At 40.5% G+C, this 131,969-nt stretch overlaps 7 protein-coding genes and 1 pseudogene across 18 annotated transcripts; 2 read left to right on the top strand and 6 right to left on the bottom strand.

The window, feature by feature from the left end:
• Positions 1-4,402: 4,402 nt before the first annotated feature.
• On the bottom strand, positions 4,403-6,211 carry LOC102791170 (uncharacterized; annotated as a pseudogene). The gene is made up of 4 exons (XR_015719762.1): positions 6,190-6,211; positions 5,486-5,812; positions 4,603-4,845; positions 4,403-4,521 (listed from the first exon to the last, which is right to left on the bottom strand). The product of XR_015719762.1 is annotated as an uncharacterized LOC102791170 (transcript).
• An 820-nt stretch (positions 6,212-7,031) lies between these two features.
• usp5 (ubiquitin specific peptidase 5 (isopeptidase T)) lies at positions 7,032-22,344 on the bottom strand. 3 transcript variants are annotated; one of them, XM_006802845.3, is made up of 20 exons: positions 22,045-22,344; positions 21,356-21,484; positions 21,189-21,255; positions 20,955-21,082; positions 19,686-19,831; positions 18,496-18,680; positions 18,286-18,380; positions 15,797-15,990; positions 15,512-15,583; positions 12,777-12,864; positions 12,504-12,629; positions 12,092-12,245; positions 11,811-11,973; positions 11,630-11,718; positions 10,265-10,450; positions 9,824-9,967; positions 9,590-9,732; positions 8,766-8,916; positions 8,545-8,629; positions 7,032-7,863 (listed from the first exon to the last, which is right to left on the bottom strand). In XM_006802845.3, exons 1-20 carry the CDS (start codon positions 22,150-22,152, stop codon positions 7,770-7,772), a joined length of 2,547 nt encoding a protein of 848 aa, XP_006802908.1. In that variant the 5' UTR covers positions 22,153-22,344; the 3' UTR covers positions 7,032-7,769. The 3 variants fall into 3 exon arrangements, with proteins under 3 accessions (XP_006802908.1, XP_006802909.1, XP_006802910.1); XM_006802846.3 differs by having other exon boundaries at positions 21,189-21,252; XM_006802847.3 differs by having other exon boundaries at positions 10,322-10,450; positions 22,045-22,342.
• Positions 22,345-22,847: 503 nt separating this feature from the next.
• p3h3 (prolyl 3-hydroxylase 3) lies at positions 22,848-34,191 on the top strand. The gene is made up of 16 exons (XM_006802849.3): positions 22,848-23,182; positions 24,511-24,695; positions 24,912-25,070; positions 26,447-26,639; positions 26,722-26,853; positions 26,958-27,100; positions 27,312-27,401; positions 27,493-27,545; positions 27,637-27,716; positions 29,854-29,981; positions 30,056-30,151; positions 30,236-30,386; positions 30,528-30,645; positions 32,446-32,521; positions 32,610-32,750; positions 33,536-34,191. The coding sequence occupies exons 1-16, from the start codon at positions 22,888-22,890 to the stop codon at positions 33,701-33,703; spliced, it is 2,208 nt and encodes a 735-aa protein (XP_006802912.3). The 5' UTR covers positions 22,848-22,887; the 3' UTR covers positions 33,704-34,191.
• Positions 34,192-38,324: 4,133 nt separating this feature from the next.
• On the top strand, positions 38,325-44,437 carry gnb3a (guanine nucleotide binding protein (G protein), beta polypeptide 3a). 4 transcript variants are annotated; one of them, XM_006802851.3, is made up of 10 exons: positions 38,325-38,496; positions 40,110-40,210; positions 41,007-41,115; positions 41,248-41,393; positions 41,646-41,709; positions 42,010-42,172; positions 42,259-42,325; positions 42,412-42,613; positions 42,721-42,937; positions 43,360-44,437. In XM_006802851.3, the coding sequence occupies exons 3-10, from the start codon at positions 41,059-41,061 to the stop codon at positions 43,464-43,466; spliced, it is 1,023 nt and encodes a 340-aa protein (XP_006802914.1). In that variant the 5' UTR covers positions 38,325-38,496; positions 40,110-40,210; positions 41,007-41,058; the 3' UTR covers positions 43,467-44,437. The 4 variants fall into 4 exon arrangements, with proteins under 4 accessions (XP_006802914.1, XP_035768914.1, XP_035768912.1 ...); XM_035913021.2 differs by lacking the exon at positions 40,110-40,210; XM_035913019.2 differs by lacking the exons at positions 38,325-38,496; positions 40,110-40,210 and adding an exon at positions 40,754-40,883.
• Positions 44,438-46,764: 2,327 nt separating this feature from the next.
• cdca3 (cell division cycle associated 3) lies at positions 46,765-49,741 on the bottom strand. 2 transcript variants are annotated; one of them, XM_006802852.3, is made up of 6 exons: positions 49,579-49,741; positions 48,897-49,048; positions 48,195-48,315; positions 47,223-48,110; positions 47,082-47,149; positions 46,765-47,003 (listed from the first exon to the last, which is right to left on the bottom strand). In XM_006802852.3, exons 2-6 carry the CDS (start codon positions 49,026-49,028, stop codon positions 46,884-46,886), a joined length of 1,329 nt encoding a protein of 442 aa, XP_006802915.2. In that variant the 5' UTR covers positions 49,029-49,048; positions 49,579-49,741; the 3' UTR covers positions 46,765-46,883. The 2 variants fall into 2 exon arrangements, with proteins under 2 accessions (XP_006802915.2, XP_006802916.2); XM_006802853.3 differs by having other exon boundaries at positions 46,765-46,976; positions 49,579-49,740.
• A 1,268-nt stretch (positions 49,742-51,009) lies between these two features.
• Positions 51,010-70,054, bottom strand: pex5 (peroxisomal biogenesis factor 5). 4 transcript variants are annotated; one of them, XM_006802855.2, is made up of 17 exons: positions 69,846-70,054; positions 65,858-66,014; positions 64,416-64,454; positions 64,137-64,254; positions 63,899-64,045; positions 63,408-63,492; positions 61,995-62,085; positions 61,592-61,714; positions 56,903-57,016; positions 56,427-56,510; positions 55,994-56,113; positions 55,672-55,815; positions 55,404-55,474; positions 54,778-54,999; positions 54,526-54,691; positions 54,278-54,435; positions 51,010-52,799 (listed from the first exon to the last, which is right to left on the bottom strand). In XM_006802855.2, exons 2-17 carry the CDS (start codon positions 65,969-65,971, stop codon positions 52,553-52,555), a joined length of 2,043 nt encoding a protein of 680 aa, XP_006802918.1. In that variant the 5' UTR covers positions 65,972-66,014; positions 69,846-70,054; the 3' UTR covers positions 51,010-52,552. The 4 variants fall into 4 exon arrangements, with proteins under 4 accessions (XP_006802918.1, XP_006802917.1, XP_006802919.1 ...); XM_006802854.2 differs by having other exon boundaries at positions 69,851-70,054; XM_006802856.2 differs by lacking the exon at positions 56,903-57,016 and having other exon boundaries at positions 69,851-70,054.
• A 4,652-nt stretch (positions 70,055-74,706) lies between these two features.
• clstn3 (calsyntenin 3) lies at positions 74,707-105,465 on the bottom strand. Of its 2 annotated transcripts, none has more exons than XM_006802858.3 (19): positions 105,071-105,465; positions 104,134-104,200; positions 101,630-101,752; positions 100,057-100,267; positions 99,672-99,880; positions 94,553-94,702; positions 93,541-93,726; positions 93,170-93,457; positions 90,306-90,418; positions 87,657-87,816; positions 86,930-86,989; positions 86,663-86,811; positions 84,370-84,518; positions 80,109-80,335; positions 79,815-79,976; positions 79,186-79,331; positions 78,244-78,379; positions 76,903-77,087; positions 74,707-76,718 (listed from the first exon to the last, which is right to left on the bottom strand). In XM_006802858.3, exons 2-19 carry the CDS (start codon positions 104,198-104,200, stop codon positions 76,569-76,571), a joined length of 2,871 nt encoding a protein of 956 aa, XP_006802921.1. In that variant the 5' UTR covers positions 105,071-105,465; the 3' UTR covers positions 74,707-76,568. The 2 variants fall into 2 exon arrangements, with proteins under 2 accessions (XP_006802921.1, XP_006802922.1); XM_006802859.3 differs by having other exon boundaries at positions 86,942-86,989.
• Positions 105,466-106,224: 759 nt separating this feature from the next.
• On the bottom strand, positions 106,225-123,322 carry lpcat3 (lysophosphatidylcholine acyltransferase 3). Its single transcript, XM_006802860.3, has 13 exons — positions 123,184-123,322; positions 120,029-120,136; positions 117,751-117,857; positions 117,203-117,296; positions 116,998-117,035; positions 114,580-114,758; positions 114,341-114,449; positions 114,135-114,221; positions 113,742-113,905; positions 109,764-109,911; positions 109,326-109,481; positions 107,278-107,421; positions 106,225-107,191 (listed from the first exon to the last, which is right to left on the bottom strand). The coding sequence occupies exons 1-12, from the start codon at positions 123,266-123,268 to the stop codon at positions 107,302-107,304; spliced, it is 1,395 nt and encodes a 464-aa protein (XP_006802923.1). The 5' UTR covers positions 123,269-123,322; the 3' UTR covers positions 106,225-107,191; positions 107,278-107,301.
• Between the last annotated feature and the right edge of the window lie 8,647 nt (positions 123,323-131,969).

The raw sequence follows: 131,969 nt of genomic DNA, 5'->3' as shown, positions 1-131,969 counted from the left end.
GATTCGACAATACTGCAGCAGACGTAGCTGAACATCGGCAGCCAGGTTGGGTGATGTCGCAAATACTAAGGGACAGAGAAAATAGGATACAAACTGTGTGAAAGATGTGGATAAAATATGCAAACATAAACACAAATATTGCTGTAAAGGAGACAACTGACGGGGAGTTTTACTTGATGTATATAAGAAGTGTGTTCTCAGCTAAGGTTTCTTTGGTTGTCAACCACCTGAAACCCAGTTACTAGTAGTTACTCTTCACAGGAAGCATCTTAATGATGATTTATGAAGGAATTTTAAAAAATGAAAGTAAAAAAAATTGCATTTCTTATCTGATGTAGTGATGCATAACAATGTAAAGCTAAAACCGTGAACCGCTGTTCGACTTATTGTGCTGTATTTTTTCTACACACACTGTTGTTCAGATCATAACTTTATGCATAACAGCTTTTACTGTCATAGACTGTGGATTTTGTCAGTTCATTTTTGAGCCGTTAATATTTGGTATTGTTGAGTTTTGATTACTATTTGACTGGGTTTCCTTATTTTATTTTAAGATTATTCTAGCATTCTGAGTTCTGTTTTAGAGTTATAATTTTGAAATATGTAGTCTTATAATTTGGTATTTGAGTCTTTGTTTTACTTTACTTTAGTAAAAAAAATGTTTTACTTGAAATACTTCTGTGTTTCTCTGTTTTGCTGATTCTTTTTTGTTTGTTTAGTTACTTCATGTTTTATTTCGTGAGTTCTTTGTCTCTTGTGCCTTGTCTTTAGTTTGACTTCCCTGTGACTTGTTCTCTAGATTGAGTTCAGCTATCTTGGTACATTTATGTTTCCATTCTCCCTGACTGTCTTTTTCGTGTATTTAAAGCCTCAGTTTGCTTGGGCTGTCTGTCATGGGAGACTGGATTCTGGCCTTTCTCTGGTAACATACTTATAACTTACTTACTAACTTACTTACTTGAGTGGTAAAGTGTTATCATCTTCACATAATCTTTTCTTGTTTAATCTGGTCATCTGGGTGACAAGACCCGCTGGAGATTGTAAAAAGAAAGGAAAAAAACTGCAAAACCCCCCAACAAACGAAGTATCTTATTTTTTCTGAAAAACTCTTAACTCTGTCAAGGGAAAACCTGCTTTGATATAAGATTAGAACATGATTTTGTGTCATTTAAATGCTCCATAAGAATATTGTTCTAGGTTATTCAGTTTAGTGCACGTTAAACTGGTTGGTTTCCAGTGTTGTTGTGCAGTTTACAGAGCCGTCTGTGGTGTTCATGGTAAAACGCAGATCAAGGGCAGATCCAACGATTTTGATGTTTGTGAAGTTTTGCCACAAGAGTCAGGGGTTTTGTATCTGTAGTTTTGAGAAAAGAAAATCTGTCTTCTCTGAAAAACTGTATTTGAGTGTTAGCCACTTGACTTTGAATTACTGTGTGCTGCATTTTTAGATTTTAAATGTCAACTTCTTTCTATATTTACTGTGTCTGAGTCTGTCATATGTGTTACTTTCAGTGAAACCTTTTATCTTCTCCTCCGTTTTTGTCTTCTGATTTCAAATCTACAGAAGAACAATGTTGAAATGGATTTGCCACCAGCTGCTTTACCAACACACAGATTCTTTACTGAAGAAAGTAGTGAACTATTAAATAAATGCATCAGACAGAAAGCTGACTTGATGATTTATTAATTATGAACAAAATTTATATGTGCCTCACTTGTTACAGTTACACAGCTAGCTTAAACATTATATTTTACAGGACTGCATTTTTTTAAAATACCTTTCCATGCAGAATTTGAACTTTCAGTGTGCTTGTGTGTGTTTTCTCAGCTATTTCGGTTTCATCACACAGTCCAAGTTGCTCTAAGCTGACTTAAATCGAATACAAAATAATGTTATGCACGATAATCTTTTAAAGACCTTTCCATGTTAAATGATTTTTATATCATATATTCATCAAGTCTTTTGCACACAAAAATGTAAAATTTATATAAAATAAATCAATCAATCAATTTGTGTCAGCTTGTGTGCACCTGTATGGAAAGTCAAGGGAAAACGGCAATGCTGGTGGTTCATGTGGTGAATGAAGCCAGAATGAAGCCTACACCACCACCACTCACACATCTCCATCCACAAGTTACTCATAGACTCACTTTATTATGACACTTGTTTCAGTGATAAGCCACAAAACTAGGAGTTTTGTATAACTATAAGATTCAAGTTCCAATTCAATTTCTAAAATTCATTTTTCTCAGTAACCATTTCTCCATCACATTTGCTCAAGCTGATTTATCATCAGTGGTTTACTGTGTTTTACTTTCTATAAAACTGCAAACACTAAAAATTCACTAAAGCACATTTTCCACAGTGACGCACTTGTGATGCACAATGCTTACCGCGATAGGCAGGGGTGAATGTAATTGTGGTGGTTAACCATTATCAATTCCAACCACACTGCTCTGATTGACAGTTAACTAGAATATGATGTATAAACGGAAATGGAACAATCCAGTCTCCTTGTAATAGAGTGATGCACTGAAACATCTGTATACAGTAAAGATTCAAGATTATGATGGCTGAAGAGGAGCTGCTGAGATTGGATTGTTCATTTTGTCGTACATCCCGCAGCACATGATTTACTCCCGTCTCACCCTCAGCATCCTCCCCTGTCCCAACAACTGTGTCTTGAAACCACTGGATCTGAGCTGCCCCTCTGATGTATTTATTAATAATCTTGTCCATTCTGGTCACTCTCAATGAAAATCTTAACAACTTAGGCTCTGCCTTTCCTTCCCTTACACTCTTGCTGCTGTCTTTCTGTCACAAATTATCCCTCACTCTTGCCTTCAGCTGCTTCACCCTGCCCTTACTCTCTTCTTCACCTCTTTTGTCCATTGTCCATTACTTTGGATGGTTGAGCCGAAGTTTTTAAATTAATCTAACATATGTGTAAATTTTGTCTAGTCTGGAAATTAATCATCACACTCATTGATTAAACTGCATAACTTCAGTCATAATCAAAATGTTTTCCAAATTCCTTATAAAAACTTTAATAAATAAATCCTTTTAACAGAAGTTTAGTTTACAAATGATATCCTAGGGTTAGCTGTTGCATTGTTTATTGCTTATCATCTGGGAAACCATAGATCAGAGTGTTTGATGTGAATATAATGATGCTACCAAATTTCCCGCATAAACGCTGATGATGTCCTGTGCAGTGACTGTTTGTGGCTTCTAGAGAGTGAGCTTTCAGACTGATCAGTATTATTTCTCCCCAAATTATTTTATTTGATGTAAAGTTTCCATGTAGATTTGTTACATAAGTACACTGTAAAATATTAAGTTTATTGAAATTGAGTGAAATGAAAATTTACTGGATTTTTTAATAAATGTTTTTATACATTCATACAATGACCCTAAACAATGTTTTATAAACTAAAACCCCAGAGCCTGTTTAATCCAAAATACAGATACAATAATAAATGTTAGCTTCCCATGCATGATTTATGTTTTCTGTTATGCATTAAGTAAACCGACTTCCTGCCCCTCACCTCACCACATAAAGCTCCTGAGATGCAGAGGCATGTTCTTCAAAGTGCAAAGTAAATGAATGTATGCAGTTGTGCAGAAACACTTTCTTGCTTCACATTTAGGCTGTTGTCTCAACAGCGTCTATTTATTACTTTATAAATTATCTGCAATCAGGCAGCAGATTGTGCACCAGAAATAAATCAATCAAGTTTAGGGAACATTTTACAGAGAAATGAACTGGAACTATTTTATTTAAAACTAGACCTAAGAAGAACCATACCTGGCCATACACTCCATAGTGTGTGCGTGCCACTGTGTATATAAAGGGACACAATTTCCCTGTTTGGAGTTTATTAGCTGAGCCAGTCTCCCAGGTAAGGTAGATGTTTATACTTATCCAGCTTCACTTGAGGAGTAGACTAGCTTTAAAGAAACTGAAGTCAGAATTGTGGCAAACATAATAATTAAGAAGTTCTTATTTTTTCCTTGTGATGGAAATACTTATATTATTACTTATATCATCCTCAGATTGTCTGATAGATGTTTCTTCTTGTTTAAAAGCTTCTAGCTTAAGACTCCTTACATGCATCTATTCATGAAAGATGTTAAATATTCAGTCTGTTTTGAAACTGGTGGCTCAGCCAGTAATTTGGACTGTTTTATAACAAAAAGATAGTGGATAGTCACGTTAAAATAACTGTCACTTTACAAAATATTACCTCTATTAAAAATGTAGTGATTAAAAATTGTGTGCCCGTAATTTTGAGCAGATTTTGTCTCTTTTAATATAGTTACGTAGAATAAGAAATAAATTAGGAAATTCATAATGAACACATAAGAACACAGTTTGACATAGAAACAATTATTTATTAATCACAGCAGGAAGTAAGAAAGCAAAGCTGAGCACACAATAGCAAAGGTGGTCTTTGGGTTATCCTTCGAGCTGCACAGTGAAGCTGTTGTTGTTGATGTTGATGTTGTAGGAGGCGGCTCTGGAAAGGAAAACACATGTTTGTTTTTCTTTTGATCACAGTGGAATACAGGAGTCTGCATTTCCAGTATCTGTGTATTACCTTGGACTGTGATGGTCAGATGCTCACTAAGCTGATCGCTGCCACAGGTGATGATACACTCCCAGGTCCCATTATGTGAGCTTGTTACAGGGTTGAGTTGAGCTGTTGGTGACCACTCAGGTGAATCTACAATTGGGCTCCTCCACTTCACTTCACAACCTTCAATGAGACCTTTCACGTCACACTGGAGCGTTGCCTCACTGCCCAGCAAGAGATCAGCGGTGGGACTGACAGAGACCGACACTGTCAGCAGGAGGTGAGGACACAGTGAGAAGCATAAAGCGAGAGAGGAGGCCATGATGAACAAGGGACTTGATCCAAATTCATTAGACACATGAAAAACCCTCATAACATCAGAAAAAGACGATAGTTTACTACAACCAAGTGGAAAAATGGTAACCTTTATTTCTGCACTGCAAAACACTTTAGGCCAGATTGTACAATAAACGTTTTAAGCCAAGTTAACTTAAACACTTGCCATACCCATCCCTGCCCACCTCCTGAGTCCCTGAACAGAGGTGATGATGTTTGTATGGAGTACAAACGTTTAACAGAAATTTAAATGTTTGTGATGGATGTTGGATTATAGGAAATGTAGGACTCTATGGTTTTAAGACTTGAACTTTCAGTACTGTAATCTGGATTTTGCTCTCTGCTATTTTGAATTTTCCCCTAAAATTCATGGTAAAATTGCTGGAATGTGTGTGTGTGTGTGTGTGTGTGTGTGTGTGTGTGTGTGTGTGTGTGTGTGTGTGTGTGTGTGTGTGTGTGTGTGTGTGTGTGTGTGTGTGTGTGCACACACTTGTAAAAAGTAGATTTTAAATTGATGTATATTATTTTCCATTATAACTGACCTACAAGAGTAAATCGCACAACTGTTTACCTGAAAACGGAGAAAGTGAATGTTCATGACGTGTCCCATCTGCCGAACACGTGAACCGTCCAGCATCTGTTTCTCTCACACTGGAGATTTCCAGATTCGTCTGTCTCACGACTGACCTCTGCACAAGTTCAGCAGCGCCTAACACAGAAAATAAAAATATGTTCTAATATAATGTAATCATCCCTCTCTGAACAACAGTAAAAAGGTGGTCATTTCCATGATGCCACTGCAGAGAGCGTCTGTAGCTGCTGACCCCACACTTCAATGTGACTTTCCGCCCGACTTTTGCAACAAAAACTTCACCTGCAGCAGAGAGTGCACCCAGCACTGAAAAGAAGACAAATGGAGTCAACAAACACTCTGCTTAGTTACATCAAAAGGGAACACTTGATAATCCCAGTATAACGAAGTCAGTTAAACTGTAATCTGTCCCGTTTGAAAGCAAAAACCATTTTGAAGCCATTTCACCAGCTTTGGTCCAAATCAAAACGACATGAGAAACACCAGAAAGGCAACAACCAGGCAACTTCCAAAACAGGAACGATTTAAAAGGTGATGGCCACCGAAGTGACCACTGCCCTCTTCTTTCCCATTGTGACTCATTCTGTAGTTTCACTTTTCCTTCATGCCCTTCTCACTGCTGAGACGTCACTTTCAGTCTGTTCAGGACTCACAGTATTTTTTCCAGAAGTATCTTTACTCACCAAACACAAACCACACCAGCATCTTCACTCTGAGGGTTTAAAAAAAGTTTTACTGTTGAGATAAAACTATGAAACAAATTGAATGTGAACATTTTCACTTCAGATACAGCCGCAGAGTTTCTACCAAGAAACCACCACACCCTCGATCTACTTCCATCCTGTGTGTCACTTATTAAAAATATTAATCTTGTGGCTTTTAGTTTGTCTGAAACAATATTTAAACTGTTTCCTATAAAACTGCTTCAACTTCGTATGTTCAGCAGAAAGGAGAGGCTTTTAAAAAGAATTGGTTAAAATTGAGTAAAGTGAGAGATCAAATGCTCATAAAATAAAATCGTATTTACATCAAAGAATGCCAAAACTCATCTACAACTATACATGAAACTAGTTTGGATCATTTGAAGATATTTTGTGTTTACGCCCCATAACTGATAAAAGAAAAAAAAATTACAACTTAAGTCTTTTACCCTCAAATATTAAACCATCTATATGCACCAGGATCGAAAATGAGATTTAATTGGGATTAATTAAATAAAAGGTTGAGCACTTACCTTAATTCTGAACACGTTCTGTGTCTTTTAGCAGTTAATGAATCCTCTCTGTGCTTCACTTCACCAACAACATGAGCACAAAGACACAAATACTAAAGAGGTTTGAAAGCATCTGAAGAGAAACCCATTCTTTGGTAGTGGTGTGTGCAGTTTAGGTCACTCTAACCCAAGTTATAAATGCTTAAACTGCACATTTGTCAACACAAAATGGCAGTTCATCATACTTTTGTCTGTAATCAGGATGTGAAAATAAAAAAGAGAAGCTGCATAATGCAAAAGGACAGACCACACTTTATTTGACAGAAAGACAATTATTTATTTGCCACAGCAGAAGTAACAAAGCATTTCTGTTCAAAAATAAAAACAAAATAAAACAAGAATCACCCAGATATCACCCTCACCAAACTGAAGGAAAACAAGCTGATTTGGTGCTTTTCCTTTTTGTAACACACATTTGTTTTTATTCTTTTTTTTTTTTTTATTCACTGACATTTTCTCTTATTGTGGGTGTTTAACTCTTTTGTCCTCACTAACAGGTAGAGGAGTGATGACACCAAGCTGCAATCATCCAATGAAAGAAGAGGGGACCGGAGGCGGCAGTGACTACTGATGGCAGTGGAAATCAATAGTCGGGGTTAACAAAACAAGTGAAGGGACTCAACAAAGTCGCTAATGTTTGGGACTTGTTCCCTGAAGCAGGTTTTCTGAAATCATGAGTTAAACTTGAACAGATGGCTGACCGATCATCAAGGCCCAGGAAACAAACCAAACCTGCTCTCTGAACAGACATGTGGTTTGTAATCAGAGGATTTCAAGAAAAATATCAGCCCAACATCTCATCTGTACATCTGCACCAATTTATTGAGTGTGTAATACGCAATCTGGGAGACTTATTTACACTTTTGTCAGTTGTGAAGCGTGCCAGGACTTTTGCAAGAGCTTGGTGGAGTGCAACTATGAATTTTGTCATGGGTGTTTGTTAGCGTTCACGTATCTTCTCGTTCACCTAAAGCGTAACGCTGCTCTGCTTCATTCAGCCACCCTGCGGTAGAAGTAGAGATATCCCAGGTCTTTGGGAGGCTTCTCTGAAGCGCACACCTTCTGATCATTGAAGATCACCCATCTGTGAGACACACACAGAAAATGCAGTTTACAAAGGCCTGTTTAACAGCACCTGCTGCCTCCAAATGAACAACTCAGGTACAGATGTCATAATAACACATTAAAGCAGGACTCAGTAGAAATTGATCCATTTTCATAATTCAGACATGAAACAAACATTTTTCCTTTCGTTATGTTGGTGACAGATTGATATAAATCCTTCAAACCTTCACTTCTTTGACAGATTAACACATCAGACTGCGCACATCAGCAGCCATGAAATTAGTTTTGTCAGAGCAGATGTGGAGTATGGTGCCCCCTGCTGAAGCTACTTTATTATCATTTCAATGCAATTCTTTACAGATGTTTAGCCTGCACTAGAAAATAAATTAAATTCAGGGACCAGGAAGCACATTTAATAAAAAGTTTTTCAGGAATTTCTTTGTGCAAGTGGGGACATGAATGCAGTAAATCACAGTTATTTTGTTGCGGTATTTTTATTGTTATGACAGGTGATCTTAAATTTCCAACCAAATCTGTGAAATATTCCTTAAACATCATGAAGTCTTGTAAAAGCCAATATGAACATGAAAGACTGGCTAAGCTGAAAGTAGTAGGAACTGGTCGTGTTTGAGCAAAAGCTGCTCAGGTGAGAAATGTTAGGAACCACTGTCTCGAACCTCAATGTGTCTAAAGTACTTACTGCTGGTCCTTCTTGATGTGGGCGACATAATGGCCACACATGGTGCTTGTCCCCATGTGACTGATAAATGCAAACAACTCGTATTCTGGACAAACAAGAGAAAAAGAGATTGACTGTAACACATTAAAGCACTTTATTAACATAGTCTAAACTACCGTGAGCAGACACAATCTGATTATAAAGATTATTTCTCCTCTTTCCATCTCCTCCTATGGACTTACTTCCTGGTCCGTCTCTGACGCGGGGTCCAGGTGGAGGATCCCTGCCGCCCTCGCTCTCTGCAGCTGAGCGACCTCCTTCAGACACATCCATGGACTCCAGGTCATCCAGGTGAGAGAAGATCCAGTCTACTGCCCGGTCCAGGACGTTACTCTGTGTGACAAACACCAGTCAAGAGTCAAATAATTTCTAAGCTTAAAGCTGAGTCTCTGTTGATCACAAATACTTCCAAGAGTCTAACTGTTAGAGAGCAAAGACAGCTGATGAAAGACCATCAGAGGACAGGAGCAGCACAGAAAGATTACTTAACACGCTGTTAGTATTTGTTCTGGGGAGAAGTAGCTGCTGTGCTTGCCTGCATGCCGAGTCATCAACCATCTCCCAAAGCTCAAATGTGTGCCTAACACCTTTAGGTAGGCTAAGCTATATGAGGTAATGTCAGAACTACGTCACCATTTACAAGAATCTTTCAGGAGTCCCTGAAGAGGGAGGAAGATCGATCCAACCAAGTGCTCACAATCAAGGTGTGTCAGTGAACTTCAAACAATACCCTATGTCCCACCCCAAGACAGATGGATCATGTAATGTCAAGCTACAGCTTTCATGCTGTATGCAGGCAGCTTTGGTCTAGTGTTTTTATATACCACAGATGTTACTTACTACTGCACTTGTTGCAGCCCTGAGTTCATCCTCCCTCCCTCTGTAATCTAACTTTCTTCTCATTGATTAAAAAGGAGACAGCAGAAACTGTGTGCCTGAGATGCTATTAAGAAAATCCCCTCTTTTAAGGCTTAATCCCTTTAAGAGAGAAAAAAAAAAATCTGACCGTTGCTCGAAGTGCTTTGGTTGCCTGGTCTCGGCTGAAGCCCATAGAGACGATGGTCGCCAGGTGCTCCTCAGACAGGCTCTCTGTGGGTGTGGTTCCAGGTCCAGAGCTGCAGCCAGGCAACACCAAGGGGGCAGAAAAGTCTGCAGCCAATCAGAAGTAAAAGAAGATGTGAAAAGCAACAGTCATGGTGAGATGGTTTGATTTTTGGTAAATCACTGTTGGTCTACACACCTGGATCATCCATGTGGCTCATGATCCAGTTCATGGCAGCATCAATTCCAGTGTTCCCCGTGTAATACACCGCTTTCCTGCAGGCCTCTAGTGGGAATCCCATTTCACATAACTGGGACACAGTGGAGTCATCGAGGACTGGAGCTAAGAGAGAGTTGAAAACAGCTGAATTACTTGGATGTCATTTTTGGTACAGCAGCACAAGATTTACAAAAGGAAAAAAACAAATATGAAAATGAAATGTTGTAACTTATATTAATGTAAACTTAAACTGATGCTCAGAAAGAAACAGAACCAAAACCTTGTTTTGAACCAAAAAATGTTTTTTAAAAAGGCAACTGAAGGACGCATGAGAACAGAAAAGGCAGAAAAAAAAGAACAGAAGGAAACAAAGGTGGGCGAATGAGAGTGAGAGGGAAAGAGCAGAAATGACAGACTGACACAGCAGTGGGGAGTAGAGCGAGTCGTCCTCCTCGTTGCCATGGGAACCCAGGATACCTTTAACCTCCACATCTGGTGTCATGAGTGGGGGCGGGGCCACCTCTGGCAGAAGCTCCTCCCCTGGCTGCTGGCCAGTTGCACGTAGCCCGCTCAGGTCCAGAGTATCAGGAACATCGATGCTCACGTCTGCATTAGAGAAAAGTCGCACTATTACCACCTGACCACCTGAAGTCACTCATCATCAAGTACAATTCGAAATGTTAACTTCCTGTCAATGGCTAATAATGTGTGGGGTTTTTTTTAAACAATATATTTTGATTTTATTGCAGTTTGTAATGTTGTGGTGGTTGTTCCCTAGTGAGAAATCTCATTTTCAGTAATCTACAGTTTCAGTAATCAAAATATTTTAAGCATTTTTTTGAAAAATTTTAAATGTTACACATCTACAATTTTTAAATATTTTGTTTTACACAGAAGCAGCAAGTATTCGAAAACAATAACAAACAGACAACCACTCCCCCACAAAAAAACAACAAAAAACTGCACTCCCTCATCCTCAGAGTGGCGACAGAGTTCCCATTCACAAGTGATGAGGGGTCAGTAGTAATGTAGGCACTGTCTCGTACTACTGTTATGAGTTATGGGTTCTGTGTAAAGATCAAATGATGAGCTCAGACATCCAGAAGGATTTCCTTCGTGTTTAAAGGAACCAAACTGAGTTAGTTTCACGTCGAGCTGGGAGGAGACCCCGTAGTAGACCCCGTAGTAGACCTAGAACTAACTGGAAGCATTATATATCATATGGCCTACGAACACTTCCAGATCACCAAAGAAGAACTGGAAAGTGTTGCTGGGAAGAAGGACATCTGGAATACCCTGGTTAGCCTGCCACTACCATGACATGACTTCACATAGGAGGGATGAATAGATGTATGGACAGCCTTTGAAATCTCAACAATGTAGCATTGCTCTCTTATTTTATTTTGCAGCACCAACTTATTATTATTTAATGTTTTTTGTTTCTGTTTTTTTAAATAAACAGCCTATTTTTGTAGGATCTCCATCACCTCTTTTTCTAATAATGTCTGACTGAAGCAGGTGACACTCAGTTAGGCCAAAAAAAAGAAAAAAGAAAATAAGGTAAAACACTTTTCAAACACCTACTTTCACAAAGAGTTCATACCCCTAATCCCTTACTTGAGTTTTATGCTTTGTTAAGCCAGTTGACTCAAAGACAGCCTGGATACGACAAACTTGATTCATAGTAAACCCCTCTGGCGTGCATTTTTGTACACAGAAATTTATAAAGAAGAAAAAAAAAAAAACATGTTTTCAAAACAAAAATGTAACCATATCTTTGCTCACCCAGTTTTTTGGGCACCCAGTCAAGACCAAAGGTGAATTTCTTAATCTGGATAACCAGGTGGTCAGGGAAAGAGGCAAAGCGGGTCGTTCTGATAAATGAGAGAAAGGCTGTCATTACTAAAGATCTTTTAAAATCTGTTCCAGTTCACTACTTCCATTATGAGGGCGTCTCTCTTCATACTTGGTAGCAGTAGTTTTTGCTTGAACAGCCGAGCTCCAGAAGTCCGTGAGGATCTCTGGTTCGCTGAGAGCCGCCATGCACGCTGTGAAGGGGATTTGTGCACGCACTGTCGGAGCTGATGAGTCCCCCTCCTCACGGCGGCGCTCAGCCTCCTGGAGCTCTTCTGTTATTTAAAAAAATAATATTAATAATAACGGGTTTCTATTTAATGAAATGCTCAAGTCTTCAAGTCTAAATACTTGGAAAGAACAAAATGTTAATGTTGCAGAGATTGTCCTCACCTGTGTTGGTAGCCTGGTCCATGGGCACGGGCAGCTGGACGATGTAATCCACCCGCTGTGTGTATTTGGCCTTCTGTGACTGCTGACACACAATCCGCTCCTCCACCAGAAACCTGAAGGCTTCAGATGGGTTGGACCCAGAGCGGCAGTTTCTCTGTAGGAAGAAGAAAATGGACATTTAAAACAAAATAAGAAGGAAAAAATGTAAAAGTAAAAGACCACATGCCATACGGCGGAGAGCGGCCGGCCCGTGTTCGAGTTCGACCCGCGGCCCTTTGCCACATGTCTTCCCCCCTTCTCTTTGCCCCCACTTTCCTGTCCTCTCTTCATTGTGTCTATCCAATAATGTTGAAAAAGGCCAAAAAACAAACAAACAAACAAATAAAAAAATACAGTGAGAGTGATACTTTACCTCCACCATGTTTATGAAGTGCAATAAAAACTCCTGAGCATCCTGTTGTCGATTGGTGGAGAACTCCGGGTGGCCCCGCCCGACAAGTGCTTTGAACATTTGCGGTGCTATTCCGATTTGGTCTCCCTGAAAGCAAAGCCGGAGAAGAAGGATTTCTCAGTTGTGGGAGTCATCATTGGTTGTACTATAGGCTCACTCACTTCTGAGCGATAATTCCAGCATAAGGGACGGATATTTTTTTTGGATCCAGTATGACTGATTCTGTCTGCTTACCCTGGGTTCAGCTGCACCATTTTCCTCTCCTGGGTCTGGTACTGGTTTGGAATAGTCTCCTGACAGCAGACCATAACCAAGCTTGGCTCTGTAATAAACAAACAAAGCTGACAAGATGCACATCCAACGGGATCCCAGAGCCTCATGCACAAGGTGGATTTAAATATAGACGAAGATGTATTTTTTACATTTTTATTTCAAATAACAATCTGGAAAATCGAATCATGGAGCTGATATTATTATCTGTGTTGAAAGGTCGCTGCGCAGCTACAGAAAAGCAGAGATTGTTTAGAATAAAGTAGATATGAATTTAATGAAAACAAGAAAATTAGATAGCAAGTAGACTTAATCTTATTATATCAAACTGTTGATAAAGAGTCAAGTTACATGAGCTGCGTCGACCTTCTGTTTTCACAATAATGGATTTTCCTTTTTTTGTAAAGCGAGGCTCTTTAGTTGATTTTCTGCTGTGCTATCGAAATAACAGCAAACAGGTGTCGATGTAAGTCTGTCTAAAAATAGCGCCTTTCAAAAGAGAAAGGCAGTATTTACACATTAAAAGACAATTATCACACTTGAAAATGCAGCTGCCAGAAAAGCACACAATAATTGGGTTCGTGGCTGACAGCTGGCACACTGTAAATGTGCCTGTGTATATTTATGCAGATGGCTTATTTGATTTTACTGTGTGTGACACCAATATCAGAAAGCCATATGTTTGTATGTAAATACTAGGGGTGCAACGATACTCGTATCGATATTGAACCGTTCGATACAGTGCTTTCGGTTCGGTACGCATATGTATCGAACAATACAACATTTTTAATTTATTTTATCAACTTTCCTTCTGACGGTGCTGTCTGTGTTGAGCGCTCAGTGGATCTGCGCTCGACAGTGCAGCCTAGGCGGAGTAGTCGAACACAGATTCACTGAGCGCAGGGCAAGCTAGCTAGACAGAAGTTAAGCTCGTTGCAACATGGCAAATTGAACCTCCCCCACCCTCATTCAGATCTGGCGTCTGGAACTATTTTGGTCTTCATGTGACATATGACCCTGAAGGTAAGCACGTCATGGACTAAAGTAAAACAGTATGTCAGATGTGCCAGCAATGCTCAATTACATGAGTGGGAACTAGTGTGTTAGCGCAGTTAGCTCGTTAACGTGTTGGCCGTCCAGCCCCACACACGGGGCAATCCGCGGTAGCTCATTAACGGAGATTTGCCGTGTTGTGGCGTTAACCTCATTTCAGATTAAGGCTGACAGCACTAGTGGGAACACAACGAATATGACTGCACATTTACCCGATAGCATCCTAGTGCAAAGACAAGTGGAAGCAGACAAAAACAACAAGCACGCATACAAACTTTACCGAGTCATTTAGACAGCCGTTAGCACATGATTCTCCTTATGGGGACCTGATATGTTTAATATGCTGCTGAGAATATAGCCCAGAAGAAGCGTATAGTATAGCTTTTATTTTGGAAAGAGACATTTCTCTGTAATAAACTCTCTTTTCCAAAGATGAGTGATTCCTCAATCAGATACAGGGCTCGCAAAATCGCTAGCGATTTTTCCAGTCGGGCTGCCCTGCTCTGCTCGTCGGCCTATCGTAGGAAGGAAAAATATATGTCAATGCTTTTGCATTCTTTCGGAAATGTAGCTGGGTAATTATGTCATTGGCATCGGTGAGCCACTGTCAATATGTGACATATTGAAATCGCGTTTGAATTTGCGCTTGTTTTTTGCTTTCACTTTGCAATCGCGCGAACTGTGTATAGAGAGCGACAGCACTGATTGGTGAGTGATGATAATTTGCGCACCAATTCCTCTGACATCGTCTTATCAATCGTTAGCTTACTATGCAAACATGACAAGTGAAATCTCCCGCAGCAAGCTTAAACATGTGAGAGGTTGATCGCGCAGAGAATCGCTGAGCGTTATGTGAGTGTGTGTGTAAAAGCAGCAGGATATATATTTTAGTTCTGCTGAGCCAAATAAGACAGGTCAGGGTGAAGAAGTGACAGCCAAAGAATAGCTTACCACAAAACGGAAAAGTTATGACAAATCAGACTATAAGGCAAAAAGAAAGTGCAGCTTTATGGTTTCATGGACAAAAGAATTTCTGTGGCTGCAATATGACGAGCTAAATAACCAGGTCTACACATAAGTGGTCCGCAGGTGCGCATTCGCTGTCAAAATAAAAAACGCGCACAAGATAAGAAGTTGCAACGCGTGTTTGCATACATAAGATTTTCAGGAGGAGGACAGACATTTGTTTAGAACTCATAAAGATGTCGAAGAAGCTCCTTTAAGCAATTACTTTGGCGTTCCTCCACCTCCAAAGAAATGTCAGAAGGAGTCCGAACCACAAAAGAAGCGCGTATTCTCGGAAAAGTGGTTGCAGGAGGTGAGCTGGCTTCAAACAAATGATGAACGCACAGAGATGTGGTGCAGAATGTGCTGTGAAAATTTAATAAATGACAAATTAATAAAAAGGCATGAACATTTTTTTTTGTATCGAAAAAATATCGAACCGTGACACCAAAGTATCGAACCGAACCGAACCGTGAATTTTGTGTATCGTTGCACCCCTAGTAAATACATGTGCATGAAAACTAAGGTAGCACGAAAACATGTCTAACATTTTAAAAAGAGCCGCTTTCCCTCTCCTGCAGTACAAATGAGGACATTTAATAATTACACAAAAGCTTGTAGTTTAAAATGAGGAAACTCACACTTGGGTTTTGAAGTCCTGGGTTGGGTCACTCGGTGCTTCATCAATTATCTTGTCAATATTAGACACGTACCTGCGAGGCACGGACAGAAAAGCTTGAAGGAAATTCTTTGGATTCATCTTAAATGTTAATGCAAAGTATCAGATAAATTTTCACCTTTTAGGTGAAAATTGACTAAAAAGCAATATTTTTATTTCAGTTTGCCATAAGAAATAACATGCTGGACACAGCTGGATGGTGACTGTTTCAAAAAAAGAAAAAAAGAAAAAAAAGGAGGTTACTGACTTGCTCTGGAAGTCTGGGATGGTGAAGAGCACTTGCATGACAGAATTGAGGTAGCAGCTGTTTCCCAGGTTCTTCATGCCAGTCAGGCCGGGGCCAAACAGGGGGCGCAGGGTGGTCCCCGACTCCTGGATCACCTCCCACTCTCCCACACGCTGATTCACAGCAATCTCCAGCTCTGTCATTGTCCTCTCAGTCTGAAAGCAGAAAAGTCAATGCAGTAAGTATGGTGGCTGCAATCACACTACCTGGACTGGGTGACTGTATCTGGCTTCAGGACTTTTCAGGCAGAGCTCAGTTAATCTGAGTGGTTTAGACAAGTGTAGGGACTGCACTGTTTGTGAATGAAACATCGGTTTACACCATGTGGAGAAACGCTTCTGTGGCCTAAATACTGAACTGTTAGCTGAGGAATACATTCATATTACTTGCCAAGGCCAGCAGCACCTGCTGTTGCTGTATGAATTCAGTTTGAATCACTACACCGACTGCTCCATCAGTTAACACAGAGGCCATCCAAATGACTATGAATTTCATTTCATTATTTATTTAAAAGGGACAATGCAATTTAAGTTAGTTCTAATGGGAAGCAAAAACTGATGTGCTACACAGAGTTTAGAGCTGTTGCTAATTTTCAGTATTTTACAAGACTATGCAGTCTAATTAAAAACTAAGCATACCCTTACTGCTTCCATAGTAATTAAGAGGGTTTAATCAATTAACTGATTATCAGTAACAGATCGGTAACGGTAACAGATTCTCATTGAATCTCTATAAAATCAGAGGATTTGACAATTTGTAGGCAGTCACCTCAAGGTCAGGCCACATAATGCTCAGAGACCCCAAAAAACCCAAATGCTACATCTCAGATTGTACAGGCCTCAGTGTGTTAAACATTAAATTTCATTAAATTTCATTGATTTCATGATTAGAAAATCTATGGCTTGTTTTTAAAAGGTTTCCAGGAGAAAAACAGCTTGCTTAAAAAAACACAGCACCGTGGCTTAGGTTTGCAAAGTTGCATCTGAACTAGTCACAAGACTTCTGAAACAATTTCCTTTGGATAGATCAGACCAAAGAGGACATGCTTGACTGTAATACACAGCACCACATACTGAGAAAACCAAACAGGACAAACATCTCGTTCCAATTGTCAAGCTCAGAAAAGGGTTGATGATTTGTATTTGTTTAGCAACCATACAACCCGGGCCCCTCACAATCATCAAGTCAACCATGACCTTCTCTGTTACCGAAGTATTCTAGCCAGATATGAGGCAATCTGACCAACAAGTCAAGCCTGGCTGAAATTGGGTATTGCAACAGAACAATGACACAGTTCAATATTGTTTGGTTAATGATGCAGAACTTTAACCTAAGATGATTTCCTCATAAGAAAGACAATTGTGTAATCCAAACTTATATTTAGATATTTATTCATTGATGCTTCCCAAAATTTAATTTTGATTGTTTACATGTTTATTTTTTGCCTCATTGAGTTTATCTTATTCCACTTTAAGCATGTTATAGCATATCTTTAATATTTGTGTTGCCATAACTTCTCAGCTTAAGATAAACAAAGTATCTTATCTTACAAGTAAAGGGAAGATATGCGGCGTAAGAAAGCAAAATTCTTTGCAAGAACCTTAATATAAAAGCTTAAAGAAAAGTTTTTATATTAAGAAAACTGATAAACGAGATTAGGCAGTATGACTCATTAATGACACCAGGCAGGCAAACAAGACACTATAATATACAACTAACTGCTGTATTCTGTCTTCTGCTTTACTATCCCACAATTCTTTCACCTCCTCGGCTGTGCAGCATCATTAGGTGTGTACAGAAAAACATCAGCGAGAAAAGAAATAACATTAGAGTACACAGTGAGAGGTACAGACATCTTAGACAAGACAGCTGTGTAGACTGCACTCTGCATAAGAGGGGAAGCAGGTGGCCAAGAAATAAAAGACAGCAGGGATTCAAAGAGGAAACAGGTGTTGCAGAAAAAAAGGGAAGTAGATCGATATGATAAGCAGTAATAATAAGATTAAAGCACTATTATATTAAGAACAACATAATATGTAGTTGACGAAAAACAAATGCAGTAATAAATGAAAACCAGATCAGAAGAGATGAGATATTCAATAAGAGAAGTATCTTTTTTAAGTATTTTCAGCTCAGTAGCAGTGCAACTTTTTTAGACCTTAATTTTTGCAACACCATAGAATCAATGGCTATCTAACAGACAAAAGTAGACACCACCATTATTTGGATGTCTGCAACCAGAAAGGGGGGGGGGGGGAGAGAGTCCCATATCCCTGTCTAAATTTACAACACTCCAATCATAAAGCAGCAGATTGATCAATACTTCTATCTACAAGACCTTGATCTAATGCATAACATTAAAAACCAGGAAGAAATATGACAGCTCTCAACTTGCATTGGTCGATGAGTGAACAAATCCAAAATAAAATCAGCAGAAAAACAAAACTTACTTTCTCCATGGTCATCATGTCAATGCCAAAGTGAGCCAGGTGCTCTGGTAACTTGGAATCGAGCACCATGTCGTCCTCATCATAGGAATACACATCTGGAAAAACAAAACAGCGCAGGGACAGAGCTTCAGACATATGCAAAAGCTCTGTAATTTTTTTTTTTTTTTAATTAACACAAATGAATTACTATCAAATCGTTTTGTTGCTTACCAGCGCCATCAGGAGTGATGGTACCAAGTTTGACAGCAAGTGGGTAACCGGTCTCCTGGTAGTGGAGAAGAGCATGGTTGTTGCCTCCTGAGCCATCAAAGTACCTGCGGCCACACAGAACTTTGCCATCCGTCAGGTTCATCCAAATGTTCTCCTGGAGGTCACACACCTCACACCGCCAGCCACTACGACAGACAGAAGAGAAAGCCTCCAATAAACACACTTTCTGATATAAAGATAACAGGCCTTTATAGAGCTTAAATGACAACATTCTCTCTTTTACAATGTATTACTGAAAAGGGAACAGGATCAATATTGAATCAGTGGATGTAGAAAGGCAGTATCTCGACTAAAATGGATACACCTGTGGCAACTCCATAAGATTTGTACATATAGACTCTACTGCGATAGCGCATGTTGATAATGTCATCAAGCTGCGCCTGTTTTGGTCAAAAGCATTGCAGCGGCTGCAAGCATGGAGTTTAAAGGTGGGGAGGAGGAGGTGATCATAAAGGGGACTGGTGTGACATTAGTCATATGGACCGTGTTTGGGTTTAAGCAGTCGGATGTTAAGCAGAAAAATATCATCTGCAAAATATGCCGGGTACCGTAATAGCGAAGAACATTTTGGAATATGAGGAAAGCCAAAAACTGCGCCCTCCACAAATGCCCAGTCAGTCAAGTGGAAAGACAAAAGACGGCCCTACACACCAACAGACTGATCTTTTCCAAAGGCACATTTGCACTTTATCTTAAACAACTATAATTTTAGAATTTAGTGTTTTACTGATATTTTACATGTATTTTTTTATTCAAAGATTTTTTCACATTTACCTTCATTTTTATTTGTTATTTAAGATTTTTGTGTTACATTGTTTGGAAAAGGATCGGTTACATCTTAAAAATTATTTGAAAAGTTTTGTAATTAATAAGAAAACAAAAAAACTTTTGCACAATAAATGTTCTTAAAATGACATTCTATACTGTTCAGTCATTTGGACATATCAATATATACAGATGAAAAGAATATCGCAATATATAGTTACCGCACATGATTCAAATTATACCACAATATGGATTTTAGGCCATATCGCCCAGCCCTAACAGCCAGCACATCTTTTATCAAATTTGAAGAGAATATGTGAGCTGCTGCACGGCAAGTTTATTAAATAATAGAACTTTGACCTCACCTGGGAGGGATTTTGACTCCATTGTCTAGCTGTTTAAGGTCAGCGGCATGCTTCGACTCCTGTCTCACCTCTCCATCCCACTGCTGAACTTGTAAGGTATGAGACACCGAGTCAGCTGCCATGATACCCGCCATAGACAGGGACACCTAGGTGGACAGCAGGGGGACAAATTTCAAGAAAATCTAATTTGAAGTCCACTTGCTCTTAAGCACAGAAATTTTTCTTTAAAGAAAAAGAAAATCACAAACAGACTGGAAGGAGGCAAAAGGTTAGATGATGATAAAGAGATGATGTAGTAGCACTATGCATCCTCTGCACACAAACAAACAGGCAAGTATCATGAAACGACACCAGAAATTATTCCACCATGGTAACAAATACAGCTCAAAACAATAAACCAAACATTACTCAAAGAATACACATCTTACCACCTACAATCTAAGTGATTTGATAAAACTTCAAATACTTGATAACTGACAATAGAAAAAGCATAAACTCTGGAAAATGTTGGCAGTCAGGTCTGGACATTGTCTGAAGTGAGGCAGGCAACTTGAGATAAACCACTCTGGTCGTGTTCTCACTACTGGAAATACTCTTGTGAGGTTTAGCCGAGACAGCTGCCTAGGCAGAGCATGTGGAGGGCAGGACACATCATGCCCACTGTCACTGTGAATTCTCTGGACAATTATTTGCACCATTTACACATAGGAGCATCCAAAAGATCTCACACTAGGGGGCTGACGTGTTCAAAAACTGTTTATCATTAAATCTGACTGTGTCACAGTTGAGTGCTCACATCCAACTCAATTGAGAAACAAGAGAAAATGCCTTGTTTATCAACCATAAATCATAATCTACACCTATATGCATGTCACTTGTTTGCTAAGATAATGTAAGGCTGTGTGATTATGGTAAAAATCATAATGATTATTTTGGTCAAAATCTTGGTGCAGTATTATTTAACAAAATTATAGCAAGACTTTTAAAAGATTATGGATTTATTAAACTTTCAAAAACAAATCAGTGGATTTCCTTTCATTTTAACTATAATTTGATGAGAAAAAAATACATGTGAACGTAAATAACAAAGAAAAGGGATGGGTTTCCTATTTCATGCCACACTGTGAAACAGAATGTGGCATTATAATTATTTTGCATCAGGTATCTTGTTTGATAACTGAGCATATAGTAAGGAGATTACATTTGAAATTAATTACTGACAACCTGGGGAAAACCTGAACAGACTAGAAAACAAACAAGACCTCTCACCCGCTCTCTTACGACATCAGGCATGGTGGCCAGGTCCTCGGATGTCACCTCCTGCCTGTCTGGCAAAATCACCACTTTTACGTCCTCCTCATATTGCTCCTGCTCTACATCAAACCCTCCTTCAATACCTGAAAAGAACAAAAACAACAAGGGTGGAAGCATATGTGTCTCTAGGAAAAAGTGATACCCATACAGTTCTTTAAAAAAAAAATACATGCATGCTTATGCACTCACCTATAGCCAGTCTGGTGGGCTTTTTCTTAGGTGGGTGTCCAGAGCCAGAGTTACCATCATCTTCCTTCTGTTGGCATTGAGAGTAGGTGAGTGGACATGTAAAAGGATGGTGCTGATAGAGACAAATATAATTTAGATCACCGTATTTTAACCATAAAGTGTCCCACCTTGGCCTTACGAGTCCGGGTGATGTGCAAATAAGCCTTCTGCCCAGTACGAGCATGGTGCCTGTCAACATACTGACTCCCCAAACCCAGGAAACTATTCATGCACACATACAGGCCTCCTTCACTCTCCTGTAAAGGAAGCACAGACAGTGTTTAATGCTGACTGTCCTCTCTGTTTATCTCGCACCACTTGCAGTAGACTTGCAAATTAAAGTTGGATGCGATTTATAAGTCTTAAGCATGTCACAGCATCAGTTGCTACAGTGAAAGTAACTAGCACTCCTGTCAATTTGCTAGCCTTTGCTATTAAGCAATGCTCGTTTATTTTAAAGTTCACAGAAAAATAGTGTCTGTTAAGTGTGACACACTCTGAGCAAAGTTACATTTGCATAATCAATGGTCCTGCAACAGTTGTGACTGACTTAGTTTGACAGCTTACTCAGTTAAACCCACACAGCTAGCTAAAAAGCTATAGCCGCTAAGTTTCCATTACATTGCATTATTAGCTTAGCTTGAGGCTAACCTGCTAGTTAGTTGAAATGGGGAAAACGTAGAAAAACAGAGCATTAAAGTGAGACAGCACTGGCAAAACGTTACGTTAGTGTGAATCACGAAAGAGGAAGGGAATACAACACAGCAACACTGTCTATCGGCTGAAGTTTTGATTTACAAAAGGAAAAATGGCTCACCGGTGAGGAAAATGACAAGGCGCATTCGTCTTTGTGGACGCGGTCCCCGGGTTTCGGGACCCGAATTGTGGACAAAACCGACATCAAAAGCTCACCAACGTCCGCCATGACGAAGCTCGCTAGTTCCACCTTGCAGTGGGACACCTGCTCTGAGTTTGGACACCCAGCCTCTTGATACCCTGGCTCGGAAGAGCGTCTGTTGTCTGGCCCGTGTTGTGCTGCCTGTGTTTGCCTGAATGAATCATGAGACGCTGCCTTGTGTTGAGGGAAGGCCGTAAAGAAGTCCCGCACACAGAGTGGCTGCTGCTCATTACCGTAATCCACAGGATATAGGTACGCGTTCTCATTTTTGTAATGCAAAAACGACTATTTTATACTTGGTATTTCCACTGCCGAGTCGCCTTATGAAAATGTGAATGTGCGTTAGTGCTCTATTAATTATAAGAAATGATTACTTTCTTCAAAATATAACCAACAACTATTAGTTTCACTTCAAACTACCAAAGTTGTTTTACATTTGTATTTACGGTAACGTCGGTTGCGTACTTCGGGTTCCTCTCGGGTGAGGTACAAATACTGTAGCTTCAGACATAACAAGTTCAATCAACTCAAAACTCATCAATACCGCAAATCCAATTTGACAAACTCAAGCAGACCCAACGGGAGTCGTTAATAAACGCGCAGTGTTGTATTACATGTATTAAATTCATTAAAAAGTACATAAAAATTCAAATAAAAGCCCCCACTTTCTTAACAGGGAGGAAACTTTGTGGGTAGCTCTCCCCTTGGAGTCCCTCCTCTGCTCCCACCTTCGCCTCCTCTGCTGGGATTGCCTGTCGGACCATGGCGCTTCAATCGGGACGTTTGGCTGTATACGTGGCGTTTAATTGTGTTATTCTCGCACTGTTTAGTTTTACCTCAACGGCTTGGGCAAGAGGCAGCCCCAATGTTATGTCACTTCTGCAGCCGTATGATTTTCTGTATTACAGCGGGGTCCGCGCATATTTTAGTGGGGAGTGGGGCAAAGCTGCAGAGCTGCTGGAGAAATCCGTCGTGACCAGGGAATCCCTGTTCAGGGTCCGCAGGCAGTGTCATGATGACTGTATGGCAGCAGGGACAGAGGCTCTGAAGAAACTGGGTAAGCTGGGCGGTAATATAAATTATAACAGATATTCAATTACTGGTAATATGATGATCTGTCTGAACAATGCGCCTGAATGGTGCTGTAGAAGCTCCTTAACAGTCAGTAACATGGTAATTACATTAAACTGCACTAATAAATTAGCTATATAACACTGGTATAGACCAGTTTTGTCCCTGCTGACTAATATTGGCATATCAGCAAAAATTGGCCAATAAAGATCGTCTGTGACACAGTTTTGGGCGACTTGGATGTTTCAAAACTGTGTAATGAAGAATTAAAGCTAATTTGCTTCAATGGAACAAGAAAAGACAGACTAAGTGTCAGTGTCTGAATCAGCTGTCAGCCAGTCTTTTTATTTTATACCCTGGTATTAATGTCATCAGTGCATCATGCAACATATTAGAACAGATTTTGTGAAATTCAATTATTCTTTTAGCTTCTCACAACTGACATAATTACACTTGCTAGATCACAAACACACCCTCAGGGATGACCCTGAAGGGCTATGTCAGGAGGGGCATCTGCTGCGAGAAATAAGGGAGCAGTCACTAGTACCTTCTTCCATACAACCTGCTGAATGTTTTCAAACCTGCCACCTTTAAGGCAAGGCCAGAAACGACTGACCTACTCAGTGAATACGTAGAGCATTCATGGATTCATGCAGACGAAATAGTGATGTGTACTTATGCTCTGAAGAGAAGAGGAGTAGAAGTAGTAAAGGTAGATGAATTTAAATACCTGGGGTATCCAAAGCGACAAAGAGTACACAAGGGAGAGGTGAAGAACGTAATGCAGGCAGGGTGGAGTGGGTGGAGACGAGTTAGAGAGGCATGGTTGAGATGGTTTGGACATACGCACAGGCGAGATAGTGGCTATATGTATTGGTGGCAGCTGCAAGGTAAGAAAAAAAGAGGAAGACCACAGCAGAGGTTCATGGATGTGGTGAAGGAGGCCATGCAGATGGTGGATAATAGGAAAAGAGTGAGATGGAGGCAGGTGATTCATTGTGATCAGCCCTAAAGGGAACGGCCAAAAGAAGAAAAAGATTGGACCTATCATGTAGCCAGACAGATAGCTTTGAGTCTATGTTAATTACTAGTTGGAAACTAGATTTTATGAAGTTACTGGCAGCTTCACTCTCACTTCTCAGTGTCTAAATGCGTAGCTAAAAAACAATGTGACCTCAAGAGCTCAAAGAATGTGTAAGATAGGCTTTTTTGTGTTTTGTTGTGGATTGTTTGCAGTTCTAGAACTCAAAATTTATAAAATATAGGCCACAGGCTGGGACCTTATAATTTTTTCAATGGTGTGTGTGTTCTTAGACTCTGAACACGGGACTATGTGGGACCTCTGGGCCCTGGACTGGGTGCAGCAAAAAGCTGAGTGTTTGAGGTTCTGCATTGGACGCTCTGTCACACATGTTGGACAGCTTCCTGTTTCTGCTGATATAGAATACGAGTTTGGCACTCGCAACCCTTATAACTTTCTGCAAGTCACCTACTACAAGGTAAGCCATTCTTTACACAGCTGTAAGGAGCTACTGCATAATGAAGCTCCTAAATTGTCATTACTGTGTTCCAAATTGTCATTTAGAGGAAAGCACCTGTCAGTATGGTCTGCAGCCATAATCATAGTTCAGCTCACAGCTGCATAAATAATCACAGCAACACCCTTATTGGTCTGTAACAAACTTCATTCAGTCTCTCATTTTCCTCCACATCAGCTGGAAAAGTTGCAGAGGGCGGCATCGGCAGCTCATACCTACTTCGTGGCCAACCCCTCTCACCTGGAGATGAGAAACAACATCGAGAAGTACAGACGGATGGAAGGCGTGACCGAGGAAGATTTTCAGGACAGAGAGAGTCACAATGAGAAACACTGGGTGAGGAGGGAAGAGTAATGGGGCATACAGTGTAAGTGGGAAGAAACTGGGTTGCACTGTTTAGAAAATCTATCAAATCTAAATAAATTTACTGTCTGACCCATTCAGAATCAGCTGATCCTTCAGCATTTTGGAGCCCTCATACCTTCATAAGCACAGAGGAGAGACACATGAAATTTCTATGTCTTAAAAAGACATTTGAAAAAACTGAAGGCTGTCTTACATCCACTCCAAATGTTGCAATTTAAAGCAAATATGTTGTGATTACCTTAAAAATTATCTTAATTCAACAGAAATTCTAAAAAGCTGCTTCATTGTCATAAAATCTGTAGTCGAAGATAAAGAACACTTATCTAAAGAGGCTTAATGGTTAGGTTAACAGTGTTTGTCAGCACTAGTCAAACATATTGCCTTACCTTCGACCTTCTTTCACAGCCGCTAGTGTTGCTATTGTCCAGCTATAAGCAGATAGCACGAAAGACCAAACTACTTATCTTTTTGAAGCACTTTAAGTCCTCTGAACCAATAGTTCTCAGATTTAGTTCCTAAAAAGCATAAAAGCTTTGATTCACTAGTTAAGCAGTGGAAGTGTGAGTTTTTGCACTTGCTAACTAGTTAATGATAGCAGACAGATGCAGACAGGTTTAAAGGCTTTGAACAAACATATCAGACTTTTCTTTAACTGATTGATCCTAACTAAGCCATAGCTAGTCCTCTAATAGTCCTCACTCTGATGTAAGTTCACAACTCAACAGCTAATGAAGGGCGTTCAAACAGAATGATTTTAGAGACGTCACTGTGGAGAGTCAGACGTGGCCTGAGGGACTCAATTTCTCTGTCTCACTCTCACCTTCACTTGTTTGTTTTCTAGCCGTGCAATCTAGATGTGGGGTGTCTGCCTCTGCCTATCATTTTCACTATTCAGCCACATGTGTTATATCACGATTAGGCATAAATGCTGCCTGTAATAACATGCACATGTCTCAAAAGTAAAAATGTAAAAATGTACATCATCAAACGCTTTTTTTTTGGGGGGGGGGGGGGATGGCGTATAACACTTAACAATAAGAATTGTAATAATCAGTGTGTAAACCACCTATAATTCAATAGCATCTCATCGTTATTGGTTAGTGTGTGTTTTATAAACGGTTAATCGTTTTCTCCTCCAGTTAATGCTGCTGTAAGGTTTACTTAGAGGAGCATTGAGAATACTTTTGCACAGCAAAATAGTTATATTTAAAAGTGTTATATTTCTTAAACACTATGATACAAAACAATATACAAGTCATTAGTTTGTTTGTTTTTTAAATTAGCAAGCAAATGGCGACTGTGTTATTTCACTGTGTTAATCTCTGTCTCTGTGTCACTGACTTCAGGTCCTGTATGATGCTGCACTGCAGCTCGAGGCTAACTCTGAATGGAAGCAAGCAGCAGAGAAATGGAAAGCTTGTGTGAATGAAACCCTGCGGCAGACGGAGGAGTGCAGGGTGCAGTGTGAAGTCGCTTCCCAACGGCTGCCTGAGGACAGGGGAGTTGACAGCGTTGACGGCGTGTTTGAAAAGGCAGCAGGTGAGAAGCAGGCAGAAGTTTTGAGCCAGACAGAAAGAGACCAGAAAGAGCCAAATGTCACCAGTTTTTGTTTTCTGTCCAGCCCTCTCCCTCTCCCTGCTCTCATGCCGACAGTCATGCGTGACTCAAGTGGCCACACGACCTGGAAGGATTTCTGCTCAGGAGGACTTCCTGCCAACACAGCTTGAGCATCTGCACATCGCACAGTTTAAAGGTCTGATTTTTTAGGTCAATGTGAAGGTCACACACGTGATTGTATTATTCATCTTAAGACTGATGCACTACTTTGCATTACTTTGCATCCTCAATTCCCGGCAGCTGGTGACATAAGCGGGGCGTTGCAGATGCTTCGCTCTTTCCTGCTGTTTTACCCCTCTGACAAGGACTCCTTAGACAACCTGCAGCTCTACCATGAGACACTAGGGGGAGACACAGAGTCACAGAGCACACAGCCTGCTCAGGTACCATTCAAACCATTCAAGGTTCATTATATTAAAATGACCACAGTGGTGTAAAAACATAAAAAGTCATAAATCCAATAAAGTAATCCAAGTAATTTAAATAAGAAATACATTTTTTCTCTTCTCTTGTTGAGTTATTTCAAGCATTAAGTTTCAAATTCATCTTTAAAGTCATGTTTAAGCACAGGTTTGTGTGTTTTTTGTCACACAGGAGATTGTCAGATACATCAACCACTCCTTGCAGGAGAAGAAGCTGTTGTATTTTGGTATGGAGAACCTCGACTTCACTTTCACAGATCCAGTAAGTACTGATGCCAAATGTGCAGTGCAGTGACAAGAGAGACAGCTATAAAGCATTTCTTTGCTGAGATTCTTCATCACCCTCTGTGCAGGATCTTTGGACTCCAGAAGATGTTGTACCTGAATCATTGAGGGAGATCTGGAGGTAAAAAAAAAGAAATCAAAGGTGAATCTGTCACTAGAGGAAACTAATGAAACAGAAAACTCCATCTGTATCTTTTGTGTTTTACTGTTAGAGCTGAAAAAGAGAAAATGAATGAGAAAATGAAAGTGGGCGAGCAGCAAGAGGAAGTGGATGACAGTGGGTTTTTTGCAGGTGAGAGACTGTATTTTACCTATGCTATGTGTCTTCAGCCTTTTCTACCTAGGGCATCATGGGAGGAGCTCCTCGTCACCTTAATTGCACTTCAGCTAGCTTAAAGCAAGGAAACACGAGTGTATCCATGACAGATATGCCTGTTTATCTGGCATGTAACCATTAACATCCATCTATCCATTAACAAGTGAAATAATGAATAACATCCACACGTACCTACAGGCTTTGTAGGGTTGTGAGTAAGGATCAACAGATTATAACAGCTCACACATCTTATGTATGTGAAAATCTAACACATTAGAGAATAGAAGATCGTTTATTTGTAGTGTGTCACAGTTTCTTGGCATCTCTGTTAAAGATGACACACTAGAAGACATTCTGTTCTTTATATATTACACTGCTTTTTTTTTTTTTTTTTTTTTTTGGCTCTCGGAGGAGGCGGACGCACTTTTTCTCCTCTCCCTTATCTTCCCTGCTTATGTCCTTGTCTTGTCTCGTGGTTTTTTTTGTATTTTCCCTGGAACACTCTCTCACAGTCTGTTCTCTAAAACCTAAAAGAGGAATTATGGATTGGATCAACTGGTCCCTAAATGCAATTGACACCCCTTTCTCAACGAGAAGTCTGAGCCTGAGTGCTGAAGATATCTACCTATTCGGAACCATAGTTACAGGGTTCTGGCGGATCGGAGCTGGCTTGGTTCTGACTTATCGAAGAATTAAGAAAGCAGAACCGGCTGTTCAAACCCCCACAAGGCTGCCCGCTGGGATTGGAACGATGGGAGAGGCGTGAGTTTCTCAAATGGGCTCATTGAGTGCAGCACAGTGCAGCACCCCTTCAGTCAGAGAATAAGATCTCTGACTGCAGACTGGATACATCTCGGAAGGCTAGTCCTGAATAACATCTCTGGGCGCAAAATTGGATGACATCTCGGGGAGGCACACTGCCGTGAAATTGGCTCAGAAATTGGCTCCTTGAGCACAAGAAATGACAACATCACAGAAATTCATATGAGCTGTTCGCACTAAAGTAAAAAAATAACATCACTTATGCGGATACCCCTTTGGCGCCAGCTACAAGGCCGGAGCTGAACAAAACACCCCGATAACGACTGTGTTTAGTCTGTTCCTTCCCATTCCATGCAAGGCCACCTGGGTTGGCTGGAAGACTGTTTACTTAGCCTGGCAGGGCGAAGGACACTGTCTCAGCTGAACTATGGACACGTACACACATACATATACTGATACTGATAAGTACTCACCGACGCATCACCCTCCCTACCCCGGATCCAACACCACCTCCAACGCTTACCTCCCCTCTGATGTGGACATCGGGTCAGTTGGAGGCGCAGTCGAAAGATTGCAGCGGTCCCAGATCAGATGTACACACTGGAACTCTTTCCCATGTTGCTTGTCTGTGTTTATTGTGCTATGGTGTGTTGATATCTGTGCATTCCTGTATTATCCTTTTGTGTTACACATTTGAATGTTTTTTTTCCTCGGTACCTAGCCTGACCTGTCTCCCCAATGTGATGTTTGTGTATTGTATGTACGGTCAGCAAGGTCTGTCATCTCGGTTGTGGGCAAAAGACCTGCAACTGACAAATAAAGGCTATCTCATCTCTCATCTCATCTCTTAGACTTTTCTAAAATATAAAACAGGGAAGGAGTCACTTATAGTCAAGTGGAGATTAACCTGTCTGCTGCTATGGCCATCAGGGAAAGTCACCAAAAAGTCACAAGCTTTGTGGGTTTTGTTGAATATCATGAAAACTATTACAAAGAAATTGAAGTGGCAGTTTATACTGAGAAATAGAGTTTTGTCTTATTTGCTTGAATAATTTATCAATTTCACACAGAGGAAAACGAGGCGTGAAGTGACACAGTTTCTATGGATCTACTGAAACCTGAAGACCAAACAGACCAGCGCCTGAAATAAAAGTAAAATCAAAAAGAATACATTCAGTTTGTTGGGATCTGGTCGCCCCATTACACACTGTTGTTATAGAAGCAAAGATTTCCCATTTGGCAGCTTCGGCGACTTCATATCACCAAAAACACAGTCGTATCACCATCTTCTGCTTAAAATAAGAAGTGACCCATTTACTGTCTTATACTTTCTTATTTGTCCTCTCTGCAGGAGGTCCGGTGCCTCGGGTGGGCGTGACTATCACAATGGACGACGAGATGCTGAATGGCACCAATCGAGTCGTCCTGGATGGAGTCATGACCGAGAAGGAGTGTGACAGAATACTGCAGTTAGCATCAGTAAGTTCAATCAGTTTTTTTTAATGCATGCATGTGAAAACCCCTAACTTACACATTTACGTCATCTCTCATAGGTGGCAGGATCTCTTGGAGATGGTTATCGAGGACGGCGGTCTCCACACACTCCTCATGAGACGTTTGAAGGTCTGACTGTCCTCAGGGCGGTGAAGGTGGGTGGAAATGACGTAACTGAAGCAGGTCTACGAGACGCTCTCAGCAGCATCTCGTGACCCTCACTGCTGCTTCTTCCTCAGTTGGCTCAGGAAAGCTTGGTGAACCAATCAGATGCCAAGCTGTTACATGAGCTGGGTGAGAGAGTGAGAACCGTGCTGCACTCCTACTTCAGGAGCCCCTCAGGACTTTTCATCACTTTCACACACCTGGTCTGTCGCACTGCTGTCACAGGTAAAACCAACAGTACTCAATACTAGGATAATTGGAACAGGTTCTCTAATGTGTAACCAAATCATCCACTCTATTCTTACTTTATTACTTAAAGTTAAATGTGTTATTTTGTTCTTGTTCTGTTTTTTCTTTTTAAATCAGATGATCAGAAGGGCAGGCTCGACCTCTCTCACCCCGTCCACGTTGACAACTGTCTCCTCGAGCCGGAAACCAAGCAGTGTTGGAAGGAACCACCAGCTTTCACACACAGAGACCTCAGGTACTGAAAAAACATCTCTTCGTGGATTAATAATACGTTTGGGCTCACACTTTCTCCATAAATTATTTTAGAAGATGTTCTCAAGCCATTTTATTCCAGCAAATATCCACGAACAGAATGTTTTAATATGCCTTTACTGGTAAAATGTCACTTAGATATCATCAGCTTATAACAGTGAGAGAATGGTACATGTCATCGTTGCCAGAACAAAGCTGTCACAAACTGAACAAAGATCTCTGTGATCCAGAGACTTTTGTCTGCTCAGAATAGTTTTCTGAGAAACACCTTTAGTTGCTTGAGGAATGTGACATTTTCAAACCATTATATAGAAGATGTGAACATCGACGTTGTTTCTCCATTTTACAGCCATAAGCTACATTTGGGAGTGTTACAATATGACTGTATTAGAAAATGAAGTCAATTTTTTGAAGCTTTCCTTAGCAAATAATCAAAGGAAAGCTAAAACATAGCATGCTTGTATCTGCAACTCATTTTGCTGTTTAAACAATGATGTATCCCAAGATACTGGTGCTCGAAAACTGATTACAGAAAAATATCTTGCTGTTTCTGAAGAGGACAGCTGGGAACATTTCTTAGATGTTGCTGATTTTATAGGGAATTACCTAAAAAGCATTAGTTTGCACTGCAAGTCTTAAACAGTGTTTCAGGGGAACAATTGTGGCAAATATCAAAACAACCAGAGCACCCGTCGTCACTGATAAATAGTTTTGTTCTGTTGTTATGGGGAAATAATGACACCTTGGAGCTACATGAACTGATGGAGGTGGAGGGAGAGCAGAGAAAACACTGCTCTACAACACAATTGCTCCATAAATAAATGCAACTGAAAACTGAACGTGACACTTAAAGTTGGTGTTTTTCGTTTTTATTTTATGCTAACAGGTCAGTCTAAGGAAAAAAAACGTTAATAATTGGAAGCTGAAATGGCTTAGTTACATTTTGAGCTGAATTTTTGGCAAAAAAAAGGCCCAAATGGTTGTAGGTGCTAGTGTTTCAATGTTTCTGCTTTGACCAAAGGAAGGAAATATGTAATTGTTGCAAGTTCTGTTTGTCTGTCTGTTTGTTTGTTAGCACTTTAGTGTCCACAGTTTTCAAGATATCATTTTCAGATTTTATGAGATGGTTATGAGGTGGATGGAGGTGGGCTGTCTGAGTGCTCCTGTTATGAAATGTAACTGTCAGTTTTAACATTTCGTGACATTATTGAATTGAATTTTAATCAGTGGCAAATCACAACAACCGTCACATCAAGATGCTTTATATTGAAAGTTAAAGATCCTACAACAAAACAGAGAAACCCTAACAAGATGACCCCTAGGAGCAAGCACTTGGTGACAGTAGGAAGGAAAAACTTCCTTTTAACAGGAAGAAACCTTCAGAAGAACCAGCCTGTTACAGATTAAGGGTTTCTATTTCACATTTTAAAACTTTAACCCTGGATTTGACCTTCCTTGTGGCAGGAATGCAATGCTGCAAAGTAAAGTTACATTTCTTTTTATTTCAGGGGTAATGAATTTATTTTATTTTTTTGGACAATTTTCTTATCTAAATGTTATATTATTTTTGCATGATTGATTAAACTGACAATTCTCCATGGCACAGAATCTCAACTAGACGCAACATCTTCACCTGCCTGTTTCTTCATCGTATAGTAAACGATGAAGAAATATAAAGTGGCCATAGATGGATGAAGACCTGAGAAGTTTTAGTGAGAAATTAAAACGCTGTACATAGGTGTGAAATTTAAAAATAAATAAATGGGATTAAAATGTCTCACAGCGCCATCCTTTACCTGAATGACGACTTTGATGGCGGAGAGTTGTTCTTCACTAACAGAGATGCCAAGACAGTAACGGTAAGTCATTCTAATCTTTTTATTACTATTTTAACTCTTTAATTAATATATTTGTTGGAGCTGGTAAACTTGTCTTCTGTGCCTTCAGGCTCGAGTGAAACCCAGCTGTGGTCGACTGGTGGGCTTCTCCTCAGGTCCGGTAAATCCTCACGGTGTTACCGCGGTGACCAGAGGCCGGCGGTGCGCCCTGGCCCTCTGGTTCACAAAGGAGAAGCTCTACAGGGACAGGGTGAGCTTTATGACAGCACAGAGCTGCCATGACCTCCTTCTCCTCCTCCTCAGGTCTGGCCGGTCACCTGCAGGCGTGTGGTTGATGATGTCATGATACCGGTGTTGGATAACATGAGCAGCTGGGGCACAATGCAAATCTTGTGGCTGTTTGCATGTTTTCCTATTTACTGTGCCTGGTCTGTGGTGATGCCATGACATTGTCTTTTAGGTTTATCATAAATGCAATCATTTTTTATGCCCCTGACAATTTATAAACCAAAACATGTTTAGTTCTTTTATAAGCTGTGATTTTCTGCAGTGACGGAGTGCGTCCTCATCAGTGATAATAACAGAGATGTAAGGAGCTGCGCTGAAGAGCTGCTGTCGAGCCAAAGAGACTATTGAAACGACTCAGTTTACATAACTTTTAGCATCACGTAGATAAAAGAAAATCTAAATTTACATGTAGAAACACACTTTGCTTAGATGAGCAGGGGGTTTTCAGCTCCAGCCTTACATTTTCTGCTTGGCTACATTTTCATAAAAGTTTTGGTTATGCAAGCAAAGTTTCATTAACTTAGTTTATCCCGCTTTGGTCATTGTTTGCCCTGTGGGCTCGTGTTGAGCAAATGAAGCTCACTCTAACAGAGGAGAATCTCTTTTACAGAAAAATTGTCCCGAAAGTGCAAGAAGAGAAGCTGAAATTATTCCAACAAAGATGAATGTTCCTCCCAAACTTTAGTTTTATGTCACTGTAACTGCAGGAAGTCAATATTTGAGCTGTATTTTGGATCTCTCCCTCAGGAGCGAGAGGAGGCAGAGGCCGTGTGGGCTGCAGATGGACACAGCGTGGTGAAAACGGACGAGGAGAAGGAGGGCGGCGCCACCTCTAGCCGTAACGCTCGGAGCCAAGTGACAAAGGAGAAGAAGCGAGAGAGAGGCAGGGTGACGGGGGGCAAGGATGAGCTGTGAGGACTAGAATGAGCCCAAACTCCATAATTTACCCACACGTTCACCCTCTTCATGTTGCTGCCTGGTGGTGTAAAGTTTGCATGTGTGTATATACTGTATTTATACTGTATATGATGAGGGTATATGAGAGAAATAATGTCCTGTCGTCCCTCTAATGTCAATCACTGCCCTAAAAACCAAAGAGAATAAAAAAAAGTTGTAAATGTGACTCTGTACAGGTGTATCGTGGGTATTGTATGCCAAATGCATGCAAGTGCTGAACAGAGAGCGCATTAGATGATGTGAAAACAGGGCTGTGTAATCTATTAGGTGATTACCGCACACCCTCTTTAACACCCTGCTGATAAAAACAATTAAAACTAAACAAAAAGAAGGTTAAAGTTTATTTAGTTTGTTAGACAAAGATAGGATGATAAGATAGGAACCAAACAGCAGCAGGAACCTGTAAACACAGTGACGCTGTCCAGAAACTATCATTTGAGGCAGTAAAAGAGGGAGAAAAGGACTAGAGAGAGACAGCGAGAGGTGTGGAGGGAGGGGAAAAAAAGATAGAAATAGAGAGATTACTGTTAATCCCTCATAAATGAGTGCATTTGTTTATGAAGCTTAAAAACATCTCCCATTTAGAATATGGAATAGTAATCCGGGAGAGATGATTTAATCATTCACATCCAGCGCAGTGATGCTCGACCACCTTCTCCCATCTTATCCTCCCCATTACAACCAGAGCCTCCACTCAGCCCCCCTCCTCTGCTTTCATCTTGTGCATTAGGTGCCGACTTAAGTACCATTCGTGGCCCATATTAACACTCTTACTCCCCCCTGTGTTATAATCCCCTGCTGCTGGAATTGGGTCGGTGGGCCCTTTTTAATGCAGCCTTGGGTTTAACCTCTTCCCTCCCTCTCACATTGAGACCACGTAGCGCCCAAAACACCTCCGCATTAATCTTCACTTAAGTAGGAGTTAGTCACTAAAAAGCATTTTATGCATAATGCATTTTAATGCTTTTTAAATGCACATTAAAGACCACAGCCGTCTAATGATACCTGCGTATACAAACGAGAAATTTACACATCAAATTTCTATGTTTTTACATGAGCAGCAAAAATTATGTAAGGCTCAGCCGCATAGTTATAAAACTGGTGTTATTATAATTAAATGCTGTGTGTAGTGAGTAGCTGACAGGATCGCTCATCTCCTATATCACATTTCCTACTATTTGTGATTATGACCCTAACCTAATATTGGTTGCCATCTGATGATGATGTCTGGCCTTTGTGCCTTACATAATTTTGAAGAGTAGAGTAAACAGAAATAATAAGATTCCAGTTTTTATTTTACATTCCTGTTTATAGGGGTGGCCTGACAACAGGCAAAGCTTCCTCAAATATGGGTAGGGCTAAAACTAAATATCAAAAGTTAAAAGAACAGCAGCAGAGATGCAACATTTCAACACACCAACTGCTTACATACAGTTAGAACAAGAAACTGTACTCTGTTTACAGCAGCTTACTGTTACTGTTGAACCCTTCAGGATAGGTGAAAAGTCTTCGCAGTCATTTGAGTTTGCTTGGAAAGTGGAAGGAGATTTTTTCTCCTCGACTCCCCTGCAGACGGCTCAGAAAATCAACTTTGAGTTGAACCCAGAACCTTGTTGCTGTGAGACGACCTCTTCTGCTACTCTCTGCATCAAAACACTGCCAGTTTACACACGAATACTGAAAGAAACTTGGCAGAAAAACGAACGCTCTTCATTTTAACGTACACAGTAAAACCTTGAAATATCAGTCAAATTATACCCACACCTGATTGACAGATTTTTTTGTCTAAGCACAAACTGCCTGCTGAGAGTACACAGATATTGCTTGGGAATTTACCAAGGATATTGCAAGGTGAATTTACACCCACTCACTTGCTGTTTCATTTTCAAGTTCATCTTGCTAGTATCAAGTTGGATCCTCTTTCACCCATAGAGCTGTCTTAATTCTTCACGGCACAGATTCAACAAGGTGCTGAAAACATTCCTCCGATATTTTTCACCATATTCACATAATAGCATCACGCGATTGCTACAGATTTGTTAGCTGCAAATCCATGATGCAAATCTCCCGTTCCACCACATCCCAAAGGTGCACTATGAGACTGAGATCTGGTGATTGTGGAGGCTATTTGAGTACAAGTGAACTCATTGTCAAGAAACCAGTTTGTGATGATTTGAGCAAAATGGCACATTATAAAGGGAAGGATATGGTCAGGAACAGTTCACAGGTTGGCTGTGGTGTTTCAGTGATCCACACCTGGTAATAAAGTCCCCCCACACTGTTACACCACCAGCCGCCTGAGCAGCTGTTACAAGGCAGAATGAAACAATGCTTTCGTGTTGTGTCAAATTTTGACCCCACCACTCAAATACCGCAGCAGAAATTGGGACTCATCAAACCAAGCAATGCTTTTTTAATTTCCCGTTGTCTAATTTTGGTGATCCTATGTGAATTGTAGTCTCGGTTTTCTGTTCTTAGCCAGCAGAAGTGACTGCGGTAGATCATCAGTTGTAGCACCAACAACCATGCCGTGCTCAAAGTCATTTAAATCAGCTTTCTGCTCCATTTTGATACTGGGTTTGAACTTCAGTAAGGGTCGTCTAGACCATAACGAGTTATATAAACATCAGCAGTCTAACAACATGTTTGTGTCTGACACATTTGTCATTTAATCCACTCACTCCTCCCACAGATCAAATGTTCAGAGATCTCTTTCAGCGTGTGCAAAGAAAACAAAACAAACTCTCCTCTTCTTGTTTTTATTGTGCTGTGCAGGGACCGAGTGCAGAATGACATATATTTAAATTTTCATCTCACTCGGGGAGGGATGCTCACCTTTTCTGCTTTCAGTTCAGTCGGTTTAACATCAGTAGTAAATGTAATAAAATCATAGCAGATTATAAGATTTTACAAACCACTTTGAGAGTTTTTCTTGTAGAAGAGTGCGGCATTGTTAGTCTTTAAATAGTAACACATAATCGGACACTCTTTCTGTCTTTATCCCGTCCTGTTTCTGTGCCTCTGCTAACAAATCCCTTGTTTTGCTCTATGTTTTTTCTCTCTGTTTCACTCGCCGTTTCACAGCCTGTGCCTCCCTGACTCCATTTCTCCAAATCAAGGGTCAGCACCACTGCCGTTACCACAATCCAGCGAGCAAAGGCCAACGCTTTTAAACTGCAGAGCTCAATTTAGCCATGCTGAATCACAGAATGAAGCCAGGAAGCACACAGCAAAGGCTTTTCTGCTCCAAACACAGATATGTTCACAAATGTGCAAACAGGGGATTCGTATTGTCTGATGGCGTTCAACTGTCCGAATCCGTGTCAACAAGGGTTTGCCTGGAAAGTAGTAATGTGATATCTGGGCTACTTATTTAATTTCTTCATTGGCAGGATTTTATGTTATATTTTCTAATTATTCTTTGCAACTAAGTGAAGTGTGTTTTAGAGAAAGAGCATTAAACAAGGTCTTAGACTGGGATGTTTTGCATATTGTCACTGTGTACTTGTAAACACCCCTAAGCAAATTTGTTTTAGGACTAGTTTAGGATTTGAATGTGTTCTTCTAGTTCAGAGGACACTGGGTATTTGACACAAATTTCAAGGAGAAGTTACAAACACTGCAGTACAATAGCTCTGCCACAAATGTTTCATGAACATGCTTCAGCTACAGAAAGTAACTCTCAATAAAGTGACTCTCCTGATCCATGTGAAAACCTCAGTGGGAGAAAGGAATGGGCGCTCCCTTTAATAATGCATTTGGGTTTCAGCACCTGATTCGGTGACTTTCTCCCAGGCCTTTTGGGTCAAACGCAGTCTGTTCTCGTGGATCCGGCTCTCTGCCTAACAATGCAATGTCATGATCGTGAGTGCAAGCTGCGTTGTTTCGTAACTAACACAGGTGATTTACTCTGTTAGATAATGTGCAAACGCTGTGGAGTGGCACATCAACAGACGAGTGACAACAGAAACCTCTAAATTTAGATGTGTGGGCAGAACTCGAGCTAACCGAAGGGATATTGTGGCTCTTTATCTCTACCTTTAGATGACAAAGAACATAGGAGACAGCTATAGTGGCGCACACTCTACACACTGTCAGTAAATGCCCATGGTTGTTGGTCTGCTTGTGTGTAAGAATCATCCATTCCCCTCCTGCAGTTATTCTTGCTTTATCATTGTAGCCAGTCTGATCCCTACACTGCCAATCTCCCCCTCTGCCCATACACTTTCTAATATTAGCTTCACCTCAGGTTTACAAAACACAAACCCTTCTGTCAGTCATAGATCTTTTGAAAACTATCTCAGCACCATAAAAAGCCATGTTCCCAGGTCCTCTATTTATCCTCTTCTCCCTCCCCTCCACGATTTCCATGTCTTAGTCTTTTGACTTGGATTCACCCCGGCTCATGTCTTGTGACCCTACAGACATGCTCTGCACCTTGTTTGGTTTCACCCACTGTTTCTTCTCCCTTTCTGTCTATTTCACCATCACCCCCCCCTCCCCCTTACTCTTCCATCCCAGGGTTTATCCCCTCATTGCTGATCTCCCTTCATCCCTCCAATCCTCATTTGTTCCTCATAGGAGCAGTGAGGCAAGTGAGGAATACCGCACTGTCCGCGATACCAAAAGCGAATGAGTGGAGGAAAGAGTAGGAACAGACAGGCTGAACTTATGACAGCAACCTGAGGGAGGCCGCCGCAGGAAGAGGGATTGAAGATCCACCAGAACACCTCGATAGCAGTCTCCGATTGGTAAGTGGATGGTCATGTGTTCCTTTCAGCAGACATTGATGTTTTCAGTTTTCAGTTTTGTGGATATACTCCGGTGTCATGCTTTATGGGCATCAAGGGTCATACAAAACGGACCTGAACACATTTCCGGCTGATATCTTTTAAAAATGTGTCCATATTTCTGACGTTAAATGTGGTTGTTTTGAGTGTTGTGATTCCTACACTTCAGAAAAGAAGTGTAAGAGTCCTTCTCAAGCTGGAAACCTGCTGATTATTAAAACAGTCTGATTAAATATCGAGTATGGAGATGTCACATTTATACTGATGGACACCCGATGCCTTTAGCTGTGTTTCATCTTTTGCTTACAGCACATGCAGATGAGGGATTTGCACGGGATCAGCATACAATAGTGATTTAATTGTATGCTCTGATAATCTGAATAAAAAACAAACTCCTTTTGTGGTCTGACTCTTAATGCAATCGGACATAATCTGTATGACAGAGCTGCGTAAAGTTATTCCAGTTATTATTTTCCGTGTAAACTTAAGAATCAAAGCATCAGCTGTTTGAAGTTTTAAGAGTTGAAGAAGTGGTCGATGGCATTTATGCAACATGAAAAAAATTACAGTGTGCCTTTTAAAAGAAGTCATATACACTGTTGGTGGAGAAGGGAGAGGTGCTTTGGCTGAAGTCAGGCTGACATTTTCACTATGATGCGAACTGAGTGTTACGGTTTAATTAATTAATTAATAAAGCCAATGAAAAACATCTTAATAGTGACATAAATGTTATTTCACATAAACTAATAATTCGCTGCCATTTAATAACTTCTTAACATCCCCTTCAAGAATATAAGAGGGAAACTGTTTGAGGAGCTCTCTGATTCAAAGTCGAATCACTGGCCATACTCATGGGCCCTGCCCCACCTTTCACCAGCTCTCCCTCTGCCCACCTCCTCCATCTGCCCCCTACCTCATGCCCCTATCTGCCGCCCCATCCCTTTCTCCATCTCTTATCCAGATGCAAAGAGCAGTCAGTAATCGGATGAGAGCAGATTTGATTCAAAAGGCATCCCTTAAAATCTCAGCCAGTAGGATTTAAAACTCACTCTCCTGCCTCACCTCTTACCCCCCCCCCCCTTATTTCAACCCCCTGCCTCCCCTCCCTCTGCCTCCACTTCTCCCTCTGTTTGTGTTAATGCACTCCACCATCCCACCACCCTAGTAGTCATTTAATCACACGGAACAATGGCAGGGTCCCAGGAACACAATGGCAAAAGGGTAATAGCACGACTAAAACACTCAAGCGTCATTAAAACGCTCATTACTGGAGCAATTTCCACATCTGGAGCAAAGGCTTTAAAATCCCCCTTGGTTCAGAAACTTCAGGGTCGACGTATCAGTAAGCAGTTTAAGAAAGCTACACCCAAAGTGTAGCTGCTGTGGCTGGTGTGTGTTTTGTGGAGCGCCGCATCAGGCCATCATCCATTTACTTTAGCTTTACACATAAAGCCCAGTGGCAAACAATTAAATCAAATCTCTTTCTTTTACAGAGTCACTCCCTCCTTTCCCTTCCTCTCCTTTTCACTTCAAACAAATTAGAGGCAAATCCACTTGGTCATGTGTTTTGACAGGGACACTCATTCAAATAGTAGAGGGGAGAGAAAGCGAGAGATCGCTGCAGGGACGCACACGGTAAAATCAGCGCAAGTATTCCCTCCTGTCACTTTTTAAGGTAAGATAAAGGAAATGGCATCATGAAAACTGATTGCTTTAGAAAGAAAAAGAAGTAACTTTTAATATTTGTACAAGAAACTGAAAAGGGTGTGTTTTCTTTTTAAAGTTTGCTTATATTGTGGTGCTTCACCCGAGAAATCAACGGCGTGCTTTTCCATCTGAACTTCTCTGTGCCACTTTCTGACTTTCTGGCTGCCTCTTCAGTTGTGCGTTGATGATATTTGTCACACTTTATGAGTCTGACCATTAGGCGATTGGTTTTACCGCTAAACATTGCTCATTTAATCATCACATTAGCAAATTTAATAGCCATCAGCAGCAGATGAGAGCTCACCTGGAGTGTTAAATGGCGCAAATTCCTCTACAAGTGTTGTGAATTTGCCGTGAAGCTGAGAGGCAGCGAGTGAGAGCTGATACGCATCATTACAGGACATACTGGTTTGTGTGTACATTGAGGGTGAGGATCTTTGCTCTCACATCGTCTGAAGAGCAAACTTTAACCGGGTGAATATTCATACGGTCTGCCTGTGCGTGCGTGTCTGAGTGTAGGTGTGTCTTGTGGGTTTCTCTGTATGTTCCTGCGAAGTTAGAAAAAGTTTGCAAAGCAGATGGGGGTGGTTTGACTTGCAAAGCAGCACTTACCTGGAGACCTGCAGTAGGGAGGTTAACAGGTAAATGCAGGTAAAATTCTGGGATGGAGTGATAGCGCGGGTGACTTGGCAAAGATTTTATGATTTCTTGGTGACTGAGTTTTGTTTATGCTGCTTCACCGGAACTCTCCTTCTTATTCCCAGGACTACGGCCTCTTCTGACATCTTCTCTACAGCCCACTATTGATTGATCGCCATGGGTGAAATGGAGCAACTTCGAAAGGAGGCAGATAGTCTCAAAGACCAGATTACCGTAAGTTGGCCACAATATATCATCTGTGGTAGAGCCAGCATAATACACATACTGTTCTGTCTGACGTGTGTTCACATATTATTCCTGACGGCAGTTTGTGTGTGTGTGTCTGTGTACGTGTGTGCTCTGCAGGCAGCTCGCAAGGCGGTGCAGGATACCACACTGCAGGAGGCAGTAGCTGGGATCACAGTGGTGGGGCGTGTCCAGATGAAGACCAGGAAAACATTAAGGGGTCATCTTGCCAAGATCTATGCAATGCACTGGTCCACTGATTCAAAGTAATTACCCAACATGCTGCACAAATTGAAAGAACACCTGCTTTTTTGTGAAGACCTGATAGTTTTCTAATAATTTTCTAAATAATTGTGAGGAGAGTGAGCAAAGTCCAGATATGCAGAAGGGAGATGGTAAATTAGATTTGCTTTAAACTGAGTAAATTGATAGGGGGACGCATATTCTTAATGTTACAGCCTCTGCTTCACATGTTTTGGGGGGTTTTTTGCTGATTTTAATCCACATTTCTCCCCCAGGCTGTGTGTCAGTGCCTCGCAGGATGGAAAACTCATAGTGTGGGACACCATCACGACCAACAAGGTAGGAGAGGCCAAAGGGCAGGTCTATTACAATTCCGGTAATAGGAATTTTTGTTTCCAGCTACACCTAAACCCAAAGTAAACGTGGTTGTAAACCTTGCAGGGTGCATTCACTCTCAAACACACCAAAATACACAATGTACTTCTCACTGTGCCTTAAGCATCTCTCGCTCAAACATTAAAACTTAAGCACATACCTTTAAAAGTTACAGGATCTAAATTTCCATCGTGAGACAACTAAATACACGACAGTAAATTCAGAGGCTGAAAACAAGCTCTCCTGTCCTCTGTGTACACCTAGGTCAATGCCATCCCCCTCAAGTCATCGTGGGTGATGACCTGTGCCTACGCACCTTCTGGAAACCTTGTGGCGTGTGGCGGTCTGGACAACATGTGCTCCATCTACAACCTGAAAGGCAAGGATGGGAATGTCAAGGTCATGAGAGAGCTGGCAGCGCACACAGGTAGGAAGATGACAAGAAACAGAAATTAAACGCTCCTTTGTGATGAGTCCTGCGGTGCCCCATGTGGTATTTCTGTGGTTGTACAGGTTACCTGTCCTGCTGTCGTTTCCTCAGCGACACTGAGATCATCACCAGCTCAGGCGACTGCACTTGGTAAGCATATAGTTCGATTTATTGAACAAAAGAAAGCTTGAATTGATTCTTTTGCACTTTAAATTGAATTAAACTTGCCTTTCTAGCGTACTATGGGACATTGAGACGGGGACCCAGAAGACTGTGTTTGCCGGACACCAGGGAGACTGCATGTCCCTCGGCGTGTCCCCAGACTTCAAGTTTTTCATCTCAGGGGCTTGTGACTTCACAGCTAAGCTGTGGGACATCAGGGAGGGCACCTGCAGACAGACCTTTGGAGGTCACGAGAGTGACATCAATGCCATTGGGGTGAGAACAAAGGAGAAAAAAAAAGATTTCCTTTTCCATTGTGTGCAAAGCTCTCAGCGCGTCCTGTCCAAGGAGGCACGCTTTCTAACCACTTCTATTTCCTCCAGTTCTTCCCCAACGGTAATGCAGTGATAACAGGATCAGATGACGCCACCTGCAAGTTGTATGACATGCGAGCTGACCAGGAGCTCATCACCTACCAGGACAGCAGCATCATGTGCGGGGTGACCTCTCTGGCCCCCTCCCTGTCTGGACGCCTGATACTCGCTGGCTACGACGACTTCAACGTCAACATCTGGGACTCGCTCAAAGCCGAGAGAGTCGGTGAGAAACCGAGTTATTCTACTTTTTTTCTCCATCTTTTTTCTGCTATATTCCTTTCACTTAGTTTCCAGAGTGAGTTTGCTCTCTTCTTTCTGTCATTGTGGTTTCAATACAGTAATATAATGCAACACAAACACCGGACACACAGTCCCATATACACCCCAGGGACAATAAATATTTGCACCAACTCCTCTTAATGCTGCTGGACAAATCTGACCAAACAAGAAAGACTAAAATTACATTTCCTGTCTATTATTAGTTTTACAAGTACACAATATTCTTTTAGTTACATTTCCTTGTAAAGTTTAGTTTTGCACATAAGTGAACTAAAAGAAAAACAAGGGAGATAAATCTGAATTGGAAGTTTATTTCAAAATGTTTGACCCTTTGTCTCATTTATTTCCCTGCTTGCTGCCGTTCAGGTGTGGTGGCTGGTCACGACAACAGAGTGAGCTGCATCGGAGTATCCACGGATGGCATGGCGTGCTGCACGGGATCCTGGGACAGCTTCCTTAAGATCTGGAACTGAGGCTGTTCATTGCAAAGAGAGCACTTAGTGAAGTGAAGAAAATATAAAGAAATTGAGGTCTGTGGGAGGGGATGAGGAGTTACATGGGGTGAGAAGAGGGTATGTCAAATTGTGCCAAGTCCTATCTAACGGTGGAGCGGGGTTGTAATGTGAAGATTTTCTCTCCTCTCCATCACGTTGCGCTCCAAACTTTCTTCTCACGTTATGGGGGAATTCTGGGTTCGGGGGTCTGAGCAAATGTCATTCCCATCAGTAGTTAATTGTACTGTGGTTCACATGGATGCACATTAATTACAGCAATTTGAGAACAGTTGCCAAATGGAAACGGTAGCACACAGGATGAGATAGAATTGAATACGTCCAGCCGAAGCATATGTTGTGTTGGGTAACTTACTAACATGCTGTGATTTCTATCATAGCATAAGTTAAATCATATAAATAATATGAGCTTTATTGTTTCAGACTGTTGTTTGTTGTTAGTTTTGGTAGATTCTCTAGATGCTTACATTTACTTCCTGTTCATTTTCTTAACTTTAGTTAAAATGGAGTTCTAGCTTGCAGATGTCTGCATTAGCGTGTGTTTTTGTATATGATCGATGGACAATATTTACCAGGATTTTGGGTCTCATCACTCGGCCTAACCCCTCGGTAGCTAGACCTGAAAAGTGCTTTGGGTAAACTGCTGAACTGACAGATGGGATAATAAAATGATTTTCATGCTTCGCTAAGCACTTACATAAAAAGATGACCCATTTGTCTCAGGACAGGACTCTTTGTATGAGTGGTACATGGATGGTAATGGCTGCTGTGCTTATGAGTAGTACATCTGAATGTGTATATAAGTGCTTACTTTTCCTCTGCATGCAAACCTTTAAACTTGAAGGACAGGTTGTGTATATAAAAATAAAAAAAACAATCTAACTCTAATTTAAACGGGCTCTTTTCCAGAGTGGATACACACTGTACAAAGTGAAGCAGCACTATCTAATAAACATCTGCATTACACAAGTCTAAATGTTTATTTCTGGCATTCAAATCCTTCTAGATACGAGTGAAGCATGTGAAATGTCATCCACGCTTCTGTTTTCTTTGATTTTACTGTAGAGAAAATGTGAGCATTTATTTGTAGCGTGACTTGAGTTGTCTAGACAAAAGCATAAGAATGTAGTTTCTCTTAAGGATAAACAGGCTCTTTTGTGCATTTAACAAGCTCAGATGTGAAGCCTTGCAGGCTTTTTACACACAGATGCATGCTAAACAAAACCTGATTGGTTTTATAAATGAGCAGATCTTTAAAAATCTGCTCTTGTCCTGAATTCCCTCAACATGAATCTCTGTCAAACCTGTTTAGTTTTATTATTGATTAATCAGGAACCATGCACACACACACACACACAACAAAAACCAGTTTAAGATACAAGTTCAGTTCCTTCTGCAGGTAGACAGGATATAAAAAGCTAAAAAAAATACAGTAATATGATTATTGATAGTTGCATTTATTCAAGCGGGACTTTATCTATCTCACATATTGCGTCCAGCTAATTTAAAAACACCAACTAACCTAACATATATGTCTTTGGACTGTGGGAGGAAGCCAGGAGAAGCCAGAGGAAGCAAACACAGACGCAGGAAGAGCAAGCAACCCCCACATAGAGATGCACCAGTTGGAGCTCAAACCAGGGACCCTCTTACTGTGAGGTGAAAGTGCAAACTGCTTCAATCAGCCTCACTCCCATCCACACTGTAAAACCTTCACCTTGACCAACCTCTTTTATCCCCATATTATCAATTAAAATTAATCATAAAAAAATGAGGATGATATAGCCTCAGGTAAAAATGCTAGAATAAAGATCACCTGTCAGACAGATGCAGGGTTGTTGCCTCAGCTCACCCCTTTTTGGAATATTCAGAGGCCTTGACTCATAGGAACTAATAGCTAAGGAGAACCATATAATGGCATTACTCACAGATAATCTTATCATCCAGATTTAACTCCGCCCATACTCATGTACATGTGAATCATGTGAATATCTCCAAAACACAAGTTCTCTATCAAGTTATAATACATTAATTATAATACAGAGATTCAAAGAGGAATTTCACCAGAAGATGATGGAGTGATTGAAGGTACACATCATACAAATATACCCCTGGACAAACTGTGTAGAAGTGTGCAGTCACAGCAGTTCATGTACAAAACTACAAGCATACCAATGGACTTTAATAATGTTGACACTAAACACTTCAGAGCAGCGGTCCCCAACCCCCGGGCCTCGGACCGGTACCGGGCCGCGAGAGTTGAGGCTCATGTGTGAAATGTATGGTTTCCAGCGTTATTTTGTTATCATTTTTATCGGTTTTCCTGGGTCTTTTCACGTGTGTTATGAATAAATCTTTTTTTCGGTACCGGTACTAGTTTTATTTTGTTGTATTTATCCGCGACACCTTAAAGGCCGGTCCGTGAAAATATTGTCGGGCATAAACCGGTCCATGGCGCAAAAAAGGTTGGAGATCGCTGCTTTAGAGGACATATTTGGTTGTGATATTTTCAAGGATCCCAGAGTGACGCTTTTGGGACTGATACCTAGTGGCACAATTCAATATGACGATATTCCTCCCTTTTGAATATTGCATGTAAAAAGACCATAAATAGGAGCTGCTCCTCCAAGAACAGATCATCGGCTGGCACTCATAGAAAAGCGTTGGCCACATGATCTGTCTGCAAGTCAAACATTTAGAGTATAGAAAGACTGTTTACTACTGTGCTGTTTATTTATTTTCTGTTACTCTTTCCACACCCTTCTCTCTTCTGTTCTTGTTTCCTTGTGACAAAAAAATTAAAATGAATAAATGTAAACTTAAAAAAAAAGCTACATCTAATTAATGCTAAAATGTCTGTTTTTCCTAAGATTTTATTAGGTACACCTGCTATAGTGCTCGTTAGTGCAAATGTCAAACAGCCAATCACATGACAGCAACTCAGCAGACATCAAGGTAACCTGCTGAATGAACTGGTAGCTACATAGTGCTTTTTCTTCACTCAAAGCATGCCTTGGGTATAGAAAAGACACTTTACACTCGCACTCTGATAGGCGAGGGCAACGAAGTGTTCACCATTGCCCAAGGACGCTTTGTCAGTTCAATGACATGTGAGCTATGCAATCTTTGCAAACTGAAGAAATATTAAATTTCAAGTGTTGTTTCTGAAAGGTGTTGACGAAGATTAAATGCGCACAAAAACGAACAAGAAAATTCCCCAAATAACAGATAAGAGTTAATCAGTAAAACTTAAAGCTCTAGTAGGTTTGCAAATTTTATTTACACAACAAAAAGCAGTTAAATATATACAGGACAACAAATAGTTTGTGGAAGCTATACACATAAAAGCACATTTTTAAAAACAGTGCGTGCAGTGCCTCATCGGTTCTCCTTATCCAGACACACAGCCAGCACTCGGCGGTCCATCTGTCCAGCCCTCTGCTTGTCGGGAGTGGACGTCTTCAGCTTCATCTGGGAAGAAATCAAAACGTGAATTTCCTGTGTTTTTGGACAAGTAAAAACACAGATGTTGCTTTCATGAGCTGATATATGTGGGTAAATTACAGCTACAAATACCTGAGCGCGCTGGTCTCTGGGCGAGTTGGTCTTCTTGAGGATCTGCAGCGGGGAGCGGCCTTCAGTACCTGAAGAAAAAGAAAGTTTAAAAAAGGAAAAGCAATACAGTCTTACCATAAACAATCAAAACTTCCTACACACCTTTCTGCTTCAGTTTTCCAGACTGTCCTTTGTTTTCGTTGGCTACGTTCTTAACGGCCACACGGACGGCGAGAGGAGAGGAGCCTCCTTTTCCACCGAGCCCCTGCACTCCTCTTGCTCTGAGCCCAGACGGACGAAAGCCATTTCCCAGCCACTGCGGTTTGAAAACAGTCTGGCTGGGGCTCTTTGAGTCAAAGGTGGGGCAGCGGATGCCGGTGCAAGCCTGTGGCTGCTCAGGACCACGAACACATGGTGGACCGGATGGAAGCAAATTAGCTTCTTTACCGAGCTCTTTAGTTTCTTCTTTCTCTGGCTGTGCAAGGGAATCATCAGCATCAGTGTTGGAGAGGGCAGGTTCAACAGGAGAGTCTGCTTCAATGGTAGCAGAAGGAAGGGCGTAAGCGTGATCCACACCATCCCCAAGTGGCTCCACCTCTGTGCCAGGTTCTGGGGATGAAATATTTTCACGATGGACCTCTGCAAAGGCTCGGGGGGAGGGAGCGCCCTCGTGGCAGGTTATCAGGCTCATGCTCAGTCTCTTGTGAAGAGGAGACTCTCTTGCTTCCTCAGCCTCCTCCAGGCTAATATCTGCTTCAGTTTCTATCTCCACCTCCACCTGAGGCTCTTCAGGAAGCACAAAAGGACTTAATTTCTCTACGCTCTGGAGAGGGGGCTGGACAGGTGGCACCAGTAAGTTAGCATGCTCATTAAGGTTGCTGGACAGCTGTGGGCTCAGGAGGGGCTCAGTCGATGCCAGCTCTTCACTTATCAAGTCCTCCTCTTTCTTTGATGCGCCACTGAAGCCTTTCTGATAGCCTTCGGGGAGTTTCCCTTCAACCTCACTGTGGAAAATCATACCCAGGCGACGAGCAAAGGACCCGACTGTTGCTGGAAAGATGAATGAAAGGAAGTTTTTTTTAAATAAAGTGAGAAAAGTCAAGCTGAAAGTTATTACGTTTATATATTACTTACCTCTCATGACCTCTCTCACAGGGGTGCGGGTAATGCCAATGGTAGGTGAACGTGGATCACTGAACACCACAGGGTACTCGCTTTTCATCTCAGCAGACGTTTTGGACACAAGCTGCCCAACCTTGCAAAGATATTCAATTATTTTGTTTGATTGCCCCACAGTTTACAAAAGTAGTGTAGAGAATAAAGCAGGATTAATAATTATCAGTGCCTCCCTCCTATTCCCCATCAGAGGGTAATTTTTTCCTGATGTTGTGACATGCAAGTTTAGCAGCTAAACTGCACCAGCTTTGTGTTTATTATACAAAGGATCAACGACAAGCAATGATATGTTGGATCTGTTTTCTGATACTTTACTGGAGAAAACTTCAAAATGTGGATTTTGGGTGAACTTTCTAGACTCATCCACACCATCTGGGAAAGATGGAGTATAAGCGCATGTGAAAAGTCTCATTTGTTCCCCTCACACCTTCTATAGTTTGGACATATCACACTGATCAAACAAGAAGCTTTTCAAAGTCTTTGAAATGTGAGTACAGAAGAGAGTTTGGATCAGAGGGCCTCAAGATCAAAGTAAAAATGTTCATGCCTTCATTGATATAAAAAAAATGACTGCACATTTTCTGGAGTTCAGACTGTACGTTTTTTTCAGACTTTGTGGGGTTTTTTTTAATATATGAATGGATCCACCAGGTAACCCACCTGAATAGGTGTTCGTTCTATGCCAGCTGAGGGGGAGCGAGGATCGATGAGGTGACCGATGTGAGTCTTTTTGAAGGCTGGCTCTGGTTTTATGGCTGCAGATGCAGTCATCTTACTCTCACTTGATCCCATGATCCTTTTTTTAATGTTACCTGCCATTCAGGTAAACAGAGTTCTATTCATTTATTTATTCATAACATAAAAAACACAGCAAAAATACAAAACACAGATGTACACACATTTAGATAAAATACAATAAAACTATGTATTATTCTCATTCATCAATACGTTGAAAGGCTCGTTTCTTGGTGTATTCTTCATTCTTACAATCACACAACGGTAAAAACTAAAATATGCTTAACAAGACATAAATAACCTGTTGTTAAACATTGTATTTTAGCTTATTGACTGATGGATTAGTGCTCGTGACTTAAAGTTAACGTTAGTTTTTAAATACAAAAAAATCGTAGCTCATCTTAAACACGACTTTACTACTATATCTGTCACTATGGACAATTAGTATGATATTTACAGAGCTGGAAACCAGATTCACATCGACGTATGTTAGCTAAATGTTGCAGTTTCACGTGACTACACCGTTAACCGTTTAAAGTAGAGCAAAAGAAAAAAAACACAAACTCGGTCTACATCAGTCAGACGTGTCATTTATTTCACTACTCACCTGAAAAAACGACAAATACAGTGGACCAAGCGTATAGTTTATCCGCCTTTCTCCTATTCCACACTTCCGATCAACAAGAGGAACACACGACTTTTAAAACATTTAAATGGCGTGGTTGCGCTTATGTTATTTTTAAATGAACCAATCAACTTTCTCTTGCACTTCGCCTTCTCGACTCTGATTGGCCTAGAGGAATGCGAAGTTTAAAAGTGGGCGGGGTGGGCTGCTGATAACTTAACGAAACGTTGAAGGCGATTCACGTTTTGTTTTTCACTTGTGGGAGAAAATGAATTATTGCGTTGGGAAAAAGCTCCGGAAACACGAGTTACGAGTTTTCTTTTGAATATGACTTGTTAAAGTAAGTATGGAGGTCGGAGTGTGCCAAGAATAAATAAACACTGAACATGAATAGCGAGTTCGCATTTAGTGAAAACCTACTAAAGTGAAAATGAATAAAATCTGCGCATAAATAACAATGATAGTCAAATGTTAAAAACACAATGCTTGCTATAACCCTTCAGATTTCCAGATAGATTTAGCATAACTTTCTTAAAGCATTTAAATTTAGATTTTTTACTTTGAGTACCTGTATGTTAGGGAGTGGATTAAAACAAACAAACAAACAAACAAACAAACATAGGAACTGAATTAAATGTAATGCAGTTCAGCACCAAGTAATCATGAAATCAGGTTACTTTTTCCTGACAACCTCAACAAAAACCTAAATGAATGAGCCAATGTCATTGGTATGAGCTCTGAAAATTTCAGGCTGTACTATATCACTGGTCATATTAGAGTCTGCAAGTGTACCTAATCAAGTGGTTGTTAAGTCTATGCACTAAAAAAACAAAAACAAAACACTACAAAAAATATAGAGTACCCCCCCAAATAAATAAATAAATAAAATAAAATAAATCACTTCTTGGTAAATTGACTGTTCTTTATTAAGTGCTGAGCACTCAAAGCACTTTATTACAAGGTTCATTCACCAATTCATGCAAACTGTTTCTATGCATAAGCACTTTTAAACTAACATTGGCACACACTCCAGTGTGCATCAGGACCACTCAGGGATCAGTGTCTTGCATGAAGATCCTTAAACTTGTAGACCAGATGACCTGCACTACCTCCCAAGCCACAGCTTTTTGTATTTCACAAGTTTTAATAATTTTGCATTACTCACAAAAAACGTGTTAAACAAATTAAAATCATTATTAACTCTGAGGGAACTTTAAATGCGATGCCCTGCTGATTTGGCAAGTCTTCCCACTTCTTAGAGCTGACATTTTGATAAAGCCATCTTGCTCTATAATATGAAAATCTAATTTAGTCAAAACATTTAAATTGCAAATTAGTCAATAGGTCCATGAAACAACCCATATACCAACTAGAGGGGGTCCAAATTGAAATAAAAGGATAATAACAGATGTCTGGAATCAAAGCTTTTATTGCTGAATATTATATTAAACATTGCTGTCAGGATATAAGTAGCCTGAAAACAATTATAGTGCATCAATTATGTTACAATACACAGTATGGCATAGAGCATTATTTTACAATGAAGCAAGTAGTTTTACAGGAGCAATATGAAAAAGAGCACGGAACCCAGAAAAGCCACTCTCATTGACATAATGTCTCTCACCCGACCCACACACACACACAGAGACACACACACACCTTATCATTTGAGTAACAGTCCCGCTGGTTATCAGTTCATTATCCTGGCATGATAATGATTACTAAAAAATTAAATAAAGTATAACAAAAAGAGCTGTAGCACTTATGACCTGTATTTCTACTTTGAAATGGCATAATCTGTAATCCTTCCGCCTGCTGAGCACCTTGGATCATAAGCAGCACTCTTTAATGTTAGAGGTCTTGTACCTTGATTATACATAACCGCAGAGAGTACACACATCTGATAATTGCTGTGTTGTTCCTCCATCAGGACCATCACTGATCAATCACACCGTTGCAATCAGGGATGGTTGCAGCTCTGGAGGTAGAGCGAGTCGTCTGCGAATTGGAAGGCCTGGTTAGACCCCTGGCTCATCCAGTCCTTTGTATGAAGAGGCATGTGAATTGATAAAACAGGGTTTGTAGTGTACAAAACGCTAGCTTAGCTTTGCACCTGAGGGGGGAGGAAAAAAAAAAGATGCTTGCCTTCACAAAGTTCTAATATGAACACAAGAGCATCTTTTGCTACCGAAAACATGATCATTTTATACACCTAACCAAAGTGACTGAAGTAAATACTTTTCAAAATGAAAAGCAGTCAACTAAGTCTCAAATGAACAAGGACTACAAGCCTCAGTCTCCTGGGTGAAAGTCTTATGTTTCACCCATTCATGAACCACAGCGTTGTCCCTACCAGACTCTTGTGTACATCTTGTTCCCAAGTTGTAAAGCGAATACAACAATGTGATTGTCTGGTTGCAATGGTGGTCCTGAAGCAAAGTTAACGAGATGCTGTAGGAACAACATCAACACAGTAATAATAAACTCAGAGGCCACCAATCTATGAATAAAGACAGGGAGAGGACTGAGTGTCTTAACACAAACTAACATTGCTGGATGGTGAACAGATTAGTGATTAAACCATGCTTATTCTTGTTTCTCTTCTTCTATGAGAAAGATTTTCAAGTTAAAATCATTCAGTCTGGTTCTCTTGATCAACAAAGGAGGAAATCCAGTGACTGCTGAACGTGTGAAACAGTTCGTGACTGGATTACTGCTGCCTGCTTCTCTACAGATGAAGCCTGATACTGCAACACTTTTAAACACACATGTACACATGATGATGATGATGAGCACTTTGATCACTTCACAGTGTGTTCCTCGATCATCTTCTTTTAACCGTTAGCTGTACCATGTCCCCTTCATTCCTCCATTCAATCAGCTTCATTCAGTCACTCATACATTTACCTCCCAGCAAAAAACATTCACACTCAATGAGCCCTCCCCTGGCAGATTCTCATTCAGTCCCACCATCCACCTCTCTCTGGCAGAAATGAGCCATCAAGGTGTCCAAGTCTCGCCTGTCGGCAGCGGCGTACAGAGAGCTCTCTCCCATCATGCTGAGAGCCATGCGCAGGGTGGACCAGATATTGTCGGACATCATAGTGGCCGCAGCTCCTCCAGGACCCCTTGGAGCTCTCGCTCCATCCTCTATAGCCTGGCGCTGGAGAGATAAAGCTTCAAGGAAATGCTCCACTGCCTCTCTGTGGAGTTAAAAAAGAGAACAGGATGGATTTATGTTCAATCTGCAACGTGCTGATATCAACCTGAACAGGCAACAGTAATAAAAAACTTGTGTAAACTAAGTTCACTTTTGCAAATTAAGGTCCATTTCTCACTGGTGTACACTCTGGTGGCCACTTTATTAAGTACACCTGGTTAAGCGCTGTATAAGGCAAATATCTAATCAGCCAAATGGCAGCAACATTTAGCTTTTTAGACATGGCGAAGATGACCTGCTGACGAGAGATCAGAGATCACAATCCAATACAGCACCTCTGGCATGTCAGGGAATCATTTCGAAGCAGACGAAAATGTCTGAGGAATGTTTCCAGCTACTCGCTGAAGGTATATCTTATAAAGTGAATGTCAATCATCATCAACACAAACCTTTGTGAGATTTCTTAGATTTCTTGCATGTCTGGTCTAGTGTAGCATCTTTTGTGTGTGGTCTAGCTGTATCACATAAGCCCTTTTTGCATTAGTACCTACTCTGATCTACTTGCCACAGATCGCTACGACTCGGATCGACTGGTTTTCCATTACAACCCAGTGTGCGCGCTTGTTGCCATAGCAATGCCTCTGGGCATCCTGCGACGTAATTAATATGCAACACGAACGCTACAACAAAAGTGGACATTGAGCCAAGAATATACCTACTGCTCGGTCTGTGGCTTTTTCTCAAACTCAGGGATCACTGCGGTTTTTTTGTAGCCATTTCCCTCGTTGCTGGTTTCAAAAATGGCAGTTTTAATTTTTGTGAACGAGATGCACTTATGACCCATTGAGTGATGCTACTGACGAGCCAATCGGTGGCATGCAGCGTGACGACGTAACTTCTAGTACCTGCTTGAATCACTTGAAACCCAGGCTGAGCAGGTACTAATAAAGTACCTGGTACCAGTTTCTATGGCCTCATGGAAAACCCTGAATAGCATGGTGAACCGTGCTGAGTTGATTGGAGTAGGTACTAATGTAAAAGGGGCTATAAAATACCTTCCACTAGGTGGCAGATTTAACTATAAACTGCCCCCTAGTGGAAGGTAAAAACATCTGGGAAGCAGCATAAAATTGCTAAAGTTCAAAAGTAGCAATCTGACAGAATTTGAAAAGGCACAGAAAGCATTTGATGTGTATGTAAGCAGGAGAATGTCAGTGTGTTTAAGACAATTTGAAAAGGGAATATCAAATGCTGATTTCACATAACATGTTTTTTAAAAGTTTATGTAAATGTAAACTGCTGGACTAATTCCACATCTATCAGGAAACTGTTCTGTTAAGAGAGCCACACTCAGGTCATCAGTGGTAAGGTTGTGAACCACAAAATGAGTCAACCTTGACACTCCCCTATCATAAAAACCAGTTTCAGGAGGATTATGCATTTAATCTAAAGAAGATTTTACTTCTTTACATGCCAAGACTCTCCAGCAAAATACACATCAAAACAGCACTGTTGTCTCACCTATGTGCCCCTAAGTTTACACAGCTGATTCCCAAGTTATAGCGACTGCGTATGAAGCCAGGCTGCAGTTCCAGTGCTCTCCTGTAGGCGGCCACAGCCTCTTCTGAGCGGCTTCCGTTGGCTAGCGTGGCACCCAGCTTATTCCACAGCAGATAGTCCTTATGGGGACAGAAAAACAAAGAAAGAGCTCAGAAACTGAGCACATGACATGAAGCCATTGGGATTTCTACAAAGGCTTCTTCACCAACCTGTGGAGTGACGGAGAGAGCAGCGCTGAAACAGTCCACTGCCTTGTCATACTCTCCACTGAGGTTGAAGAGGACGCCGAGACCACACTGAAGCTGAGGGTCCACCTGGGTAGGGTCAACATTGGCTGCTTGCAGGTACATGGACTGGACGTCGGTAAACAAAGACCTGCACGAGGGAAAAGCAATAAGGAAAGGGCAAAGAGAAAGCGGTATCTTTGTATTTGTATTCTCCTAAACGTGCGTGATGCTCACTCTGGCAGCAATGACCCGAACCTCTCTCTGTCCTTCTCCCTTTCTTTGGAGCTGTCTTTGGAGCGTTCGCGCTCACTCTGCTCCCAAACAGAGTGGTATTTTGGATTGTGCTTTAGCCAGTCACGAAGAGTCTCACAGGCCTGCCTGTGCAGTGACTCATTGGTGAAACTGACAGCCAGCGCCATGAGGGCAGTCAGGTTGTCGTTCTTCAGCTCTATACACCTATGGGAAGAATGGTGGCAATAAAAAGAAGTAGTCAGACAGAAAAAACACAACTATTCATTTGGCAAAGAAACTCTTCTTTGCAACGACAAGTGTTAAAATATGGAGGTGCTTTCCTGGTTGAAAATATTTCTTTTGAGGTGACACTCACATTAGTATGCATTTAAAAAGGTCTTAACAAAAATCTATCCTCACTTTAACATAGTCTCTGTGGTGGAAAAATACATTTTTTTATATGCAAAATTTGTTTTATATGCTTACAGATACAAAAACTATACACTACATTTGATGAGACAAGAGACAACACCCACATCTAGAGTAATAATAATAATAATAATAATAATAATAATAATAATAATAACTACATGTTTTACTACATGTTTTAGTCAACTTTGACTTCTGACCTGCGGAGGGCGCTGATGGCGGCAAATTCTTGCTCATTCTCTGCCTGACAGGTTCCCAGATATTGCCAAGCCTGCAATTTAATGGGGAAAAAAAGACACATGGTATTATTTCAAGGGCCTTCTGTTGGAAGCAGGAGAAAAACATGGCTAAAATTAGAAGTAGGGAGACCTTTTGGCCCACAATGTTATATTAACTAATAACAGGATGTTCTAAGAATTAAAAAAAAAAGTGTAATGCAAATGAGAACACAGCCTTTCAGAGTCTTACCAGCTGGTTGTCTGGTTCCTTCTGCACAGCACTTTCAAAGAACCGGACGGCACCAGGGATGTCCCCTGCCTCCATCCTCTTCAATCCCTCTGACAAAGGGTCCGGGTGTGATAAGTAGGGGTTCTCCTCTTCAAACTGATAACCCTGCAAATGAAAACAAGGAAAACATCGAAACTGCTCAGAGAACTTGTGTGTGTATATGATTTTAAACACAGGAACACATTTGACATTGTGCACGATAGCTGTATGCACAAAAATGCTGAAATCTTGCAACACAAAACAGATAGCAGCAGACGCCTGCTCTGAGCAGGCTGACGGATACCTTGTCGTAAGAAGTGCTGAGTAGCTGATCGAAGTCAGACAGCCAGGGATGACTCTCTGCATCTCTCTTCGCCATCTCCTCCCACTCCTGCTGCAGCTTCTCCCAGAAATCCACATCACTCTGACAAAATGACAGACACGCATCATTACTTCACAGCGTATTGGAGATAACTTTGACCTTTTTCAACTGGAAGACGCTGCTGCATCGATGATGCCTTATAGAATGGCCCTATATTTTTTTCGTTCCTTAAACAGGATTAAGTTTGTGGGTGTTTTAAAAAAAAAATCAAGGGCACCTTCATGCCAATCATTCAGGAAAGTTTCCATTTTCAAACCTCAACTCCGATGACACTCAGTGCTTTAACCTCTACAATACTCCTTATTATACTTGGCTTTGGGTTTAAGGTTTTTATTGTCACAGACTCTTGCCTCACCTCCACTGCGGCTTTCGCTTGTTGAAAATCAGGTCCTGATGTAGCGAACTCATCTACCCAGGCTTCAGCCGACTCCTCTGACACCTGAATAACAATGAAGAGCAATGGCAGTGGTTGATAGGAATCTGTATGCGCTGGCTGAGAAAACTGTTATTAGAAGGGGAGAACCGGGGCGTTCAGAGAGGAAAAATATAGAGGGGAGTGAATGTGAAGGAGTAAAGAAATGAAAGCTTGAAGAACACAGAAGAAACCATTTTTCTCGTACTGCTTCCTTTATCTCCTTCCTAATTAACTCCCAGTTTTCTCCTAAGACAGTAAAAGCACTAAACAGCAACTAGATGCAGGAAATCTGAGACTATCTGAATGGATGGGTAAGATCGAAATCGTTAACACTGGTAGCAAAACATACAAATAAGTAACTACAACTGCAGCTTAAAATAAAACATTGATAGCTGCCGTGACCACAGAGGTCGTACCTGCCTGACGACTCTGGCCCACTGCTCTGCTTGTTTAGCTTTTACTTTCTCAATCTTCTGATTCACCTCTGGGGGTTCCAGGGGAAGACTCCCTCCCCCCGTCTTCATCAGGAACTACGGAGGGAGGGGTGGCAGTAGGGAACGGGACAATGTTTCGAGGAAGAGGAGGAGTTGGTGTGGAGGATTTTTAAACATTTTTTGGAGGGGTGGGCAAAAAAGGAGTAATTTGAAGTATCAAGAGGAGCAGATGAATAACAGGTGTTAACGGAGGTAATGGTAAGCCAAGAATTCAAAGGCAGGTTAAAAAAATAAAAATAACAAAATAAAAAAAATAGGAAAAGCACAATTCAGTTAGAGGTCGATGGCATAGATGTAATCATAATGTAGCATGAATATGGTTGACAGCTACACATGCACAACATAATGTGGAAGCCATTTAGGCCAGGAAAAGAACACGAAACAGATGTAAAGCAGAAAAAAAGCAAACTGAAATATCAAGTCAAATTTTGGACTTACAAAAGATTAAAATAAAGTACAGATTATAGCTTAATTTATACTTCTGCGTTGAATCTATTTAGAGCCTATGGTGCAGCTCCTGCTGCCAGCATGTGCATCTATCCCTGGTGTTCCTGCAATGCTCTGCAATTTCCTTATCCAAACACTAGCTGGTGGAACACAGATCACAAAGTCAACGTTCAAGCGTCTTACACCTGCATTCTATGTGGAGGCCACCAGATGGCGATAGCTGTAGTTGCAAAACTACTAAAAAAAACCCAATCTTCCTGTCTTGACCTGTGTAAACACTCTCCTGATGAGTTCATGGGCCCAGTCACTTATTTTGGGTCATACTGAATTTAAACAAATGATGATAGTAATGCTATCTTTTAAAATAGCACTTCACCTGTCAAACAAGCAGTTTCACAGTCAGACTTTGTCACAGAAACCTTCTTGAGGTAATTGTTTTTGGTTTGTTTTTTGCAACCAAGATCCCCTCTCTTACAGTCGATTTGGAAAAAAAGGGCAACAGAAGAAGTAGCCAGAGAAGCTTAAGCCCAAACGGCGCCAGTAAACAAGACTGTGTTGATGATGCATTTATGGAGATACATGGTTACAGCATAGAGCTTCACAAGGGTTTGCAGTAAAAACATCATAGATTCAAGGCAGGAGTATAAACACCCAATTTCTCAAAATTCTGACTAGATTAGTAAAAATTAGTAAATTAAAAAAAAAAAAAGTTACTAACAAATCTCTAGAGCCAACATAGGAGGTACAAAAAAATAAAATAAAATAACCCAAACCTTCTTATTTATACTCATTTAATCAGAATAATTTAAAAATCCCTAAGAAAATTATGAGTAATTTGCTGCTTTGCAGAGTATTTTTAACTTTCAAATTACATGATTCATTTATGCCCTCAGTGGTATATTTCTTTGTGCTGTATGTTTTATACTATGAATTTTTAAATATACTTCTTTTAAAACTTTTATTTCAGGAATTAGCCCATTAATATAGCAGGAATAACATAACTGAATATGTGCATTTTAAATATTATATGTGTTGATTTTGTTTGTTCTAATCACTACATTACATACTTGTAATGTTCTGCAGCAAACTATGGATCATAAACCTAAAATGGCAAGACTTACTGCTGCAGAAGTCTTGAGGCTAAACCTAACCTTTTCAGGATTCAGAATGACTGAATAAAACAACATCACAGCAGTTCAGAATTTCTGACATAAACACAAACAATATATATATATATTAGGGGTGCAACGATACTCGTATCGATATTGAACCGTTCGATACAGTGCTTTCGGTTCGGTACGCATATGTATCGAACAATACAACATTTTTAATTTATTTTATCAACTTTCCTTCTGACGGTGCTGTCTGTGTTGAGCGCTCAGTGGATCTGCGCTCGACAGTGCAGCCTAGGCGGAGTAGTCGAACACAGATTCACTGAGCGCAGGGCAAGCTAGCTAGACAGAAGTTAAGCTCGTTGCAACATGGCAAATTGAACCTCCCCCACCCTCATTCAGATCTGGCGTCTGGAACTATTTTGGTCTTCATGTGACATATGACCCTGAAGGTAAGCACGTCATGGACTAAAGTAAAACAGTATGTCAGATGTGCCAGCAATGCTCAATTACATGAGTGGGAACTAGTGTGTTAGCGCAGTTAGCTCGTTAACGTGTTGGCCGTCCAGCCCCACACACGGGGCAATCCGCGGTAGCTCATTAACGGAGATTTGCCGTGTTGTGGCGTTAACCTCATTTCAGATTAAGGCTGACAGCACTAGTGGGAACACAACGAATATGACTGCACATTTACCCGATAGCATCCTAGTGCAAAGACAAGTGGAAGCAGACAAAAACAACAAGCACGCATACAAACTTTACCGAGTCATTTAGACAGCCGTTAGCACATGATTCTCCTTATGGGGACCTGATATGTTTAATATGCTGCTGAGAATATAGCCCAGAAGAAGCGTATAGTATAGCTTTTATTTTGGAAAGAGACATTTCTCTGTAATAAACTCTCTTTTCCAAAGATGAGTGATTCCTCAATCAGATACAGGGCTCGCAAAATCGCTAGCGATTTTTCCAGTCGGGCTGCCCTGCTCTGCTCGTCGGCCTATCGTAGGAAGGAAAAATATATGTCAATGCTTTTGCATTCTTTCGGAAATGTAGCTGGGTAATTATGTCATTGGCATCGGTGAGCCACTGTCAATATGTGACATATTGAAATCGCGTTTGAATTTGCACTTGTTTTTTGCTTTCACTTTGCAATCGCGCGAACTGTGTATAGAGAGCGACAGCACTGATTGGTGAGTGATGATAATTTGCGCACCAATTCCTCTGACATCGTCTTATCAATCGTTAGCTTACTATGCAAACATGACAAGTGAAATCTCCCGCAGCAAGCTTAAACATGTGAGAGGTTGATCGCGCAGAGAATCGCTGAGCGTTATGTGAGTGTGTGTGTAAAAGCAGCAGGATATATATTTTAGTTCTGCTGAGCCAAATAAGACAGGTCAGGGTGAAGAAGTGACAGCCAAAGAATAGCTTACCACAAAACGGAAAAGTTATGACAAATCAGACTATAAGGCAAAAAGAAAGTGCAGCTTTATGGTTTCATGGACAAAAGAATTTCTGTGGCTGCAATATGACGAGCTAAATAACCAGGGCTGCACATAAGTGGTCCGCAGGTGCGCATTCGCTGTCAAAATAAAAAACGCGCACAAGATAAGAAGTTGCAACGCGTGTTTGCATACATAAGATTTTCAGGAGGAGGACAGACATTTGTTTAGAACTCATAAAGATGTCGAAGAAGCTCCTTTAAGCAATTACTTTGGCGTTCCTCCACCTCCAAAGAAATGTCAGAAGGAGTCCGAACCACAAAAGAAGCGCGTATTCTCGGAAAAGTGGTTGCAGGAGGTGAGCTGGCTTCAAACAAATGATGAACGCACAGAGATGTGGTGCAGAATGTGCCGTGAAAATTTAATAAATGACAAATTAATAAAAAGGCATGAACATTTTTTTTTGTATCGAAAAAATATCGAACCGTGACACCAAAGTATCGAACCGAACCGAACCGTGAATTTTGTGTATCGTTGCACCCCTAATATATATATATTTTAAAGTAACCTATTTGGTCATTTTAGTCACTTGTGGGTTAAAGATATTTAACTCTGATCTATATTTTTGGGGGGTTGTGTGTATTTTTGAATGCAGTCAGAAATGTTATGCATTTACTTGACTAATTATTTTGTCTTGTTTTTCTGGATCAAAGATACAGCTTAAAAACCAACTGTTCAGAGTATACCTCACCTTTCCCCCATGATAGCTACGTTAGCAGTTAAACATTGTTGTGACGGACCTTAAAATTCCAAAAGAGCCTCTATTAATTTGAAACCTTGATTTCATAAGCAGTAATGCCCCATGCTTTGTTTAATACAGTTTTCTCTTGGTTTATGCTGGAAACATTGGGAGGTACTGGAATCGTTGTCTCTTGAGTCACCACTTAGCCAGTCTGAATGCATTTTAGATGCATCGTCTTACATCCTGAAGCCATATTGGTTCAACTGGTCTAAGAGAAACATGAAATATCCAGCAGACAAACTGTCTGCAGCAGTATTATAGCCCAAGAAACCAAGCTTTCAAATCAATAAGGCTCCTTTGGGATTATAAAATCTCTCATTAATTCAGTCAAGTGAAAGGATTACGCCTCTGTACTTTTGTATCTGTCATCTTGTAGAGAAATACATTTAGAGAGAAACTCGATCTGGCATCAGCCTTTTACTGCCTGAACTGGTCGAATACAAAGCAATGAAGTTGCACCTTCTGTGAAATCCAGAACGAAAGGAAAATCACGTCAAGATGGGAAAACCCCAAATCTTGGTCGTGCACATTAAAATCTAAATGCTCAAGAGGAGAAGCTGACAGTTATGAGAGCCCTTTCTCTGCAAAACAAATTCCATCTGCAACACTGCAGCCTGGAGACTCATATTACAAGCAGACTGGTGGCTGCTTCTGGTTACATTTGTGGAAAATTTTACACTGCATCAGATACTGGGGTGATGAGTCACAAGACTTAGCCTATACTGGGCAACAGTGAACCAGTGTTCTACCCCAATATACAGCGTTCACAGTTGTAACCATCCTTTCCTCAGTGGGCTGCGACTCGTACCTGGTTGAGGTTGGAGGCCCAGTTCTGAGCATTCTCGGCCTGAGCTTTATCTGTGAGCTGTTTGTCTGTCTTGCTCTCCACTGTCACAGTGCCCTCGCCAATTTGCTTAATGAATCGCAGGAACTACACAACAACAAAAAACAAATTACAACAAAAAAAGGCATTTACTATTACCAATTCATCAGTTTTACACCAGTAATGCTAGTTTCTTCCCAAACCAGCAACTTTCTTCCCATACTGAGACAAAAGCCATTAAAAACCACAAAAATCATCTGTGCACCACATGCTACAGTCTCAAGGACCTAGTCTACAAAAGAGTTAAAGAAAAAAGTGAAAGAACATGGTGATAGACATGTAAAAGGAAATGATGTGTATTACGGTGTCACAATGACACACTGCTCACCTCTGTGTTTTGTAACTTTGGGTCATCAACCTTTGAGACAAGCTCATTGGCTGTCTGCCTCAGCTCGTCTTCTGCTTGATACTCCTTAGTCCTGTCAGATTAACAATAAAAAAATACATAAATTTGATGCTATAAAACTAGAAGGTCTTGAGCAAGACTTTCCCATGATGTTTTAAAGTGGTCTAGAACAATAGTACTCAGGGTTTTCTGAAGGTCTTTCAAAGCCTTTCTTTGATCATTTGCTGTTTTTTCACTCATTTTGACATAAAATAGTTTTACTTTTGTACCAATAAGGTGATTCCCAAAGAGCTATTAACTGGAAACTTAGCCAAGGCCTAGGCATAAAAAAACCAGCAAATGAACAGTATGTGGAAGTCGTGTCCTTAAAAAAAGATGGAAAAATCCAGAAAAGACCTCAGAAAAGCATCTGGACCTTCTACTGTTCACTGAAGCCTCATCAGAAATGTTCTCAGATGGAAGGTAGCCATCAAGAAGCCAATAAGGAAAGCAAACAGGGTGACACAAAAAATTGTCACCATGGAAAACTATCATTTATCTTCTGATTGGCAACAGCTTCATTTTCAGAACAGCCACAAACAGCCTGCCAATGCAGTAAAAGCACAGCTGGATAGAAAACCATACAATGGAAGACAATCAGTCATGGATTGGTCTCCCCAGAGCCCAGATCTCAACATTACTGAAGCAGTGTTGGATCAATTTGACAGAACAGAACAAAAGGCAGCCAACATCCAAAGAAGAGCTTTGAATGTCCTTCATGAAGCCTGGGGAAGTATTCACGAAGAGTACTTAAAGAAAGCTTGCCTAAGAGAGTTCAGGCTGTGTTGAAGAATGAAGTTAGTCATAGCAAATACTGCTTTTCAAACACATTAGAATTGTACACACGATTTTCAACTTATATTCTGTATTTCAATGTATATTTACAGATGTTTCAATGACACCCATTTCCAATATTTCATAGAATATAAAATATAAAGCAATGATGATGGCTGGCTCAAGACTTTTGCACAGTACTGTAGGTTGGAACAAATCACTTCAAATGTAAACTGCATTTTACACTCTCGTATTTAGAGTCTAGTGCACAACGATGATTATACAAGGATTCTTTAAATCAGCTTTCACTTCATGTTCAGCTGCTTCACTGGCTTCTACCAGAGCTTTAATGGATTAACTCAACACTGTCAGACAAAAGAATATCAGGTTAAATGTTTAACAATTAAATAGAAAATTCACTCACCAAGAAGAGAACATTATCACAGTTTTTCAAGTGCTTTAAGTTCTGCCAACAGCACTCTTGTCCTCCTTGATTCTCCCTCACATGTCTAGCCTACATTTTCTACATGTAATGCAGTGCTTATAACCCCCCTCCACCCCCCGGCTCTATCCCCTGCTCACCATTCATTTGCCTTGTCTCCAAGATCCCCCAGCCACAACTTCTCCTCAGACTGCTCCAGATACTCTTCTGCCCAGCGGCCAGGATCTAAAAATGAGAGAAATTGAAAAATTGAAAACACAGCAAACATGTAATAATGACATAAGCCGTTTTCATGCAATGCGTCTAAAAAAACCTTTGTAGACGCCTAACAGAGCTGCATGTGAGAACTCAAACGTCTGATTCTGCTGGATCGGACATTAAATGGTTTATAACTGTCAGCTTCCTTTTAAACACCCTGTGCCTGAACGCGTGTGAGAACAGTGCAGGTAATGATTCGGTGGACTCTCAGCACTCTCAACAAACAGGTTATTTTTAGCAGTGAGTAGATTTTAAAGTAGATCATCTCTTGCTTTGATGATATGAGACAGAGTGATGATAACGGCAGAAAGATGATTTGCTCATTAAGCAAAAAATGCAGAAGGCCAAGAAAAGCAATGAAAACAAAACACACCTGCTGCCTCGGCAATAAATTCTTTTGTCCAATCAGCATCTGCGGCATCACCGAGCGCGATGAGCCCCGGGGCGGAGGCAGAATCAGAGCCTTGGAGGAACTCCTCCACCCAGTCACCAGAGAGGGCCAGCGCTGCCACATCAGGAGCTATGACAAGGAAATACAAAGAAGTTCAAATTTACTGGAAAAAAGGTTTAGAAAAATCTTTTAAACTTCATCAAATAATGATGAAGAGCACCTCTCTGTGGAGCTTGTCTGTAGCTCTGCTGGTCAATCTGCTGCATTTCCTCCAGTAGTTGACCCATGTCAAAGGTCTGTGGAGGGCGTGGAGGTTCCTGAAGGAACTCATTAACGAGCTGGAACAAAAACATTCATTTTATATAAAATCTAATGGTAACTCTTAATGATTAGAGTACATGCTGAGGAAACCTAAATATTTTGGCTTTAGGGTATAAACTTGAAGTATATACTGTACAGTCTTAGAGCAAATCAGTAAAAATGAAAGAAAAGCACTTACATCTTCCTCAGTTGCAATTTCAATGGGAGTGGGATGAATCTGCAAAAAATAAATAAATAAATAAAGTATGGTATCTCTTAGCAAAATGTTTTGCACAAAAATGTTAAATCAAGCAGCTCCAGAGATAAAGGTCACAGGGAGCTTGAAAATATATTAAGAAAGGTTATTGCAAAAGCAACACAAGTGCTTTTGCTGTAACCTGGTGCCAACTGCACATAAAATTCTGGAACTTAATATTAATAATTTTTAAAGGCCAATTAGCTCTTAAACTGCTATATAACAAGGGTGACAGAGAACAATGTTAGATTTTCTAATTAAAAGGAAAGATATACTCTTAAATTTACAGCCCTACAACAGATTGTGTTAAATCTTGTATTCTTGTAGCAGAGGCACTCTTATACATTTACTGTATGCTTTGATACAGTTTCTGCATTTTAAGTTAAAAGCATGGATCCAGGATTATTGTTCAGATCCTGACTCAAAAAGCTCGATCAGTTACTCATAAAAAGGAGCTTTTCTATAAGCATCTCGATGCAAAGTGGGTGCAGGACAATGTTCTGTTTTGCTGATGAAGAACTTGCCTTCTGTCTTTGACAATGGCGACCACCTCAATTTTCTCAATAGGATAAGAATCTGGGCTCTCCTCTGGAGCAGATCATACCTGTCAGTATCTGTATAAATGTTCCTTAGTTCGGGTTCTTTTCCTTGTCTCTTGTTTACGGTGTGCCACAGGGTTCTGTTTTGGGGCCTTGCTCTAGCTTCAGTCCATTTTGAGCACTTTTAAGGACATCTGCTCTCATGTCCATGCAGATGGAGAGTTGCACGCGCAATCGGAAATTGTTACTGTTATTATTAAGATTCTGGTTTTGACTTTCAGAGTTCCACATGGACAAACACCTGAGTACTCATATTTTCATCTTTTGTTTTGATGTTCTAGCATTTTTTTTGTGAGGTACTTTGTGATTTTTATCTTGAAAGATCCAATATTAGTAAAATTTTACTTACTTGAATTCAGTTCTATGTTGTTCTGTAATTACTTTGCTGTGCGTCATGCAAACAAGGGCCCTCATTAGCAGGAGTAACAGAACATGGACAAACCCAAGAGCAAGGCTACAGCTGTTAATGGTATTTCACACCTGCTACACCAACTACTTTTAATTATGTTTGTTTGGTAACAGAGATGTTATGTAAAAAGAAGCAGAAGGAATTGCTGGAAAGCTTTATTACTTTTAAAGTAACAAAGTTACTCTTCCTTCCTCAGGCTCTTCCTCACAGATAAAAATGAGTGTTTATTAATTTAATGTTGAAACTCAAAGCCAAAGTTTGCTAAAAATCAATAAAGAGACTGAAAAATAACAGGCACATTTCTAAGTGACCCCAAACTTCTAAGCATATCGTGTAGACTACAGAGCTCAGGGCCTGATGTCTTACAAAATACTCACTGGAGGTGCTGTGGCGTTCCGCCATGGCCCCCCTTCCTTGGTCATGTGACTGGTCAGCTTCATGAGGGGATTGGCTCCCCCGCATTCTGCCTCCACCAACTCACGCATCGCCATGGCAACACAAGGATGAGGCAAACCCAATCAGACCACCTGCAAACTGAGAAGAAGAGCAATAAATGAACCACTCGTATTCAGTCTGTGTTCAAGAAAAGTATTGCTATGAGAAGAGACTTATTACACTTTTATTTTGTCTTCAGCTCAGCTTCACTAAGTTTCCCCGAATGGGTTAGCTTGTTTTACTTTAGTTTTGACTGTTTACTTTTTTTTTTTCTATGTAAAGTTTCAGTTTAGGTTTTATTAGTTTCACTGTTTTTGTTCCTTTTGTTGGTGGCAGATCAGAACAGACATAATACAAATACTTGTCTTACAAACATTAAGAAATTCCAGTCCCACTAAACATCTACACCAAATGCTCCTCAGTGAGAAACCCTAAAACGAAATACATTTTCTATACATTTATTTTTAGTTGGTTTTATTTATTGTATGAGTGTAAAATATTTTTGTAGCTAGTCTTCTTTTTTCCCTAATGTGCAGTTTTTTATTTATTTACTTATCATTAGCCCAGGCTCTACGCCCACTCTATGACCCTGCATTGGGTAAGCCATCCAGCCATCCACATTCTTCCTCTCTCACAGAGCTAACACAGAAACAGATAACCCTTCACGCTAATTTAAAATCACCCGTTAAGCCAACATGTGCGTCTTTGGAATGGGGTGCTTCCAGGAGACCTGGATCCAGGACCTTGTTGCTGTGAGGCAACAGCGGCTAACCACAGCACCAATGTGTCACCTCTGTCAGTGCGCCCCAGGGCAGCTGTGGCTACAATGTAGCTTCCCATCACCAGCGTGTGAATGTGTGTGTATGGGTAAATGACTGAATGTAGTGTAAAGCACTTTGGAGTCCTTAGGGACTAAGTAAAGCGCTATACAAATGCAGGCCATTTACCATTTACCATGAAGAACATGCAAACTCCACACAGAAAGGTTCCAGTCAGCAGGTGGATTCAAGGCCACTTTGCTTAAAGATGGCACCACTGACCACCACGCCATCCAATTATCATTTTATCTAGTACCATTTATTTTCTTTTTTCATATTTAGTTTTACTGTGATAGTCATGCAATGGACTATGTAGAGTGAAGCACCTCAATGGAACAATTAAAAGACGCAGATCCTAAAGCATCCAGTATGAGGTCCAATTTCTAATTAGACACTTAAATATTAGAGAAACTAAACAGTTATGCACCAATAACTGAAAAACCATCCCCCAAAATATAAAATGTTTTAATTTTTAACACTCAACATATTCAACCCTGAAAGATTTTTTTTTTATTATTATTCGGCACCAGAGAGTAATTTTAAGTTCAGTTAGTCCTTCACATTGTTTTGTGTCCCTTCCATCACATCTAAAAATAATTATTCAATTTCCTGACCCCTTTAACAGCTGACAGGCCGAGCGAAATCTTCAGGCTGCTCAAATAGCCTCATGAAACGTGCACAAATTCAAGCTCCATCTGCTGTTTTTCATTTCATCTTCTGGCTCTTAGTGAACCATTAATAATGAGAATATGATGGCTCAGCAAGCACAGGCATCCACAGCATGTTTCACTTAACTCATCTGGTACGTTCAGGAGATTTTTGCTTTTAAGAGCGTTTACGAAGATAAAGAACATCAGCATCACTATATTAACACACTGAGTACATATAATACTATTTTATTTAAGCAAATCTTCTAATCAGTTGAGAAATGCTTATTTTGATCAACGCTAGCGCAAATACTCTGGATTTGTGTATGCATTACTGTTAAAAGCTCTTGAGCCACCCCTCATTTCTTTATATTTTGTTAGGAAAATTCAAAATACATGTTTATTTATACATGATTTATTGAAATGTGCAAACATGCATTGAACTATGGAATATAAGCTGAGAAAAAAAACACCCCAACAAGATTTGTACTACTCTAATGAGCTTTAAAGTTAATATTTGGAACTTTGTAATGCAAGCTTTCTTATAATTTTATTAAGTGGTCTTCAGGATAAGTTCTCCTCTTTGGATGTTGGCTGCCTTTTGTTCTGTTCTCTGTCAAGAGGATCCCAAACTGCTTCAATCATTTTGAGGTAGATGCTCTGGGGAGGACAATCCATGACTGATAGTGTTTTGCTATCCAGGCAGTGAATTAAGCTGCTGTCAATCAGATGCTTTCCAAATGGCAAAATCTGATGGATTTTCTGTGTTTAAAATTCCATCAATTCTGACAAGATCCCAGCACCACTGCCTGAAAGGGAGGAAAAAGGTTCATACTTACCGTTGTACCACACTGACGACAGTTTGAATCAAAAATTTCAATTTGGATTCATCATTCTAAGATTTGCTCCCACTGATTTTCAATCAAGTTCTTGCATAATTTGGCATACCGCAGCCTTTTCCACTGACACCAGGTTCTTCATGGATTTTTTTCCTGATTCTTAAGGACCTGACTTTGAGACATTTTCAGTCTGCTGTAAATAGGTTGGTTTTTTTTGGTTCTTTTAGGCCTGACACTTCTTTTTACCTCTACTTGTCCGGTTCGCGCAAGAGGTTTTTAAGGACATGCTGCACACCAAGCACTCAGCTAACAGCACTTCGGGAATTACTTTGTTGAAGCAAAACTACTATTGTAGATATATCAGACTGTTATCATTGGCATTTTTCAAATTAATCTAAAGAAATGATGTGTTTTTCTACAGGCTGCTAGTAAAGTGCCTGATGATACAGTTTATTCTTTGCCAAGCTGCTTGTACTATAGTTGACACAAGACTGGTACATCGTTTGTGTTAAGCGCCTTTTATATGCTTGAATGATGGATAGTGGGTCAGTGTTAAGAGACTAAAATAAAAAATTGGTCAGGTACAATTACTGAGCTAAAAATGAATGAGAAAAGAAACAAAACAGCCAATATCTAAATAAAAACTTTGAAATACCTTCAGAAAGCCTTGAGAACTTGAGAAGTGTTCAAAACCACTTTAATATATTACAAGAATGTTTGGCTCCTCTGTGAAGCAAAATATAACGAAATGAAGAGCAGCATGTTTGCACAATACTCCATATCAGGTCTAAAATAACAGCTATATAAACTGCAAACGTTTCAACTGATCCTGCTCCATCTGATGATTACTCACCTAAACATTTAAAAGCAAAATAATAAACAATACTGTGACACTGTTTCACTCTGAAATGTAGCCCCAGATGTATGAAACTCTGCTGCTGAACTTCAATGACCCCTATCAATTACATGTGCTGACCTCCCTGGAGAGGAGGAACATAAAAATTAATTCCCTTCCTAATCTCGCATGTGAGCGTCTACCTAAAAACACTTCAGTGACTATTACACAACACCTTACAGGTGGACTGTTGTTCTTGCTGTCTAGGCTGAAGATTTAAAGGCTACTTTAGTCCCACCGCTTCAAATGGCTGCGGTATTATGATTAGGGTCAAAGTAAGAGGATCAGACAGAGATATTAATACACACACAACCAAAGACGGGCCATTATGACACCTGTTTATTGACTACAAATCCACGGAGACGATAAGAATAGGCGAAGGTTGCTTTTGTCACACATAGTCCACTAGTTATAGATATCAACTAAACACACCTGCCTGCATTGTTACCTTTCTGGGAGCACTGTGTAATAAAATAGAGCTGCTCGGAGCTAACTGCAGCTTCAGCTACAAACAGCAACATTAGCTCGATAAGCGATACTCTGTGGTATTTATGTAACCAGCGTGCTGTTCATGAAACCTAAAGGGAAACCGAGGACGCTCACGACCGTCCGGAACTCAAAAAATATCAGCTGTGGCTAGCTGGCTAGCTGCAGTAGGGCCAGTGCAGAGATCACTCCCGTAGTGTGCACCCAGCGAAGAAGCATGAATAGACGGGAAGCATACTGTTCACCTCACCGCCGACAGCTACTGCTGTATCCGAGCGACAGTCCCTCCCTCCGGCGGTATGTCCTCTCTTGTCCCGCTCTCACACCTCCGTCCGAACAAATTTTCCAGTAACCGTCCGAAACCAGTGCTATTAGCTCCCCGCTTTTATTTACCTTCCTCCCCCATGACCCACAAAACCCTTCACCGCTAGCCTGGCTCGTGAACGTTACGCCAGTTACGTATTCTTCAACTGGTTTTACGCATGCGTAAGGAAGCGTCAGCGCCTGGGAAAAAAGGCGTAAAGAGCCTAACGTTAAAATGTAACATGCCTGAGAACAAAGTCCGCTTCCCGGATGAAACATGTATTTGTTAAAACAAACAAACAAAAAACACGAAAGTAACGCGCAGTGCTGTGCAGAAGTCTTCAGCCAACCATCATTTCTTTATATTTTACTTCCAAAGAGCCTGATTTCTGTCTTTGATAGTAGTTTTGAGAAATAGTTCTTCACGCTTTTAGAGATTTTCACTTTTTCTCTTTAAAAAAAAGTCATTTTCAGCCCTGTTCTTATACCAAACCCTTTCAGAGGAACGTTTCTACGTTTTAGCCACTAAACACTGACATATGAATAATGTAAGCATAAAAACGACACCTAATAAGGTTGTGTCTGCATATAAAAGACAATTTAGCCAAAAAAAACCCCAAAGGTGTTTTATCTTTATGTAGTTTGTTACTAGCAGTTTATTATAAAACCACATCATTTGTTCTTATTTCTTTACTTGAATCTGAATAATGCCAAAGATAACACAATCCGACAGACATAAATCTGTATTTTTACAGAATCAAAAAAGTGCTTTTAACAACATTTGCGAGGATAAAGAACATCAGCATCACTATACTCACACACTGACTACATATAATACTTTTTTTTAAGCAAATCTTCTAATCAGTTGAGAAATGCTTATTTTGCTAAATGCTAGCACAAATACTGTGGATTTGTGTATGCATTACTGTGAAAATGCACTGGGAGTCGAAACCTGGTATATCTCAGCATGGTGTGCAGTGTGTCCTTAAAAAACAAATGAAAAAAAGAGTTCAGTAGATGAAGAGTATCTGAAATTAATGTCCTTACAAATTAGGGGGGGAAATCCAGCAAAGGGCTGCATTAGGGCTGCGTTTTAGCCAGTGGTGTTTGGGATCTTGTCCAAATTTATGGAATTATGAACATAGAAAGGCATAGAGTACCATCTGGAAAACATGAATTGCAATATGTTCATTTTTCAGCACTGATCCCAAACACGTCGCCAATAGTATAAAAGCATACCTGGATAGAAAAACACACAATGTAATGCCTAGTTATATAAATCTTTGAGCTATAGATTGTGTGTCACACTTTAAGTACATGTTAGTTTTACATGATCAGATCATTTTGAATTGTAGGACATTTAATGTAAATTTAGTGTTGCTGAACTGATCATTTTGCTTAAAAAAGGATCGGAATGCTTTCTCTTTCATTTTACTGTCATAGAAGCAGCCACAGAGGACAGAAATCTGCTGCTGTACTGTAACAAAGGTTGAAATGTAACTGATGCTTGTGCCAAGCTAATAAGGAAAATAATCCTCACATCACGCTGTGGCAGGTTTTCCACATGGTACTAACACAAACAGCCAAGTTCAGGTCTTCCACATGTTTCAAATAATAATTATGATAATCCTTGGCTTATCATGCTTATTACAGTTCCTGAATTCTTTTATTTTTTATTTAACACATGTTAAGCTAAAAAGAAGAAGCAATGTGTGAAAAAATAAGCACACCCACTGAGTACATGGTAATTAAGAGGGTAAGTAGCAGCCAGGAGCAGCCAATTATTCACTTTGATTTCTGCTGATGATCAATTAATCAAGCAAAAGGCCCTTGATTAGTTGAACATTTGACCACCTCTATAAAAGTTATGGCAGTGTGCTGGTCTGTGTGCGTTAACACGGTGTCAAGAAGGAAAGATTTTAGCAGTGATCTTAGAGAAGCAGTTGTTGTTGGCCATCAAATGATTATTTACAAGTGGAAAACTCAGAAAATGCTCAGATAAACTGCAAAGTGCCCAAAATCTACACCTCAGACTCTGCAGGCCTCTTTTAGCATGTTGAATGTTAAAGTTCATGACAGTACAATTAGAAAAAGACAGAACAAGTATGGTTTGTTCTGGGGTTGCCAGGAGAAAATTTATTTTCTCTAAAAAGAATATGGCAGCATGGCTATTGTTTGCAAAGCCACATGTGAACAAACCACAAAGCTTTTGGAACATTGTGCTTTGGAGAGACAACACCAAAGTGGAGAACAAACACTGCATATCAACTACCAAACACAGCAGTGAAGCGGTGATGATTGGGGCTTGTTTTGCAGGCACAGGACCGGGGCACCTTTATGTCTTTGAGCTGACCATGAACTCTTTTAGATATAAAAGAGAATCCAATGTGAGGTCATGTTCTTGACAGCTAGAGCTTTTTATAAACTGAGTCACGTAACAGGACAATTGTCCAAAGAACAGCAGGGAATCTACAACACTGTGGCTAAAAAAAGCAAAGAGTCACTGTGTTGCAGTGGTCCAGTCAAAGTCCAGAGCTCAACCTGATTGAAATACTGTGCTGAGACCTTAAGAGAGCTGTGCATAAATGAATGCCTACAAGCCTCAACTGTTTAGTTTTTGTTAAATAATAACACATGGCGGGTTTTTATTCATCTGAGTTTGTTTTTACCTCGTTTTAAGAACTGCTAAGGACTACATTATTTTTTATGTTCTGATATAAAGCCTTAGAACTGAAAGAAGGTGTTCTTTCTTTTAACCATAACCAATGTTTTGAAATATCCTAAACATGCTCAGATTTTTAGAATTCTTGACTATTTTATGATGTATTTGAATTTTTCATGTAAACCTTTAACTAAACTTCCAAAATTGTTATTTCTCTGAGTAGTTCTCTACTCTAGTTACCTTTTTAAAGTATATTTATTTCAATTTATTTGTTAGCTGTTGTCTAGAATTGCTGCATGAATGATTTTCTATATTTTTCCAGCACTAAAATCTTTTGTTATTCCACTGATGAAACTTTCTACTGACCTTCCTGTTTCATTTTGATTCTTTTTTGTAATCGGTAAATTACTGCGTGAGCTACTTTTGTTGTTGTTTGTTTGTTTTATGGTTATAGCTTTTGCTTTCTTCTTCAAACATCTGGATACTTCATTAGATATTCTAGTATTGACTGTTTGGTCCTTGTTATGACTTAATGGTTTTTCTGGTGTTGACTGTCAGATTTGTAGTATTGTCTTTATTATTAGTAATATTAGTTCTAGTTGCCCAGTGCTTCTCTGCCAGGGGCGTAATTTCCAGGGGGGTTAGAATAGAATAGAATTCAACTTTATTGTCATTGCACATGTCACAGGTACAAGGCAACGAAATGCAGTTTGCATCCATCCAGAAGTGCTTTAGCCATGATACAGATATATATTAGCAATAATATAGATATGTAAGTATATTACAGAAATGGGTCTATTATGGTATGTTATAATGTACACGGTATGAAGTATGTTATGAATATGCTATAACTTTAAGTATGTACAGGCTGTAGTGAGTACAAGCTATGTACAGGCTATGAACAGGATATAAATATGAAAAACTATACAGAAATATGAGATATACAGCTATACAGAAATGTGACCTATGCAGGTTATAAACAGTTGTAGAATTGAAAATGATCGTATTGTACAGAATGATTATTTACACAGAGCTATACAGTAATGCAGTTAAGATATGTGAGATATGTGGATAGTTTCTACAGAGGCTATATAAAGTGCTAGTGGTTGAGAGTGGTGGTTCAGTCCATGTTATTATTGTGTGTATGAGGGTACAGTTGTCCATTGTGTGTGTGTGTAGGTGGTTGTGGGTGTGTATGTCCAGTCCATGAGTTTAACGTGGGTCAGATGTCAGGAGGCAGAGTTCAGGAGTCTGACAGCTGTGGGGAAGAAGCTGTTCCGGTACCTGGTGGTCTCCTGTAGCGCCTCCCAGAGGGCAGGAGGGTGAAGAGTCCATGTGATGGGTGACTGGGGTCTTTGATGATTTTCCCAGCCCTTTTCAGAAACCGCTTTCTGTAGATGTCCTTTATAGCAGGAAGTGGTGCTCCGGCAATGCGCTGGGCAGTTTTCACAACCCTCTGCAACGCCTTCCGGTCCGAGGCAGAGCAGTTCCCGTACCAGACTGTTATACAGTTGGTCAGGATGCTCTCGATGGTGCAGCGATAGAAGTTCACCAGGATGTCTGAGGACAGGTGGTTCTTCCTCAGAGTCCTCAAGAAGAAGAGGCGCTGGTGAGCCTTCTTGACCAGCTTGGAGCAGTTGGTCGTCCAGATGAGATCCTCGGAGATGTGGACTCCCACAGCCGTCCCCTAAAGGTAGATGGGTGGATGTGGGTCAGCATTCCTCCTGTAGTCCACAATGAGCTCCTTGGTCTTCTCAGTGTTAAGCAGCAGCTTATTTGTGTTGCACCACTCGGCCACACGATCCACCTCCTCCCTGTAAGCGGAGGCCAATCACCGTATTATTATTATAAATTATCTTGCATAAATAGGCTGTTGATTTCTTTACTCAATTCAGTTAATACCAGCAAAATAGTTGCATGTTTAATCATATGGGAATTTACCCCGATTTATTTATTTATTTAGACAGAGATCTTGATTCCCACAATTTTCAGCACGAAGTTACGCTGATGTTCTCTGCTGTGCATACAATAGATTTTATAATCATATCATAATCTGTAATATAAGATTCAATCTTCAGGGTTAAATTTCATGTGCAAAGTCATACTTACAACATTGTTATTTCCAAGAAAACCCTCTCATGGAGACGTCATATAGTGTTTTTATTATGAATTTCGCAATGTTTTCCGACAGTTCTCAATAACAATTAGTCAGCATAATCCATGTTGTCATTGTATCAATAATTACAGGTAATGTTTGAATAGTAACATAGTAATAATATAAGTTCTTAATCAATGCAATGTTTATTCCTTCTTAACATCACACTCAAAAACAACAGGCTTTTATTTACTGACAGCTTTAGCACTGCACATTGATAGGCTACACAGACGGACAGCAAGAGACACAGAGGGACAGTGAGGGAGAGGTGAAGGGAAAAGGCGGTGGGGTAGGGAAAGGTGAGGAGTAGCACACGGTTGTACATTCATTAAACCGAAAATACCGGATGTAGTGGAAATCTAATTCGAAAAGAAATAATAAAGAAATATTTTGAAATGTGAAAAATAATCGGCAAGAAGTGCGCGAGATGAAATGAGTGAGACGCTTCTTGGTATCACAACAATGTGCCCTCCTTTTTCTGTGATATCGACAAGTTCTTAAATTACAACAATATTACACACAAATTAAGAGACACTCATCAAGCCAGGGATTATCATCCTTATCACTACTACTATTATTATTATTATTATTATACTGTTTTTCGATGCTGTTAAGGTGATTACTCAAATGGGGAAAAGTAAATGATGATCAGCTTTCTCTCCAAATGTGCAGATAAAGAGAAGAGTGGCTGCAATAATAATAGTAATAACAATAATATCATAATAGTCATCATCGTATGTACAGAAAATTCGTTACAATCAATACAATCAAAACTGCCCAAGCTGAGCGGACATTCTGGAAACAGCACGGGTAGCGTTATGGAGTGTGTCTGCGTGTTTCTGTTTGTGTGTGCATGTGGCGTCTTGCAGTTACTGTAAGAGCAGTGTGCAGTGAGTCAAACAGTGCAGTCAGAGTCATTTAGAGGCATTGCAGCGGTCACTGTGTGTGTGTGGGAGGGGGGGCTCAGAGGTCAGGTTACACCAGCTTTATTGTACGAGGTGATGTTTTGTCATTTTGTGTCACGAGCTGAAACTTTGCGAAGACTCAATTTTGAAGTAGAAACCACACCGAGTGGCTCTCAGTCTGCCTTCTTGGAGCGCTGCAGAAGTGCCAGCTTGGGTTAAGGATGAAGTGGACGCTAAATAAGTTCCTAATAAAACATAAAGTGCTCTCACAGAAACAAAAGCAAAACACCTGCAAGCTTATCATGAATACGTGACCCCGTGATGTCTGACCCCACTGTCTCTACTCTGTGTTTGGACTTGGCCGAGGAATGTGTCAGGAGAGGATGCAAAGAGCGAGAAAAGAGCTTGTGCAGACTTCTCGGGTTAGTCTAATGAACAGATGTGTCAGGATCGAGGCTTGTGTCTACAGATCTACTCGAGGCCTACGTGTTGCAACAAATTGTCCTTGTTTCCATTTTGTAAAGATCTCATTCTGTGTTCGATAACAAAAGATAGAATACAATCTTATTATTACTTTTTCTTTTTTTTTTTTCCAAAACAAAACAGTCTTATTCAACCAGTATTACACTATACAGACACATGACCATTTTGTGATTTAGCACTGGTGCACCACATACAAATTTGGTGGGGTTTAATCAGGTGGTTAAATTACATTAGCTGTATACATTGTGCCACTGAACATTTAGGTGGAGGCAGCCTGTTGTTGGCTGTAGGTCACATATGGCGTTGGGTGTCAGGAGTATTATGGTGACTGCATTGTGCGTCGTGTTTGTAAGCTTACATTCCTTATACTAGTCGTTCGTTGATATTAAAAGTGTTGGAGTGTGTGACTGGTGAGCTGGGTTGTGGTTTCCATGAGAACAGGTGCAGAGATACATGTGGCTCAGTAGCGGCGGGCGTTGCCGTCTCTACCCTCCTTCTTGATGATGATTCGCTGGTCATCGCTCGCGTCGTCAGGCGACTCTGCTACCTCCTCATCCTCCTCCCCCTCGCCCTCCGTGTCGGCAGAGATGCCCATACGAGACTCGTAGGACTGGGGGAAAAAAGAAGTGGATGAAGAAGTGTGATCACATCAATAAATTTTGTTATTTTGGAGGGAATACTCTGAATTTTACAGTCAGCTATTAGCGGTATTACTCAAGTTCATGCGTGTGAAGGCAGACGAGCAAACACTTTTGGCAACATAAGACAAATCAAAAATCAAACATCTTTATTACCTCCATTGGGTTGACGATGATGGTGAGCGCAGAGTCGTCCCATTGACCGCTGCCCTCCTTAGCCCCGCCTCTGGCTCCTTCACCACGGCGATGGATTGAGCGGATTCGGAAAACTCCCAGGATCACCATCACAACCAGGAAACCTACGCACACCATTATGATGACGGTGGCTGCTCCTGGGACCACTGGAATAAAATAGAGCAATCAGATTAAAGAATCACACCACAATTTTCCAATTATGACCCTATGAAACAACAAAGTCCCACAGCAATTAACTGATCACAACTACCGGGGCACCCAATGCCTCGTGTGGCTGTTATTCTTCAGAATTATTAAAACATGCGATGAATGGGGTACATGCGGAGCACTGTAGTTCAATTTTGAGTCATCTGTATGAGTGCTGTCCTCCTGCCTTAAATGCTCACTTCCATATGTACCACCTAATTTTGTTCATAGTCATAAAATTACGTTTGTTTGCTAAACGTTAAAACTATACAGGTGCCGTACAGTCATTTTAGATTATGGTTCAAACACAGGCTAATTTGATCTCAAGAGGGCTGGAGCAGTAAAACCATTACATAACACCCTACAACGAAACATTCATTTACAAAATAGATGACGAATAGCCCGAGGTGTTTTAAAAAAAAAAAAGAAAAAGTCAAAGATCTCTCAATTTTTTTCACATTCAGTCAGTCTGCTGTTATTGTAGAAAGAAATCCTGCTCTGGTAAATCACATAAAAGCCTTTGTGTCAGTAAGACGTCTACAAAAGCCATGATGATTCAGACCTTTGAATGGATAAAACAGCACTTTAACCCACTCTCATGACATGCTCAATCCTTAACAACTTGGAACAAAATGCTCCTGGTGCAAAATATGTGAAAGGGTGCCAAATTTGCACCCAGGCCAGATGTTTGACACCGGATTAGGTTACACATTATATCTGTAACCAAATCCAAAGGCTCTTTCATCATATAGATTAAATCCTGGTGATTACATTCAGAGGTCTGCGCGTTTGGACAGACTTTCAAAAACTACTGCAGTATTTTATCACCAGTGTGATTTAGTGTCTGTTGGCATTTTCTTTCTACAAGGACTTTAATTAAGGTAGGACGTGTTTTTGCCACTGTTTTTTATTAAATTGTAACATCTTTGTAGAGCTTAGTCACCTTTAAAAGAAATATTGGAAAAAGCACCCACTGGGTTGTTTTTAAGTCCAATTTATATTTACTTTAGTTTTAATTACTTATATGTTTTGGTATTCAACATTATTTTATCTTTCCTGGTGAAAGACTTTAAGACATCTGAAAAAGGTGCTATTAAAAAAAAACAGAAATGTCACCTGAGTTGCGATGTGGATTAGGTAGGGTGTGTCCACTCAACTCTCCAGCATGGTGGGATGGATGGAGGAACTGCTGCTGGGAAGCGAGCAGGTGGGATGGGTGGTACAGACTGTCCAAAGAGTGGAGGAAGTTCACCTACAGGGAATTAATAACAGAGAAGAAGAAAGAATGACTTCACTGGCTGTGTGGTTAAACTGCGTTGCTCCCTCACAACATCTCCAATTGCAGTTATCATTGGAACATACACTCGGGTGTTGTTAGTGACACCTGATAAACTGCTTGTTAAATAAAATATATATTCAGCCAATCACGTGGCAGCAACTCATTTGGGTATGCAAACATGCTCAAGATGACCTGCTGAAGTTCAAACTGAGCATCAAAATGGGGATGAAAGATGAAGTGATTTTCAATTTGTCATGGATGTTGGTGTCCAAAAGACGAGTATTACAAAAACTGTTGATCTGCTGGAGTTTTCCTACATAACCATAAGTGTCAGTTCTCTGGGAGAAAATGCCTTGTTGATACTAGAAGTCAGTGGAGAATGGTCAGCAGTAACTCCTTATCCACAGTTTTCATTTGATATCAGAGCTACTGGGACACGTCCACCCGGAAGGCAAAAACAGTAATGTTGTCCTTTGCCATCCAGCCATCTGGCACCAAATTGTGAGCACACGTCTCCTAATGCTGCCTTACAGGCAAAATCATGCAAGTCCCTGCTTCTCCACAGCAAATATGGCTGTTGGTGGTGGCTCATTTAAACTGTAAGAATGTAGGTCTAACCTGAATTACAACGGTGTGTGCATGTAATTAGATCCTAGCTATCACGGCTGATACAGACAAGCTTTTTATGTCATTTCAGATGTTACGTGACCATCAGTCTTTGGCATTGTCATCTCTGACGGCGACAAAGACTTATGTGACTGGCTGATGGTTATCTTCACCTCCAGAGTCAGCTCGTTGCTGGTGTATCTGCCGTTCATCTCAGAACAGGACAGGCGGAATCGTCTCTCAAAGCGAGCTGAGCCTTTAGCCAATCGGTAGCGGACAGAGCGAAGGACGTCCTCATACACAGAGATAGATTCGGCACCTGTGGAGGTGCAAAACACAAACAAAGGAAAAAGGACAGCACAGAAATAAAGACAAGAAGTCAATGCAGAGACAAAAGAGAAACAACAGGAGGAGATTAAAAAGGAGTGACTGATTAGTCACTCTCTCTTATCAGATGGTTAGCTTTTGTTTTAAACTTCATGGCAACCTAATATATTAATTATAATAAGGGTTTTTTTATTATAAGGATTGGCACCAATCAAGACTTAGCAATATTTGAATCACAATGCTATGACATGTTTTCCTTTCCTGTGACATAAACCAAGTTATACCAATAAGAAGGTTAAGTTTGAACTGTGAAATGCTAATGGGAAATATATGAGGAACATTAAAATGGAGACATGGGAACAACTAAATTCAAATTATCTAATAAATTATGGTTTTATGGCCCTAAGTCTGCCTAACTTTTCGTACCTAAACAAAGCACGTCTGGTTAAAAACAGAGGTGCATGCACAGCTGTACCTGTGATGGCAATATAAGCAGTAGTATTGATGATTTCTAGTCCTCTCTCTCGCACAACATCCATGTCTACCAGAAGCTCCTCTCTCTCTGGATTTAGCTCCTCCCCCAGTGGTTGGACCTCACAGCCATCCAAAGTGTGAGCGACAGCATCGGACATCAGAGCTAGCAGACAATGTTGGAGGTCAAATTCAAATAATGACACAATTAGCGCTTTTCAGACAGAAATGTGTGCAGACTAGAGAATCTGCTGTTGTTCTGCTCCTTAAATCAGACTAGAGACGACGGGTGACTCACCTCCACCTTCCATCCCTTGTGCAGCTGTGTTGACAGCATGAGACAGGGAACAGACGATCCGGAGTTCGGGGAAGAGAGGGACGCCGCGGGGACCTTCGAACTCAGGAGCTGGACGGGCCAGATGCGGCCCAACCCCAGACAGAGAGATCTGAGGAGCGTCAGGCTGAAGAACCACCAAGTATCCTTCGAGCTGCTTCAGGGACAGGCAGCTCTCCTCGTTGAAACATCTGGCAGGAAGTCAGAAGGGTAAGAGGGAGGTAATGTCTTTGGCGTATGCTGAATAAACCTCCACTGCTTTGGTCCAGACTCAAATATCTCTGCAGGTAGCAGCCTGATTTACAGAGGATGAATCTTAAGTTTGATGATATCTTCTCACATTTTGTGTCACCATGTGGCAGATATTTTGTATTTCAGTGAGATTTGATTCACACATTCCTGCCCATCATCCTCACAAGTTACTGGTTTTGGAGTACTCCCTCGATAACACTGTCAGACTGACACTCAACACTCTTTAAAAAATATCTAAACAGATGCATCAGATCCAGATATATTTTTGTTTTTTTATTCCACAATTTCTTTCAGCGCTACATAACACAATGCCTACATTACCCACAAGGCACCTTGACTGCCAGCAGTTCAGGTGGAGAGTCAAGGTTCCTTTACTGACATTAAACCTCCATCAGTTATTAAGTGTGCCTCGTTTTTTTTTTAGAAGTCTTCAGGCTGTTGAGCATTCAGTGAAGAGGCTGTGATTCAAATTTGTATGTAACATGACTTTGCTTCTTTTTAGTTAAATTAAATCATGCAGAGATTCAGCTGAGAATTTTCAGTCCAATAACATCAGTAATTACAAAGGTCTCAGTCACAAAGGCTGAGAGGCCGGTTGGCAACCCCTCGAAACCACCATTCGCGGGGAAAATTGTGCACTGATGGCACAACAACTTTTACTTTGAAGCTGAACATGCTCTGTTCTTGGTTTGTGTCACACTGTCAAGTTTCAGTGGTGCTTGTGAGTTTTTACAGACAAGTTGGCATTGTTCACATGATTGTGACTATCTGCTAGTGACCAAAGTAGAAGAAACCACAAACCAGCTGGGAAATACAGACTTTTGCCTACGATCTATGGTTACCAGAGGGTAAACGACCATCCCTCTAGACCTGTGCGACTGAGGCCTACCTCATGTCAAAATGATGTCGTTTATTCCCTGATGTTACAGTCACCGTAGGAGAAACAGTGACTGGAGACTGCAGCATGGCCAAAACTATTGTGAATGTGTACATTGAACTCTCGCTGGCACTGAAATAGTTTCTTTGAAGATGGGGAACAGGTCTGTGACCACGTGCAGTCAGTTGCTGTATTCAAAGAAACTTTGGTGTGTCCAAATTGCAACAAACCAGCAATAAGACAGAGTGAGTCTGCCATGAATTCTCAACTGGATGTGATCTGAAATGTAATCTTTTTGTAATATAATATTTATATCTTGCCAAATCATAACAGTTGCCTCAAGATAAAGGCCTTACAGTAATACACAGAAAACACCAACAATCAGCGTCCACCTATGAGGAAGCACTTGGTGACAGGGGGAAGGACAAACTCTCTTTTAATAGGAAATCTGCAATTGAAATACACAGAAACTCACAGTAACGCCTTTTATTCAGAGTCCAGCAGGAACCTCAGATTTGAAACAAAAAGTCAGAAATTTCTCCTCATTTTTAGACGAATGTCATTAGAAGTGAAACCAGTTCAATCGAATCCTCTGTTGAAAAGAAAAGTGTCATTAACAAGTTTTGCTCATCTGCTTTTATAAATTAGACTGCAATCATTTGCAAACCTTCTGACTCAGGTTGCCTCCATGAAGGCAACCTGTACCATTTCCCTCTGACTAAAGGAGGCTGCATGTTCACTCTATGGGCAACCAGTTGGTTTCTAGCAAAAACATTCAATGCAGTAAGAAACTACTAACGTTTCCTAGTTGCAACTGAGCCGTGCGACTGAGCCATTCAGTACAGTTTAATGGGGCAGAAGTAAAAAGTCTGCGTTTTGCTGTAATTTTTAAATATGTCACTGTGTCCTGTTTTTTTTTTTCAGGCCATAGTTGTTTCTTTTGACCATACAGTTGTGGACTTCTTACTGATCAGGGGATGTTTTTTTAAAAGTGAAATTCACAAAAAATAGCCGAGGGCCTAAGGGTTTGGGACACAACAGATGCAGACTCTAGTAGCAGGAGTTAAGACAATTTATCAGACATTGTACAGAGTATTCTTTCACTTCACTCATGCAGTAGTTCTCTCACACACCTCTAGAGAAATAAACAACAAGCTCTTTGCGCCCTGCGATAATTGTGGCTAAGAATTAGCTTTATAATTACACAAATTTAACTAAAATAAGTATTTTTTTCCTTTGCATAAAGTGTCACTATAACACCAAGATCTATTTTTTTTACTGTTTCAACTTTGCAACATTTCCATGTGCACGGTGTGAACTGATGTCTTGGGTGAACATTGGGCTTGGGCTTTCCTCGACATCAATAAAGAGTGAAGCACCATGGGAATAAAAGAAAACAGACTGTGCCACACTTTTTTCCTACTCTTAGATCTACTGTTAGTGATCACCACCTTTCTACAACACTATGTGTGCTCTGCTGCTGCACGACTGTGAATTTGTTCTCTTGTCCTGACATTTTGATCGCCTGGTGTTGAGTCACAATGATCGTGTCAAAAACATCTAAATCTACAGCTATCTCCTTCTGCTATTTCCACCACAGCCGTGTTAACTTCTGTCCGTTTGTGACACTAAAAAAAGAGCAAATGTCAAACTTCAGCGGCTCCGCTCTTACAAATTTAATTTTCCTGCCAGAAAAGAAGAGCAAATCAGATGGATGGCAGACTGATAACACATATTTATTCATCTGCGCTAAAATTCGGCATCGTATTTGAAAGGGAATTAAGCTGCACGTGTAAGTGTGTGTGTGTGTGTGTGTGTCTGTGTGTTATATTTCCGCTATCAGAGGGAGCAGCTGCTTCTATCAGCCTCTCCAGAAGGGCCTGCTGTTCAGCCATCTGGGTAACTCCTGGCCTCAAATCAGTCTAATCTTCACACACGCAATAAAACATGCTCAAGTAAAGAAAAAAATAAACAACTCCAGCACACTAAAGCAGAAACTAAGAGGGAAAAAAAATCTGTGCATGACCTTGAATCCTTGGGAATTTAAAAGCAGTTAGTTGGGGAAAATAATCTCCAGTGTGACTCTTGGTCTGATAACGATGATAATCTTATAAACATGTGTCTAAAACAGCAGCCGATAAAGACGGCAACTGCACTAGAGTTTGATCAGATGGGATTTGTCGGGAAGGACGCTATTTTGAGTATAAATTCACAATATACCACGAAGTATATGTGCCGCTCTGCCTGACTGAATTCAATTTTCATCAGCTAAAAGTGGCTGCTAAAGCCTGGGAGCTGGTTCACAGTTGTTAAGCACAGCGGAGCACTGACCCGGAAACACAGTTTGTGTGCTTTTCATCTCCGAGCCAGGTGACTCAGTATGATTAACACTGAACCGATGTGGGTTATTTTTCAGGCGGACTATGCAGGAGCTGAGCAGCGGTGTGTTGTGCATATCAATGACAACATCGACAGCAAATAGTAAAGATAACGTTTCCATTTGGGTAATTATTTAATGGCTGCTTTACAATAAAGAACAACGATTAAAATCCCCCCCAAAGATTTTGTTTACCAAAGCAGTTACTGGGTGGCTGAATGGATAAGAGAGATAAGATATTCCCTGTTATCACTTGTTTTGAGACACCTTGTTTACTACGTAATCGCCTCTTTCATCACACGTCAGTCCTTATCACGGCCGAGGCGTGGTCCACGTTTGATGAGTTCAATGTCAGAGGAGAAGGCAGCAGTGAGTGACACTTCATCTGACAAGTTCAGCTGCTCAAACTCAATTTCTGCTGTTGGGAGATTTCCAGTGTGCTGATTTACATTCCTCTCTGCCTTTGTCATCTTTCACTGCCCCTCTTTGTTTCCCACTTTTCTCCAATTCTGTTTAAATAGCACGAATGTTTTGTTTCCACTCAAAGGACAATCTGAATGTAGTCAGATAGCAAATTTGTCTTGCAGGAGGTTCCTGATTGCATCCTTGCATTTAAATTACATTCTTGCCCAGGAGTGTGAAACCAGCACGTCTTTATAACTCAGTCTTACATGTAATATTACTGAGGTTCATGCACACTCATCTTTGGGTTTTTGTACCTGAGGGAGGTGGTAAGCTTGAGCGGACGAACGCCAGGGGTGGCGAAGCGTAGAGAGTTTCTGTACGTGACCTGCTGCACTGCACGGTTAAAGCTCTCGATGTCGTCTCCTTCCAGCACTAACACAGACTGGCTGGGGTTCACATGAACCTGGAGGGTCAAAAGAGAAGGACGCTCATATTAATTTACATCAAAGCTCCCGGCAGGTATGGACCGTTCATGTTAACCCTTAAACAACAAGTCTATTTTTACTTACTAGAACGACAGAGTGGGCACATTTATGACCATTATACAACCATTGATTTGATAAAGGAACACTTTTTTATCATAATGTCATTAATTGGAAGGAAAAGGAGTGAGCCCGACTTGTGTCCAGCAGTTAAGCTGTTTTCGCCATCATTTTGGGCATTAAGTATCTGCCTCAGTGCTTCTGCAGCAGTAAATATTCACTGTAAAACAATGTAGGGATGTCAAGTGGAAAATTACAATGAAGTCAAAACGTATAATGTAACAAAAAACAAAAGAAAAGCATTTTCAGGGGTCAGAAATGGTACTACACTTTCCATTATCCTTGCAACATCAGTGGTCAGGTTCCTGTAAGTAATATGAAAGGTTGCAGGAGAAATAGAAAAATTCATGGTTGGAAATATTATGATGAAAAAAAAGTCACAATGGCACGCAGAGTCCATAAGTATCTGGAGCCTCCTTCACTTGCATCAGCATCCCTTTAGACTTTAGACAATAATGGCTGTATTTCCTAAATGAATGCAGTTCTTTTGTCAAACCACTTGATTTAAAAGTGAAAGTCTGCACTTCAATCACATGCTCATTGTTTGATTTAAACACAATGTAGTGGTGTGCAGAGGCGAAATTACAAAGGAAAAGTGTCATTGTCCAATTACTTATGCAACTAAGTGCAAATGTATTGTAGAGGACAAAAATCACACTCAGATCTTTGCTTAGGTGTCTGCAAGCTCTGCTTTCAGCATCAAAGCAAACAACATGCACATGTGTATGGTTGAGCAGTGGCTTGTTTGTAGAGTTAAGTAGCTACTCTTCCTATGGTTGACATACTACACAAATATCAATGGACCTGGTGCAAAGTATGTTTTTCTTCTACATCTTTCAGCTGCTCCCTTCGGTGTCACCACAGCACATCATCTACCTCCATCTTACCTTATCCCTGGCATCCTCCTAATTATTTAAAGCACATGTTGCTGCTTTTTAGTCTTAAAAGCTACAGAATAGAGGAGAAAATGACTGAATTCACAATTCTGCTTTAAAAGCAAAGACCATAGCATTTAAGGTGGATTATTTCTTCATAATATTCGTAGTTTCTCACGTGGCCTCTTAGGGAAATTATTTGCCCAGCCCTACTTTAGGTCAAAATCATAACTTTGGGCAGTTATTGAACATTTATCTGCTCGCGCATTACAAATATTTGGTGGTGAATGGAGCTACTAAAGCTTAAAAATCAATATGGATTATCCAACCAGCAAATACATGGTTTCAATTCTTATTGTTTTGTTTCATTTTGTCTTTAAACAGCAAAAAAGTTTAGGAGCATTGCTCAGGTGAGCTGTGATGATGCTACACCTGTGTCTTCAACCAAGCAAAAAAGACTTAAGTGTGTGCACATTAAGTGTGGGATGACCTCGTTTGCAACCTTTTTTTCTGCACCGAAGATGCCACCTGCTTAACAAACTAAACACACAAGTGTGATTTATAAAACATGATGTAACACGCTTGAATTTATACAGTATTTTTCTGGACTTACTGATGTGTTTTTTCTGTAAATGGTCGATATCCGATATCCTCAATAAGTGAACATTTGGGATTTTTATATGAGGCACTTGCAAGGATTTTGGGACTTCAGAAGCTGAAAAAGAGCTGAATTATACTGTATCGTTATTTTGATTTTATTTAAATGCAGGTCTAAAAACTTACAATAAAGATGCAGTATTTGTCTTTTATTGAAAAATTAAGATTCATCTTCCACATTTAAAGGAATTTTTTTTACAGTTTACTGTACTGTTATACGATTTATACTTTCAAGGATAATGTTGTTTATTTCCATGCAGTGTCTCTGTCATATCCCAGCTGCACTGCATATAAAGTAACCATGAACCACAAACAACCTCAGCCATCACGGCATCAGCCAAAAAAGATTTGGAGAATAAAGCGCGGCATGCTGTAGAAGAGATGTGTTTGAAATGTGGATATTAAGTGACTTTCCCAGACGGGAATAACTGGAGGTGTGTGATCTGGCAGCCTAGAGCTCCCTTAGCTGTTACCTTCATGCCAGAGCCCAAAGTCTCCAGGTCGCCAAAGTCCAGCCCCTCCCTGCATGCGTACAGGCACTCAACCACGCTGTGAGGCTCCACGCTGCCAGGACGCACCGTCACCCCAGACAACAGGCCATGGTAACTGCCAACATACTTCACTAAGGTGTGAACACACATAACATCATCCCATGAAACTTCAACTACACCAGCAATGACACAGCAAAATGGCAGACCGCACACCGTCACGCTGACAACAGTGTGAAACAAGAAGGTCACCTGAGTCTTTACCCTCTGGGATGGTGTTGTTTAGTATCTCCTTCTGCTTCTCCTCAGGCTCTGCAGGGAAAGCGGCGCAGCGGGGAGAGAGAGGGGGAAGAGAAAAACAGAAAACAATGAGGCGCTCCAAGAAATACTTTTCAGTCGAGAGGGGCTTGAAGAGCAAGCGAGAGGAAATCTGAGGGTACCAAAGATTGACAGGGAGAATAAAAAACACAGGCAGCAAGAAAACTGTTGACAATCTTCAAAAATTGCAGCATCTCCTCATTATCCGGCAGCAGCTGCTGCCACGCAGGAAACGGAGTGACTGTGTGTGTGTTTTTCACAGCTAATTGGCAGCCAGAGCTTCCCATTTTAACCAGCGGCTCGGGTGTAAGTGGCTGATGGCTGTCTGGCCTTCGTGTTGTTCTGCTGCCCTGAATAATTGATAAGTCAGTTATATTATTAGTCCTCAAAGACAAGATGCATCAAGTGAATTATAACTGAGTGAAATGAAGGGGAGAAACGGCGCGGTGTGAAACGTCTCAGAGGCCTGTCTCGAGATGTCTCACGAGGACTCGTAACTTGCCAGAAATTGCATCCTGCTATCTCTGCTGATGTTGGGTTTAAACGACATTTCAGGGATGGAGAAACGGAAACGAGGATTCAAACTGCTGCTCGCAGCTTTCAGACATGAAGTAAAGCTTTTCTTTGAGCTGAGATGAAACGCGCAGCATGTTAGTCTCACCCCAGCAGGCACCGATGAACATGCGCTGACGCGGGGCGGGGTTCGGGATGGCTCCGTTGTCGTGGATAAGGGCGGGGTCAAAGGTCACTCCATCCACGTAAAGGGTCACTGATGGGAACTGGACGCTGAGTGAAAGATGATGCCACTCGCTGTCACACACCTGTTGGAGGGAGATAACATGGAGTCAGCATGAGTAAACGTACCACTACAGCCATGGAAAAATACTACAGCCCTACAACCCTGCAGAGTTTGCATGACTTCTCCTCTCATCAAACAGCTTGGCTCAGGTATTAGCATTAAAATGTATGTGAAACAACACTCTGAAGACAAAAATGTCTCCTATTATTGTTGTAGCTGGTTCAGGAAACAGTTTTAACTAATAAAAATAAAGTAATGCTAGTAATTTGTAAAGTTTAGCTCAGTGGTTCTGAACAAAAAGCTTGGAATCGTTCAAAGGGTCACAAAATGGGGAAAGAACCGGAGTTATTATAGTTTTTTACGTTCTTATTCATTTTTATTTTTATTTCTTTTGGACAGTTTAAATTAGTTTAGTTTTATTTAGTTTCCAGAGTGTGTTTGCTTATATCAGTTTAGCTTTAGTTTAGATTTAGATTTTTTATTAGTTTCTGCGTTGGCTTTAGTCTTTATTATTTATGATGTTATTTTAAAGAAATGCCAGAGGTAAGATTTAGGAAAATCAGTACAGATATTACAACATAAACATTAATCAGTGAAAGACTGACTCGCACCCTGTTCCTAATCCTAAAACTAAGGACATTTGTTCTATACTTTTAGTTTAGTTTTCCAAATTTGCTTTTTTTTTTTTTTTTAATTTTAGTTAACCTAAATGTTTTGTCCACATCCAGCTTTACCTGTAATATCCTTGGTAGGAACATAGACTGTATAAAAAGATGGGTGCAGCCCGCTATGACATCACAAACTGGTTTGAGAGACCCTTTCTAAAACGTTAGTGCTGGTGTTGTGTTGGTTTTCTTGGATAAGAAGGAACCACATTTGGATGAGACGGTGGAGTGGTAAGTTTGAACCAGATCCATAGACTGCATGGGTTTAATACACAAACACATATACCTGCTATTTAGCACTAAATAACAGACTAATAAAACCTCACTGACTAAAACCAGGATGGACATCTTGAATTGTCTGTTATTATAATGCTTCAAAAGACACCAACAACACAAAAACAGCAGAGAGGTCCAGTTCAGGGTGATGCTTAGCAGCTACCAGCTGCAGCTGCAGCAATCTCAACCCTCATTTTAAGTCATGATTTAGTACAAAAGCTATAAAGAAATTCAGCCCTGTACATACTATGAAGGTAAAGCTGTAAGGTGAAGTTGGGCATGCTAACATGGAGTCTGTGTGGTGTGACTCGTGTTTTGTGCAGTTTCTTCTGGGGGGGGGTTTGGGTTGGTTTTCCTATATTTTTAAGCCTTGAAGGTTGCCACGTTGGTAGGAAATGAGATAAATGAAATCCGACTATGCAAATTTTCTTTGCCTTTGTGGCTGTTTTTGCCACTTATTGAATACTTGTTAAAATTCAAGTCAAAGTTTTGAGGTGAAATTTGCTTTTGGAACTTCTGAAAGTCCAATCAAGTGACAAGTTCCCCTGATAAGACATTTCCTTTTGTAAGCTGCAAGTCAAAATTATAATCCAAATGATTCTACTACTTGAGTATTTATATATATTTATAAATATACTTTCCACCACGGGTGAATTCCTGCAGACATTTGCAGTGATAAACTTTCTTTATCAGTGATGTGAAACCTGAAGGAATACAGCACACAAATGACAGGGGAATTACAAAGGCAGAGGGAGTAGGAAAGAAAGACAGGGTAATAAGATATTGAGGTCCAGACAGGGGGATTTAACAAATCTTCTCTGTATCAGCTCAGCATCCTTTAATCCATGTGACTTCAATCTGTCTGAGACTGGTGGCTTCCGTCAAAACAAACCCCGATCACCCTCCACCACGTACACCAAACCACAACCTCGCATGCATCCAGGTATACAGGTGTGCTGAAAGACCTCGCTACTTGTATTCATGTATTCTGATGCATGCTGGACTTTTAACCTCACGGGTAGCTTTATGATGAAAGATATAGATTTAGAGCCGAGAAGTATGTTGTGATACATAAAAGGTTCGTGCAGCGACACAAACATCTTCATGTACTCGGCTGAGACTGCGTTTCACCGCGGTGCTGAAAATGGAAGAAGATGCGGTGTGATCAGAACAGAAAATGAGTTCCATTTTGTTCCATTTCCTTTTTACTGGGAACGGACTGCACAAAATAGTCCGAACAGAAATTGATTTTGTAAATACGGATGACGCACATATCCTCTTCATGCATGAAACATTTAAATGATCTCGTTAGAGAAAGCCCGGGAGATGAAAGAAAAAGCCTTTTATCTAGATAAACAATAGGGTTGTCATTTCACTCGCTCTGCATATATTCTCATCTGTAAAATAGCTAAATTTCCAACGAGGGAAGGTTCTGATGTTTGACATGGCACAGACATAAAAAGTAACGACTGAATTTTCTTCAACTTCAGCTTAATTTCGAGCTTGAGATACAGAAGAAACTGTGCAACTGACAGCATCAAAGCTGAGCGTTGCACTTCCCTTCAGTTACCTGCTCCAGTTTCCACAAGAACTTGACGGGGCGAGCAGCTGAGACGTCGGGCCAGTAGAAGAGGGAGAGGCGGCAGCCGTGGACGGAGAGGGAGTAATGGGAGAAGGAGTCATCTGTGGAGCAGGAGAGCAGAAAAACAGAAGATAATTGGCGCAGGACTGTCAGAACTTCTTAAGATTATCCAGGGTTTCTTTGGGAGAATAAAGAAGAAATGGGAAGAATTACTGGTTTGCTGTGGTGTGGATTCACCAGCCAGTGGAGCGGCCAGTGATTCTGACAGTAGACGGTGCTTCATAATATGGATGTGGTGGCAAATAAGCTATATTCTAATACATGGAATCTGTATGCACATCCTCAACATGGTAGCACAGAACATTTACAGTTGGGGTAATCATTTGTTGGTCAAATACCCACTTTCTGTAGTTTTCCCTCTGCACAGTGGATTATAAATCAATCAAGATGTGATTAAAGTGCAGACTTCCAGCTTTAATTAAAGGGATTTTGCAAGAATTTGCATTAATCGTTGTTGGATGAAAATCCTTTGCAGTCTAGAACCCATGGACATCACCAAATGCTGCATTTCCTCCCTTGAGATGTTCGGCCAGATTTGGTTGCTGCTGTTTGTGGGTCTTTCTGCCTTTTGCCTTCAGTTGTTACAGTCTCTGGGTCTAAGAATCACACTTTTGAGTTTTGTGTCTTTTTTTAGATCATTTCCTGATTTGTTTCTCCGTATTTATGGTCCCAGGTTTAGGTTTCGCATTTAATTCTGTTCTTGGTTTCAGTTTGTTTTCTTGCCTCCCTGTTCCTGTGTCTGGTCTAATCCAGCCTCTGTGTTTTGTCTTGTATCCCTTTGTGTCGAGTTAGTTATAATTCCTCAGTGTTTAGCCCTTTGTTCTTGGTTTCTGTTCTGATTTAAAGTTTGTTGGTTTCTGTCCTGTCTTGTTTTATTTGTCGGCCTCGTATGTGTTCCCTGTGCTTTGTCGAGTTTTCCTCTGCGATTCAATGTGTAGTATTTTCCCGTTTTATTTTGTTAGTCCTTGGTCTCCTGTGCCCTGTGTCTAGCTTTACTTCCCGTGTCTCGTTATCCCTGATTTGTTCCTGCTGTGTCTCCCACCTGTTTACCCCTCACCTAAATGCCTTGTGTTTAAATTGTCCGTGTCTTCCTCCTGGTCCTTTGTCACATCCTTGCTCTGACATGCTCTGATGAAGAATATCAACTCATTGATATTCTTCAATAAATTGGTCATTGATGAATATAACATTTCTTTGCTTTGAGAAACTCTTTATTTGCTTTTGCAGTTTGCTTTGACTCATTATCCATTTGCACTGTGAAGTGCTGTCTGATTAGTTTTGCAGTCTGAATCTAAACGTGTACACTTGATAATTCACCCTGCTACTTCTTTCTGTGGCCACATCATCAATAAACACTAGCTGCACGATTCCACTAGCTGCCATGGATGCCCAGGCCTCCACCATGTTTAACAGATGATGCTTCTGTTTTACCATCATTCTACTACAAGTTCACCCTGGCCAACGATTTTCTTTTCAGGCTCTTTTACATGTTTTCTGGGAAAGTCTCCTCTGGCCTTCACATTCTTTTACCAGTGGTTTGCAGCTTGTATTTACATTAATGAAGGTTTCTCTTGGTTGTGGACCTTGACACTGATACAGATACCTCTTTGAGAGTTTTCATGGCTTGGTTGTTCTTCTTAACCATGAAAAAAGAAATACTGTCATCATCCACTTTCATTGGCTTCTGTGGTCTTCTGTGGTCTTTCATAACATGTCAAATTGTCGATTTAAACACTCCTAAGGCTTATTTAATCTCTCTGATTTATTTTGGCTTTTCAGCCCAGTGATGGCCTCCCTCCCTCGTACTGATATGTCTTTGGGTCTCATATTTAAAAAAAAAAAAATACAGTAAAAAGCGATAAAATACAAGGTCAATGCTTTGAATCAACTTCAGATATTATGTCTGCTTCATTTATTATGAAATAACAGGCAAACAGGCCTCACCTAGCTATGAAAAAGCTCATCAGTCAATTATCCGATGATTTTAGAGCCTCTGAAAACAGGGCACTGTGTGTAAACATGGCTGTAAAGAGTTCATGTAATACTTTTGTTAAACCCCTTGAATTTAAGCTAAAAGTCTTCGCTTTATTTGTCACATATGTACATAGAGTCTTTGTCCAACCTATTATGGATCTAAATGTATGCAATAATTAGCATATTAATTCTTGAGTAAAACACAAACACATTTATTGAACTTGTTTAAGAACAGACAAAAAATTTATAATTCCATCCTTGAGTCAAAGTGAATCTTTGTGCCATATTCCCTCAAACACTGCTAAGACATCACGCTCACGAGAATGGGACACACGGACAGGCGGACGAGGTGAAAAGAAAAAGGACCAGCCAGCTTCTGCTGCTGGTGCAGAGGCACGACGTGAGTTTACATTCAATCTGAAACTCCACCATGTTTTTCTCACCTGTGAATTTTATCAAAAAGGAAAGTTTTCTGAAAACTGCACCCATATAAAGTTACACAGCTGAAAATATTCACATTACCCATAATATTGTTCCTGGCACAATTACAGTATTTTACTCTTCTTCTGTTTTCCACTTGGCTGCACAAGCAGAGCAGTTGGAGGTTAAATGCCTCTCTCAAGAGCACCTTGATAGTAGCTTTAAACAGTTTTTTTTCAGGGCATGATTTTCCCCGAAGCTCACGTGATAAAATGGTGCCCTCTAAGGGTTTAGATGACTGAGGAGTGGATAGAAAAGTGAAGAAGCAAAACCATTTATAACCACAACATCACTCGCAGTCCGAAAGGCTAAATTAATGTGCGAGGGACAGCGCTTACCATTCCTGACGGTGCTGCAGACAATAGTCTCCTCCTCCTTGCGATTTCCTCTGGTTTGCGTGGTCGCAGGCTGGATGTTGGCACCACCTCTGCGCATCCACAGCTGGAGGGTGAAGTGGTCGCCGGATAGTGCGGACACAACCGAATCGGGCACGACAGCGACGTGGTTGGAGCCGTTGAAGGAGAAGATCAGAGATGAGTCAGAAGACGGGAGAGTGGGCAGCGCTGAAGTCCAGTTAGCGGCAGGAGATGGAGGTGGGAGCAAGTCGACTTCGCCCCTGACAGCACCTGATACAAAAAAGAGAGGTGATAGAAATAACGGATCTGATGTCAAAAGGTTAACATGTTTTCAGTCATAAACCTGAACCCACCACACAGACGTCGCACAGATCTGTCGGAGTAGCTGTCTCTGTCACAGCCTTTCCCGATGTGGCCGGTCTGGAGCTCTACGGTGGCCTGGATGTTCCACACGGTCTCTTCACAGGTCTCCAAATGCAGGCTGGGGAACAGAGGGATGCTGCCTGACCCAGGGGTGTACTCTACACGCTTGGTCCATCCTGAAAAAAAAGTATCAATACCCGCTTCACCTTTAACACCTGAGCCCTTCAGACCTTTTCTACAATCCTTTAACATCAAACGCAGACGACTCGGACATTAAATGTCTCGAACCACTGACTTCCCCTAGCACAAAGTCTGCCTGGTGTCTGATTGGGGCCATGTGAGAATTATCACGGGTAATTTGTGGAGTGATTTCCCAGCGAGGGAGTGGGCGTCATGTCTTGGCTAAACCACGATAGTGAGAATAAATATGACGCAAACATTCCCCTGCTGTGTGATACATGTGAGAGAAGGCAACCTCAGACAACTTGATTCTCCAGTTTTTCCCAGTGTTCATGTCTGAAAACCGCTTTGGGGTCAACTACTCTTATCTTTAAGGGTAACTCCAGCATGTTAAAAAGGGGAAAGTGTGTTAAATTTATACAGCTTATCTATCCCTAACGTCCTCCTTCACTACATCCATGAACCTCCTCTGTGGACTTCCTCTTTTAAACAGGAAATCTACTGTTTGAAAAATCACGTAACATTGCTGTAGTTGTATGTGTGATCTAAAAATATACTGTCACAGTTTAACTATGCAGTTACCTTCCCTTGATATTACTAAGATTCAACACCGCCTCTTTAAAACACAGTTCTTTTGATCTAAACATGCAAAGGTGATTCATCCAAGTGGCAGCCCACACACTTTCTAAATCAAAGTGAAAGTTTCATCCCCCCCATCACCACAAAAAAAAAAGGAAAAGATTAAACAACTAAAGCGCATGTGTAAAGTCTCATCGGCCTTGTTCTGGGATCAGAAAAAGAGAAGTGCGTGTGAAAAATTACCGATCCAGCCGGGTTTGCAGGACGGCTTGACCGTGACAACAACCTGAGCGTCAGCCTGAGCGCGGTTCTTCCCACAGTCGAAGGCTGTCACCCAGAAGGTGTGAACGCGCTGCCGCTTTGAATCCAAGGGCTCTGTGTTCTTAATGTTTCCTAGGAGACACAGAAAAATAATGAAACAAAAAATAAACCGGGGAAAAAAATAGAACATTAGTCACCCAACCACAAGGTTTTTGCATAACTGAAGCTCGGGTCAAATAAAGACCCATTGATAAAACCGGCACATTCCCAACAGCAGAGCCACTTGCCCTGTTAAACGCGTCATGCTTGGTGATATGAAAGCGAGGACAGATTGCACACAACAGGATAAAAAACTGAAGGGTTTTCCTGTTTTTAGAGATAAAGATGAATAAACAGCGAGTATCCGTGATAGGCTGACAGCACTCAGCATGCCAGCTGACAAACAATGCTAAGGAAAGAAGATGGTGTGACATGGTGAGAGGGAAAAACAGAGGGATGAAAGAGATAGAGGTAGAAACAGGGGCAGAATGGACAAAATGAAACAGAAAATAGACAATAAACAGCCCACAGCGTTTGAGCAAAGCTGGAACAAAAGGTTGCTGTGCTGTTGTATCAGTCTGACCCCTAAAGAAAGGAACCGCTCATCCTCGGCAAAGCCCTCCAAGTCTGGGACATTTCTGCACAGTCATACCAAAACAGGGTCCTTCTCAGTTGCCGTGACACTCTGTTAAACAGCTGCAGTTGATCCCAAACCAACCAGTCAAAGGATTCAGCCTAAAGCTCCAATATTCATTCATTTTCAAGGTTTTCATTGTTGTTCTAAACAGATTGTTTGGAGCTTTAAATCAAACAGAGACGAGAGACAGCACACAGCACGCATTCGACCGCAGGGCAGAAGATATAGATGTGAAGGAGAACGTGCTCTTTGTGGGATCATTTCACATGTAAATGTGACCAAAATCACAAGACAGCTGGTGTTTTCATCTTATTTCTTTTAATTTATGTGTATAGTGATTTTATCGGAGGACCTCATGGTTATAAAATCAAGATTTTAGCAGTGCAGAGTGGCAACATATGGCTTGTTAACAATGTAGTCTTAATAGGCACATTTGTGTCACTTTTCACAGTCTTTTCACAAACTAACAGCAGAAATAGGAAAAGTATGTGGATGAGATCAGCTTAATGTGAATTAATCTGTATTAAAACACACTATATGTGAGCACAGAAGAAACAAACAGATGTGACCGATGGCAATGAAGCACAAAAAGCAACATGGAAACACAACAACCCAAACCCAGCTCTCGCTTTTTGGACAAATCTGTGCTAAAGTTTGCACGCCTTCTCACGTCATCCCTCCGCATTACAGCTTGGACATAGCAATGGAGCATAATTAGGTCCCACGCCTGAGGAGGAAAAAGGTCTAATGGCTCTCTTAGGTTTGTTTTGCGTGAAGGTGCCTCCTCGTCGATTCTGTCTGCTGGCAAAAACTGATAAATGTGTAAATGCTTCTGTGCAGCGGGATGGTCTACCAACAAGATAAAAAATATATTTTTAATAAGCTGTCAAACCAAAAACACGAGCCTTGCTCTGTGGAGACCAAAGTTCATAACGCTGGCAATAATACATGGGGCATCAACACCAAGAATGAGAAAGCTTTGGGACTCTGTTACTCAAAATGCCTACACGTTCAGCATTTTATCACTAAAATACAACCAAATATCAGCTTTGGGTTCCTGTATTTCTGTAAGTTAAGACAGCAGCAACAACACAGCAGCTTGTTAACATATAAATAACCTTCACAGGGTAGTTAAATAATCCTAATATAAATATAATTTCCAGCTACAGAAAGACACCTTGTCAGGATTCAAACCTCCAGTTAGTGAGTATGGTTTGTGCTCTGCGTTCTTATGAATCAAAGCTAAAGGTAGCATCAGCCATATTTACTGCACAGCCTACCAAGGAAAACAAATCAGTGCCTCCAACCCAACTCCCTAAAAATCAGCTCATTCTTTTTTGTATAAGAGTTTTAGTTTATTTAATAAAGTCATCTGAAATTTGACCTTTATATTCTGATTACTTTTTAACTTTCAGGCTCTCAGAGCACATATGACAGGGTTGAAATTGTTATTGTTTCCAGCATTTCCAAACTTTATTTACTTAAAAACGTGCAGGAGGTGGTCACATGACATCCTTGGAGCCTTTAAGCTTCACTAAACCAAATCAGTTTTACACCCAGTTCAAGAAGACAAAAACTTGTTTTTGTTCAGCCATATTTAGGCATCAGTTTCATGTCATAGTTCGAAAAGCAAAACTCCAATTTAACACCAATTTAATGTCTATGACAGAGACCAATAAGCACTGGTACCCTCCATGTTTTTGAAGTGAATTCTGGTCTCATTTTAATCTGCAGTTTCAAAACAGCCTCATGTTCTAGCAGTGATTTATTTGAGTTCATGGATAATTAGTGCAACATCAAATATCCACAGGTCAAATTTATCAAATTATTAAATATTCACTTTAAGCGAAGATCAGTTTTGTACGGCAGCAGATTTCTTTTTAATTAATCCAAAAAGTCCATGGGTTTTATTATTTATTTTACAGAACATGTGCTCGCTGTATCACAATTTGCTTGTTTTTGGTGCTGTCTGGTTTACTAACTATCAAGTTTTACTATTCAAATTAACATTAGGATACACGTCTGTTTATTAGTTTCATCATTTTTTTAAATAATAATAATAGTAATTAAAACATGAGAAAGGTATTTTAAAACTCACTGACAAACCCTTATTATACAGCAGCAGTTTGCCCCAAAGTGGCACAACAGCCAAACAAATGATGGCGGAGGGAATTTAAATGCTTCTTCTCCTCTACAGTATTGTCGTCTGTATAGAGACGGTTAATTGCTTGTATTGTGTATTTGCTTAAGATATTATTTTAACAAAAATGCAGAGAAAGTTTATTTAAACAGCTCCTGAGATGACATGTTAGCACTTAGCACTTAGCACAGGGGCCTAACATGAAAGAAATGGCCAACGTTTTCCATTTGAGATGGTATCAGGATTTGGGCCCACCATCATAGCTTATACTTTTACTGAGTGTTTCTGATTTTTATAAAATCATTAAATATGAGTTCTTTGTTGGGTTGGGAAGCGTATCTGTAATCGGAAGGTCGCCGGTTCGATCCCCGGGCTCTCTGTCCTGGTCGTTGTGTCCTTGGGCAAGACACTTTACCTTACCGCCTACTGGTGTTGGCCAGAGGGGCCGATGGCGCGATATGGCTTCTGTCAGTCTGCCCCAGGGCAGCTGTGGCTACAACCGTAGCTTGCCTCCACCAGTGTGTGAATGCGAGAGTGAATGAATAGTGGCATTGTAAAGCGCTTTGGGTGCCTTGAAAAGCGCTATATAAATCCAATCCATTATTAATGCCATTATACAGAAATTACATGTGAAATATAAAAAAAGTGCAATTATATAGTAAACATTACTTTTAGAACAGATTAATATAACTGATCTGAACACTGTTACATTGTCTGAGTACAGTATATGGTACACTGAGTAAATAAACTGGACTCAGTATCATTTTCAGCAATACTCAGATCAACAAAGCAATGATTTCATGAGGTATATTTGATATAATTCAATGGTTTGAAAGGTTCAGTAAGGTTGGAAAACTGCAAACTGCTCCTTTAAATCATTGTGATCACACTGCAGTGTTGCATAAACTATTAAACAAAGTGCTTTATGTTTCAGGGAGATGAAGTTATCTTCTGCTGAGAAGCAGCGTTAGATAAGGGCTTCATATTTATAGAAACACAGAAAGGAAAATAAAATGTCTTCCATCTGAAATAAGGGTTTCTCTCTTTCTCCTAATGCGTCCTGTTAAATGTGTTACTTTGTCAGCTGTGTAATGTGTGCTTTTTGTGTCATAAATCTTTTAAATGCTGGCTGAACGACAATAAAAATGTTGGGGTACATTTCTAGGGAGGAAAATCTTACAACAGTCTTAAATCTTACTTAAGGATGTTGAATAGCTGTAAATTCAGTGTAATGTGGATTTATGTTGAAAACATATGTATCCCTGATGATATCATGCACAGGAAATCCACAATCAAACTCAAACTTCACATTTTTAAATCAGTTTAACAGAAAACCTCCAAACTCCCAGGTGACAGATTTGAAAACATTCAAACTCAGTTGTTTTTTAAATCTATCGCATAAAATAATGATCTCAATGTTTATTTCCATTTAAATATTTCCCAAATCATTAGCACTTAAGCTAATGAATGGATGTTGTGGAAACAACTCAATAATTAGGCAAAAATAGTTGATATAAAGAGTACCTGTAATTACTGAATCGCTCTTGTATGGGATCACCTCTGAGGATTTTGTCATCAAAACATATGTAATCCACTGGGACACTGAGTCCTCAGGTGTCTGGAGTACATTACGCGTTGTAGTTAGGAAAAGTTGCTTGAGGGAGGGAATAATAGTTGCGCTTGCCTTATTCATAATTTAAGGGGAAAGGTCTTTTGACTGCTGAGGACTGTGCTTATCTCTTTTTGACATCAAACAGGGCAGTAAATTTTGAGGCTCAGTTCCTGATCTCTGCAGAAAGAAAAGAAGCAAGCAAGCGGTCCTTCTTCACAGTTTTGGGGTTATACAAACCCAAATATACTCAAAAATACAATTAATAAATAGGTGGATTTTGCACAATAAGCCCCCTTTAAGCCGAACAGCTGTTGCGATGTTGATGCAGAGACAGAACAATCGTCCGCCCACACAAAGTCTATTTTAACATCTTTTGGTTTCTACCTGAGAGGAGAAGAATCATAAGTGCCTGCAAATCTTTTCACTCTGTCGCTATGCAGCAGCGTCTGGTGTGTATGTTCTCCATGTATTGAGGACATCCGGAGTTTAGCAGCTGAATACTGATCCGAATATTGAATTTTGTTATTCTATTTGAAACCAAAACCACCCAAGAAAGAGAGAAAATAAGGAAATAATATGGTGACTGGCGGGCATATTGTATTTTTCTTGGAATCAAAGGGGAAATATGGATTAGTCTGTGAGGCTCTAATTTGCAAAATGAGATTCATCTCACCGTCGTTGTCAATAGCAAAGGGCACATTGGGAGTGATGATGTCATAGAAGCAAATCTGGCTGTACTGCGGGGAGCAGTCGGCATCCAGAGCCTCCACGCGTACGATTCGGTCAAACAGACGCCCTTCTGGGACAGAGGCCTCGTAGCGGCGCTCAACAAACACGGGGGAGAACTCGTTGACGTCGTTTACGCGAACGTGCACGGTGGCCCTGAGGGAAGCAGGAGCAGGAAGACAAACACAAGTAGGGAGATTACTGGAACAACAGAAAGCAGTACTGGATGCACAGTTTTTACAATGCATAGCTAGAAGAGCCTCAAACACTGACTTTGATTATTGCTGAAAGGATTAAAAATCTGTCTAAATTAGGGGGGGTGGGGGTCTAACTTGTGGGATTTCTTGCTGTTGACTCCATCAGGTCCCTCTCCGCAGTCGTAGGCCTGGATGGTGAAGCTGTGCTCCCGCTGGCTTTCACAGTCCAGCGGCTCCTTGGACCGAACCAGACCCTCACCGGTGGAGCGGTCTAGGACCACAGCTTCAAACTGGACTGAACCGGATCCCGAGGGGCCATTATGGACCCGGAAGCCACAAATTTCACCTGGGTGAGGGAAAGGGGGGCGGTGACAGATAGTAGAATCAATGAAATTATACTGCAGTCTTTATTATAAAGAAAAAAGCATTGTCTGAATTGGGAACTCCACACTAATGCGAGGTTACATAACTAAACAGAGCGGCTTTGCATTGGCTTAGCTTTGATTGATGAGCATTGATTGGTTAAGCTTTACTCGTTATCTTTAAAGCACTCCACGCTGTGACTCCGTCATACGTTTCTAAGTGTTTGTGAACTATATTCCTCCACAGTACACCTGAGATCCTGCAGCACAGCTCTGCTGCAAATCCCCTGGTCCGGTCTAGACTGAAAATGAAGGTGATCGTGGTGTCTCTGTTCTCCGAAAAAAGCTTCACTGTTCAAATGTATCTTCCCAGCTTTGAATCTCTGCTAAAAACTGTGCACATCTCCTTCAATCAAACAGTTATTTTAATGTTTTCAGCAGCAAAAATTCAATTTAATCAACCCACTGTCAAGTTTAAATAAGTTATACTGTATAAATTAGGACAAACAGATCACATGTGATCCACAGTAGGAAGGGAAATGTCCCACAGTGCTACATTATTGAACCAACTGTGACAATTTATTGTAATATTCAGCAGATTGTAGGTCACATCATCCATCCTTACACCAGAAATGTGCCGATAACTATCTAGATATTGCTTTAAGTGGCACTTTATCTCACGCTGGGAGTCATGATCAGAATAGAATGAAACAGATTGCAGCTGCGACTCAAAATGAAGCGGATCTTCCCTGGCTGACATAAGTCGAAGGTTCGTGCGCAAACAGCTAATTTCCTCTTCATTCTTGACACGGGTCCAATAAATTTCAGGGAGCCCCTGAGTAATTTAAGTTGATCTTTTATAATTTGACTGAACATAGTTATTTCCAGGTCTGCAAGTGCAAACACGATAACCTCATTTCATCAGGCTGCAGAGGAAGAGCGCCGCTGAATGCTCCTGCAACGAAGGGTTGAATTACACTATGATGGTCTAAAAATAGTGGACTCTGTGACTGAATACATTGCTTTTAATATAGAGACCGTCTGTTGGGAAATATGGCTGGAAATGGCAGCAGTCTGACATCTCGAAGTGAAAAATGAGCACTCGTGTTTACTAGTAAAAGTTCAAGTACGTAAACTGACATAAATAAACCTCAAACTGGCCTCAGAGCTGCAGCATCAATCTGTTCATAAAATTAAAGTCACATCATTTCCAATTTGACCCAGTGAGATGATTTCGGTCCGGCTACTCGAGCAGATGATTTGACCTATTTTACCGCAGGCTTCACATCAAAAATGTTCGCATCAACTTTATGCTCTTCCATGCTTCTTATTGCAGTTGGTGTTACCAGCGTAGTGAAGTGGAGCATCTTTGTCGAGGGCAAAGAGAGGGGGATTGAGCAGCACGGTGTTGTCGTTCTCCATGACAATCCCCTGGTACTCTGTCTCGATCCATGGCTTGTGCTTATTGGCTAAACGGCACAGAGAGGAGGCTTTGGGTTAAATGGAGCAATTAGAAGGAACCAATGCATCTATTTTTAACTCTTCATTATGGGTGAGGACACGGTGAGAGTGTGCACGAGTGGGAAAAATACACGATGGATGTGAGACAGTCTGAGCACGTTCACAATCTCACAGTTCGCCCCCCAACCCCCCTTTTTTCTTCTCCATCATGGACCACCTGCCCTTGTTCATGTCAAGCACCACTCTGCACACCTTCCTGTCTGACAGTGTAATTAAAGCCAGTCAGATTTCTCCCTATCACACACACACAGAAATATACTTCTCATATCAATCACCTAAACTGACCTGCCACAGGCGCCTCACAAAAAAAAAAAAAAAACAGAGTCAGAATCAAATGCCTCAGGTTTACTCTGAATTTAACCTTTAATTGCAAATTAATTATTCATCCTGGTGCTGAATGTTCTGTGCTGAGTGATCAAAGGGCGAGTTAATGAGCCAGAAGGATGATGATTTTACACTCCAGCAAAGAGCAAAAACAAAAGCCGGAGTGCCCTCCCTCTGTTGTCCTCAATCTCTTAACACAGAGTCTGAAATCAGACACAGGCACAGGACTTTTGTTTGGCAATCACTTTGTTGTCTTCACAGTGAGTTTTCTCCATAAAGTCTGACTGGAACTAATTTTGCTGTCTCGTCTGAGAGAGGAGAGGGAACAGAGGAAAAATGCTCCTGGTTCTGAATCTGATCGCACCGCTCTCCCTTCAGAGACGGCGCCGGGGTGTCGTGTGAAAGTTTTCTGATTCTAATGTCAGTTTTAGCACAAACACAAGACGCTTTTTATTGTCGAACTTGCTTAAGAACATTGGAGGAGGTATTTCCATTTTACTTGCTATTACACTTTTTTAAAAAGCACGCCGTAATGTATTTTTCATTTAAGCCCGTCACGCTCCGTTGCGGTATCTGAAAATGAGCTCGGACTCACCAGCTATAATGGGCTTTCTGTTAAAACTGAATTTGCTTATGAGGTTTTGTTGTGCTTTAATGAAACTGCATGCAAAGACGTGACTAAAAACAGACTATTTTTAAAAAGATATGCCCGTTTCTGTCAAACCCCTTCATCTTCGGGTGTGACATTATGCTGCTTTGTCTTAAATGTTTTTGCAGTTAAGTGGTTAATAATTAATCCACATATCAAGAAATGAATCAAGAAATTAGGCAGATTATGTGACAATGAAAGTATTATTAATTGCAGCGAGAGCTACATATACTTTAATAGGAGGGTTTTATTTATTTATTTATTTATTTTTACATTTTCACAAATGTCCAAATTATATATGCATGCTTTCATTATTTAATATGACATAAAGGAAAAATTACTGAGCAAAAAAGAAGTAAGGAGCACAAATGTGAGCGTGCCAGACAGTTTGTAACACCAACTGGTTCAAACCAATTTTAGCTGGCACCAAACACATACTGAGGTTTAATACCCAGCCCTAATCAAAGACATTCATCCTCTCCTCCTCCTCTGTTTCCATGGTCCTCTGGTGTGTGTCTCTTTTTTGGTCATTTATCTCCTGCCCTCTGTCCCCTCTGCTGATCCCCCCTCCCTGCCCTCCCCTGCCCTGCCCTGCCCTGCCATAGCATTAATCTGAGCATCAGGCCTGTGGATTACATCCCGGATTACAGATTGAGAGGCAGCTCACTCCATCTCTCTTCCTTCTCTGTGTCCCCTGGCACTCCTCCCCTCTCTGTCACTCTATTGCTCCACAACATTTACCCACCCCTCCTCACCCACACACAGAAATAGCCCAGTATCTCACACTTTTCCTCTTCTCTTTTCCCTCGTGTCACCTGATCTCACGTACCACCTCTCTACACCCCCCACCCCTCGCTTATCAGCAAGGATCTTTTCGGCACGTCCTCTCCTGTCACAGCTCCTTCTCCTCTTTCTCTCCTAACACCCCCCCACCCCCACCCCACCTCCCCATCTCTCTGACACTCCATCTCCTTCAATCTCCTCGTCTTCCCTGCGTCTCCGCTCCTCTACCTTCTTCTCCTCTGACATTCTCCCTCCACGCCGCCCGTTTCATCCGCCTTTCCTTCAACACGATAATCACAGGAACAATGATGCTGAAGCAGAGTCGTGCTTTTCCAGAATGATCAATCTGCTATAGACGGGGAACAAATTTATAATTTTCTCAGAGTCACACCACAGGCGACACAGACACACCGGGTCATGAACATGTATGAGGGCTCAGACGCGCTGCTGAACGAGCGAGGCGTCGAAGCTGTAAATAAAGGAACAGTTCGGGGGCCAAAACAGCCACGGTCCTGCCTCAAAACCATCATCTCAATACTTCACAATTAACAGTCAAAAGGATGAGGAACTGACCTTTGTTGCCAATGGCAACCGAAGTCAAGCAAAGGAGGAGGAAGGAGAGAAAATTCATTCTGTCCATCTGAGGGAGCAAAGGAAAAAAAAGGAGGGGGGAGAGGGGCAACAGGGTGGGGGTGAGGAGAGAGGGGGAGGAATACAGTACATGCATCAACAACTGATCAGCAGTGAGAGGAGACAGGAACAGTAACAAGACAGAGAGACAAATCAGGCCTATCAGCTGGTGCTGCCTGTGTGTGCAAAAACATCACTGTGCAAGAGTCACGTATGTAAGACCTACACAGCAAAAAAAAAAAAAATGAGGCTACACAAGGAGGAACATGAACGATCGAGAAGCTGTTCACCATCATGAGAGTGGCGTGGTTTCAGCTTGAGAGCCCAGGATAGCCTGTGGATCACATGCATACCTGCTCAGGAGTGTGTGTCAGGAGAAAAGGTGGTGTGTGTGTGTGTGTGGCAGTGTGGGTGTTTTCCCAGGTTTTCATTGTGGATTGTTGGAGCTGAAAACCCCTCAAGGACTCATTCTTCAGATGTGGCTGCAGCTGCATTTCCCCCCCTAACCTAACCTGATATAAGAAACCTCTATTATGTTTTCACCTTCACTGCTGCAGTCCTCGAAAAGCTACAGGACAGCACAGATTAAACCAAAAAAAAAAGGAGGAGGAGGAAATATATCACAGAAGAGTCCATCTGGTCACAGGTTGTTCAAGGCTAGACACACAAACACACACATTCAGGAGCAGAAACATGCGACTATGCGACAATTTGCAGCCGATTTATATCACAGCCTGCCTGCACTGACACACATTACCACACAGCTCCGGGTACATGGCTGCCGATAGCCGTGTTCAGACATCGCATCGGGAGCCCGAGCAGGCTGAATGTCGCAGAAATGAAGGTCTGCTTGAGCAGAAACATGCAGGTCTGACATTACCGTGCTGAGTGCGGTGATGCTCCTGGTTGGTACCCTGCCTCTACGCTCGCAGCATCCGCCTCTCACGCCCCTGCCGCTCGGCACAGCACGGCAATCCCCCCGCAGGCTGCAAACGACCCAGTCCTCCAGGTGGAGACGCACACAGGCGGATGTTCTCAACAGCCCAAGACCCGGAGAGGAGGGTTTATCTCCCAGGCTGTGTGATGAGATGCGAGGAGGATGAAGACACCGATGGATGCCCTTGTTTTTTTTCTTTTTTTTTTTCGGCTCTACGGAGGAGGAACGGGACCAAAAAAAAGACGGTAGGAATATTACGCTGACGTCCCCTCCCTCTCGGCGTTTCTTAACCCGCCCACACTGCGTCCTTCTCCCTCTCCATCTCTCTCTCCGGCCCCCACCAGCTCCGTACCAGACTGCTGCTCTGGCTGTTTTTTGCTGTTGAACGCACATTGAGAGTGACTCAGACCTCAACACAGCAATCCATCTCATCACGTTTATCCCCCACTCCAAACAAATAAAAATAAAGTCCAGCAGTAGCATCATGGTTAGATGAGTAACACACGAGCTGCCCCATAGTTTTTTATTTTTTTCTGTTAAGATTTATTTTCGGATCATTAGTTTTGCCACACAAACCTCCCATGTCCACACTGCAAAATGACGTCATGTCACCCCCCTTTTGCCCCTGTAAGGCACATGAAAGCACGAACATATGAACTACAACCAGAGGTTGAAAGCAGCATTTTATTTAACATTACAAAAAAAACAAAAACACCCTCCCCATGTCCTTTGCCACATACATTTTTTTTTGTTCCTTTCTACATCTTTTAGGAGTAAGGCATGAAGAAGAAGTCTCTTGGAATAGCAGTTCACATCAATTAATAATCACTGTGTCATGTATAAATATTACCAAAAATCTGGGCTGTCTTTACAGCGAGGTTCGTCCTCTCCATGGGTGTGCGTGTGTGTGCACCGGCCTCAGAGGCAGAGGCCTTTCTCCAGCAATGCATGGATCAGACATAACAGCCCCCCCACCCCTCAGAATAAAGGAGGCTTAGTAGCCAGGACTGTCCCCTCCCCAAACACCATTTTATTTGTTTGCTTCCAGTTCAAAAAAAGAAAATTACACCCCCCCCCCCGTTAAAAAAAAAAAAAAAAAAAAAAAAAAGCCTGTTTCTCCCCCTTTTCATATAAAATCAGAACACCAAAAGAAGCAAAACAATTAACTGTAGTGACTGTAGGGCTGTTCACTTTCACAACTGTGCATTTTCAGAGTCGAGGGGCTTGAATCCAGGCAGACAGAAAGACAGATTGGCGTAAACAGAACAGAGGGAGAAGAGGAGATGTGGCGAGAAGAAAACCATCACTGAGGAAAGGCTGGAGAACAATGCAAATCGTTTCATTAAATCTTATCCAAAGCTACAAAAAAGTTCATTTTCAGAAAACATGTTAACTTTATAAAATTCAATTTTTACCCCCGCCCCCAATAACAAATCAAATTAAATCCAGAACAAATGTACTGTAAAAACATTCATTAATACAAGGCCATTTAGAGTTGGGTGTTAGTGTACAGTGTGTGATTTAGAGTGCTTGTATAACCGCTGGCAGCCATTTAGGAAGAAGAAGCCCTGATGATGATGATTACCATCCATCTTCTTATACATGTCGTAGCGCAACATCAGAAAGTGCCACATGTGTGCTCACACTTCCTGCTCAATGTGGACGTGAAATAAAGAACAACGCATTTAAACAAACAAACAAAAAAAAAAAGAGCCAAAAACAGACTCTGAACCCATGACTTGTGAGCGTGTGCAGTTCTGTGTCGACACCAAACGAGTCCCACGTGGTAAAATTTAAAAAAGAAAAGACAAAAAACAGGAAATTGCTCCTGACTGGCTCACAATTAAACCCCTGTGGCACAATGGTAATTTCCTGTAAACATCTCACCAAATGTTTATAAAAACACTCTCCCCGCCTGAAACACAAAAATATATAGAAATTTATTTATTTTTTTCTTTTCAAACATGGACATATATTACTAAAAGGCCTTAAAATATTTTCCGTTCTGCTCCTTGGAAGTCGCAATTCCCTTAAGTGAGTATTCAGTCTCAACGATGGATGGACCTGAAGGAAACAGACATGTTAAAAACCAATCCACGCACAACTGAAATGTCTTTATTTGCTTAGCAAAGCTGTTCAAGTTTGCTTACCATGCCAAGTTCTAGTATCAAGTCTTATTCCTGCTTCTTCTCTCTCCCCTCGTTTTTAGGCACCAGCGCCTTACGGAGGTATGGCATTATTAAATATGCTACTAGGAAGAATAGGTGACCACAGAAATACACAGAAGAATACACCTGAGGGGGGAAAGAGAAAGAAGACGGAACAGTCAAATCATAATCTGCACATGCAACTCTCAGTTTCTCTCTGCTGAAACCTGCCTGGCTGTTTTCCAGCTCTCAGACCATCTGTGTAACCCACTTAGCCACTCCATTTCCTAAATAAATGCTTTTTTGTGCTTTGTTGCTGACTGTTCCTTATAAATCTCCTTTAAGGCAGTACAGAAAAGAAAGACGAAAATTCAATCCCATCAGTCTTTTCAGTGGCTTTTCTTTTCATCGACGCAGCGGGAGTTAGGACACGGAGGCCTCTTGGGAGGGGGGGGGAGACAAAGAAACCAAAAAACACCAAAAAACAAAAACAAACAAACAACACAACAAACACCCACCACCGCACACACACACGGTTGTCTGGCAAGAATAATAACTTTTGAAACTTTTTGCTGTAACACAATGTGACAACACACCGAAGTGCCAATTGTTGTATCATGAATAGCTGCAGTTTTTTTAGCACCCGATAAGTCTTCAAGTTTAAACTTAAACGCCTCCGGTTCTCCTCTAGTCTGAGGTGCTTTGTATGTTGCACAACAAAAGATGCGAAATGGCACAAACAAAAATTGTGTTTGTGTTCCTCACAAATGACCTTTCCGCGGTCGAGTTCACAAAAGATCTTTCAGTGCAGCACTTAAGGTTTTGTTATTGGCTGCTGCTGAAACGCTGCAGAAAAATTAAACAGACACAGACGTGGTCAGGTTTTCCGCCATCGGGGCAGCACAGCGGTATGTCACAAACAGCAACTTTGTAAACACAGCAACTAGTTAATATCATAAATCCAAAGATTACTGCACACTAAAAAAAAAAAGCAGCCTTTGTGGCTCAAAGTGTGCATTAAGCATTTAATATTAAAAAAAAAATAAAGATAATATTGCACATGTTTATACACGGCATGCTTTAAGGGACTGATGTGGTTGAACTTTAGTCCTACACAGAACTTTGAATACCCTCATCTAAATGTTGTAGCTGTGTACCGTCACCAGGGGGCAGTGTCAAACACACATGGACTGTCTGTTGAGACTACTGTCCTCTGATCAGGAGCTAAGCTAAGGGATCCACAACAGCACAAACACAGTGAAGTGAAACAGTGTTTCAGATAATGGACACCGCTCCCTGCAGCTGCTCATCCTGCTTTTCTGATCTTTGATCATTTTTGGCACTCCCTTTCCTTTGTGGAGAACTATGCTCTCTAAATCAGCATTCTACCATCGAGGGTTTGTTGTTTGTTATTTTTTGAGGACAGCATGTGAGCACATCTATATGTGATAGCTCGACTTTGCATAGCCAAATACAAAACACCCGTAGCACCACAGGTGGGACGCAGAATCGCTGCAGGTGGGGTGTGGACAAATATGAAAAATAATGAGCGGAACTAATTTGAATAAATTATTTTTTGTGCCTAAGGGAAAGGAAACAAAAGTTCACTTGTGCTATTATGATCATTATACTTATATGCTATTGTTTTTTTATTGATAGGATTCATAAAACTGTGGTTCTGTCATAAATATCTGTGGGTGTGAATGGAGAATATTCTTATCTTAGCTGAGGCCTTGATAAAAAGCGTTTGAGAATCACTGATCCATGGACACAAATGTGGCACCACAAATCCACTGAAGTAGGATTGAAAGACCGAAGGTAGGGTTGGGTTCACATCTACACCTTTACAGGGAATTTTGACCTATTCAGCACAGTTAAATTTCAAATTGTATTTAAAGAGAATTTATTTGAAAAATAACATCTTATAGTTGAAACTTCCTGTTCTGTGTGCGGCTAAAATGCATGAAATGCTGCCCTAAGTGAATGGTCAGGGGTTCCTTTAAAAGAGAAGTGAAAGAAGGAACCAAGAGAACTGTGACTTCTGGATTTACCTTGAGCCATTTGTCATAACTGAAGATGGAGAATGCCACTAGAGGATACCCCATGAAGAGCCAGTGGATAAACTGCTGGACTACATAGATGAGTGGGTAAAGTGCACTGTTGGCCAGCTTTGTCAGCACAGGACTGTCCCTTACTAGTGCCTGGGCCTGTCACACAAACACACACAGTTCACATCAAGATAGAAGAATGAATCTATAACCTTAAGTCACAATTATTCTCATTAGTAATGTGCATTTAATCAATAGTAGCAGACTATTGTAAATTCAATAAGAGCATCACCACTCAGTTTATAACAGAGCTAATACCACAGTTTTAATCAATATACATTAAATGCAACACTCTTAGTTTATACAGAGCACAATCACTACTTTCTGAGTAAAACGTACAGCTCGAGTTACCCAGTCCCAGCTCTGCACCCTGTAACTGACCTGTCGCTCCACGGTGATGATGAAGAACTCCATGGAGAAGCACAGGATGTACCCGGAGTGAAGGCCGTGCCAAATTGATAAAAAGAAGAGCGTGGCCACATGAGATAAAGTCTTATTGCCCAGGAACTTCAACCGCTTGAACACATGTCTTTGTAAAGAAGAAGGAAGAGGAAAAAAATAATAATAAAATGAGCTGGCTGTATCCACAACCACAAATTAAACAACAATTTGTGAATCTTCATCCACTTTCCACAAATTGGACACACAGGTTTATGGTTTCTACCACATTACCAACTACTTCGCTCGCTTTAGTCAATTCATTTAGACTCATTTTATGACACAGCACTTTATTTTCAAAAGATGACACAGACACACACTCTCTCTCTATCTTAATTACTTTTTTCTGTCTTTTGAGTTACATATCTGCTGCTCCATTCATTCCCCGTTGGATGAAAGAGGAGTCTGAGGGTGTGCTGGTTAAAATAGATCTATACAGGTGGATAAAACCACCTGCTTATGTACTGGGATTTTACCACAAAAATCCTCTATAATGGCAGTTCACAAACTCTGGGCCACAGAGCGGTACCGGCTCTGCAGCAACTATGATGCTATCATGTCAAAATGGACCAAAAATCTCTGAGGAATGTTTCCAGCACCCTCTTGAACCTATACCAAAGTCTAAAAGGGGATCACACCATGGTAATAGAGTAGAGGTATACCTAATAATGACTGCTGGTTGAGCTCTCCCTTTTTTCTTTAAAATTCAAGTTCCTGTTTTAATAACAAAACATCATTTTTTAGTGGTGTTTTCTTTGATTGACCTCTTTAGGGGACAACCCATTTCTTATAATAGTTTATGACTTGGCCGGGGTGTATCCCCACCTATCACAGCTGAGATGGGCTCCACCACCCAGGCACCTGGAATAAGAAGTGCGAAAAGAAACTGATGGAGCTTAATTTAATCCTTCTGAGATTTTTAGATTTAGTCAGTGTGACATTTTCAAGTTAAATAAAACCTTAAACTGTGCTCGTCTTTTATTTGGTCTCTTATAAAGAAGTTAGAGTTATAGATTATCTCTTTAACTGGAAATCCAGGCTGCCAAACATGCTTAATGCATCAGCTGTCACGCTGGCGAGCACTCATTCACCTTGAATTTGTTGTTGCATAGCAACTGAGTTATATTAAAACCCAACAACTTTATGTCCTGTACTAAAAGGACTAACTGTGACCCAGACTGGAACATTCTAACAACTTAAAAATCAAACCTCAAACCAGAGTTTCTTCTTCTATACTGCATACAGGTGTGAAGCTGCAGTGTTAGCTGAATGGAACGGGACCAGACCAGGGGGTACATGAGGTGGTGCTGTGTAAAAGCACCAGTACACTTCAAAGCGCCTCTCAGATAATTAACAGCTTCCATCCCCCCCACTGTCAATCGCACAAACACAAACTGAGTGATCCTGAATACCAGGACACAATACTGTTTGGATCCAATAGTAACTCAATATTCAAAGCTTTGGCTAAGGACCCTATCTAATGTTAAAATAAGGGCCATGCTGTGATTTTGAATAGACTGACATTTCCAAAGGTGACTCAGAGAAAGCTAGAAGTGGTGAAAATGATGGTTGGGAGGTTGACAGTGATGTGCCACTCAGTGAAATAAGCAAGAACTTGCATGACAGCCAGTAATGTCTATAGACTGTAGATGCACAGATAAACAAGAAATCAGAACATCAGTGATGCAGCAGTTCACAATCATTCACAGTTCAGTTTATTGTAAATGCAACCTTGACCACAATATGGGTGAAGACCTAGGGTTGGAAAATTAATTTCCCCAAGGGGCCACACGAGAAACTGGGACTGTTGTAGAGGGCCACACAAATAAGCTTATAGGAGAGTTTGGTTTATTGGTGAAGACCTCGACAACAGTCCCAGTTTCCAAAAAGTTAACTATTTAAATTCTGACCAGTGCTGTAGAGGAGCAGTAACTGTGGACAAACAACTAACTGACAGACCGACCGACCGACAACGGACATCTTGCCATGGCATATGCTGGTCCTTCAGCCTGCTGAACTAAGAAGTATCTAAAAAGTCTTTGAAACTTTACTAAAGCTAACTAGGTTGGCAACAACGATGAAGGAACGATGGTCACAACTGGGAGTGACAAAAATGATACCAAAGCTGAAAACTCAACACTTACTTGATGAACAAAAATCCAAACACATGAAGGTTCGGTGACAACAAACAGTCAATTCTTTTGCTACTTCTTCCTTTGTGACACCCGTACAGAGGGTGAAACAGTCTTGAGAGACTAATTACACAAGCACAAGTCCTGACACAAGCAGGTGTAGCTGTTAGCCGTCTGCTAACAGCTAACAACAGGCTTTCCTGTGTGTTCTTAAAAACACACACAAACCCCCACAAAAAAACCAAACAAAAAAAAAAAAAAAAAAAAAAAAAAACGCAACACTTTCCAAGGAGTCTTTGCTTCAGTTAAGTCACTGAAATTATAGCATTTTCCTAGCTTACTATAAGTCTGTGTCAGACACTCATAAAGTTTACTAGCTAAACCTGCTACTGTTGGCTAAGACAGGAATCCACCACGTGATCCAGATACAGTCACCTCTGGCAGCAGAACATTAAAGATAGCAAAGGGCAAATTGTTATCTTTGAGACTTGAACTCGTGAACCACAAACCAAAAGGTGATGTCACAGTGGCTATGTACATCTGGCATATACGGTCTATGGGACAGATATACACTTGTAGCAATTGTAGGCTTGGAAAAAAACCAAAACAAAACAACGCAAAGACTAAACCCCAGATCTGTGTGGCGCAATGAAGACACCAATGATTGTAGTATAATGCACGGTGTGTTTTCAAATCATTTCAGGTCGGACTGGCTTCATTTCATAAGCACATGACCTTGCTGCATGTGTATATATTCAAACCACAGTAGTGGACTGAAACTCCAATTAGCATTTTATTTTGAGGATTTTTCTGGAGGGTTTTTTTTTTCTTTTTTTGTTCTAAATTAAAATCTAAAGCCTGATATTTTCTGCCAAGCAGTGTGGCACTTCTGAATCTGAACACTTAACATATGTTCAGACGACCCTTCTGTTTAATATTTTATACGCGTATAAGAACGCTGAACCTTTTGCCTTCGTTTCCCTAAGGTTTGTGACTTCTTGCATCTTTCATGAATTTAATTGCACACCCCTCAAAAAGATCAGCATAACATAGCCTCACATTAACCAGTGCATCTGAAGCCTTTCATTATTAAAACTTCTCATGTGTGCGCCAGGAGTAACTCAGAAGTGGTGCATTTTAGGCTAAAAATACGACTTCCTTTATAGGTTACACAATGAGCCCAGCAAATGTCAAGCCTGTGATACATCTACCAAATGCCTGAAAACGCTCCATCAACTAGTTCCAATATAATACCCCCTTAAGTCCTAATTGACTTTATAGGTTGCATTTCTACATCCCAGCCACTTTAATTTCCATTTGAGCCAGTTTCTACTGCCACTCTACATCTGAAGGAGTGTCGTGGAGTAGAAAGAGAAAGTAAGCGTGGGTTGGTTAATGTTGTTAAAACAGAGCATGAAATAAACTGTATGTTCAGTAAATTGCTTTGCGCACTGCGGCGGTTGTCGTAAAACTGCCACGCTTTCAAAGAATTTCACGCATGAATCTTCAGCACGAAAACTGTCAATAATTGTCTTTAATTGCAAAGTTTTAAAATCCTCCCAGCATGCCTTCACCCACCTGTGTGAGGATTCTTTTATTGTTAAACTGCAGAAAGGCAGAGGCTTTGGTAATTTATTTATTTATTTACTGACAGACTGGCAAGTATGCATATTGGATTGGGCTGTTATTCCTCCCTCTCCCCATTATCATCCAAGCAAATATTTAACTTTTATAGCATGGCTTTGCATACCAGCTAAAGAACGTCTCAGATTTCAGACTGCACACTGACCTGGCAGCCCAGGCGTTTGTGTTGATGTTGAAAGAAGAAATGGTTCCTCCAAAGAGTGGCGTCGTCTCAAAGAGCCACACCTTCATATTGGCGCACGCGTTCCACTGGTGCTTACCATCCACTACTCCATTGTATCCCAGTCCAGTTAATATGCATACACCTTCCTGTAACACATAAAGCGTGCACTTTACTGGCTCATGTAAGATCACACCATGAAGCACACAAACTTGATTAACTGGGACTTCACGCTAAATGAGGTGTGCCTTAAAGAAATGTATGAATGCATGCAAAACTGGCGATACTGCCGACACCTTGTGCAGTTTCACACTGACGCTTTATTAGCTTTTAGTTGTTTGCAATGAGGTACTTGCTCAAGATCAAGAGTCTACTTACCGCTATAACCCAACAGCTGACATATTTATACAAAATGATTTTGCCCCACAGGAGAATGAACACACAGCGATACCAGAATGGCTGCGCCTGTGGAAAGCAAATTGTTTTGCAATTAAGACATTTTAAAAAAAAGAAGAAAAAAAAGAAAAAAAAAATCTTTTCTTTGTTTATATCGTGATTATTGGGAATGCTATTGCTGTTCTCACCTCATACTCATCTGTTAAATAGTAGCTGTCTGGATAATGAGGACTAAATATCGCATATATCACCAGGCAGAGGAAACCAAGAGCAAACCTCTTCATAGCTGGTACAACACTGAGAGAAATAAGGAGAGATAAAGAGACTTTAATAATGTTAATTGAAGGGCTTTGATACTGGGAAGTTGCTTTTCCCCGTTTAAAAGAGATCTAATAAAGGATTATAGTTCAGTTCATTTTTATTTAACCTGTTGGGAACTTTTCCAGGGCAGTCTGTGAGCTCCCTCGCCACAAGTCTTTGGTAGCTGCGCAGTGTAAACTGGGGACCCACAAGGAAACCGCCATAGAAGTAGGAGAAGCCGCACACCTCGAGCAGCGAGGGCACGGACCGCAGAGCCGACGCCTTCTGCTCTGCGCTCAGCTTGGACTGGAATTTAAAGATGTGGCCAGTAAGCAAGAGGGAAAAACCAAATGGACATTAAAAGGCTCAGAATAAAGGCAGGTTAGCAGACATTAAATTGAATAAAAGACAAATAGGGCTTCACTAAATACTCATTAACTGACATTCAGCTGACGGCTGTAAACAGTGTACTCGTGTATGACCCTTAGCATTCAGCTGCAGTACTGAGTAATGACATCGATGAATGGCGTCTATGCAGATAAGAGATAAAAAACTGAGTGAAAAGCAAAAATCCTCAGATTAGAAAGAGAGAGCAGTGTGGGTAATTAACAGCCACCATAGATGTGCCAACAGCAAAAGAGAGAATTCAAACTAAGAAACAGTAACACCTATTGTTGTAACGTGATTATTAATGGACTGGTTAGGTGAAGTCAGGGAAATGGGGAGACGCATTAATGAGTCTGGAGTAACATGAAGAAAACCACTGTAGTGATAGCACTACAGTGCCTATCACAGTACTGTAGCTAAGAGAGAGCCTGAGCTAAGTGAGACATAAAGCAGAGAAGGCTGAGAAGAAGATCAGCGCAGATCCTCCCGACTATAAAGATTTCTTATTGTCGCTTTGAGCTGCTGGTAGACCTGCTTTCAGTCCTTTAGTTTCACGTCGTTTTAGTAGTCTAACAGGAAAACCTGCTTCCAACTGCCCAATGCTTTGCAGCGCCTGAGGCAGTCCTACTACTATATACCAACTTCTTACAATTGCAACAATTGTTTGTTTTGCAATTAGTCCTCATGTCGCTGAGGACACTGGGCGCTTGGTACCCATTATGCCTCAAGTCCCACTGGATTAAGCCTAAAGCACATGAGCGCACTGTAGTGTAGTGGCATAAAAATGGCATGGAGAGGCATGCAGCTCCGCCTCTGATCATAAACTCTATATCCCTTGTGGAAACTGCAACACTGGCATATTGTTTGCTGTCTACTTTGGTTACTTCCCTACACATCTGTATGAAACATGTAGGCACCAAAAGGCATTTCTGATTACTTCATATTTTACTACAATTATTTAACTGATTAAAAAAAAATAGTCATGTAAAAAAACTAAGTACACCCTTACGGCTTGTAAGTGAATTAAGAGGGCAAGTAGCTGCCACGTGGTGATAATCAAATGTGCTTTATTTAACAGACCATCAGTAAGTGAGACTTTGGGTAGGCTGGTATTCTGGAGAACATAATCTTCCCAGAGGTGGACAGCTCACTAAATTCACCCCAAAGTCAGACTGCGAGATGCTCAGGGAAACTTAAACGTAAAGATCGTATCACTACGGTTATGAAGAGACTGAACAAGTATGGCTTATCTGGGAAGAGAAAGCCAGGAGAAAGCCTCTTCTCTCTAAAAAGAACATGATGGCACAGGTTAGGCTTGCAAAGTCAGAGCTGAACAAACCACAAGCCCTTAGGAATAACGCACAGGTAAAACAAGCAGAACATCAGCCTCATGCCAACTACTAAACACAGTAATGGAGGTGTAACGATTTGGGCTTTTTTGCAGCCACGTGACGTGGGCACTTTTAAGTCCCTGAGTCGGCCATGAACTCGTCTGTGTTTTTCAGATTTTTTTTTTTTTTTTTTTTTTTAAAGAGTCAAATGTGAGGCCATGTGTCTGACAGCTAAAGCTTTGCTGAAGCCCAAGGACGATGTTTCCAAGCAAAGCAAATCTACACTGAAAAAGAAAATAATCAAGGTGTTGCAATGGCCCAAAGTCCAGACCTCAACCGCGTGCTAGGGTGGTGGTGGTGAAATGCTGTGGTGGGACTTTACAGAAGCATAAACAAATGCATGCAAACCTCAATGAACTATAATAATGTTGCGAAAAGAGAGCGCAGCAAAAAGCTCCTGCACAGCGATGTGAGAGACTGATAAAGTTACACAGAAAACAATTTCAAATTATTTTTGCACATGTGGTTCTACAAGCTGCTGAATCACGGGGTGAACTTTTTCCACAGGACTGCACAGCATACAATGAAAAGTCTTTTTCACATGACTCTAAATATTTTCTATAATTAACTTTTTACGCAAACAGCCCTGCTCGTGTAAACAAAACAAAACAAAACAAAAAAAAACGAACTTAGAGATGTGACTCTGCTGATGCAGAGATTAAACCCTCCCCCACAAAAAACACAATACAGAAATGACTGTTACATGGTCTAACAAAGATAATGTTAAGAAAGCCTCTAAGCTAAAGCAAGACAGAGCAATAACTCACTGGTTCCTTCCCGCCATCATAGTAATCAAACGCCAAACCTGCAATCAGAAAACACAAATTTGTCTATGAGACTGTGGTAAAGGCACCATTACTATCAGGAGCACTTGATTAAAAACAGCTTAAAGCATGTAAAGGCCCTGCGTGCAGCCTTTCAGGAGGTTGTAATGACATCAGCAGGAAAAAAGGAAAACGATTACTGACTCACCGATAAGTTTAAGTGTGAGGACACAGTGTGGCATAGTCCACTTGATGTCATACTCCTCTGTGGCTGTGAAATAATACCCCGCTAGTAGGTATAACTGTAGGAAGATGGCATTCGGGTATCAGATATAGGGTGAGCAGCTGTTTTATTTTTTAGATTTACAGAAAACCTGAGGAAAGAAAGGACTCACAGGAAGCTGCTTAAAGTTTGAAAATACAGAGTTGGCACATTTCTTTTTATGAACGTACTCGTAGTTTGTCAGACTATGGGCATCATAAAGCATGTAAAAAGTGCCACTTCCTTAAAGGAAGCGTGTGAATGTGTCGTGAGATTACAGACCTACTTCAATAAATGAAACAAACAGTAGTTAGACATCAACAAGACAAAGAGTAGACCAGAAAATGCAGATAAAGAAATCAGATTTTAAACTTGTGGAACAAACTGCATTAAAAGTGTCCTATGGATAAAGGAGGGGGCTGCTGCTACAAAGTAAGCCTGAATCACAATATAGTACATGCGAGAAAAACAGCAGTGCAGAGATAAACCCTCACCATTTGAAAGGTAAAGCTGCACAGGATGGCTGTTACCGTCCTTCCCATGAGCCTCAGCATCAGAAATTGGACAAGGACGCATACTACGGAGTGATAGAGCTGAGAGCCTGGAAAAAGAAAAAGAGACGGACACGGTGAGTGGGGGAAAATGGAGAGTGTAGTCAAGTGTGACATGACAACAGTGTTCTTCCTCTACAGTTGAGAATTGGCAGAGACAGAGAGAGGACAACAAGACGATGACATGACAACATCTGACTTGAAACGAACTCGAGGAGAAAGGTAAAACAACAGACCTGCTGTAAAATCCAAGTGCAGCAACAACAAAATAAAGAAAAGAGAAAGAAATCAATGTTGGCAGTTTGTTTACTACTCCAGCAGACCGCTCTCCCAACAGCAAGCACAAGCCACTCAGTTTCTTAGTCTTCCAGCAACAGACCTCAAACTGAGGGGCAGGCCCCACTGGTGGTACAAACAGCCTACTGTGGTGGACAGGAGGGGGTGCAGAAGACCTTGCTGCTGCCACAGGAAATTACAGCCTGGATTATTTCTTAGTATTAATTATTTATAAACACTGTGGTAGTTGAGGTATAAACTTTATGCTTTTTAAAGTGGATGTGCCAAAAGAAACTGGTCTACAAAAGGTACAATGAGTGTTATAAGTTTGACATTTGTCCTGATGAGCTTTCTGTTTGCCTGAAACAACGTGTTGTTTATTAGTTATCAGACTGAATATGAGCTGCTTTTCTTTTAATAATAATAATAATAATAATAATAATAATAATAATAATAATAATAATAATGTAATGGCCGCAACTAATGATTATTTTCAGTTTTGTATTTTTTATTTTTGAAAAACAAAAAAAAAAAAAAGTAACCCTTTTTAAAAGAAAGTATATTATGTGACAGCCTAAAAAATTAACATTTTTTGTTTTATTCCAAAAATATTGAAATATTAAAAAATGTTAACTCAATTTACTATTTTTTGAAGGCAAAGAAGAACATCAAATAACTGCATTGAGCATTTCAGATGCCTGAAGTGGAAAATATTTGGCATTTTTACTTGTCCAATAATTGGTGGATCACTTTGGGCTCTGAGAAGCTTTTTATTGCTACTGATTGGAGCAAGAAAACGACTGCCAAGTATGTTTTAATAATCAGTGGCAGCTCGCTGCATCATATGCAACACACGGGTAACAAAGCTGGTTACATACAGGAACTCAATCTAGTGTCATAGCTGAAGGTGGGGACGTTTTACTACCCTGTGACTTGACAAAACTCGATGACTAATCCATAAAAGCTTCAGTGCGGTTTTAAAAGAGGCATTAAAACTGCACTGCATTTAAAAGAAAATGAGGCAAAAGTGCTTTCTGTTCAAGTCCAGCTTCTCCTTTTTTTTTTTTTAAGTCAAAGTGTCTCCGTCCTTAGTCATAAATTTGGACAGCTGCAAATTTAAAGCGCACTTCAACATGTCCACACCTCCGATTTTTTCCTCAAAGTGTGAAATAATAAATGTGTTCAATTTCAGAGTAAACCTGACAGCTGCAAATTATGATTTGCAAGTAATGGAGAAAATGATAATGCCATCAAAATAATCATAAGTAAATGTAACAACTCTAATACCGGTAAAATGAATTAAAAAGCGTAGCATCACTCCAAACATTCAATTTCGAAATTAGAAACATTATTTCATGTTATAATATTCCTACTCAATTCACATTCAGATTAATCTGCAACTACTTCTATAATTTGCTCATTGTTTTATCCCCCGCCAGTCTCGTCCCAGGCACAGTGCCAAACTTTTTCTACTGTTAGATGATAGAAAACTGAAAACTGAATAATTTCGCCCTTTTTCTTGTTGGAAAAATAAAAAGCAATGATTGACTTAACAGAAAACAACTTGACTCTGAACATCCTGAAAACGTGTTGAGAGCTTTAACCTTAGAAATTCTGACTCGATTCATCCTCAGACTGTTATTTGTTACGATTACACAAAAAAGAAACACAGAAAAGCTTAACCAAAAATAAAGGAACAAGATCACTGTCAGCGATTTAACAGGAATGTTAACAATACAGAATTCAAAATCAGGTTAAAAACAAATCTCTAAAAAGAGTACAATCAACAGACTGTTAGATGTAAGAGACACAGATACCACGTTTTGGTTAATAACAGCAAATGTATAGATCCTTTTATGCATTTACGATAAACATACATGAGAGCAATTCACTTGAAATCATAAAAGATAAATCAGGTCTTTGGAGACATGCCACATCATCTCACCAAAGTTGAATGCTGCTAGAGCCAATCCAGAGAACGTGTGGAATAAATGGATAACTGTGGGAGTCTGGTTGAACAAAAACGACCGGTACACCACAGCAAAGGGATACCCTGCAGAAAAACACAAGGAGAAACAGGAAAATATGTTAATGGGAACTCGAGTGTGGTTCTTCATATCAGCCGAGTGGGCTACTTTTAATCTCTCCTGGCGCTAGCACCGACCTTCTAGGTAGCGCATAACTAACACTGGTGGGTTTGTGTGCCACGTTGTGAGAAGTCAGGCATCTCAAGGAGAAAGATTACCTCCACGGCGAAAGACCAATTCTTTTATATAGCGTGAACCATTTTGAGGTGAGGTAACAAAAACTTAAAGATATTTATATGATATAAATCTAAAATGTTAAAAAAATGTATGCATGTTAACTTTTTCTCTGCATTTGAAGGATAATGAATAACAGCAAACCACCATCTGTGTCAGCTGTAATCTGTGAGACGCAAAGATCAAGTCCATCCACAAAAACAAATAAACTCAAACAAAAAGTTCTTATTCAGACCGAGTCAGGATATCCACATATTCATTTCACTAATTACTAGTCTAATTCTGGGTCGTGGAACCTATCCCACCTGTCACAGGGAATATCCCGGACAGGTCACCAGACGACCTGACGGCTCGTCTTGCTTCTTATTTGTACTCGATACACAGTTTTTGTTAAGGTGGTAGAAGAGGTTTGTTGTGTCAGTGTCTGTGGTGGGGACCAATTTTCTGCAGAAGTTGCAGCAACTCAAGTACGGTTTTCTGCTCTGTGTCTGACTTTTCATAATTGCACCATGTCTAAGCTACAGAGGTAGCCCCTCGTTTAGGAACACGGTCATCTATTTGTTTTGGCTGGTCCTTCTGTGGTCCTGTGGCAACTATTGCAAAATGTAATCTCAAGCAATTAAAAAAATATTCCAGTAAACAGTGTGGTCCTGGTCTGAAGAGTGAAGCCAAGGCAAAAGTGCCTTAAATTGGCTACCAAGGGGCGACTGCTGGCTGCAAGAAGCGGTCCGACTGTAGAACTCTGGGGTAAAATTAACCTCAGATTCTTTTTAAAACAACATCATTTGTATTCATCTATTTTTTCAGGCTAATTTAGGGCTGTGGGGAGCTGGAACCTATGCCAGGTGTTAAAGGCCAAAAAGGTGAGATGCACATGAAACCAATCACTTGCCCATCACAAAGCTAACAAAGAGACAGACAACCACACATTCTCAGAAACACACGTATGGTCAACATGATCAATTTAGAATCGCCTATGAGAAACCGGAGTACCCCGAGGAAAAAGCACACATGTACAAGGAGAACATGCAAACCTTTTTCCTGTTCTGCCCTACAACACGGCATTCACTTTGTGTTTATGGTGCTTATTAAAGGCAAACATGGAGAACAAACAGGGTATGTTTTAGCTCAGCTCAAAGCTTCAGGAATTTAACGTAGCAGTGACAATGTTGCTCTTTCATATCTAGCCTACATTCTGGTTATACTTTTATTAAGCCGAACACGCAACATCTTGCTGCCATACATATTTACTACCATCTGTTAACAGCAGCATTTTAATACTAAGCTGTACTTTATACACCTCTGTGAGAGAAACATTGGCTTCCAGTGTCTGGTGGCTTAAGAGTTTAAAAATCAGGAGGACCAAAAAGAACTTTGGGCCAAGTGCCACAGATGGGGTAAGGAAGTCAGAAAGCATTGAAAGACAGATTAACACATTGTTTTTTCCAGGGGTATTTGTAGAAAAGTATGTAATAGCGCCAGCTTTATCCTTTTAAACTTTTGCAATCTGAAGAATCGGGTGAAAAGCCACTGAATCTCTTGAATGCAAAATCCTACAGGCTTCAAGTAGAAACCAAAAGCCCCATTAAGGAAAAGTTTTAACTTTTGTGATGTCCTACACAGCAGTTTATTATAAGTTACTTGACCTACACACAAAAGGATGCACAAGAATGGAACAGATGAGGCAACTTTGTTTTCGTTGTAGTGTGCAGCTGTAACTACTGAACTACACTACTATGCAATGCACATGAAGCAACTTCAGGACCGGGGATCGTGCAACAGGTTAGGTGACAAGTTTCAAAACAAAGACTCGTCTGAATAGCCCTTTTCTTTCAGTCTATAGCAGGGCTGGAGTCAGGTGAGGGAAAACAGACGTGTCCATGTGTTGGAGCAAAGTTCAGCAAGGACAGTGTGGAGCACCCTCCCCCACACCATTCACACACCCACATAGGGCATATTTTGGTGAGGACCCACACTGACATACTGCAGTCCTTAATGGCACGTTCCCCTGCACAGCTTCAGCAACATAGTCTTAAGTTTGAACCCAAAACAGGCAAAAGGTTACAAAAAAGAAGACCAGCTAAAATGTCCTTACAATTCCAAGGTTGGCAACTGGTCCTCACAAGGACAACTACACGTGAACGCGCGCACACACACCTCTGACAGCTCTAAAGTAGTGCTATATGTGTTAATCCCAAAGCACTAAACCAACAAATGTAAAGTTAGACTTGTCAAATGAAATTCAGCTCTTGTTCCAGTGTTCAACCCCCTCCTCAGAGCGTGTCTCCTCTCTGCACAGCTTTGTGTGGAAAAAGGGGAGTAAAGGGGCATATTTTGGCAGCCTGTGCTTCTCCCTCCCAACAACACTGCAGCTATTATTGTCGACCCCGGTGCCCCCAAAACCCCAATCCCATACAACAACGAGCAGGCCACACATAGCTCCAAAAAAGTGCAGAAGGATGCATTTTGCTGCACAATCCTAGCTTCCCGTTAGGCAGTCCCAACAGGTAGAAAATTAATGTAGTTCAGCTGAAAGCCACATGTTAGCCGTTTGTGGTGAGGCTGTGCGGGAAACTATTCTGAGGGTGTGTGCTTCCTGGAAATAAAGCTGCTGTTTGAGGGGCAGCCTGAGATTTAAATATAAAGCTAATGTTTTCGCTACTAACACCAGCAGACCGACAGATAACTGGATAGTGTCACAGCTGAGTGAGCGTTATGTTAGCTGAAACTATTTAACAGTTACACCACCATAGGAGCCGCTCACACCTAACGTACAGGTTGGTGTGATGACCTCTGACCGCGACAACAACCTGTAAGTGAATCGTGGGTAGAAACTCACCGATTAAAATAGATAAAATGAGTCGAATCGCTGGTTCCGGGGAACCTAAAGACTCCGACAGTTGCTCTAGCAAGGGGGCCGCCATCTTTCTCGTGGGCGGAAACGTCTTTTCGCCACAGTTCGGAGAGCTGTGTGGACGCAAACCTCAACTTTTTAAAGGATCCCTCAACGCCTCCTCTCTTCACCTCCCCTTTATGATGTCAACTTTTTTTTTCGTTTGCTTTCTGAGTTTGTTAAATGAAGATATCAAAAAAGGTGGGCATTTGCGAAAAATAAGAAAATAAAGCTAAAATATCAGACAAAAAATTTAGTAAAGTAAGATAAATATACATTTAAATAAAACGTTAAGTGATTATATAATAAAACCAAATATTATTAGCAAAGCAAAACCATTACGGCTTACAATCCTCTCCACTCGCGATTTTTTAAAACTGAATTTAACACAAAGCTTAATTATCCTTCTTTTATTTAAGGAATAATCAGCAGAGTTTTTAAAAATGCCATAAACGTTATTTAATTATGTTTTTGTTTATGTTTTTAAGATTTCCATATGTTATTAGCTTTATTATTGCAAGGATTTGTTTTAGTTTAATGTATATAATGTGGATGTATAAACAAAATATAAACAAAAAGAACAACTGCACAAACATTTATGATAATGTCATATTTTTATTATTAAAACAGAATTTATTTAACTTCTTTCTTTTTTTTAACATGTCACGTTTGGTGACAACTTGGTAGGCCAGTATCAGCCCCATTTATTTAATCTCTGTGGGTAAAAGCCATGACTGTAGAAAACAGATGATACACGGTGGTGTAAGTGTGCCCCCATGTGGCGAAATAAAGAAACAACATTTAGAGATGCTCCCTGAACAAGAACATCAAAAAGTCATTTTAACTAGCCTTATAATTTATATTGGAGTTTACTTAGTTAAACATTAAAAATGCCCCTTTTTGTTTATTTCAACAGTCTCAAGTGCAGACAAGTGTTACGGAAATCTTAAATAAATCAATCTACATAAAACAAGCTGTCTTTCTGAGATTTTAAGTCAAACAACTATGCAGAGTGCAGGAGATGTCCATGTGGCATTTAACAAAAAGTAATAACAAGCATGGAATAATTTATAGGAATACGTTATCTCCCCACCACGGTCACAGAATACAATCAGGACATAACGTGCAAAAGACAACTTGTACAGATGAGTGTATCTTGTAATAGAGAATTATATTGAGACAAAAACATGATACCATGGAGCCTTTCATTCAGCTATATCAACACAGAGACAAATGTCAGGAGCGATTTGTAACAGAAGGATAGCAGCAAGATTGAAAGGGGAAGTTTACATGATGGTGGTGAGACCTGCTATGGTGTGTGGTTTTTGTATGGTACCACTAACAAAAAAATACAGGAGGCAGAAGTGGATGTGACCAACTGAAAGAACAATATAATGTTGTATTGTATTTTCTTTACTTTACTCCTTTATTTTAAACTACCTTGACTTATTACTGAGCTCATTCTTTCAATTCTTATTTTGTGTTTTTTTTTTTCTTTTTGGGGGGGAACATTTTATTTTGCTGGATCGAGCTTCATATTTATTCTGCTTATTGGAGCACAGCTTAAACTACGGCTTTTGTAACAACTTGTCATACTAATGACGATCAGCTAATGTAATTTTTTTTAGTACACTGCATTTTCAACAAACAACAACGTGAACAAAAGAAATTTCCATTTGGTAATTAAATATTGTGGGTATATGTCATTTAAAAAACAACAACGACAACAACAACATTAAAAGGTACTCCATAAATAACATTAGAAATCCTTGAAAAATAAACTATGTAAGTATAATACAAATGATTTTGAAGAGGACTCGACTACACACCAATCACAACGCTTCTAAGCCGTTATTAAGGGGTGGGGCTGGGCAGATTGGCCATTCATCCAGAAAATGTGATATTTTCTGTTTTTCTGTACCTTTGCCTGTAACACAAATTGAAAACAATACTCTAGGATTTGTATAATCAACTTTAAAGCTCCTGTTTTACCACAGTTATTGGGGGGTTTCTCTTTATGAGACACCTAGAAAATATCTAAGCGCAAAGATTCCTGACATGAACCCATCGGTACTAGCACACTAGGCACAGGCACTGTTGTCATGGTGTCATCCTGTAACTTTCAAAACTGATGTCAGAATAACAAACATACATGTAAAATATACAGCAGTATAATATGTCTTCATATACATCCAGAGATATTCACACAAATCTCTTAAAGCCATCAATTGGGGCTGTAATCAGTAGATTAAAGCTCCTAAGACATAGGTGTCAAGCTCTGGCCCGCGGGCCAAATTTGGCCCGCAGCCTAATTACATTTGGCCCGCGAAGCCATACCAAATTACTATTAGAGCTGGCATACTGGTATTATACAGCTAATATATATATTGTTTAGTATTAAGCTTTGCTTGTTCCATATTCAGTTTTCCAGCAAAACTTATTTGAGTCCATAAGAAATGATTCATTCTTATATCTGGAGGAAGATTTTTTTTTTTTTCAATAAATATTAGCGTTAGCCCGCAACTTTGTTCCAGTTTTGAATTTTGGCCCACTGTGTATTTGAGTTTGACACCCCTGTCCTAAGAGAACCAGAACCTCATTTGTCTGTACGCATGCCTAGAGGCAACAAATTCAGGTAGAAAAACATGAATAAACAACTGTTTTCTGCACTCAAATCTGTGCAGAATCCCCCGATTTACGCTAAGCAGAATTATTTTAATCATTATTAATTAAAATTAATTCTCCACCAACATAATTAGTTAATTAATTATGTTGGTGAAGGAAACTGGATTACCCAGAGAAAACCCACGCAAGCATGGGAGGAACACAGAAACTCGTCAGGGACCTGGGAACAACAGAGAGAGGATGGATGCTTTTCACTGGTATTGTATGGTGGCTCAAAATCTGACTGTATTTGTGTGTGTGTGTGTGTGTGTGTGTGTGTGTGTGTGTGTGTGTGTGTGTGTGTGTGTATGTGTGTGTGTGTGTGTGTGTGTGTGTGTGTAATTCCATAAATTTTGAGTCCCAAACCATGACACAGCCCCCACTGTGTTCTACCGATGGCTTACTGTTCCACCTCTCTCCTTACATGCTCCATAAATATTGACAATGATTTGAACAAAATTATCATGAAAAACATAAACAAAGTAAATATGCTAACAAGTCACATGTTAAAAATTAAGGCCAACATGTGACCCACCTGCCAAACCTTAATACAAAAGCAGTAAATTTAGTTGATCTTAATGAGTAATATCACAAGCTAACCACCTCCTATTATAGTTTTAAGTCTCTTTTTATATAACTTAATACATTTTCTTAGATATGTAGCTGTACATAATTGTGAGCTATTTCAAACTGAATTTCTGTTATTACTGGGGCCCACCTGCAGTCCCACTATGGACCACGAGGGGGCTTCAGCCAACACTGGACTAGAGTGCTGTTAACACCAGTGGATGAGAGGACAAATAGGACCATTTGCTCAGATTTTATGCACTGCCACGTCATATATTTTCCATTTATTGCATTGTTGCTCAAGCAAGTTTCAACATTAACAAAATATATACGCATCAATAAATCAATCATTACAGCCAAATAAGTGAGTAAGACTGAACCTTCTGTTCCAGGCCAGTTTGAAATCCATGTTTTATTTATATAAGCCTGGAAAAAATGAAGGCTGGATTTTCTGTTTCCGAGCCAGACAAACGTGAGACTGTGTTTCGTGTTGACGAGCCTGCTATGAAGTCAGAGACTGTGTTTCGTGTTGCCAAGTTGGCCCAAATGAATTTGAATTTTGTGTTTTCCAACTTGCCGATTCAGACACTGATCCTTGTTTTTAACTTATGAAATCAGAGTTGTTTTGTTGTTCCTTTAACATAAAGTGAGGCTTATTTAGTGCCTCACTCTGAACCTGCTCATAGTGTACCACAGTCTCAACTTCTTCACAATGTGAATCTGAATCTGCTCCTTATGTGCCTCAAAGTGAAACTCCTCATTATGTGCCTCAAAGTGAAATGGCTCACTGTGTCCCTCAGAGTGAAACTTATTCCAAAATAGCTGTGCTAGAGACTGGTTAGCTTCCCTAAACTAACCTCTTCAAAGACCGCTCGAAGCAACAGTCTAGAGGCTGTTCCTTTGCAGTTGACCAGTTTGATCTTCTAGCTCCCTCCATGACCCAAGTTGGTAATAGTGGAGATGGCTAAGCACGCTGCATCCGTCCCAGTACTTAGGGTGAAGGTGGCCAGGGCCCAGCTTATCCATAGTTTTCACGTGACATCTAAGCTACTGGGACACGCCTTCTCAGAGGTCAAAAACAGTACTGCAGTCCTTTGCCATCCAGCCATCATTTGAACATCTTCGAGTTATACTTAACCACAATGCCAGATAGTTGCCGTTCTATTGGATGCACGAATCTACGTTTATTTACAACTGCCAGAAAATGCGTAGAGTATGGCACCAACATGTGAGCACACCTCTCATAACCCTGCCTTACAAACCAGTTGTTACCAATCCCTGCTTCTCCATAGCAACCCATGCTGTCAGTGGCGGCTCATTTAAACTGTAGGAATGATTTACCTGACATCGTAAAAAATACTCTGTCAGCTACTACTATGACACAACAATAATGTGACAAATTAATAGTACAGGAACTTTTCTGGGCCTACGCTGTAAACTTACAGGTTGAGAAAACAGAAGATTTATACTTGGTAGTTTGTTTACGCTTGCTATGTTGCACTTATCTTTGCTTTAATGACAAACCTCCCACACGGTGGTATTATTGTCCATACTGTCCATACTTTTAAAGGTTTCATCCTGGCAGCAGTATAAGTTGAGGGATTCTCTAGAGGACACATGTAGATATGCCACTGAACAGGAGCTCTGGGAAAGACGTAATCACTTTCAGGGATTTAAATAAAGCTGCCGGGATCACAAGACCCCAAAATTCGTACTTTCTCTTTATATCTCCATTTTTCCTCCATGGATGATCTTGGCTCAAGACAGGTGAAACAAACAACACTCATCCTGCAGTACTACCGAGTGTCCACTGTTGGCCTTTATGTCTCAGTCCCTAGAAGTGTATTTTTTCCTACTTAGCCTTTTTTTTAGTGAATTGCTTGAAATTGTTAAACAGACATTAAGGCTATTTTCGTCCCACTTCTGTATTACGAGTTCTGCATTTGGGTCAGCAACCTGACCGTCACACAGCACTACATGATACTAACTGGAAATCATTGCAAAACAATGTCACATGAACACATGGAACAAAAAATCATTTCCACCATGCAATTACCGAAACATCTTTTGTCTTTTATATAAGAGATATATTATTTCATGACCTGCCAAGGGACTACAGATGCAAATTAGCTTAAGCCAACTCTGGTACAATACATTGAATGGCTACATTTATGTTAATATCGTACACGGTCCCTTTTCACATCAAATATAATATCCATCCATCCATCCCTTCGCTTCCGCTTATCCTTATCCTACAGTAGTAGGTAATATTCATGTATAATTTTGTTAATTATAGGCAAGAGTAAAAAAAGAGTTCCATATTATAGCATCAGGAGGTTGTTCATTACTTTTATATTTAACTGGCTTCATTGCTGGCGTGTGTGTTTTCGTATTGTCATCAAACAGAAAGAAGTTGAATGCAAATGGTTTCAGTAAGCAAAGGGAATACCAGCAATCTGTCTCAACACTTGGAGTATAATAATCACCGAATATGAAGGATGGCTAGTATCAGCAGATTTCTTCCCACAAGCTGCAGATGTTTGATTTGAGTTTTACGCCGGATGCTTTTCATAACCTAAACCTAAAGAACGATGTTGGGTTTCTTTGTTCATTTGAGAATAAAGTCTAAATTAATTTTTGGATGTTGAGTCCAAATAACATCAACCAGGATCCAATATGTTGAGAAAAAATGGAAATGTTAAGATTAAAGTTGTTGTTTCAAGTTAGATTACTGCCAATTAGTACACAGCTGCCCCACCCTCCACAAAATATTTGTGTAGATGAGTCAGTGTCATGGGACTTCAGAATTGGTTTTGGTGGCGAGGGATTTTTTTTTTCTTCCTGCACACAAACATAGTTTTATATGTATATATGTATGAGAACTTCTGTCTGTTCAGGAAGTCAAAAAAAACCCAACAAACTGAGAAGAAAAGGCCACAGTTGTGCAAAGCTGGCAATGAACAGATGCAATGTCGATTATTACACATGTGCACATTACAGTGGCGGTATGCTGTATCAGAAAAATCAGGCTGCAATTGATGATATTTCACAAGAATACATAAGAACTAATACTAAGATACTAAGATTTTCAGGTGATTGTCAAATTTCGAAAAAATAAAATGTGTTTTCGTCAATGATTTTAAAAGACAAACTCTTCAACGAACTTTGAGGGGTGAAAACCAAAAAAATGTATGATTAAAATTTTACATGTATGTACATGCAGATGTCTGGTGGGACCGAGGGATAGGGTGAGATAGAGTTGGATGATTTGTTGTGTCGACATCTAAAGGAAGCAGCTGAAACAAGATGAAGAAAACAATGAAAAATCATTTTTAGCTCACGTTCATGCACGTGCAGCAGGTAAGGCTTCACAATACAGACTTCAAGCACAGACAATGATGCAAAACACACAAAGCAACTCAGTAATTTCTGAAGGGCAGAGGATTATTCTGCAGCAATCAAATGAATCACCTGAACTTAACTCAGCAGAGAATGCTGAAGACAAAACTGGATCCACAAAAAACAGCCTAGCAGAGCATCTTAAAGGAGGTAACCCAACTTTGCTTTTTGCTGATGATAGCGATAATTTGTCCAATTACATGTGAGCCTTTTAAAATTTTTGTTAAATGCCTTGAATTAAAGCTGAACCACTTTCAGCACATAAACATGGTGGGTGATAAATATGAGGACTTTGAAATGATTGTGTCTGCTCAGAAGAAAGAAAAAAATTAAGAACACACACAAACTTGGACAATTTACCACAATTGTGCAAGGTGACAGATGCAATATCACTGGTTGCACATTTGTGCAAAAAGGAGGTGTGTTTTTTCAGAAGAACAGGTTGCAACTGATGATATTTCACAAGAAAACACAAGAATGCATACTGAGAGACACCCTTGAACTAATGAAGTTGATCTTTTCAACATTTCCGATTTTTTCCCCAAAAAATCTGACTTTGAGGTCAAGGTCACTGGCATCAGATTTGTTTGAGGTTTTTAGTAAATGTACCTACGGTATGAATTTGAAGTTCCACATCTCTCAAGTTATCATGTTCAAGAGATTTTCAGAAAACCTGATCTCTGAGGTTTAGGTGACTGAGATTCAAATTCTTCCAGTGCTTTTAGAAAATGCACTTATGATATGAATTAGAAAATCCTAGCTGAAATCTTTCTAAATTTACTGTATTCACAAGATTTTCAGAAAATTTGACCCCTGACCTTGACCTTGAGGTCAAGGTCACCAGGATTCAAACTAATCTGAGATTTGGTGTCAGTTTGAAAATCATATGTCACCTAATTCTCAAGTTATTGAAGTCACAAACTTTGGTGTCCATGCTGTCTGCCCGCCCGCCTGCCTGGCAGGGTAACAACAATGCCTCGTTAGCCTTTAAAAAAGTGATAAAAATTGTTTTTTATTTCTCATTTTGACTATAAAGTTGAAATAACTACTGCCAATTAGTGCACGACCTGCTACACCCTCTACAAAATACCTTGTGTAGATGAGTCTGAGACATTTTGCTTCAGAATCGTTTTTAGAACCAGGAGATTTATTTTTCTCTTTCTGTACATAAACTGCTGTGTGAAAAATATGAGGCCTGTGAAGGGTCTGTTAAGAAAGAAAGAAAAAACACACTCAATCCCAGAAGAGTTGGCTGCAATGGTGCAACGTGAAATTGTGAAAAGCAGTGAATGGATGCAATGTTGATGGTTACATAACTGTGTAGTAAAAATGGAGGTGTGCTGTATAAAAAAAAATGAGGTTGCAGCTAATGGTATTTTACAAGAATGTACAGAGAAACACATACCGAGAAATCCCCGAGGACTGAGACAGTTCACCCTTATCTCAGCACTTTATTCTCAAAATGAATAAAACACTTCAATGTTTCTTTCTTAACATGATCCTAATACTCTAAAACCAGGGTAAGAAGGGCAAGAAAAAAACACATTAATAACGATCAAGTTAAAATGTTCAACTAATCATCAAAGTGATCTGAGGTCATATCGCCCAGCTCTACCAAATGCACAGATTCACTCATTTCATGACAAACCACTGATATAATCTATGTAACTTTTAAAGAAAAGTCAGAGCATTATGTCATGTAGATGTGTTTGTGTGGTTTTCAGTGGCACTGAAACATATTAATAAGACAAAAGCTGCTGGATGACAATCTTATTGGACATGGATGCTGAGCTGCTGTGCAGGAGAAAAAGAATAAGACCACAGAGAAGATCCATGGAAGTAGTGAAGGAGGGTTGGTCAGGCAGAAGAGGATGATGGAGGCAGGGAGAGATGGAGGCAGATGATTCACTTTGGTGACCCCTAAAAGAAGCAGCTGAAAGAAAACGAAGAGGATTATCATCAAGAAAGACGAAGAAAACAATGAAAAAGAATTTGTGTGTGTAGGTTCTCAGTCATCCAGGTCGTGGTAATCTAAGGAGCTTGGAAAAAAAAACGAGTGGACTTCTTTAAGTGTCTTGAAGATGTTTCACCTAGCATTCGAG

This window comes from Neolamprologus brichardi, chromosome 11, assembly GCF_056152115.1.
Source record: "Neolamprologus brichardi isolate AB-2024 chromosome 11, ASM5615211v1, whole genome shotgun sequence".
In the NCBI taxonomy this organism is placed as follows: Eukaryota; Metazoa; Chordata; class Actinopteri; order Cichliformes; family Cichlidae; genus Neolamprologus; species Neolamprologus brichardi.
The sequence above is the reverse complement of the archived record's forward strand: the minus strand, read 5'-3'. Positions and strand labels throughout refer to the sequence as shown.

Excerpts from the sequence above, each read along its gene's own strand:
- usp5 (XM_006802845.3), bottom strand. The coding sequence starts at position 22,152 with ATGGCGGACGTTGGTGAGCTTTTGATGTCGGTTTTGTCCACAATTCGG. Across the intron at positions 12,630-12,776 it reads ATGGTGCAGCTGAACCCAGG|GGAGACCAAATCGGAATAGC; the intron begins GTAAGCAGACAG and ends CTTTGCTTTCAG. Across the intron at positions 10,451-11,629 it reads CTGGGTGCCCAAAAAACTGG|ACGTGAGCATCGATGTTCCT; the intron begins GTGAGCAAAGAT and ends TCTCTAATGCAG.
- p3h3 (XM_006802849.3), top strand. The coding sequence starts at position 22,888 with ATGGCGCTTCAATCGGGACGTTTGGCTGTATACGTGGCGTTTAATTGT. Across the intron at positions 23,183-24,510 it reads AGAGGCTCTGAAGAAACTGG|ACTCTGAACACGGGACTATG; the intron begins GTAAGCTGGGCG and ends GTGTGTTCTTAG. Across the intron at positions 32,522-32,609 it reads GAGATGCCAAGACAGTAACG|GCTCGAGTGAAACCCAGCTG; the intron begins GTAAGTCATTCT and ends CTGTGCCTTCAG.
- lpcat3 (XM_006802860.3), bottom strand. The coding sequence starts at position 123,268 with ATGGCGGCCCCCTTGCTAGAGCAACTGTCGGAGTCTTTAGGTTCCCCG. Across the intron at positions 120,137-123,183 it reads CATTTTATCTATTTTAATCG|GGTATCCCTTTGCTGTGGTG; the intron begins GTGAGTTTCTAC and ends GTTTTTCTGCAG. Across the intron at positions 113,906-114,134 it reads TCAGCTGTTGGGTTATAGCG|GAAGGTGTATGCATATTAAC; the intron begins GTAAGTAGACTC and ends TATGTGTTACAG.
- cdca3 (XM_006802852.3), bottom strand. The coding sequence starts at position 49,028 with ATGGGATCAAGTGAGAGTAAGATGACTGCATCTGCAGCCATAAAACCA. Across the intron at positions 48,316-48,896 it reads TAGAACGAACACCTATTCAG|GTTGGGCAGCTTGTGTCCAA; the intron begins GTGGGTTACCTG and ends TATCTTTGCAAG. Across the intron at positions 48,111-48,194 it reads TGTGAGAGAGGTCATGAGAG|CAACAGTCGGGTCCTTTGCT; the intron begins GTAAGTAATATA and ends TCATCTTTCCAG.
- clstn3 (XM_006802858.3), bottom strand. The coding sequence starts at position 104,200 with ATGGACAGAATGAATTTTCTCTCCTTCCTCCTCCTTTGCTTGACTTCG. Across the intron at positions 94,703-99,671 it reads CTTTGCTATTGACAACGACG|GAAACATTAAGAACACAGAG; the intron begins GTGAGATGAATC and ends TGTGTCTCCTAG. Across the intron at positions 93,458-93,540 it reads ATCTGTGCGACGTCTGTGTG|GTGCTGTCAGGGGCGAAGTC; the intron begins GTGGGTTCAGGT and ends TTTTTGTATCAG.
- gnb3a (XM_035913021.2), top strand. The coding sequence starts at position 41,059 with ATGGGTGAAATGGAGCAACTTCGAAAGGAGGCAGATAGTCTCAAAGAC. Across the intron at positions 41,116-41,247 it reads GTCTCAAAGACCAGATTACC|GCAGCTCGCAAGGCGGTGCA; the intron begins GTAAGTTGGCCA and ends TGTGCTCTGCAG. Across the intron at positions 42,938-43,359 it reads GCTCAAAGCCGAGAGAGTCG|GTGTGGTGGCTGGTCACGAC; the intron begins GTGAGAAACCGA and ends GCTGCCGTTCAG.
- pex5 (XM_006802855.2), bottom strand. The coding sequence starts at position 65,971 with ATGGCGATGCGTGAGTTGGTGGAGGCAGAATGCGGGGGAGCCAATCCC. Across the intron at positions 64,046-64,136 it reads CAGACAAGCTCCACAGAGAG|CTCCTGATGTGGCAGCGCTG; the intron begins GTGCTCTTCATC and ends TCCTTGTCATAG. Across the intron at positions 55,816-55,993 it reads TCAGCACTTCTTACGACAAG|GGTTATCAGTTTGAAGAGGA; the intron begins GTATCCGTCAGC and ends TTTCATTTGCAG.